General features: G+C 44.5%; 1 protein-coding gene across 1 annotated transcript; it reads right to left on the bottom strand.

Annotated features, from left to right (window-relative positions):
• Positions 1-53,822: 53,822 nt before the first annotated feature.
• Positions 53,823-134,671, bottom strand: SLC17A6 (solute carrier family 17 member 6). Its single transcript, XM_054971893.1, has 12 exons — positions 134,586-134,671; positions 131,474-131,729; positions 129,804-129,922; positions 81,647-81,761; positions 79,331-79,418; positions 78,563-78,649; positions 73,809-73,951; positions 71,783-71,932; positions 69,242-69,374; positions 56,866-56,976; positions 56,549-56,676; positions 53,823-54,158 (listed from the first exon to the last, which is right to left on the bottom strand). The coding sequence occupies exons 1-12, from the start codon at positions 134,669-134,671 to the stop codon at positions 53,823-53,825; spliced, it is 1,752 nt and encodes a 583-aa protein (XP_054827868.1).
• Between the last annotated feature and the right edge of the window lie 9,508 nt (positions 134,672-144,179).

Below are 144,179 nucleotides of genomic sequence, written 5' to 3'. Positions count from 1 at the left end.
AAAACACCTAAGCAATCCCTATCTAACCTGTTTCTCCCTCCAGTAGCAATCCATGTTTCTGGGGCATTATTTTTCATAATAAATTTGGTCCCACAGGGTATGTCTCAGTGATGGGAGATGTTTTGAATACCCTGGGGGGGGGGCTTTCAAATTGCTGGGTGTTTTCCCTTTGCCACTGGTTCCTAACCACCCTCCCTCTACTGGCCGGTTTTAACTGTATATACAGGGTTTTATACAGGGGAGAGCGCGATTCCAAAGGATTGGACTCATAGAGGATGCAGGCCACAAGTTGGGCTCACCTCAGTCACTCTGGAAGTCCAGTCCTGAGAAATCGAAGAGGCGAGAGTTGACCTTCAGGAAGGTCAACTGCTCGACTCTCCATGGGAGAAGGCGAGTGCGATGTGGGCCGACAATGTCGCCCGCATGTGAAAAGACGCGCTCGCTCTCCACGCTCGTCGGAGGGCATGAGAGCAGCCGCTGCGCCTCGAGGGAGAGGTCCGGCCAGACCGACTCCTTCCTGGCCCAGTAGCTGAGCGGATCGGTGGAGAGCGACTCGCAGGGCTCCGCGAGGTAGTCCCTGACCATCGCCTCCGCCGGATCCTCTCTCACGGTCCTCACGACCCCAGAGGGGACGAGGGCCCACCGGAGCATCTCCATCTCCATCGGCACTCCGGTGGTGGCCTCGGGGGGGGCCTGCGCAGAGGGGGCGTCAGAGGGACCCGCACGGCAGGGCCCCTCTTGCGTCCCCCCTGTCGACAGGCGTCCCCTCTTGGCCTGCCTGCGCCTCACCCAAGAGCAGAGCCCGTCTCTGGCTTGGGTGAGGTTCCCGTCCCGCTCGGCGAAAGTGCCCTTTATGCGCGGGTCACACATGGTCGCCAACATGTATGACTCTTCCTTAGTGAGAGGAGTTAGCCTGGCAGCTATGCCCTGCTGCAGCCTTCTCACTAATGCGCGCACCGCTGGAACAAGGTCAGCACGGGGCGCGACCCGGTCTGCAAGGGTGGCCAGATTCCTCTGGAGCGTGTGCACCAGGGGAATGACCAGACCGAGGGTCGCCGTGTCTGACGAGACCGCCACAGTGAAGTCCTTGAAGGGCTTCAGGACCTCCACTGTCTGGGTGATGGTGAGCCAATCCTCCCGGTTGAACTCACCCACCTGACTCGCACCGCGGTGCTCGGAGAGCCACGCGTGGAGTGCGGCCTGCTGCTCCACCAAGCGCTCAAGCATGGCGCAGGTGGAGTTCCAGCGAGTGCTGACGTCAGTGATCAGAGCGTGCTCTGGCACACCTGTCCTGACCTGTGTCTGGCGCAGTTCGTGCGTGGCCTTCACGCTGCGCGAGAAGTGACCCGTGAGCCTCCGACATTTCTGGACAAGTAACTGGAGTTCACGGGTCCGGGTATCCACGGGTTCCTTCGAGGAGCCCAACCCCAGCGCATCTCTCACCACTAGGTGAAGCTTGTGAGCGGCACAGTAGACGCTCTCTCGGCTCACTAGATGCGCCGCTGCCCTCATGTTCTTGCCACCGTCCGTCACCATGCATCCCACGGTGGCGGGTCCCTGGCCTATCCACTCGTCCAACTGTCTCCTTAAGGTGGCAGCGATGTTCTCCGCCGTGTGGGACACGTCGAGCACCTCGGCGTGAAGCAAGGCCTTGCAGTAGCCGGCCTGGCGGTCTCGCATCCTTCCCTGTCTAGCTGTGCTAGGCACCTCCCCCCGGCCCCCACCCAGAACCGACTCGGGTTCCCACCAGTGAGCAGTAAGCGAGAGGTACGCTTGCTGCACACTTGGGCAGGTCCAGATGTCCGATGTGAAGTGCACAGTTCTCCCGGCAACCCGGGACAGCTGTGCCTTCACATGATCCCTGGCAGCCCTGTAAAACGAGGGCACCACCGATCTGCTCAACGACGTGCGAGCAGGGACGGCGTACCAGGGAAAGCAATCTTGGAGCAGCCCTGAGAAGCCGAAGTCTTCAACTACGGAATACGGTTGCCCATCCACTGCTATCATGTTGACGATGTGGCGCGTGATGCGCCTGCTCGCCCTCCGGATCCCCTCTCTGGGCACACTAGCGCCCTGCATACCAAGCATCTCCGGGAGAGAGGCTTGGCGTCCCTTTCCTGCAGGTACCCTTGGGGGGAGAGCACCAGAGGAGCCTGCCTCCTTCTGGCTAGCTGGCGGCCGTGCGGCGCCACTCGAACCCTCCTCCCGAAGAAGCACCGCCTGGTGGTGCCTCTTCATATGGTACCTCATCCCAGACGTGGAGAGATGCCACACATCTTTGCCACGGCTGACGCGCTGCCTACAATGCAGGCACAGGGCTGCTCGGGGATCCTCCGTTGTCTGGAAGTGCTTCCAGATTTCGGAGGAAAAGGGCATCCCACGCTTCCCAGGAGAAGCGCGTTCGGGACCACCCTGCGGCACCTCCTGTGAGGTGCTCTGGCCGGACACACCGTGTCCCACTCTCGGCCGGGCAGGTGGGGATGGACGAGGCTGAAGGGGCAGAGATGTGGGCTCTTCCACCACAGTCTCTGCCTCTTCCTCCCGCGTCCTCTCCTCCTGCACAGCCGCGAGAGGCCTGCTGCTGGCCTCAGAGGAAACTGGGGTGGACCGCCCCAGGGGGGGTCTCACGGGCAGTTCCTCCAACATCCTCCGGGTTCCTGGGGTGAGCGGGAGCGCAGGGAAAGTCATGTGCTCCGCGCCCATCCCAGGAGACACCACATGCTGCCCCTCCTCCAGCAGCTGGCTCGCAACCACTGGAGGAGGAGGAGCCTCAGCAGCAGGCCCCTGCCCAGTGCCAGCCCCTGCCTCACGCACCCGGGTTGGGGGTGGCCCTCCAGCAGCTGCCTCAGGAAAGAGAGTCTTGCGAACCCTCTTCCTGTCACCAGAAGCCAGGCTGGTGAACGGCAGCAGCGCAGGGGAGGGCCTCCTCCGCTCAGATGGAGGGGCTGCCGCAGCAGTCCCCCTCCCCCTCCCCTCCTCCCCTCTAGATTTCTCCCTAGCCTTTCCCCCGGGTCCCCTCTCTGCTTTCCTCTCTGACATACTTTCCCCTCCCAAATTCAACCCTAACTAATCAGAAAAGATTTAGAAAACAAAGGTCAACTTTGTTTTCAAGACCTAACTAACCTGCTATAAATCTGTGTTTCTAGTGGCTCTGTGACTTGGAGATGAACAATCAAGTGCCTTTTTAAGCAACCCTATTTATGTCAGGGAACCTGAGCCTGCCAATCAGCTGAATTCCTCTGGAATTGAGCTGGCCCTAAACCCCAATAACAGGTGACGAAGCCTTAAACACTCACACACTAGTATGCCCGGGCCGGCCTGGCACCACCACGTGTGCCAGAGATGGGCAGTGGAACCCTAGTTATGGGGGCACTAATGGGAAGCCTATTGACAGCTATTACAAATTTTTATATATATATATATATATATATATATAGAATTCAAACCTAACACTCACTCACTAATGCTTTCCCTGCTGAGTCCCTATTTAGTTTTTTAAAAAAAACTAGGCTCGGTTTCCCTAATAATTATGTTGAGGGCAATTATCCACTGATCACCTACCAACTGGCCTACCTACCTAAGAGACACTATTTAGCGGGACCGATGTATCTGTGGTATGTCGGTGTGGGGTGTGGATGTGGTGTTTTGAAGATGAGCCTCCCCCCTCCCAAGCTAGCAAGAACCCACCCCCAAGGCCACCCAAATGTCAACCCGGACTCGCTCACACTAACACCAGTCCTGCAGTCCAGCGATGTTCAGGCGGTCTTGCAGCTGGTCCTCCTCTCCTCCACGATGCTGTCAAGAAAATTGGAAATGTTAGCAGAGTCAACACCACACGCCGCACACGCAACCCCCAAAATTCAAGGCCCCGTTGCACAAGCCAAGTCAGCCCCCCCCCCCTTAAAGGCTAGGGCCAACCAGCAGCAAAACAAAACACATCCACCCAGCAGAGCTTCTGGCCTGTGCAGGCCAGAAGCTGGCACACTCATTTTTTAGTCCTGTGAAACAGCAGTTCATGCCCACCCCACACTCAAACTTGAAAAATGAAACATGAAAGAAAGCAGGCACTGCGATCAATGCTGGCCCCCCTAACCCCCAAACAATATCCTCTTGCCCAACCAGAAAATGCCCCCCCCCCCGGCCCAAGCCATAAAGACAGAGCCAAAGCATATGCTCGCAGGTAGGCACAGCAGCAGACATAAGCTCAAAAACCAAATTTAACAACAACCCTACCAGTCCACCAGTGCAGATGTCCAGCAATGTTGATCCTCCACGCAGAGATCTGCAGGCCGATGTCCACCAAGTGCAGTCCAGTCCAGAAGAGGTCCACCAACGATAAACAACCTGAATGTGAAGCAAAACAGTGAGTGCCAGGCCAGCAAACGGGAAGGGTTACCAAAGCCGGAGCAGCAGGCCTGTGTGTGGGCCGAAGGCTGGCACAGTTGATCAGGACGGAGCCTGTTGGGAATCCTTGCAAGCAGGGGACCAGACACAGAAACGCAAGCCACACCATTCCAGATTGTGGAGCACAACTGTGAGTGCCAGGCCAGCAACCAAAAAGGGTTACCTTGGCCAAAGCAGCATACCTGTGTGTGGCCCACAGGCTGGCACAGTTGATCAGGACGGAGCCTGTTGGGAATCCTTGCTAGCAGGGGACCAGACACAGAACAGCAAGCCACACCATTCCAGATTGTGAAGCACAACTGTGAGAGCCAGCCAGAAGAAAGGCTTCTGGCCTGTGTAGGCCCGAAGCTGGCACACTCTGGTTTTAATCTTCAAACAGTGGATCAAGCTTAAAGAAGGCAAGCACAACAACCAATGCTGAACCCCCCCCCCCACCATCAAACATTGTCTGCCCAACCTGTCCCCCAGGCCATACCTGTGTGTGGCCCACAGGCTGGCACAGTTGATCAGGACGGAGCCTGTTGGGAATCCTTGCTAGCAGGGGACCAGACACAGAAAGGCAAGCCACACCATTCCAGATTGTGAAGCACAACTGTGAGAGCCAGCCAGAAGACAGGCTTCTGGCCTGTGTAGGCCCGAAGCTGGCACACTCTGGTTTTAATCTTCAAACAGTGGATCAAGCTTAAAGAAGGCAAGCACAACAACCAATGCTGAAACCCCCCCCCCCCCACCATCAAACATTGTCTGCCCAACCTGTCCCCCAGGCCATACCTGTGTGTGGCCCACAGGCTGGCACAGTTGATCAGGACGGAGCCTGTTGGGAATCCTTGCTAGCAGGGGACCAGACACAGAACAGCAAGCCACACCATTCCAGATTGTGAAGCACAACTGTGAGAGCCAGCCAGAAGAAAGGCTTCTGGCCTGTGTAGGCCCGAAGCTGGCACACTCTGGTTTTAATCTTCAAACAGTGGATCAAGCTTAAAGAAGGCAAGCACAACAACCAATGCTGAACCCCCCCCCCCCACCATCAAACATTGTCTGCCCAACCTGTCCCCCAGGCCATACCTGTGTGTGGCCCACAGGCTGGCACAGTTGATCAGGACGGAGCCTGTTGGGAATCCTTGCTAGCAGGGGACCAGACACAGAAAGGCAAGCCACACCATTCCAGATTGTGAAGCACAACTGTGAGAGCCAGCCAGAAGAAAGGCTTCTGGCCTGTGTAGGCCCGAAGCTGGCACACTCTGGTTTTAATCTTCAAACAGTGGATCAAGCTTAAAGAAGGCAAGCACAACAACCAATGCTGAAACCCCCCCCCCCCACCATCAAACATTGTCTGCCCAACCTGTCCCCCAGGCCATACCTGTGTGTGGCCCACAGGCTGGCACAGTTGATCAGGACGGAGCCTGTTGGGAATCCTTGCAAGCAGGGGACCAGACACAGAAAGGCAAGCCACACCATTCCAGATTGTGAAGCACAACTGTGAGAGCCAGCCAGAAGAAAGGCTTCTGGCCTGTGTAGGCCCGAAGCTGGCACACTCTGGTTTTAATCTTCAAACAGTGGATCAAGCTTAAAGAAGGCAAGCACAACAACCAATGCTGAAACCCCCCCCCCCACCATCAAACATTGTCTGCCCAACCTGTCCCCCAGGCCATACCTGTGTGTGGCCCACAGGCTGGCACAGTTGATCAGGACGGAGCCTGTTGGGAATCCTTGCTAGCAGGGGACCAGACACAGAAAGGCAAGCCACACCATTCCAGATTGTGAAGCACAACTGTGAGAGCCAGCCAGAAGAAAGGCTTCTGGCCTGTGTAGGCCCGAAGCTGGCACACTCTGGTTTTAATCTTAAAACAGTGGATCAAGCTTAAAGAAGGCAAGCACAACAACCAATGCTGAAACCCCCCCCCCCCCCCACCATCAAAGATTGTCTGCCCAACCTGTCCCCCAGGCCATACCTGTGTGTGGCCCACAGGCTGGCACAGTTGATCAGGACGGAGCCTGTTGGGAATCCTTGCTAGCAGGGGACCAGACACAGAAAGGCAAGCCACACCATTCCAGATTGTGAAGCACAACTGTGAGAGCCAGCCAGAAGAAAGGCTTCTGGCCTGTGTAGGCCCGAAGCTGGCACACTCTGGTTTTAATCTTAAAACAGTGGATCAAGCTTAAAGAAGGCAAGCACAGCAACCAATGCTGAAACCCCCCCCCCCCACCATCAAAGATTGTCTGCCCAACCTGTCCCCCAGGCCATACCTGTGTGTGGCCCACAGGCTGGCACAGTTGATCAGGACGGAGCCTGTTGGGAATCCTTGCAAGCAGGGGACCAGACACAGAAAGGCAAGCCACACCATTCCAGATTGTGAAGCACAACTGTGAGAGCCAGCCAGAAGAAAGGCTTCTGGCCTGTGTAGGCCCAAAGCTGGCACACTCTTGTTTTAATCTTAAAACAGTGGATCAAGCTTAAAGAAGGCAAGCACAACAACCAATGCTGAACCCCCCCCCACCATCAAACATTGTCTGCCCAACCTGTCCCCCAGGCCATACCTGTGTGTGGCCCACAGGCTGGCACAGTTGATCAGGACGGAGCCTGTTGGGAATCCTTGCAAGCAGGGGACCAGACACAGAAAGGCAAGCCACACCATTCCAGATTGTGAAGCACAACTGTGAGAGCCAGCCAGAAGAAAGGCTTCTGGCCTGTGTAGGCCCAAAGCTGGCACACTCTTGTTTTAATCTTAAAACAGTGGATCAAGCTTAAAGAAGGCAAGCACAACAACCAATGCTGAAACCCCCCCCACCATCAAACATTGTCTGCCCAACCTGTCCCCCAGGCCATACCTGTGTGTGGCCCACAGGCTGGCACAGTTGATCAGGACGGAGCCTGTTGGGAATCCTTGCAAGCAGGGGACCAGACACAGAAAAGCAAGCCACACCATTCCAGATTGTGGAGCACAACTGTGAGAGCCAGCCAGAAGAAAGGCTTCTGGCCTGTGTAGGCCCAAAGCTGGCACACTCTTGTTTTAATCTTAAAACAGTGGATCAAGCTTAAAGAAGGCAAGCACAACAACCAATGCTGAAACCCCCACCCCACCATTAAACATTGTCTGCCCAACCTGTCCCCCAGGCCATGCCAAGAATAAACTGCAACACCTTTTTGCAGAGGCAGGCCACAGCAGCACATTGCCCAGCATCAAAAAAATTTACAAAAATTTTAAAAAGGCCTACCAGGTGTCCTCTCAGGATGTCCAGCACAGTTGATCCTCCAGGCAGATGTCCTCCAGGCTCCAGGTGCAGTCTCTCTTCTTCTCCTCTCTCGGTCACAGCTCAGCAGCAGCAGCAACAGAAGTGTTCCAGACAGTCTTGCTCCAAATTTAAATCCCCTGCTGCAGCCTCAGCCAAAGATTTAAATCTATTGGCTGGCATGAGAATGCAGCAGTGGGATTGGTGACTCCTAAAGTCCCCAGTCCCCTGCCTTTCCCCACCCACACTCCAAGAGCCACCCTCCTCCTGCTCCCCCTCCCCTACCTGTTAGTTTTGGCGGGAATCTCTGCTGCTTTGCAAATGCAAAGTGCAATGCAATGCTTGCACCTTGCATTTGCAAGGCAAAGCAGGATTCCCTATCCTCCTTTGCAAGAGGGGTGGGGGGTGACAGAAGGAGTGAGTGATTCACTCCTTCTCCCCCCCTCCCCTCTTCTAAGAGCCTGCAGGAAGCCTTTGCTTCCAGCAGGATTTTGCTAGCCGCTTGCTAAGGCAAACGGCTAGCAAAATCAAAATGGCGATTCTCGAATGCCGAAAGAATGCCGAAAGAATCCCGAAACGTTTCGGGTTTTTCTTTCGGCAATCCCGAAACGTTTCGGCATTCCCCGAAACGTTTCGGGATTCTTGAAGAATGCCGAAACACTTTTGTTTCGGCATTCTTTCGGCATTCAGAATGCCGAAACGCACATCCCTAGTTGTGACCATCCCAATTGTTTAGGATATCCAAATACCTAACCCCTAAATCTGATCCTTTACAGACCCAAGAACAGGTAATTAGCTGTGAGGCCTTTGCTAAGTTTTTCACTGATAAAATAGCATGAATATGCTGAGATCTAGATGCTAGCTGCAATGCAAATGAAATATGAGAAATGCTTAATACACTGTCTGGCCTATATTTGGACTGCTTTGAACCAATTACAATGACAGACCGTAACAGGATCCTGACATCTATGAAAGCCACTACTTGTGCGCTCAATCCTTGCCTATCTTGGCTGTTAAAATCAAGTAAATATCACATAAGTGAACCACTGAGGTCTATTGTAAATCAATTGCTAACTCAGGGCACCTTCTCCCAACCACTCAAACAGGTGGTTATCTGTCCACTAATTAAAAAAAATCTGTAGACAAAATGATGTGGCTGATTATTGCCCAGTCTCTAATCTGCCCTTTCTGGGCAAAGTAATTGAGAGAGCAGTAACTAACCAACTTCAGATCTTCTTGGATAACTCTAGTGCTCTGGACCATTTCCAGTCTGGATTCAGACCAGGACATGGGACAGAGACAGCCCTAGCAGCATTAGTGGATTATCTTCCAAGGGCCCCTTGCTGAGAGACCGCATCCGAACACACGGCTTGTATCTGTCTCTGTATTTGTCTGCTTGTAGTAAGATTTTTAAATGGGATTTGCTGTTTGGCACTGAACACATGATCTCTGGGCCGAACTGCACATGCTTTCTATCGTTTTGAGACTGTTTTAAGTAGCCCATTGGCTATGCAATCTGGTTTAACCATAAATGTGTTCTGGATGCTTTTCACCAGAGCTCTTAGGCTGGGTTACATGCAATGAGAAAGAAATTCCTACAGCAATTCAGCAGGGATTTTGCCATAGGTTCGATTTCATTTTATATGTAGCAGATAATGACAAGAACACTTTTGAAATACATAGCGTGTTACTTTTCAACACCTAGCTTAATCCTGACCTGCCATGTTATGGTAAAGGTATTGATTCTGTCCCAAGAGCTTGACCAGAGTTCACTACAATTGTTTCAGTCAGCCCATCAGACCAATGTTGTTTTTTGGGGGCAGCCTTTTCCCGTGTCTTGTAATTTCAGCTATGATTTTTGGATGCAGGGCTCATTGTTGGTGATTTACAGTGTGGTACTGGAATGCTGCCAGGATATCAGATATTATGTTTAAACAATGGAAATTATGCTTTTCTGTGGCAAGTCATATTGTATAGTTTTAGCAAAGTTTTCAAAGGTAAAGAAAAGGGGAACAAATTCCAGTATCATATTGCTAGTAAATTGTTTCACTTCAGCTAATTTTTTTGCTTCTCACGATGTTTGTCTTTCTTAAAGAAAGCTTTCTTTTAATGTAACTAGTGCTATGTGGCCCAAGTCAGGACACAAATGGGAAGCTGTAGAAATAGCTAAAATGGCTGCTGGGTTTTTAGTAGAAGAAACGGAAGAACTTGCAGAACCAGTGAGAATAGGGCCCTTAGGAAAAGCATATGCCAGCTTTCTTTCTCTTTATAGCTTTCTCCTTCTGATTATGTTTGACATTTTTCCAGGTCTGAGGATTTAAAAAAACTTTAAGTAGCTTATGGCAGCAAGATGAGGAAGTAAGATTTTGGTGCACTATAGAACAAAATACATTAAAAGCAGCATTCCAAAGGAAGGTAAGTCATTGGTGAATTCAGGCCAGAATTGTGAAGTAGTTAAAAGTCTCCTGGTTGCATACTAACTCTTGTGGAAACAGATGATGCTTCATTGCTTACAGAAGCTGCTAAATATGTAGTTCTTACATATTCCCCCCCCCCTCCAGTACATATAACATTTCTGGCATGTACTGGGGAACGTTATATTATTATGGGAGTGCTAAATATTCAAGCATCATTCACAACTGTCTTTACTCATAAAATTGAGTCTTGCTGCAATTTCAGCCATTGCTTTGCAATAATTGCAGAAGTAAGCAGGCACAAACATAAGAATAAGTGGACTCTGCTGGATCAGATTATGGTCTATCTAGTCCAGCATCCTATTTCACACAGCGGCCAACCAGTTTGCCTAAAGGGCAAACAGACCAACAGAAAAAAGAGGCTCCTTCAAACTATAGCTCAACTGAGGGCCAAGCTACAAGTGACAAATGACACTTGAATGGCAAGTGGATTGAGTGGAGCGCAAGTGAACATGGAGAAATACACTTGCCATTCAAGTGTCATTTGTCTCAAGGTAAATACAATCAGGTATGAGTACAATCAAGTATACAAACATCTAAAATGCATAAGTAACAAATAGATAATGTCGGCCACCAATGACTAATTGGCACTGATAAGAGTTAAAGGTAACACTTAGTCTTTTTCTCTTGAAGGCGCAGTATAAGGAAAAAAGCTGAGAAAACATCTGAAGAGGTAAGTATCCACAGCTGAGGATGCACTTTGTGATGCTGTTTCTTTCTTATTCTAATAGGTAGAGTCATCAATATTGGGACACCAAAGCAACGCTTCCCTCTTGCTCAACATAGGGCTGGCTATTTGAAACCTAATGTTTCATCAAGGGACTTCTTCAGGGGCAACCAAAGAGCTCACCCAAAAGCATTCACATTCAAAGAATCCATTTTTCACAAAGCCCATTGGCAACACACCTCCGATGGCAGCCGTGGGTACTCATACTTGATTGTATTTACCTTGAGAATGCCAAATGGAATGTTCTGTGTATATATTTTTGTAAGAGATTCTGGAATTAGAGCACTGTATCACTTTATATATGTGATGAATAGCATGTATAAAATTCTATTTTGTACTATCCAGATTGGGTTCCTTAACCCCTTGTTCCCTCCAATTGTGGGGTTCCATTAACTTAGAAAAGGCCAAACAGGGCATAGAGTCCAAGGCTTCTCCTTGCTGCAGCCTCTCCCCACTGGTATTCAGAGTTTTGCTGCCTTTGGATGTGAAGGCTCCCTACAGTCACCATGGCTAGTCGGCTAGTAGCCATTGATGGACCTTTCCTCCATGAATTTGTCTAAACTTCTTTTAAGCTAACTCTGCTTGTGGCTATCACTACTGCCCCTGGCAGTGAATTCCACAGTTTAATTACTCATTGAGTAAAGAGGTATTTCTTTTTGTCTGTTCTGAACTTATTTCCCAACAATTTCATTGGATGCCCCCAAGTTCTAGGATTATGAGAGGGAAAAGAAATTCCCTATATCCACCTTCTCTACTCCATGTCTAATTTTGTAAATTTTGTGTCATGGCTTCTCTTAGCAATCTTTTTTCTAAACTGACAAGTCCCAGACTTTCCAACCTTCCTTCATAAAGCTGCATACAGCTTTTAAATTGAGATTGCATCATAGAATCATAGAATCATAGAGTTGGAAGGGGCCATACAAACCATCTAGTCCAACCCCCTGCCCAGTGCAGGATCAGCCTAAAGCATCTCTGACAAGTATTCATCCAGCCTCTTCTTGAAAACTGCCAGTGAAGGGGAGCTCACCACCTCCCTAGGCAGCTGATTCCACTTTTGAACTACTCTGACCGCGAAAAAGTTTTTCCTAATATCCAGCCGGTACCTTTGTGCATGTAGTTTTAGCCCATTGCTTTGCGTCCTACCCTTTGCTGCCAACTGGAACAGCTCTTTGCCCTCCTCCAAATGACAGCCTTTCAAATATTTAAAGAGAGCAATCATGTCCCCCCTCAACCTCCTCTTCTCCAAACTAAACATTCCCAAGGCCCTCAGCCTTTCCTCGTAGGGCTCAGTCTCCAGACCCCTGATCATTCTTGTCGCTCTCCTCTGCACCCTCTCGATTTTGTCCACATCCTTTTTGAAGTGAGGCCTCCAGAACTGCACACAATACTCCAGGTGTGGCCTGACCAAGGCAGTATAGAGAGGGGCTATGACCTCCTGCGATTTCGATGCTATGGCCCTTTGATACAACCCAGGATTGAATTAGCCTTTTTTGCCACCGCATCACACTGACTGCTCATATTCAGTTTACAGTCCACTCTTACCCCAAGATCCCTTTCACATATACTACTGCCCAGAAGTGTACCCCCCATCCAGTATTTGTGCTTCCCATTTTTGTGGTCCAGATGTAATACTATGCACTTGTCTTTGTTGAATTGCATCCTATTCACAGCTGCCCACTTCTCCAGAGTATTCAGGTCTTGTTGAATTTAATGCTACCGCTCCCAATTTGGTATCATCAGCAAATTTAATGAGCAGCCCTTCCACTCCTTCATCCAGATCATTGATAAAAATATTGAAAAGTACTGGGCCCAAAACCGAGTCCTGCGGCACCCCACTGGACACCTCCCTCCAATCTGATGAAACGCCGTTGACCACCACTCTTTGAGTGCGGTCCTCCAACCAGTTCCCTATCCACCGAACTGTCCTATAGTCTACTCCACAGTCTTCCAGTTTGCCCATCAGAATGTCATGGGGGACTTTATCAAAAGCTTTACTGAAATCCAGATAAATCACATCAACAGAGTTCCCCCGATCCAGTAAGCTGGTCACTCGATCAAAGAAGGAAACCAGGTTGGTCTGGCAAGATCTGTTAGGAACAAAACCATGCTGACTTCCCCGGATCACTGAGTGGTCCTTCAGATGCTTACCGATTGATCCCTTTAAAATCTGTTCTAATATCTTCCCAGCAACAGAAGTCAGACTGACCGGCCTGTAGTTTCCCGGGTCATCCTTCCTCCCTTTCTTAAAGATTGGAGTAACATTTGCTCTTCTCCAATCTTGTGACACATCCCCAGTCCTTCAGGAGGCCTTGAAGATGATGGACAGGGGTTCTGCAAGTTCTCTAGAAAGTTCTTTGAGCACTCTTGGGTGCACCCCATCCGGCCCAGGGGATTTGTATTCATCCAGTGCAGCCAGATGCCTCTCCACAACTTCTCTGTCAATGTCAATTAGCCACTCAGGTGTCCTGCCACATTTTCTACTATCTCTAGATGTGCCTGAGTTCTTCAGGGAGAAAACAGAGGCAAAAAAGTCATTAATCCTGTCTGTTTTTTCTCTGTCCTGCATCAGAGTTTCTCCATCTACTCCCAACAGCGGTCCAATTGCCTCTTTTACCTTGTGTTTGCTTCTCACATATCTGTAGAAGTTTTTCTTGTTGTAGCGAGCCCTCCTGTCCAGACCCAGCTCGTACTGAGCTTTGGCCTCTCTGATGGCTGATCTGCAGTACCTAGTAACCCTCATATACTCCTCTTTAGAGGTCTGTCCTTCTCTCCATTTCCTGAACATTTCCTTTTTCTCCCTTAGCTTATTCTGGAGCTCTCTGTGCATCCACATCGGTTTCTTGGAGCCCTTACCATGTTTCCGTCTTGATGGGATAGTGAGGGCTTGAGCTTGTAAAAGCTCGTGTTTGAGAATGGCCCACCCTTCACTCGCTCCTTTCCCTTCCATCACACTCCCCCACGGAATGACTCTCATCAAGCCTCTGAGTTCATCGAAGTTGGCCCTATGAAAATCTAACCTACGAGTCTGGCTATGAACTTCCTTGGCTCCCCACAGCAACTGGAATCCAAGAAGGACATGGTCACTTCCCCCTAAGGTCCCCACCACCTTCATCTCATCTACCACTTCTTCCCTGTTGGTTAATATCAAGTCTAGTATGGCCGAGCCCCTTGTAGCTTCCTCCACCTTCCTCCATCACAGCAAGAGCATCACAATACTGGCCATTTTATTTTCATACCCTTTCCTAATAATTCTTAGCATGGAGTTTGCCTTTTTCACCATTGCTGCACACTGGGTCGACATTTTCATTGAGCTTTTCACTACAACCTCAAGATCATTTTCAGTCTCACTCTCAGCCTGTTCTGACCCCATCAGCATATATTTAAGTTTAGGAATTTTTGTTCCAATATGCATTTATCCAGGTTAAAATTAATTTGCCACATGGTGGCTCGCTCACTCAATACCCAGCTCTTCACAATCGGCCTCGTTTTCATTATCCTGAATAATTTGGTATCATCTGCAAACTTGGCTACTACACTGCTCAGCCCCAATTCCATATCCTTTATGAACAAATAAAGTAGCACCAGTCCAATACAAATTCTTATGGGACCCCATTTCTTACTTCCCTCTATTATGAGAACTGTCCATTTACTTCCTGCCATTTATCCAGCTTTTAAACCATGAAAGGACCAGTCCTCTTATCCCATGATTGTTTGGTTTACGCAAGAGTCTTTGGAGAGGTACCTTGTCAAAATCTTTTTAGAAATCCTAGTATACACTGTCTACTAGATTGACCTTATCTCCATGCTTGTTACCCTGCTCAAAGAATATCAAGTGGTTGGCAAGGCAGGACATCCCTTTACAGATTTTGTTCCTTAATGTGCTTAATAATTCTCTCTTTAATAACAGTTTCTACTAATTTACCTGGAATAGATGTAAGGCTAACTGGCTTGTAATTTCCTGGATTCCTCTTTGAACCCTTTTAAACAATTGGAGAGACATTTGTAATTTTCCAGTTATACAGAATAGAGGCTGATTTTTAGTGACAAGATAAATATATTTATTAGTTAGGGTGTGCAAAATGAAACAAACAAGCCAGATATACACCCAGAAATAGCTGTTTCAGTTTGTTAAAGTGGCTTCTGGAATGGTGAAACAAATCCAGGCAATGAAGTTGTAACAACTTCCCACCAAAAAGTTTGTGTGTTTTGGTTTGCTATAACTGTTTCCCTTAATGGCAAGTAACTAGTCAGATCCCAAGGAGAATGACTGAGCCCTAGCTTCGCATAACTCAGATGAGTTATGGGAAAAGAAATGTGTGTATTGGCCATGAGTGCGCTTTTTCTTCAGCATATCCTGGGCAATGGTATTGGCATTGAATGGATCGTATTCACAAAAGGCTAGCTTGGTACTGGGGAGAGGAGTAGCAGACAGCACAGCACTGTTGGCATCACCTTGCAAATCCCTTTCTGTGCACTTTTACACAAAATACAAGGAAAAGCCAGCAAGCGAGTAGTGTCTATACGGGCATGTACATGCAGGTTTGAGGAGGGAGGGGTCTCCTCCAGCTTCTGAGTTCTGGGCTGTCACAATGGCTCATGTTATGCAGATTAGGATGAACATTGGAAATAATAAAGAATTATTAAAGAAGACCCACACTGAGGAGGATCCAGGCATGTGTGGAACAGGCTGCCCCTTCAGTGGCCTTTGGCTGCTGTGTCCTTTGCTTAGGTGCCACCACCATGACTAAAGACCTCTGAAGAGCACCAGGAAGAACTTCACCCTGCCTGGTAAGTCTTCTGTCTTTTCTGGATTTTTCTGATTAAAACTGTTAACTCAGCATTGAATCATGTGGAAAATAGTAGCACTGTGTGTGCACAGTTACTCACGTAACCCCAAGTCTTTCGTTATTAGTATTTGTTTTCTTACTAAGTATTTGTCTTTCAATTCTGAGTTAACAGTTTTAGTTGGAAAGGGATCCTGGGTGACCTGCCCATGTCCCACTTTTACTAGTAAAAAATAGAGAAAAGAGAGGGCCATCTCTCTGCTTCCCTCTCTTTCCGTGCCCTTTTACACACAATGCGAGGAGACACCGGTAGCCAGCAGCAGCCTCTATGCAGGGAAGGTGTATCTCGTCATATGGATTTAAAGAGGAAAGGTGCTCTGAGTCCCTGGCTGACACAGAGGTTCGTGTTATGCAGATTAGGGTAAAAATTGGACGTAATAAAGAATTATTAAGGGAGAGCTGCATTGAGGAGGACCCAGTCATGTGGACCAGGTTGCTTCTCATTCAGTGGCTTTCTGCTACTGCAGTCCTTCACTTTGGCGCCACTGCAAGCCAACTGTGACTGTAGAAGTCAACCTAAGATAATGAGTCAAGGAGCACCAGAAGACACTTCATCTTGACCAGAAAAGACTTCTTCATTTCTGGGCTCTGATTAAAACCATTAACTAAGTATTAAATAAGGCGAGAAAGCAGGTCTCCCACCTTTAAACAGAGTTTGTCACAAAGACTTATGTACCCCAGTTACCGCTTGGGCTAATACTATCCACAAAGAAAGAACACACATACTTCCCTCACATTATAGCCTCTTGCTCCTCCTTGTTTCTGTACATACAAAACGTGTTTCTGAAAATCTAGATAACCCAACATTTAAGATTTTTTAGAGTTGTCAATCTATAATGCAATGAAAACAATTCATATTTGCAGCAAGACATGTTATAGCTAAAAATAATTGAATTGCTTGAATATCTAACACTACCTAAATTCAGAATTTGCATTTGGAAATATTCTTACTAGACAGTTTCAAAATCTAAAAACTAGACACTAAGAGAAAAAAGCAGACAATACATGTTAGTGCTATATGCACACAGTTCTTTGCTCCTAAAATAATTGTTCCTTTTAATTAGGAAGGGCATCCCACACTTGAGTAACTACAGAGGAATGATCATGATAATATATTAAAAACACTTGCACATAAATGTTCTTTCTTTTTTAAATTCAGTATAACTGAGGAATAAATTCTTAAACTTTGTTGTGAAACTCTTTGTTCCAACTCTTGCTTGTGGATATATACATTCTATATATAGAATGAAAAAAATGTGGAGAAAAATAATCACTGCAGTAGAATTTTAATGGCAGAGAGGAAAAAAATGAAAAATCATTGTGTAGCCCCTAATGTTCAGAGAATGCTGATGAGGCCATCTAATTATTATTTATTCAATTTATTTATTTATTCAATTCAATTCCCACTCAATGAGCCCATAATGCTGTTAGTTGTGTTGCTGAGAAAACCAAATTCTGATCACCAAGCTCAGTGTTGATTTTCAAAACAAAACACAACTTTGAAACTGCCTTCTGTATTTCATTTTTCCTGCATCTATTGGAAACTAGACATAATGAAAAAAATCACATCCCAAGGAAATTCAACTGCTACTAAATTGCTATAGTCTGAACTTTCCTAGCCACAGTTTCCACATATTTTAGAGGAATAAATGATAAATCATATCCATGTGTACTTCATATTTGATATAAAATTAAGATTGCCATATTGCTTGTTTTATCTGTTTTTATTCAGAATCTGGGCATGCCACCCAGCATACGTTTGGCCCATTCATTGACCGACCAGCTTTCTTTCTTTCCTTTTTTTAAAAAAATAAGTCTCTAGGCCTTCTAGATATGAGGAAAGAAAACAAAGAGTATAGACAGTTTTATGCCTAATTTATGCAGTGGAAACAGGGCCCTTTCCCCTTTTCTTGGTCACAGCTATGACTGACAGGAAGCAGGAGGGAATGCTTTGCTTCCTAATTGTCCCAATATGCTTGTTCTGCTTGCCTTAGCTGATGATGTTCAGTAGCAATTAGTAGCTCAGTCTGTGTTTTCTGCTTCTAAAGGTAAGTACTTTTCCTTAAAATTACTTTATACATTCTAAATCTTCAGATTATTCCAAAAAATGATGCTAATGTAATAAAAACTAAGTATCTTTCTTCTAAAATACAAAAAGGGCAGTGTTTGTTGATCCCTTTCCCACCTCTATCTGTAAAGTGAAGAGCAGCAGAAAACTGTAGTTTAATTTTCGATTATGCATTGGCAAATAAAAAGGTGCTACACTAGGTGGCATTTCCTATTGGTAGGATTATCAGGTCCCTATACCCTCCTAGTAAGGGGAGGGGAGTGGGACTTACCTGCTCCAAGCTCCTCGTGCACACATGAAGCACGCACATTTGCTCCTGGATAGACATGATTATGTCACTTCTGGGAAGTGACATCTGTGCTTTGTGCAGAGCTAATTCTGGCCCACTTGGGGTCAAAATTGGCCCCAGTGAAGTGTAGGACCACACCCATGGCTGGCGAGAGCACTTCAGAAAGTGATGTTATTGCGACCTGCTGGAGTGTGCTCAATGTGCCCTTTCCCAGGTTGCCTAGAGAGCAAAATTGGGGTGGGAATGGAGCAACAACATAGTCTGCTGTTGTGGTTCAGTTAACTGGCTAAGATTATGGAATAATACATTGTTGAATTTTGTGGTGAGTTTCTTAATGGTTGTGTCAAGAAACTAATAAATATTACTGCATGGTGTTGATTCATAGGGTTACCAACTCTTTTGGTATATCAGGAGACCTTCTTCCTCCTGCTACTTTTGCCCATCACTGCAAACCTGGACAATGGGATAGGGTTCTCAACCTCCAGGTGATGGCTTGATAGCTCCTGAAATTACAACTGATCCCCAAGTGGTAGAGATAAGTTCCCCTGAAGAAAATGTCTGCTTTGGAGGGTGGACTCTATGGTATTATACCCAGATGAGGTCCCTTCCCAAACCCGGCCTTTCCTAGGCTCTAACCCGCCCCCCCCCCCCCGCCAAAAAAAAAAATTCCAGAAATGTCCCAACCTCAAGGTGGCAATGCTACAACATGAGGAAATGGCTATAGAGAAAACAAAAAGGTCCCATTGGTTGGGAGAGTATGTATAATCAGGAACTGAAGGCCTATTCCTGACAGAACACCCTGGAAATAGTGGAGGCAGCGCTGCAACCATTTTCTCTGACAAGTCCTGGCTCAAGGTCTGAGGAAAATAAGCCTTGAGCTTTACCAGGTGTTACTTAAGAGTTAACTGTACTGAGTCTAGTTACAAAGGTCGCTGGGCCAAACCGGTCTGGGCACCAGTTTAGATTGAAGCCAAAGATCAAAGAAACACCACACAGTTATGAAAATAACTGAAAACAAAAATCCAAATGTTGCACAGTGAACTGATTTGGTAAAATTTATACAAACTAGAATCCTTTATTCTGGAGACAGAATTGTATTCCATTGAAGTAGAATTTGAACATGAATGGAGGGTCAGGGAGAATTGTGCATACAGGGTAAATATAATATTTCATACTTCATTACTGTCTTACGATGAAGGAATTACCATGGCAACTACTTATATGTGTCAGGTCCAGTGTATATCTAAACTGTACTGACTCCATTTTCTAATGCTTCTAGTGTTTGAGTGTTTTCTTCCCAGGTGCACCAGTTCCCAGGCAGCATTCCCACCAGAGGAGACTGTTTTGTCTAACACCGTTCCACCAAGCATTGGCCTTGAAGGAGAGCAGCTTCCCAGGACTGAGAGATGTTGTTTTGAGAACTGTGGGGGGAGGCTGATCCAAATGGGTATTGTTACTCTGTACCTTATGCTTGCTCTTCATTGGTAACAATGATCATGTACCATCCTGAGTCTCCTATTCAGGACAGTGGACTATAATGGACCTTTTCTGCAGTAAAGTTTCCTTTTCCAAACAATGGACTTGTGTTTGCTTCTAAAGGGAACCCTGTAGTGAGTGCCTTATTTAGCCACAGTCTGACATTTTGTTACCAATCATGTCTGAGTCGGGCCCAGCGGAATCCAAGGTTGTCCCGGACAGGGATCCTTTGTTTGATCCGTATGCGTCTCCCGACAATCAACCTGTGCAAGCCCAAGACTCCCAGGAGCTGGGAGCAGCCGGGAACGGAACCGGAGCCTCCACTTCCACCCCGCCTCTCATCGAACTCAGTACTCGGGACGAGACCGAAGCTGACCTCGGGGCAAGGCCGAAAGCGACCGCTCTCCCCTTGATTTCGGTACCCACCCCGTCGGAGTGGGGAGCCAGACCCCGAGAAACCAGAGAGCGTCGGGCAGGTGGACTCCATCCACGAGTTTCGATGGACGGGCGCCGAAGCCTAGAAACCGTCCCTGAGCTAGACAGCAGCCAACCATGGCGATATTGGAACAGGATGTTCGAGCAGACGGAGGGGGACACGTCTCGCCGCGGCGCCCTGAGTTGGGATTACTCTGAACTTGCTCCGTGGAAAGAGCCAACGGAGGTCCCTGAACAAAGTTGGGAGCAGATACAAGGTCGCACCTATGCGGTAGATACCAGCATCTCGGCCGTGACGGGTATGGCCAAGGGAATTCTAGCCGCGAGATCGCGAGTCGTCCAAGGGGACCCTCCTCCTTGGGGCCCCTTCTCCCCGGTGAGTGCAACGAATGAAGGTTCCATAAGCGAGCAACCGGGGCCAAGTCGAATGCAACAGTTAGAAGCTAAACTAATGGATATGGAAGAAAGTTTGGCTCATGCCATCCATTTAATTTCGGCAATGGGAGCAGGAGAAAGACTGTCTCCTGAAGAGATGGCGATACAGATAGCTACCCTCCAAAGTGTCATCTCCTATCCGGTGGAGGATGTTCAGCAGCGGTCGTCACCTACCGGCGAGGGGGGCACCAACCCTGGCGAATCGGGAGAACAACCCAAGGAACTTCCCGCACAGCAGGAAATTCCACCGAGAAGGGATAACCCGGTTGAGCCACCCGGAGAGACCCCCACCGAACCTCCTAACCAGGGAGGGGATGTGCCGCCAGACAAGACTCCCGTTGAGACGCCTACGGAAGGGGAAGAAAAGCCAAGTGATACACCGGTGATACCCCCTCATACTTCTCCTACAACGGTCCGGCCGGACCAAGCGGGAGCACACGCGGCTCCATCCGAGGAGGGAGCCCCTCGTCAACCGCGAGACACTGTCCCCGTCGGGCAACCTACGGGAGACGGTCTAACAGCGCCACGAGGCCAGCCGTTGCTTCCCAGATTAACAACGCCCGGAGGGGCAAGCCCGCGCGGCCTTCCACCTGTCCGACCCTCGCCGCTGCGGCCCCTCTCACCTCGACCGCAGCTCATACCGTTGCAGCAGCCCCAGGACCAGCCCGTCTTACCACCCCCGAACCAACCGGGACGGCCTGCACCACTACGACACCTCCAACCCCCTCCTCAGCGGCCGATCTCCATTCAACCACACCAGCCTCCTCCACCTCAACAGCTACCGCCAACGCCTCCTGTGTTACCAGCCAGACCAAGACTGCCGCCACCTGCTCGCCCGCCACTGCAGCCTCCGGCCCAACCGAGACCAACCCCGGCAGCTCAACCACGGCAACCTCCGCCAGCACCGCCGGTCCAACCTCCGCCCGTACAGCCAGCCCAACCCCAGCCGGCACCGCCGGTTCAACCGCCGCCAGTACAGCCGGCACCGTTGCCCCGACCGAGACTCCAGTTACCTCCTCCCGCGCCTCAGGCGCAACTAAGACTGCCGATGGACTTCTATCCAGCGCCTGCTCCGAGACAAGAACTCCCGATGGGCTGGGTGAAGCTGGAAGCCACCTTCGATGGGGATCCCTCCAAACTGGGATTTTTCTTAGTGCAAGTGGTACAGTTTTTCAACCGATGGGGGCACCTTTTCGGCAGTGAGGCCAGTCAAATCGAACATCTTGGATCTCGTTTACAGGGCAAGGCAGCAGATTGGTATGTAGGACTATACAATGTCGGGGCCCCAGAACTCGATACTCTCCAGGGGTTAGTGGATGCTATCCGTGTGCAATATGAAGACCCCTTAGAGGAAACCAGGGCCCGAACAGAATTGCAAGCCATCAAACAAGGCAGCATGTCAGCAAGAGACTATGTCACAAAATTCCGGCAATTAGCAGCCAAGTGCCCTAGGTGTGAGGAGTCCACCAAGATTATCCTGTTCAAACAAGGCCTTAACCCGAGACTTTTGGACAGAGCCCTCATGCAAGACAATCCCCCCACGCTGTTAGGGTGGATCCAACTTGTTTGCGAAGTGGAGAATCGCATTTTGGAAGTCCGTTTGGTTGAACAACAACAACAAACGGGACAAAGAAGACCATTGACCTTACAGAGGGGAGCACGGGGAGCTAGCTACGCCACCCGTGGAGCGAGAGATGCTAGATGGCAACAAGGGCTGTGTTTGCAATGCGGACAGGCTGGTCACTTTGCAGCACAATGCCCTTACCGGCCTGTGCAAAGACCTCCGCTCCAATTACGGCGTCCAACCCTTGCTCCGTTTCCTACGCTGCAACGCCCGACTCCAGCACCACGGGCGAATAGAGGCCGCGGCGCTTCCCAGAGGCCAGCCTCAGAGAGAGGGCTGGAAGCGGAAGAAGTTATGGAATACGATCCCGCTTCCCCAACCGCAGAAGTTAATCCAGAAAGTCCCCAGTCGGGAAACGAAATGGATCTGTCGTAAAAGGACCCAAACGACAGATCCGCCCTAAGCCCGTCCCTGCACGGAACCGGCCGCCTGGGTCCATCTTATTCATGCCAGTGACTCTAATCAACCCAGAGAGGAAGATGCACATTCGGGTGCAAGCTCTTATTGACTCGGGCTGCTCAAGAGACATCATCGCCCCTGCTCTAGTCAATGGACTAGTCCTACCAACTCGGGATCTACAAAATCCAGTAATCTTTGAGCAAATGGATGGTACCAACATGAATCCTGTAACAACTGAAACCATCCCAGTGATCACAGGCATGGGACAACATTGGGAGAAGAGGTCCTTTGTCATCAGCTCTACTGCCAAGTACCCGTTAATCCTAGGCAGTAAATGGCTATGTGATCACAATCCCTACATAGACTGGGCACAGGGATGTATTACCTTCAGTCATACCAACTGTAAAAATCACCGTTGGAATCAAAACTGGGGCGAAGATCCAACTCATAAAGAAAAGGCCCTTCTCACCCAAGAAGAGGTCAACCAAATACCCGAACCGTACTGGCCTTTTCTAAATGCTTTCTCTGAGGAGGAAGCTGATACTCTACCCCCGCACCGACGAACAGACTGTGCGGTAGAAATTTTACCCGGAGCCTCACTGCCCAAAGGACGGCTCTATCCCATGAGTCTCCATGAACGCGAAGAGCTCCGGAAATTCATTGACACCAACCTCCAACGAGGGTTCATCCGCCCAGCCACTAGCCCCCACGCCGCTCCAGTCCTCTTCGTGAAAAAGAAGGATGGGGGACTCCGACTGTGCACAGATTTCCGAGGATTGAATGCAGTGTCCACCAACAACGCCTATCCTATACCGCTCATCCGAGACCTTCTCAACGTCGTGGCCCAAGGTAAGATCTTTACGAAATTAGATCTAAAAGATGCTTACTTCCACGTTCGTATCAAGGCAGGGGATGAGTGGAAAACCGCTTTCAATACGCCCCTCGGACAATATGAAAACTTAGTTATGCCTTTTGGTTTGACGGGAGCCCCGTCTGTATTCATGTCCATGATAAACGAAGTTCTACACGAATTTCTGTACAAAGGGGTGGTGGTGTACCTTGATGATGTGTTAATTTATTCGGACACCGAGGAAGAACATATTCAAACGGTACGAAAAGTCTTAGCCACCCTAATGGAGAATAAGCTGCCCATCAAGTTGTCCAAATGTGAATTCCATAAAACCGAACTCACTTACCTCGGGTATTGTATCTCCCAAGAAGGTCTGAAAATGGATCCAGCCAAAATACAGGCGATCCAAGACTGGCAGACACCCACCACCCGTAAAGAACTACAATCCTTCCTGGGTTTTGCCAACTTCTATAGAGACTTCATAGCAAATTTCGCCCAAATCACGCTCCCCTTAACAGACTTGCTGAAAACCAAAGATAAAGGGGACCAGGCTAAAAAACCCTCTTCCAAACTGCAATGGACCCCCGATTGCCAAACGGCCTTCGAGTGTCTAAAAAAGCAATTTGTAACGGAACCCATCCTCTCCCACCCCAACGAACAATCCCCTTTCATAGTACAGGTTGACGCCAGCGATACGGCGATAGGGGGAGTTTTACTACAGAAGGGGGAGGATGGGAGATTGCGGCCTTGTGCTTTCTTGTCTAGAAAATTTTCGGAGGCGGAAAGGAATTGGAATGTGTGGGAGAAGGAGGCCTTTGCAGTAAAAGCGGCCCTTACTAACTGGAGACATTGGCTGGAGGGGGCGCGATACCCTTTCGAGGTCTGGACGGATCATAAAAATCTGGAGGCCCTCCGCAGCCCGCGCAGACTGAATGCCAAGCAATTGCGATGGGCGGAATTCTTTTCCAAATTCAACTTCACTTTAAATTATCTCCCGGGCAAAACTAACTTTTTGGCGGACGCCCTATCGCGCATGCCCCAACATAAGAGCAAAAGGGAGGAGACTGTCGACACTGTCTTCTCGCCTACGCAACTTGGGGGCGTGGTGACTACTCGCAGTCGTGCCAAGCAGCCCCTCCCGGCCAACCAAGAGTGGAAATCGAAACTTAAAATTGAAGTGGAGAAGGAGGGGGACAAAGCTCCGCGAAACAAACTGACCCAATCCCCACACGGGGATTGGCTAGCTGGGAGCAAATTTTATGTCCCAGACAGCCTCAGGCTGGAGGTCTTGCAGCGCTGTCATGATGCTCCCACTGCTGGACATTATGGGTACCTGAAAACTTTGCATCTCATCCAAAGACAATTCTGGTGGCCGGGCATGCGCAAAGACATTTCCCAATACATTAGTTCCTGCCCTATTTGCCTCAGCGCCAAAACCAGGAAAGGGAAGCCGCCGGGTCTCCTGCAACCATTGGAAACGCCAAACAGACCCTGGGAAGTAATATCCATGGACTTTATCACTGATCTACCTATCTCGAAAGGACATAATTGTATTTTAGTTGTGGTAGATCTGTTCTCCAAACAAGCTCATTTTATCCCCTGTACTGCTATACCCTCCGCTCGGAAACTAGCGGATTTGTTTCTAAAACACATAGTAAAATTACATTCTTTTCCGTCCAAGGTGATTTCGGATCGCGGCGGACAGTTCGTTGCCAACTTCTGGAGGGAGCTTTTGAAAATGTTGAATATTGAGCAAGGCATCAGTTCAAGCCACCACCCACAAACCGACGGGCAATCCGAAAAAACAAACCAAATATTAGAACAGTTCCTTCGTTGCTACATCAATTTTCAACAAGATAATTGGGTGGATCTCCTCCCTCTGGCCGAGTTCTCATATAACAACAGTGTACACGCTTCAACGGGGGAGGCCCCCTTCAAAATTGTCTACGGAACTCACTTCAATCCCTTCCCATTAGACGCACCCCCTCTCCATTCCTCTAAATTGCCAGATGTATCTTCATGGTGGGGGGAGGCGGCGCAGCAATGGACTCTTATTAAGAAACACCTTGAAAAAGCCAAACTGGATTACAAAAAATACACAGACCGCCATCGTGTGGCCGAATGGGAATTACAACCCGGAGATCATGTGTATATTTCCACAAAAAATCTGAAACTAGCTCAGACAAGCCGCAAACTCGCTCTGAAATTCCTAGGACCTTTTCCTGTGCGCAAGATAATAAATAAAGTGACTGTTGCTGTAACTTTGCCCAAGAACCTGCGCCATGTGCATGATACGTTCCATGTCAGTCTTCTAAAGAGAGCTCCCACCGACAACAAATGGCACGTCAAAGCTCCACCCATTCCAACATTGATTGACGACCAAATACACTATGAGGTACAACAAATCTTGGACTCTAAACTCAAACGAAATCAGCTTTTTTACCTCATTAGATGGAAGGACTTTGATTCTGGTTACGATGAATGGGTGAACTCTGCACATGTTCATGCTCCTAGATTAACCAAAGCTTTTCATACTCGCTACCCGTATAAACCAGGGGGGGATCTGTTTTAAGGGGGGCAGAATGTCAGGTCCAGTGTATATCTAAACTGTACTGACTCCATTTTCTAATGCTTCTAGTGTTTGAGTGTTTTCTTCCCAGGTGCACCAGTTCCCAGGCAGCATTCCCACCAGAGGAGACTGTTTTGTCTAACACCGTTCCACCAAGCATTGGCCTTGAAGGAGAGCAGCTTCCCAGGACTGAGAGATGTTGTTTTGAGAACTGTGGGGGGAGGCTGATCCAAATGGGTATTGTTACTCTGTACCTTATGCTTGCTCTTCATTGGTAACAATGATCATGTACCATCCTGAGTCTCCTATTCAGGACAGTGGACTATAATGGACCTTTTCTGCAGTAAAGTTTCCTTTTCCAAACAATGGACTTGTGTTTGCTTCTAAAGGGAACCCTGTAGTGAGTGCCTTATTTAGCCACAGTCTGACAATATGAATGTTTCACAATGAGGTATATATTGATGGTATCAGAATGGGCAGTGAATGACTAGGAAAGATTCAGGAGAGACAAGCACTTCTTGACAGAACAAGTAATTAACCTAGGCTTACTATGTTCCTGCTGTGGAATATGGGTTTAATGAAAGATTTTATATACCACTTCTGTGCCTTTCAGTATTATACTTTCAGTATTATGCACTTTTACTATGATCAGGAGCTACTGTAGTATTTGTAATGCAACTTGCAAGAAAATGAAACTTGAAACAAAAGACCAAAGAAGAATGTATGTTAAACATGTTAATCACTGTGAGAACTGAGAATTAACTGTACAATGTTTGCTATATGATAGAGATGCACCTGTCACACACACATCTGCTGTATGATTTTAATACAAAAAGCTCTTTGTAAGAACTGTCTATGCAAAATGTTGCAATGAAAGCAAGCTAGGATTAGAAACATCTCTCTCAAGGCGGAGAGAGAGAAACTGCAAAACTAGGACCAGGGGCTGTAACCACATTCCAATGACTTTCCACCCACGGAGCCCAGCTCCTGGAAAAGACCCCAAAGTTGCAAGAAGAGACTTTAGAGCGCCACCATTAAAAGTTACATTGGAAAAAGGAGTGGGCAGGAATAAGCCCATAAGAAGAGATGTATGAGAAAGGAAGGAAGATGTTCCTCTCAGAGATAACACCAAGGACAGATAAGAAATTGCAATCTTGCAATTTCTGCTGCTGACCTAAGTTGCTTCTTCCAATCAGAATACCCCTGGACATTTGTGTCATGATAGGTGGTCCCCCCTTCTGTGCCAATGCGGGACCCCTGTATTCTGCAAGCCAATAAGATAAATATTATAATTAATGAAAAGGTATTAATTGCTTTGCACTGCTATTGTAGCTCTGATGAGCACTGAACATGAGGAGACCTTTCCTCTTCATGTAAAAAAGTTGTTCATCCATTGTTTAATAAACAATCATTTATTGCTTCAATCTACAGGACTCCGTGGGGTGTATCTCTTATTGTGATTGGCGAGAGGGACACCCAAGGCACCAGTTTGTGCTTAACACTGCTGGTGGTGTGGGATCCCCTGCCGCCAGTGAGCACTTCCCACCACCACTCAGTGGGGTGGCATGAGGAAAAGGGCAGGAAAATGGAGGGGGAGATTGGCAGCATCCCAACAAGCTGAGGTTACTTTCCATGTGCCTGGAAGTAATGTCACCATGTCTGCAGGGACACTCGAGCATTTTGGTTAACGCGTAGCATTTTGCCCAAATGCTACAGCATTCCTGGCAATGCCCTGATGTCACTTCCAGGCCGACAAGGAGTAACATCAGTGCATTGCTGGAAATATCATTACATTGTCAGCATGCCTATCTCCACCAGGTAAGTCGAGAGCCAGTTTGGTGTAGTGGTTAAGAGCACGGGACTCTAATCTGGAGAACCGGGTTTGATTCCCCACTTCTCCACTTCAAGTCAGCTGGGTGACCTTGGGCTAGTCACAGCTCTCTGGAGCTCTCTCAGCCCCACCTACCTCACAGGGTGTTTTGTTGTGTGGATAATAATAACATGCTTTGTAAACCGCTCTGAGTGGGTGTTAAGTCATCCTGAAGGGTGGTATATAAATTGAATGTTGTTGCTGTTATTATTCTGCCATTACCAGCCTTGTGCTGGCAATCCTATGGTAGCCAGGCCACTGGGTTTAGAAAAAATCATGTAGAATTGATCTGTTGGTAGCCATTAGCTGTAATGCTCAAAGGCAGTCTACCTTTGAATACCAGTTGTGGGGAAGGGAGGTGGGTGATAAGAGGGGCAGACTTTGGCCTTTGTGCCCTGTCAGAGTTTGGCGATTGTCGGAAACAAGAAGCAGGACTAGATAGCCCTTTAATCTGATTCAGGAGGGCACTTCTTACATGCTTATGTAAAGTTTGGCGTGATGTCCAGGCTGCAGTCCAGATATATGTCTTTGAAATATTTTAAAGCACATTTTATTGTATCTTATACAGAAATAAATGTATGCAAAATAATATAACTCTCTTGGAAGATCAAATATACCTGAATTCAATTATTACCAAACTCTGTTTGCTAAAGATGCAATAGAAATTGTTTTTTTGGAGTACCTTGGAATGTCCATCCAATTTGGGGAGGGGCTGAGAAATAATAAGTTCTGAGATCCAAGCACTGAAACTTTTTGTGTACCAGTACTGGAATGAGGGCACTGATTGCATTTTAAGGGGGGCTTTTTCTTGGTGCTTCTTACTAGCATGACTAATCCACAGCAACTTTAGCTTTCGCACACCAACACATTCTGGCGTCACTTCTTACATAAGGCTGAACTACGAGGAGTCAGTGCAGACAGCAAATTCATGATAACACTAGCATTTTCTGCATCTTCCACAGATGCACCAGTGCTCCTATTAAGGGTGGCTTGCCTAAACCAATTGGAATTATATATTTAATGATTTTTCCTTTCAGTGCCCAGTTAATTTCAACAAGGTGAATACAGGTACTGATACACAACCATAGTTCTCCATAAGGAGAGTTTTCAAACATTAGCAGGTAGGGCACTGACCTATCAATTAAAATAGCATTGTGGGAAATGTGTGTCAGCCAAACTGGGTACTTGATGGTAGTATTGTTAAAGAAGAAACTAGGGCACCACTGATCTGTGTCCAATAAGAATAGATTTCTTTGCGTTGTTAAGAACCTAGCAGCAGGCAGAAGAAGCTAACAGTGGAACAGTCTTTAAAAAGCTGCATTTGTAATAATGAAAAGTCAAAGATAGCCTACCATATAAATGTTTGCCTGAACAATACTTTATGGCCACATACATTCTCCTGCCTTCAGTAGCTTCCTATTCACTGTAGTGGAGCGGCAGCCCTCCCGCTGTCAGAATATGTACGAACAGAACTGCCCCCTACACTGAAAAAATGAGGAGGTTCACACAAGGACATCTTTTGTGTGCAGCTGCTAGTGCATACAGTATTTTTGGTTAGGCTGGCTAACCTATGTAGGTGTGCATCAAGTGCCCGAATATGAAATAGCTCATGCTTTATATCACATCACATCAAAAGACACTTACCTGGACCTGTTCCCATCATGGAGGAGATTGTCTGAGCCTTCATTTACTATAATTTTAATTTTATTTTGACCCTATACAGTTCTTACCCTCCCTGGGCAAATCCATGTAAAAGTGCTTCAGGGGACCAATGTGGATCTGAACCATGGCATAGGGGTGGGAGCAGCTCCTGCCTCCCCCTGTGCCATTTTCCTGAGCTGAAACAGCCCATGCCCTATTGGTAGGGTTGCCAGGTCCCCTTAACCTTCTGGCGGTGCCCCCCCACACCTTTTCATCACTTAGGAGCATGTGCACACTTTGCAGTGGGCCCATTTGGGCCCTCTTTGAAGTGTGGGAGCACTCTTAGGGTGGGATGATGACATCATTCCTAGGAGTGACATCGTTGCACTGCCCAGGAGCATTGGCCTGGAGAGTGGTGGCAAGGGATGGAGGGTGAGACCGGAGGATCCTTTGCCTCCACTAGGGGACCTGAGATCCCTACTGATTGGGGAGGTGCAAATGTAAGCTTTCAGTGCATGTGTATCTACCCAAAACAGTGTTTCTACCCCAAACAGTGCATGTGTATCTATCTACCCTATTTCTAACATGTCAGCTTCATGCCTTGTTTTAATTTGACAACCAATTGTCTCAAGAAACAGGATGAAAGAAAAGAAACAGAAACTTCAGCATCCCCAAGGATAAGCTAACAATAGCATAAGCTCCAAGAGCTGATGATGAACTACCCTATACAGAGGAATATAGCATTCACAATTTAAGAGAAAGAACAATCTGAATTTAAGTAATCATGCCTACAATCATAAGAACACTTTTACTTCTGAGTAGACCTGGTTTGAACTAAAATAACTGTAAATGTCACAGTGTGCGTTACCATGAATGCGAAGAGAAATGCACATGAATGCAAAAAGGAAATTACGTTTACAGCTCCTGCCAGATTGCCACATCTGATGGCTTTGTTTGGTGAACAGTTCTCCCTTTTGGTCTCATCATAACTGTTATTGTTTGTGTATCAAGGAGGAGAAAAGAGGATTTGAAACCTTACACTCTCATCTGTAAATGAATTATTATAGATTTGAAGCAGATTTGTTTTTATGTTCTCAATTAATCACAAAATCGGAGAACGTGTAAACAATAAATTTAAAATTGTTCTTGTTTTTATTGCCTGTGAGATTTATAAAAAGGGGAGTGTTAGGATTTATTTTTTTAAAAAAAGATGAGCTGCAAATGTATTCTAACCAGGGCCCCAAGTGTAAATTAATAATTCATCCATCTGCATCTTCTTGCACTTTGCTGGCAATCCCTGACTAAATTAATGGCCACACACGGCAAAATGACTCCTCTGTGGTCCCCCAGGATAGCAGTTGCATTGCTCTACAAATGACACAGGTCCCAGTGGTTGATATGCTGCAGGCTCACAGAACAGGATCCAATTCATACTTAATACTGACAAAAGAATTGAAGAGTACTCTTAGGATTTTCCCAAATAATTCAAGACCTTACTTGAACCAAGGCCCACCATGGTTTAGGTTTTAACAGTACAATCCTAAGAACATTTTCCTAGGAGTAAGCTCCATCGAATAGACCTGAGTAGAATTCTGTGAGGAAGGATTAGGATAACTACAAGCTGTTACAGTGTCAGGTTTCAGCCTTATCCATCCATCTCATTGGTTCACTCTACTGGATCCATAAATTTAACCTGATTTACTTAACAAGTTTTGCAAATGTGCAAATTTAATGTTATGCCTATTTTGCATTTCTGTTTCTCACTGTGTAATATACTTTTTTCAAACATTCTTTGAAGAATCAATGAATCATGCATGGCTCAAAGGATTTTGTTCTAAATACAGAACAGCATAATTTAATTAAGTGAAAGATACAGAATCTGGTATGAGAAAGCTATATCTATTTGTATGAACAAGCTCATTGCCTTGACAAACATACACAGATTTTAAGGATTTATTTTTGGCTTCATTTTTTTCATTTCTATAAAAGACAGAACATTGAAAAACCCAGAAACACTGCCTTGTTACAAGTATTGATTGAAAACAAGGAACTCTTCTTTTAAAATTTTAATTTCAGTCTCTGTGGGATATGATCAATTTCTGAACGTGATTACTCAATTTGACATGTAAGGTTATTGATTCGTTACAAGGTCAGATTTGAGGCCTACCAGCAGCAGCTCAAAGTTTTAAACAGATCAGGTCTCTAATTTTCAGCTTTATCCTGAGGACTGGACTACTTCTGGAAATGTACAAGGGGGCTACATCCATGTTTTCCAAATCTGAGTCCTTCCAAAGACTCATAGCAACTTTAAATATGGGGTGCATGTTAGGCTGCAGTCTGTGGAGGTTCAGAAATTAAACAGAATGTCACTTCCATGAGAGATCATTCATCCATAGAATAGGTAAGGAATTTTTTCCTCTGTGTAAAATACCTACAGTCACAAACATGTAATGCTGCAACATCAGATCTTCCAAAGTTTTACTATAACCATTTTTAATCCATCTAGGGGCCAGCTAGAGGCATATAGAAGCAATGAGGTCATTGTGAGGCCAAAATGGTAGGTGAGGATAATGTGATACTGCCCTGTGTTTCTTGGAGGAAGGACAGCATAGTTGGTAGATAGATCAGTGCTACTGCTGCCATTATTATTAGCTGCTTTGGACATCAAGGCAAGCTGCAGTGCTAATAGTGTCTGTAGATCACTGTTTCTCCATGAAGGAAAGCCAGTGTGGGTATTACTTTTCAGCTGCCACCATTAGTGCTTGTCCTGGACATCTGTTCCAGCCACTCCTGTTTTGCTTGTTTGTTTTGCCTTTCCCACTTGTTTCTCCAGACATTGAGACAGGGCTCCAACTTCAAGGCTCAAGGGGATTTGCAGTCCCTAGTAAAGGGACCATTTTTTGTTCCTACTGCTGGCATGATGGCAGAACCTTTCAAAAGAAAAGAAGTCCCAATGGGTACTAGGCTTGCCAGTCTCCAGGTGGTGGTTGGAGATCTCCCAGAATTACAAGTGATCTCCAGGCTGCAGAGATTAGTTCCCTTGGGTAAAATGTCTGTTTCAAAGGGTGAGCTCTATGGCATTATACCCCTCTCGGGCTCCTGCCCTCTTCAAACTTGCCCTCCCCAGGCTCCACCCCTGAAAACTTCACAAATTTCCCAATCTGGAGCTGGCAACCTTAATGGGTATACAACATGTGCCTGAATGACTATAGCTCTAGAACAAGCAATTTAGAGAATGTGAGGCGCAACAATATAAGAACAAAAATGATAATATTGCTAATTTGTCTATTCAGTGAATAATTGCTAGGCAGGATGGCAAGCAAAACTGTTTCAGCTTTATTAGATAGTTCCACAAATTAGAAAAACCTCTTAAAATTGTCTGTATCAATAACAGTAAAAGAACAAAGCAGCCAAAATAAAGCACTCATTTTAATGGGAGAATGTTAAGCATGTAATTATTTCTCAGTACAATTAATGAGACTTGAAAGGGGTTAAATCTGGTTGAATTTTGTCTAAGCATATGCTCTGAACTAATCACATTATTTTTACATATTTTAATACATTATTTTTTACATATGAAGAATATAACTTTTCCCATACTTTCTTGCCAGGGTTAATTATTCCTCAAAAGATGTATTTAAAAACTTATTGGAAAATTCAAGACTATTAGCCCTATTAGCCCATCTCATGCCTTACAGCTGAGATGGCATGCATTTGTATGGTATGGGAAGACAACTGGACATAAATACTTTAAAAACCACCTGATAAGGAAATCCCTTATGACAATATGGGAAAAAATTGCACTGCAAATATATGAGAAGACCCCTCAATGGGTCTCCCCATTGGGTAGAAGCATTCATTCAACCAAATGTATGTTCGGCAAGTAAAATGATTAGATATAAAGAGTTGCTAGATGATAAAGGACTACTAAAAACGAAAGAAGAATTACAAAACCAAGATGTTAATTTAGACTGGTGGTCAAGAGTGCAGATTGAATCCAGATACAATAAAGATTTAAAAAATGGAGAGCTTTTATCTAGAACAAAAAGAGTTTGAAAAACTGTTATGTGACTCAGATGAAAAGTTGATAAAGAAAATGTATATCTTCACGCTGGGCAGACCCCAAACTGATGGAGTGACAGGTGGAAGAGACAGGAGCGAGGGGCCGGAATGAGCTGATTTTCTGTAAATGCCTCACCGGCCACCCTCTCATCCCAGCAGTGGTACACACTCCCCCCCACCAAGTGCAGGCCAAGGCTGAGATGGGAGGCCAGTGGCTCCGCAGCTGAAGCGCCATGGCCACCAGGATGCAGAGCTTGGAGGAAGGCGAGGGAGCTGCTACACACCCAGGCAACTTGCCCTGCCAACTCTCATTTCTGGCATTCCCACTGGTGAGGCAACTGGTGGCACTGGTGCCAAAGAGTAGTTGCTGCAAGGCCAGGAGGCAGGCAAAGCTACTGCCGTTGTTCACCTGCATGGCCTGGCCCCATCCTCTGCCCCCACTCTAACTCCCAGGGCTCGCGCACAGGGCAGGCAGCGCAGCAGAGCTGGTGCAGAGCTACAGAAGCAGTGTAGGCATCAGGGTATTGGGACAGAGGAGGCTGTCCCGCACAGCCTGGCCTCCCTCCCCACTCTTACCTCTCAGGGGTGCACTCAAGCTGTGCAGCAGGTTTGGAGGTGCCGAGGCTACACAGCCCCGGGATCCCAGGCCCAGCAGAGGCTGGAGCATCTGCACATTCCTGAGCAGCACAGCCTGGCCTCTGTCCCTTGTTCTCGCCTCCAGGCCAGCTGTATCCGAAGCAGCTGCTGTGGCCAAGGCTCGCTCATTTGCCTGCCGCCATTGCTGCAGCTGAAGCCCATTCTCTCGCTTGCTCGCTCGCAGCAGGGGCCTGCTCACCTTTGGCATGGCCTGCTGACCACCGCAGCTTGGCTCACCTCCACGCTGAAGCAGAGCCACGCAGAGGTGGCAGGTAGGTGACCCTGCCCCCGCAGCAGCCGCCACTGTTGGAGCAAGCAGGCCTCACCCAGGCCGCAAGCCAAGTGCAGCCCACGGCCCTCACGCTGCTATTGCAGCTGCCACCCTGTGCGAGCCTCTCGCTGTTGCCTCACATCTGTGCAGTGGCCTCGTGACACGATGTGGGCCCACACCAAGGCCTCGCAGTTTGGGGCATGCCTCGCTCGCCACAGCCTCGAGGCCCTGCATGGGCCACTCCTGGTGCTCCGCTTGGCCTCGCATGTCCGGCTCCAATGCTGCCATGGGCCAAGTGCTGAGGGACGGGGGCCAGCTTCGTAGACCAGGGGCCTGCCTCGCATGTGCCTGGGCATGCCCCCTCAGCCCCTGGTCATTCCCCCGCCCCCTCCACAATATGGCGGCCACCATGCCATCTCCGCACCCACTTCCCCCGCATCGCCCGCAACCTGGCTTCCCAAGTGAGTCTAGGAGCCATTGTATCTTCCTGATGGAAATGAAAGAAAATGATGGGGTGGAGAAATGTAAAAGACTATGGATACAGAATTTAGGTAATGATATTGACTAAATACAGTGGGATAAGATATGGAAAGTAAATGTTAAAATAACTAAATCTGCTGTGTTTAAAGAAAATTTATATAAGATGTTCCATAGATGGTATCTAACGCCAGTTAGACTGGCTAAAATGTTTAAAAATATATCAAATAAGTGTTGGAAATGTAAAGAAGGTATAGGGACATTTTTCCATATGAGGTGGTCCTGCAAAGAAGTACATAGATATTAGGTAATGGTACATAAGTTATTACAAAATATCCTACAGATAACAATTCCTTTGAAACCAGCGATTTTTTAATTAAACTGTATGTCGGATATGAAGAGAGAGCATGAACACTTAGTAATCCATATAGTAACTGCAGCTAGAATCTTATTAGCAACTTATTGGAAACAACAAAAAGTCCCCAACAAGAAGAATTAATAATGAAGGTAATGGAGACGGCGGAAATGGATAAATTAACATTGTTAATGAAAGGGCAAATGGAAGAAGATTTTTCTGTACCATGGGAACCCTTCTACAAATGGATGACAAACAATAATAACCAGTAAACATAAATATGATACTAAGATTAACTGTATAATGACATAATAGAGCTCACAATTGATGTAATAAGGTGGAATATAAGAGATAAAAGAAATAGATAATAGATATCGACAAGTAAAATGATAACTGTCTCATGTTTATATATATATGTGTGTGTGTTGGAAAACAACAAAAATATTTTTTTTAAAAAAGATGTATTTAAAATTTACTTCTAACCTACAGGTTACTGAATTGAGAGACACTTATACTTTCATTTTCAAAAGTCTATATATAGTTAAGGTCAAGCATTGCAGAGAAGTATTCTCATATCTTCTATGAGGCTAATATGAACAATAAGGTGAAAGGAATGATTTCTTTTTATTACGTTATTATCACACCCTGCCCTAAGGAACTCGGGGCAGTATACATGATTCAACCTCCCCTCCTCCATTTTAGTGCCCCAACAATCCTGTGAGATAGAGTAGGGAAGTTGAAGAATATTGCTACCTATGGATTTGAACCCAGGTCTCTCCACTCCTAGAGCCTACTAAGCACTGCACTACACTGCCCCTTTCTTTTGTACTATTTCCACAGTTTCATTTAAAATGAATTTAGGCTTGAAAATATATTTCATGTGGCTGCTGATGTAAAATATATACTGCACCTTTCTGGCCAGGTTCATCCTTCCTGCCTATGATTTAGGCAGGACCAGATGATTTAGGCAGGACCAGATGATTTAGCCTACTGATTAGATATTTTGAACTGCAGAAATACCTGACAGAGAAATTACAAATCACTACTGGGAGCCAGTGGTGGCGTGGTAGCTAGAGCGTTGGGCTATGATCTGGGTAACCCGGGTTTGGAGCCCTACTCTACCATGGAAGCTTGTTGGGTGACTTTGGGCCAGTCAGACACTCTCAGCCTAACCAACCTCACAGAGTTGTTGTGGGGATAAATTGGAGGAGAGGAGAAAGATGGGTGCCCACTGGGGAGAAAGGCAGGGCATGAATGAAGTAAACAAACCCACAATTTTAAATTACAGAATTACAGGACAGAGGAATTACAAATGAATTTATATTAACCAGTTACACTGACATATGCCGTTCTCAAAAGTACATCATTTTGTATACCAAATTAATCAACCAATTTGTGGGGTACAAATAGCATGCTTCATCCTATGGCCTTCTTCTTAGCAGAATCGCTCTGTTTTTTTATAATGCCTTTCATAGCCTTATTGAAACTGAACTTCTGAACCTGTTTAGTAAAAGGATCAAGATCATATTTCTATCTGTTGCTTGGAACAGATACTGAGCAAATGTGCAGTTGTGCTAGCTCAGGAGCTTTATAAAAGGCTTGGAAAGCTGTTCTTAAAGCATGTTCAGACAGTAGCTCCACTACTTTTGGCTGCACACAGTAGCAGAAAGAAAAGTGCATGGGTAGTGTTCCGAGGCAAGGTGTACCACCTGCAATCATCCTAGGAAGCCAAGTATTTGGTGCTGATCAGTTGTGAATGGTACAAAATATTCTGAACATCTGCAGTGTGGAGACTGGTAGGGCACATCTGCTTAGAAAAATGAGAGCCATCTGCTGTTCCATTAAATTTCATGTAAAGATTGACTAGTATCTCCAGTGGAGAAAGCAGAGTCAGCACTAATGCCTGCTTTCTGGGCATTTAGAGAAGGTTAACACAATCTTAGGGAGCTTTGACCAGGATATAAGTAGATGCAAATGGAAACAGAACTGTTTGTACATTTCTAGTAGCAAGGGGAAACAGGCAGTACAGCGTGAGATGGATGCATATAAAACAGGAGAGTTAAGAATGAATGAATGAAACTTTGACTTATTAATTAGAATGGAGAAATTTTAAGAGTCAGTTCCCACTCCCACTTTTATTTATTTACTTCAATTATGCCCCACCTTTCTCCCCTATGGGGACTCTCAGCAGCTTACATTGTTTTTCTATTTTATCCTCAACAATGTTGAGGTCGCCCAGCAAGGTTCCATGGCAGAACAGGAATTTGAGCTGGGGTCTCCCAGATCCTAGTCCAACATTCTAACCACTAAACCACACTGTCTCTCTTCTGCTGTCTTAACCTTTGCAACAGTTCTGCAGCACACAATTTGTAGTCACTCTAGCTGCTTTCAGGGCACAACTAGACATGACACTCTCTCTGGGTTCACCCCAAGGAACAGGCCTCCATTTTCTACTGCCAGGAGAACCATTTAAGAGACCTGATTCTGGCTGGGACCACCAAAACACAGGGGGAGTAGGTGTTTCTGCCTTCCCCCATTCCATTTTTCAAACCTGAAATGGCACCCGTGGGATATGTTTGCTGACATAGTACCATTTTGTATTGGAAAAGTGGTGCAGGGGAAGGGAGACGGGATTTCTTCCTTCGCCCATGCTGTGTTGGTCCTGACCAGAATCAGGTTCCACAATGCTCTTAAATGGCTTTCTCTGGTACTAAAAAATGGAGACATGTCCCTGGAATGAACCCAGAGGGTCAGCACCAAATCTAGTTTTGCCCTCAGATGATCGGATTACTAAAGCAGTGTTCAAAGCTTAGACGATCATGGTATCAATTTGGTACACACCAAACTGTGCATCATAGTAGCTAGCTACCATAGTCTTGCAGCACCACACAGCATGTGTGCCTACAAACAGTTGTCAAAGGATGTCCTAGAACAAGTAGAGATTGTGTGATGGATCCCACATCTTACATTTGAAGTCCTTTCCACATGGTCAGTTCTTATCTAATAGATGAACATCTATTGATACCAGTGAACATTTAAAGATCTGTTCTGTAGGTGGTGTTGAGGGAGAAGGGTTTTTTAAAAATGGGTTCTGTCATGGGTGGTACGTGCAATCTACCTTTTTCTGAAATACTTTGTTGGAGACAAACCATTTATATGCTCTTTGTGTGTTATGTGCCATCAAGTCACTTCTGTCTTATGGTGGTGACCCTATGAATTAACAAACTTCAAAATTTCCTGTCATTAACAGCCTTGCTCAAATCTTGCAGACTGAAGGTTGTGGCTTCCTTATAAGCACTGCTCATACTACAATGAAAAGTATGCTGGTACCGTTGTAATATGTAACATTAATTACTTTTTGTATCCTCTTACAAAATAAACAAAACTTTGCTACAGAATTCCCACTATTAAGCAGCTAATTTAAAGAGTGAATGCTGTGTATAAGAGAGATTCTCAGGTTGTCAAAGCCAACCCAGAAAAGAACAAAACCCTTTTTTATCTCTCTGTGGCAGTGGCTTCAAACTTTGATGTGATCTTTCAAACATTGCAGCTTTCAGTTGTGACATTTCTTCTGCATTCAGCATTTGTTCCCATTCTTTATTTCCCAATGAAAGATAATTCTAATACACAGATATTCTTTTGTGACTGATATTCAACTCTTTCCTTTGACAATTTTTTCACATGAAAAGATTTTCCCCTTGGAATTTATTGCAGTACATTCCTTGGCCACAAATAATTGAAAATCATTTCTGTTCAGCAAAAACAACAGCAAAATCTATGTTTATCATTGGTTTTGGTGGCTGGATTCACTAGTAAAAAATATGCTTCAGGGTAATAATAGCTCTTGTCAGAAATCTCCAGAGAATGAAACAAAGGTAATTTTCTGTAATTCTCTCACTGGAAAGGTAAGTGAAGATATTCTCTTTTTCAACTTTCTTCTAGTCCAGTTTGGCTTCAGTTGCAAACTGATTGCTAACATTGAAATACATACTTGGAGAGCTCAACTGAAGTCCTTGATCTCATTTATCCATAGCATTTTAATCCTATTTTTACTCAAAGGAACTCAAGATGGTCATACGATTCTGTCCTCCTCCATTTTACCCTCAAAGCAACCTTGTGAAGTAGGATACATTACAAAAGAATGATTGGCCAAAGGTCAGCTAATTATTTGAATGGCTGAGTGGAACACATGAAACTGTGTTATACTGAATTAGACCATGGGTCAATCAAAGTAAATGTTAATCTACTCAGACCATCAGCAGCTCTTTCACATCAACTATTACCTGATCCTTAATTGGAGATATCAAGGACTAAACCTGAGACCTTCTGCATGCTAAGTAGATGCTCTACCAAGTGAGCCTAACCCTTTCCCCTAACACCTTCCCTTAAGGGGGATTCAGACCTAAAGCTCATGAACCCTACATCAGCAGCCTAACAACTGCACTACATTTGTTTTGCACCAGCATGAGGTATTGGTTAGAGTGTTGGACTAGTGTCTGGAAGACCCAGGTTGAATTCACACTCTACCATGGAAGCTCACTGGTCACACATCACACTGTCAGTAATGTAGCCAGCTGCCTGGAGCTGCCTGTCCCTTTAATGTTTTAATAGGATTTGCCATGTGATGTATTTACCTTCATGCCATGAAGAGCTTCAACCCATTTCTACATATTAAGCCTCCAATAAAGAAGCAGGAAATTTTTCTCCATGCCTGTTGGCATCCCTTGGGCCAGTCACTCTTTCTTAGTCTAATCTATTATACAGAGCTGTTGTGAGGATCAAATGGAAAATCTGTACTGGGGCTCAATTGGGGAGAAAAGTGATATACACGTATCCAAATAAATACATGGTTCACCAAGTGATTACCTTAATGTGTGAGAGAGATCTGACTCCCAAGAACACCTCCATTGCAATACTATTCAACGGAGTCTTTTTGCACATTCAGCTACCAATCGAAATAAGAGTAATCAAGTGATGATTACTAGACCATTTATTGGACCTTTGCAGTTATTTTAATTTGCAGGTTTACTACCACCTGAACAACGAAAGCAGCACAGTCTTCTGAGGTCCATAAGATCAATTTTAAGATGATGAGAATATTAAAGACAAAAACAGGAAGACAAAATTCATTTGGGTCTCCTGCTTTCATCAACTGTCTGAGTCCTATACTTTCTATTAAAAATAAAAATTGTAATTACACCCAACCTGTTTACTTCTACTGTCTTTCTTGTTTCAGCAACCATTAAAAAAAATCTTTCTCCCCCCTGGTCACTGCTTCTCAATATGAAGTCAGAAAAGAATATTCTTCGCTGTAAGGGAACTTTTGCAGTTACTTTACAGTCCAGTTTCTGCAGAAATGAGTCACCATGAGTTTATATGTGACCCAGATAACAGGAAAATTGGACTGGGGAGAGGAGTAGTTCTCCTTGCCATAAAGATCTATTTTTGTATGTTTCCAGTTGTGAGTTGCTATGAAAATGGTCTTGGAGGAAGGGAATGAACTAAATTTTCTTCTTATTCACTATAAAGTTCCTGTCAGGCCATATAGAGGAGGCTGAAAAATGCTAAAAAAACAAGAGCAAATAAGAAGTGAAAGATGCTGAAGAGCAAAATTGCAGCTGAGCACAAAAGTCCTTCAGAAATGCAGTAAATATTTAAAAGAAAGATAAAAATAGGTGAAAAGAAACCATGAAAATGTTTCCAAACTTTGGTTGTTGTGGATTTTCAAGGCTGTATCTCCGTGGTCTTAGCATTGTAGTTCCTGACGTTTCGCCAGTAGCTGTGACTGGCATCTTCAGAGGTGTAGCACTGAAAGACAGAGATCTCTCAGTGTCAAACTGTGGAGAAGATGTTAGCAGGTAATTTATACCTACTCAGGAAGGTGGGTTGGGTTGCATCATCCTGTAAGAGTTTCCCAGGGTGTGGAATGCTAATGGAATGCTAATGCTTCACTGTATCCTGAGGAGGTTCTTTGGCATATGGATTGGTACTTGATATGCTAATCTTATCTGTAGGGCTATTGTAAGATGTAGAGTATTTTGTTAGCCTGGTGTTTATCAGAACTGGAAACCATGCTCTATTCATTCTTAAAGTCTCTTCTTTCCTGCTGAAGTTTTGCTTATGCTTGTGAATTTCAATGGCTTCCCTGTGCAGTCTGACAAAGTAGTTGGAAGTATTGTCAAGTATTTTAGTGTCCTGGAATAAGATACTGTGTCCTGTTTGAGTTAGGCTATGTTCAGCCACTGCTGATTTTTCAGGTTGGCCAAGTCTGCAGTGTCTTTCATGTTCTTTTATTCTTGTCTGGATGCTATGCTGTGTGGTCCCGATATAAACTTGTCCACAGCTGCAGGGTATGCTGTATATTCCTGCAGAGGTGAGGGGGTCTCTACTGTCTTTTGCTGATCATAGCATCTGTTGTATTTTTCTGGTGGGTCTGAATACTGTTTATAGGTTTTGCTTCTTCATAAGCTTTCCCATCTGATCAGTGATTCCTTTGATATATGGCAAAAACACTTTTCCTGTGGGAGACTGTTTTTCCTTAGTTGTTTGATTTATCCTTGAGTTTAATCACTCTTCTGATTTCATTTCTGGAGTAGCCATTTGCTTGAAGTGCATGGTTTAGATGATTAATTTCCTCGCTGAGAAAGTGTGGTTCACATATCTGTCTTGCCCAATCCACTAATGTTTTTATTATGCCTCTTTTCTGTTGAGGGTGGTGATAAGCATAAGCACAACTTCAACAGGAAAGAAGAGACTTTAAGAATGAATAGAGCATGGTTTCTAGTCCTGAAAAACACCAGGCTAACAAAATACTCTGCATCTTACAATAGTCCTGCAGATAAGATTAGCATATCAAACACCAATCCATATGCCAAAGAACCTCCTCAGGATACAGTGAAGCATTAGCATTCCATTAGCATTCCACACCCTGGGAAACTCTTACAGGATGACGCAACCCAAACCCACTTTCCTGAGTAGATATAAATTACCTGCTAACATCTTCTCCACAGTTTGACACACTTCTGAAGATGCCAGTCACAGCTGCTGGTGAAACATCAGGAACTACAATGCCAAGACCACGGCACTACAGCCCGGAAAATCCACAACAACCATTGTTCTCCAGCCGTGAAAGCCTTCAACAATATTTCCAAACTTTGATCTGAAGATCAATTCCATGTGACAAAGACATACTGTTTATTGATACATATTGTGCAAAATGCTGTCCAGACAGCACAAAATGGGCTGTTCTTAGATCAAACTCGTCATATGAAAGTAAATTGCATGATTTGCTCAACTTCTTGTGTTCGCAAGGTGACCAGGACCTGTAGAATTTTGCTCCCTTAGTTCTCCCTCTCTCTACAGGGATCTTGCTGGCCCTTATCTTCAAAGAAATAAAGAAAAATACATTTCAAAATACATAGTGTTGCTCAACTCTCCAAGCAACATTCACACATGCAAAGCTCTTGTTGGGAAAGAAAGAGACTCTGGATTGGAACTAATGGAGAACTTCCTCAGATGAGTGTGAATTTTGCTGATTTCCCCTCCCTCTGTAGATCCCCAGCTTCCCCATCATGTTGTTCCTGTGGTTCCCCTGATCACCAGGAACACAATTTCAGGAGACATTTGGGACTGCAGTCCCTATAATACTTCTCTCCAATCTGAGTAAAAAGCCTTTTTGAATAATTTGGTTTTGCATCATTTGCCGAAAGCCAGGAGAGTGGAGGCTCTCCTGACCTCCTCAAGCAGACCGTTCCATAGGGTGGGGGGCCTATTGAACCCAGACAAGACTGATGCGATGCTTGTTGGGAAGGCAGAGATCTTGAAAGACATTGTACTCCCCACTTTCAATGGAGTTCATCTGACCCTTGCAGACTTGGTTTTAAGAGCCTGGGGGTTACACTGGATCAAACGCTACTACTAGAAAAGCAAGTTCAGGCAGCCCCCCAAAATGCTTACTACAATCTCAATCTGGCCTGGAAGATGGCTTCTTACCTCGACACGGCTGACCTGGCCACCTGGATCCATGCTATGGTAACTAGGCATGGGCACGAACCAAAAAAAATTAACGAACCAGCGGATTGTGGTTCAGTGCAGACGATGATCCCGAATTCATGAACTGCAATGAACATCTCCTGTTGCCGAACCGGTTCATGGTTTGTGGAGGCCAAAGTGGAGCGCGTTGGTATTCCCAGTGATACAGGAACAGTGGGTGATGCCGGCGGCCGCTGGGTCTAGAGGGCGGAGAGCCCTTTAGGGGGCGGGGAGTCTGGGCCAAAGTCGAGCACTGGTATTCCCAGCATGGGAAGGAGAGGATGTGTCATTTGGATGGGGGCCTGATCCCCCAGCATCCATGGGTCCTCATCCGAGGGTCCTACTGAGGAACAGTGCGACAGCAGCAGCCAGCAGCTCACACCTTCCTGCCTTGCCGGAAAGGATGGGAGGGAGAGGACATGTCATCATGAGGAGGGGGAGGGGGAATATGCCCCAGCATCCACGGGTCCTCACCCAAGGGTCCCACTGAGGAACAGTGCAATGGTGACAGCCAGTAGCTCACACCTTCCTGCCTTGCCGGAAAGGATGGGAGGGAGAGGATTGGTCTTGTGGGTGGTAAGTGGGAAGATCCCCCCACAACCTCCAGGCCAAAGAGGAGTGCACTGGTATTCCCAGTGTGGGAGGGAGAGGATGTGTCATTCGGACCGGGGGCCTGATCCCCCAGCCACCGCGGGTCTTCACCTGAGGGTCCCACTGAGGAACAGTGTGGTGGCAGCCGCCTCCTGAGCCATCAGCCTCAAGGTTGTAAGAGGCGCTGTCCTAGACCCCAAGGGGACAACCTCTGCCAGCGCGGCCTGCCGAAGCACTCTGCTCTCACCAGCATCACCCTCAGGGCAAAGTGATCCTCCCACTGACCCCCGCTCAGAAGAGCTGGTGGCCCCCTTTCTCTCCCCAATGGATGCTTTACTGGGTGAGGAGGGAGACAGGCTCAGGTGGTGCCTCTTCAGGTGCCAAGTCAGGGCCGTCGAAGACAGGTGCTTTGGGGTTTTGCCCCTGCACACCAGGACATCACAGGCACGGCACCGCACCACATGGGGGTCATCAGGAAGGGCCCGAAAGTGCCCCCATACAGAGGCATTGTAACATCGACTGCTAACTGTCCCTGGGGAAGGAGGACGAACGGTTATAGGCTGCACTACAGGGCTAGACATGAACGACGGGGTGAGGGGTGGACTGCGGGAGGGGACACCACCGAGAGTTTGGCATGGGGACAGGAGGGATCTTTCATAACACACATACCATTCCTCCAGGGATCCATTGCCCACCCACCCCTCATCAAAATTTTGAGAAAGATTCTCTCCCCCCTGCGCAAAGACCTCTTGAGCCTCCACAGCCCACATAGGTGAATTGGGGGGAGTGGGAGGACTCCCTGCAGCCCCTGAGCCACACCCAGAACTGCTTTCCACAACTGAACCAGGAGGACTGCCATCGCACTTCACCCCACAACCACCCTTGGCAGCCAACACAAGAGGAAGACAAATTGTGCCACCAAACTAGAATTAAGGAGGACAGGAAAGGAACTCTGTGTGCCCTCCACCGCGGTGCCCACTGAGCTTGGCCCCAGGGCCTGGCAGCAGCCCTGGCACCAGAGAGAGGGAGGGACTAGAGCCCTAGCCCACCACGCCCACAGATCTGAACAGATCAGGCGCTGATTAATAATAATCAATGTGAGCCCTCAGCCGAGGGTTCCGCTGAGCTTGGCCTCAGGGCTTGGTAGCAGCCCTGGCACCAGAGGGAGGGAGGGACTAGAGCCCTAGCCCACCACACCCACAAATCTGAACAGGCAGTAATAACACTGTGTGAGCCCTCAGTTGAGGTGCCCACTGAGCTTGGCCCCAGGGCCTGGCAGCAGCACTGGAACCAGAGGCTGGGGCTACAGCCATAGTCCAGCACACCAAGATGCCTGGGCAGAACAGGCACAGTGACTAAGAATAATAATAGTCATAATAAGAATCATAATTAAAATGATTAGGATTGTGATAATAATATGAATCATTTGGTGAGCCCTCAGCCCAGGTGCCCACCTAGCTAGGCCCCAGGGCCTGGCAGCAGTCCTGGCACCAGAGGGAGGGAGGGACTAGAGCCCTAGGCCACCGCTCCCACATACCTGAACAGATTAGGCACTTATGTGAGCCCTCAGCCGCGGTGCCACCGAACTTGGCCCCAGGGCCTTGCAGCAGCCCTGGCACTAGAGGGAGGGAGTGACTAGAGCCCTAGCCCACCACTCCCACAGACCTGAACAGATCAGGCACTGATTAATAACAATGTGAGCCCTCAGCCGAGGTAGCCACCGAGCTTGGCCCCAGGGCCTGGCAGCAGCCCTGGCACCAGAGGGAGGGAGGGACTAGAACCCTAGCCCACCGCTCCCACAGACCTGAGCAGATCAGACATTTATGTGAGCCCTCAGCCGAGGTGCTCACCGAGCTTGGCCCCAGAGCTTGGCAGCAGCCCTGGCACCAGAGGGAAGGAGAGACTAGAGCCCTAGCCCACCATTCCCACAGACCCCTGACCCGATCAGGCTCTGATCAATAATCAATGTGAGCCCTCAGCCGAGGTGCCCACTGAGCTTGGCCCCAGAGCCAGGCAGCAGCCCTGGAACCAGAGGAGATAGATCCCTATCCCCCAAAGCCAAGCTCAATTGTACTCTCAGTCTCTCTCCCCAAAGGCTAGCAAGTGGCAAGCAAGAGCTCTGTCCCACTCCACTGCTAGGTGAAAGTGAAACCCAGCCTGGGAACCCTAGGTTATTTTTAAGCATGGGTCCCATTGAGCAACACAGGAGGTCTATGTTTGGCCGTCAGAGCTGCCTATCAGGGTTTGCAGGGATGAGATTGGAGTGCCCATGGCTACAGAACACCCCCTTCCCCCTCCCTCCCCTGGGTGTCTTCTCCCAACTTGTAACTGCTTTGCAGCTCCGTGGTTGGAAGGAAGCCCTGCTGATCAAGGAAAGATGGGCTTCCATTTGGGTTTCCAGGGCGACAGAAGGAGGGTAGACAGAGCTCAGGCTTTCCCCTGGCTCCGTTGCCGGGGGAATAGATTGCTGGCGCCTAACTGTCTGGCTTCCCAAACCACGCCCAAATGCAACGAACCAGGCCTCTCCTGGATGCTGGTTCGTTGGCCGTGGACAATCATGAACTGCCGGGTCACGATCGCGCGATCACCATTTTCGTGGGTTTTTGAGGTTTGTAATGCGGTTCGTGCCCATCTCTACTGGTAACATCAAAACTTGACTATTGTAATTCACTATACATTAGTCTCCCATCTACCTTACCTAGGAGGCTCCAATTGGTGCAAAATGCTGCAGCTCAACTGTTGTCAGGAGCAAGAAGGAGCATGAACATCACTCTCATCCTACAGTCACTCCATTGGCTGCCTATCAGTTACTGTATTCAATTCAAGGTATTGGTTATTACATGGCCCAGCATACCTATGGGACCACCTCCTTCCTTATGTCCCTCTACAGCAGCTTTGCTCATCTGAACAGGTTCTCTTGCAGGTGCCAGCCTGCGCATGGGCGAAATCAACAGCAGCCCACACACAGGCTTTCTATGTGGTAGCCCCTACTCTGTGGAATGGCCTACCTGAGGAGGTAAAGAGAGCCCCCAGTCTCCTGACTTTCTGCAAACAATTCAAAACCACATTATTCAAAAACGCTTTTTACTCAGATAGGAGGGAAGTATTGTAGGGAGGGGGTCTCATATGTTTCACTAATGAGTTAGCGAACATAGACTTCACCACTATGTAGCCTTGCATGTTATCTGTTCTTTTAAATATGTTCTTTTAAATATATTAGACATGGGCATGAATTGAAATACACATCAAATTTCATGGGTATCATGGAAATGCATTTTGTGGGACTGCGTTTTTCATGAAATCCATGACTTTTGGGGCCGATTCATTCGATTTGTGAATGCTTTGTGATGCCAGACAGGCTGGCGCTGATCCATTGATTTCCTAGGCAACATAGGCCAGGAATATCTGCAGACTTTTTGTTGCCCTGAAAACCCCAATCTTAGCCCACATAACCTCGGTAGGCAGGTCTCCCTGCCAACCTGAGATCTCCCATTCTGTTCTATGAGAGCAATGAGCAGGGGAGAGATAGGCCTTCTTTAGCTATGGGAACACTAATCTCATCTCTCAAGACCCTATTAGGCAGGTGTGCCTGCCAACCAGAGAGTTCCTGTTCTGCTCTGTGTGAGCGTTTCTTATATAAGGCACAGCTCTGTGCATCCTGCTTTCAGTTCCAGTACAATTGCTAGCAAATAGTCGTGAAAACTAAGACAATTATAAGTAAGCATCAAATGTAAGATCTCATTTACTCATACTTCATACAATCCTTTATAAGTTTCTTCTTACAGTTAGACATGCATAAATAGCACCGAAGGCTGTATAATGTGCTAGTGCAATTTCATATAGCAATACAAAATTCCTATGGACAATATCCAGTGCCAATATAATAGTATTATTGCAACATCCTCTTAAAGTGCTATGTGCCAAAGCGACAATAACTCACTAAGTACTTATTTACACAAATAAATTGGCATCATTCATAGATATATCAAGTCCATTCAGTCCAAAGGAGTCCAGCTCGAGGGTGCTTGGAATATGATGAATTCGGAAAAGGCAGAGTCATCTAACAGGTGGACCGGTTCTTATTCAGAGTCCTGTTTCAGATCTTTGTCAAAGATGGCAAGGCAAAATAGGGGAACTGACATGCTTCCAACTCATTTCCTATCAATTTTCAAAAGACAAATATAATATATACAATAACAAACACTCACAAGAGCTGAGTTTCAATATAAAAGGCTACTCACATACTGCTTGGACAAAATGAACTCAAGCATCAATCCTGATCCTCCAAAGGTTGCGTGTAATGTGTAAACAGGAAACCCCCACTTTATAAGAGTCGCTTTCAGCTGTCCACCAAGGGATGGAATTTAAAGAGACATACTGGCCAAATGTCCGCTCCATTAGAGAAAGCAAGAGTAATCATTATTGTTATTTATTCCTCCAGGGGCCAACGTCTTTAATTTTATAGATCCAGAATGTTTCCTTTCTATGGATGTCCATTCTAATTGCCTCTGGGTTCTTTGCTTTAGTGGTGTACAAAACAGTATATTTAAAGTCGTTCTCGTGCCCCACATCTAAGAAATGGCTCACCAAGAGAGCCTCTAGTGCCTTATTTCGAATGTGAGATTGATGTTCCAGCACATGTTGTTTCACCTGTCATGTAGTGCAGCCCACATACAACAGTGCACATGTACATCTAATCAGGTAAACAACATTTTGTGTATTACAATTAGTAAAGCCACGAGAGATTTTAATGTTTAACTATTGTAATTCTTGTTCATTCATTACCAACAATCAGGCTTTACACGTGCCGCAACTGTAATGACCATCTGGTAAGCTACTCTGTATCATTTTAGGAACAGAAACAAATTCAGATTTAATTAAGTGGTCCCTAATATTCCTTGTCCATCAAAACGCTATTGTGGGTGGTTCTCGGCAGCCAGGAATGTCTTCCACTAAACTCCAATATTTAAATATGGTTCTTTTAATCGTAAACGAGTATGGAGTGTAATCCAGTATGCATTTTATTCCCAGCCCTCCTTTCTTTTTCCAAGACCTCAAAAGATCCTCCCTCCTAGATTGCTCAGCTTTACGGTGGGCATTGGTAATTACATCAGTGGGGTAGTCTTTAAATTTAAAGTGCTCAGCAAGCTGTCTATTATTATTCCTAAAGTCCACTGATTGGGTAGAGTTTCTTTTGAAGCGTAAAAACTGGTCAAATGGGATGTTATTTTTAATGTGCTAGAGATGAAAGGACTGATAGTGAAGATACGACACGCAGTCCATCTCCTTCCTAAACAGTCGTACAGCCAAATGGTTACTGACATCACAATAGATGGTAAGATCTAGAAAATTGATTTCTTGCGAGCTATATTGCCAACTAAAGCGTATATGTGGATTCACTCCATCCATCCACCTACAAAAGGTTTCACCCTGGTCAATATCTCCATAAATGAATAGTAAATCATCAATATACCTACAGAACACTATTATTTGATCAAAATGAGAGTTGTAAGATGAGTTACAAAAAAATTGCTGTTCCAATTTATGCATGAATAAATTGGTCACACTAGGTGCCGCTGCACAACCCATTGCGACACCTTTGATTTGCAGAAAAAATTGGTTGTCAAATTTGAAGTAATTTTTTTCAAGGACAAGTTCTAAGACGGAAACCAAAAAGTGTGTAAGTGGAGAAAGGTCTGCTCGTGAATTCAGGGTGTCCACCACTACAAGATGTGCATCGTAGTGTGGAATACTGGTATACAATGATGCTATGTCCATATTAATGCTGCCTTTGGGGGAAGAAACACCCCCTCCAATTTTAGGATAACATCTCTAGATTCCTGTAAAAAAGTGGGCATTTTCTTCACAAGAGGTTGCAAAAAGCCATCAATGTATTTGAAAATGGGTTCTAAAATGGAATTTGAGCTGGAGACTCTAGGACATCTGGGTGGGGGAAAGCCTTGTTTGTGAATTTTGGGGAGTAAATGAAAAATGGGTATTCTGGGTTACAAATTCATAAGAAATTTATGTTCCGGTTCATTAATATACCCCATTAGGAGCCCTTCATCAATAGTGATTTTAATTAAATTAGCAATCTCTTTGGTCGGATCTTCAGGTATTTGCATATAGCTATTGCCATCTGATAACCGTCTAGTAGCCTCCTTCACATAATCAGATCTATTCAAAACAACAATGGCTCCCCCCCCTTATCTGCCTCTTTAAATATAATCTCTGGATCCCTAGCCAGTTCTTCAAAGGCTAGGCTTTCGTCACGAGTAGTATTGCGTACCCTGGGTTGCAGTGAAGTTTCAGTTTTATTGATTTCTTTAAGTAACATATTTTCAAATGTGACAATATTGGGATTATTAATATTAGGCACAAAAGTAGATTTGTCATGAGGCACAGACCCCTCACAGAAAAACTGCCACAATTTCAATTGATGTATCAATTTAAAAAAATCAATCCTGGTTTGGAAACCCTTGTAAGACGGGGTTGGGACAAATCCCAAGCCCTTATTGAGCACTTGTAATTCAAAGTCAGACGGGACAGGAGGATAAATTCTCTACTAAGTCTGCCTCCCTCTCCAATGTGGACCTCCCCATAAAAAATTCTGATTGTTATTGCTGTCCCTTGCCCAAGTTCCAATATTTCTGGTACTTGACCGACTTACACTAGAACCCTCCTCCAGCGAGGTATCTGTGTCCACCCCCTCAGTAGTATTCATTACTGATTTTCTTTTTACTGGACATATGTTCATGCAGCACCAGTTGAAGCATGAGTTGGAGCCATTATGAATATTTTTATGTATCAGAATGTCAGTTTTGATAGAAGCAGCAATCTTCTAACCCCAACTCCAAGCTATAATACCTGTATAAGGCACAGGGAGAAAAATAATGTATACTGTCAATTTTAAGGCCTGTGAAAAAATCAGGCAGTTTCATTGCACAATTTATTGTATATATTTCTATTGTGTTGCTGTATTGTAAATGCTGTAATCTGCTTTGCTGTGGGGTCAGGCAAGATTAGTTTTGTAAATGTAATCTAGTAGGGTAGCTGGTACCAAATGGAATACTGGAGGGAGGACGTTACATGGGAGAGGCTCTGTCATATCAACAGCATGATATCATTTTGGGGCCAAACACAAAAGGGATATCACACTCCTCTAGGATACAGGTGAAATGCTGTGATTTTACTGTAGAATTTCCTCTGAATCCTAGAGCAGCATGACATTTTTGTTTTGTGTTTTTCCCCTGCTGACCTACCAAGTAGTAGCAGTGGTCAAGGTTGCCTGCAAGAGAAACCCTACTTGACAGACTGTCTGGAAGGCTGTATTTGCTTAGTGGCTCCTAAGTTATGCAAGCTTCCTTTAAGAGATCCATGGGGGCAGATTTTGCTTTAGCTAGCAGTTCCTGCCTGTCTCCTACATCCCCGTAGTAAAACTGTGACCATTTGTCTGCGTCTACAGCTTGCCTAAAGACATGAACACCCTTAACTGCCCTGTAGCTATAGGCTAAGGAGATAATTGGCAAAGTATGAACCTCTGGGCTGGTGCTTGAGTATTGCAAGAGGTAAAAATTATGCAAGGAGAAATCACAAATACACTTTTCTTATATATAAAAGGATAAATAGAGCATTTATTAACACTTTTTTGCAGCAACAAAAGTGACACAGTCCACATCTTTTCACAGCAAAAGCTATGATCACGTTTTACATCACTTTGAGGCACAAAGCAAAATATATAATTGTTTTTTCTTCAGATCAAAGTATGGTTCACTTTATTTTATTCTCATTTAATTAAAAAAAGAAGAAAAACAATCCTCGAGTTGTATATTGCAGTAGCAGGGCCTTAAAATACTAGCACAATACAAGGAGCAGATCAAAAAACCCAGAATGGCTTCTTAACATATAATGATACTTGCTTCATTGAAGTTGGGAAATGGATACTTGTTAGAGCATTAAGTGGTCTGGTATTACACTGAAGTTCACTGTTTTTTGGCCTGGTCGGTTTGTTTGGTTGTTTTTATTATCCCAACTGTCTTACAACAAGCTCAATAGTGACAGTAACAAAGAGATTAAAAGAGCATGCACTTCATTGTGCATTACACTTATTGCTTGGTACACTAACATTACAATTCTTGTTGAACAATGCTTAAAAAACAGAAGGCCTCGATCTAGAGCTCCATGTTCATTGGCGGGAATCAGAGTTCACTCTTTCACAAACTTCCCTGCTCACTTCCATAGGGAAGGCAGGTCTGCACATGCAAAGGGATGCACAGTCTGAGTTGTCCTCATTCTTGAAACAAACTGAGAGCCAAGCTACAAGTGACGAATTACAGTTGCCTGGCAACTGAACAGACTTACGTGTATTCCTCCCTGTTCACTTGACCAAGCGGAGCGCAAGTGAATGGCAAATGAACAAGGAGGAATACACGTGGGTCTGTTCACTTGCCAGGCAAGTGTAATTCGTCACTTGTAGCTTGGCTCTGAGAAGCCTGTTTATGCACCAGCTCAGGAGGCACACTAAGGTTACCAACCTCAAGGTTCTCCTGGAGTTCTCCTGGAATTGCAAACTGATCTTCAGACTACAAGTATCAGTTTCTCTGGAGGAAAAGGCAGTTTCAGGGGGCAGAATCTACAGCATCACATCCCCTCTGAGTTCCTATACTTCCCCAAACTTCCCTAAATCTCCAGGAATTTCCTAAACTGGAGTTGGCAGCCCTACTGCTGCACCTGCAAAGGCAAAGAGCTGCAGCCTACAGCTCTTTGGTGCCAACGGTGAACTTTCCATTGATCTTGATCAATCTGAATTGCACTTGAGCCCTGTAAAAGTAGAAGTGACTCTCTTCCTAAGCCCAACCCATGTTAGATGCCACTTTTGGCTCACCATGAGGATTGTTGCTCATCTTCAGTGACCGTTATAATTCTATTTATTTGAAAACACCTTTGTTTTAAATTCAGAAATTGTTAAAATAGTACTATTTTTATCATTATACAGCATCTTCAATAAATTATGACTTTATTTATATAATTGTGGCACAGCATCTGAAAATATGAAAAACTATCCAGGATTTAACAAACAGCTAATTTCTTCCCTGTTTCTTGCCTTTACCACAAAACAAGAACCAAAAGCAATACATCCATTTTTGTTCTAGGGATACTTGTCTGCAGTTCCATTTTCTTTAGATTTTGTTTGGGCCAAAGGAGATTTATGGCTAGTCATTTGCTGCAGGCATTGAATTTACCAAATATAGCTTTATCTTGCTTAAGGTTTCTTTCTTTGTTTGTTTAACATTTTACATGGAAGTTCAGAGTTAGTGTGACTATATACTGGTTGGTACATGTAAGGAAGAACATGATACATACAACAACCGTATGAGTCTGTAAAGAACAGAAATAAAATATTTTGTGCCTAAACAACCAGATTGTTCCTTTATTTCAGAGTAGTCTGCAGCATACAGTCTCAATAAATATACCCTCATTTATTCAATAAAGGCTCGATTCAGCTCTCTTAGAAGGGAGCTGGCTTGGAGCTTTATGATAATCTAAAATAGAAAACTCCTATCAGAAATCCTTGCCTTAGAAGAACTCTACATTTCCTACATTGTACCAAGTAAATGTGGATAACTTCACACAATCTTTTTTATCTCTTTCAATACAGTGTAACAAATATGTAAGTGCATTTGTTTATTTTCAAACAATCAAGTACTTTTGGCTTTCTAAACAGAAGAGTTGATGACCCAGCTTGGTTGGTAGTTGTGCTTTAATCCTTAGTCATGAGCTTTCAGCTCATATATACTGAAAGAACCTTAGTTTCCTCTAGTAGTTTTGACCAGTAAACCCTTAAAACTCTATAGAATGGATACATCCAAATGGAGGTGATGAGATGTCACAAACTCATACAGATTGCACTTTAATGAATTCTTTTTTAAAAATTTTACAGTAAGACCTTCTGTTTGATATGTGTTTACATGTCTATACCACATTTTTGTGTCTCTCTCTGCATGTGCAAACAATCACAATGAATAAATCACAAACACTACAAAATATATCCAATATAGGTCTGTTATGAATAATCTTCGCCTTCCTTATAGCTATATGAGTCTTGTACTTCTTCTTGTACAAATTCTTCTTTCTTCTCCCAACCATTTGGCCAGCCACCATTGACCTGGGTAGTAGCACCATAAGATTTAGTGGTACCATAATTTACATAATTCTGAGTGATGTCCCCTGTTTCTTCATCAAGTTCATCTTCATGTATGAAGCCACATTTTTCTTCACTTGTCTGTTCTGGATCTGCCCATGGCTGTTTCTCTCCTGATGCAAATACACCATAGAATATGACTCCTCCATAGTGGACCAAAGCAGCAATAAGGAAGACGTACTGCCACTCCTCGCGGGTCTGTGAGGAAGAAGATCACCATTTCAGAATAGCTGTCTAGAGTGGGTGGATCCTTTGAATGGATAACAATTCTTTATGGGAACTTGTTACAACAGCTTCCTATATTTCACATGTGAGGCAGACTCCTCCTACAATTCATGAATTAAGTTGTCTTATACTGAGCCCTACCATTGGTTGAATTAGATAAAAGTGTTCATTTTGATTGGTAGGGGGATCTGTAGAAGGCCTAATCCTTACCCTGAGATCATTTTAACTGAAGATCTAGGACTTTCTGCATATTGAGAATATGCATTACTTTGAATTTTGAATTTTCACTTAGATCCTCTCGTTGCTATGGAAAAGAAGTGGGCACAAGCCCTCTTAGAATCCATAACATCCTACATGAAGACCAAAACAGATGCGATAAAAGTTCATGGATCTTTGTCAATTTATTGTGTGCTCATGCAGCTATGATTCAGATTGAGACTATGGAGGAAGAGGGCCACTTCCACATGCTCCATTTTGGGGGGGTCCCTGTCCCAAAGCCACATCTTCCCAATCCACTTTGAGAACTCACCTTTCACATGCATCATCCTCTTGCGTGTTTTGTGGGTGTTTGTCATGGACAAAGAAAAGTCCCCAAACAGAAAACACATTCTTTATTTGCACCTCATCACAAATGATGGCACATTCCCACCCACCCACCCACCTTTCCTTTTTTTTTTTTTTTTGAATGTGTGTGCGATTGTGCTATACCATTGTGCTGTCTTTCAGCTTCTGTAGAAACTGGATATGCATAGTACACCATTCTCTACTGTTGATTTCCTGCTCAAAGTTTTAAATGCAAAAAGTGTTTCATAAATATGTGAACAGTAGAGTAGTGTGATCACATGATTCCATATTCTAGTATATAAAAGGCAAACTGTTTTCCTGACCACTCACTCCTTATCCACATACAGGCATATTATGCAGGGATAAGAAGCGAGTCGGGGGGAGGCAAAACAGTTTGCCTCCTCAGGGGATTCAGAGACATGGAAAAGCTCAGTGCAGTGGCGAGAACCTCCCAAGTTCCCATAGCAGCTAGGGGCGGGGCTCCCTGCTGCCTCCACAGGGCCTTGGGAGGCCCATGCACAAGCCGAGCAGAGGCCCGATCTCTTCCCCCAACCCCCCCCCCGACTGATGCCACCAGGGGAGGCGCAAGGGGTGGGGTGCTGCTAAGGCTGTTGCGATTGACAATCTGATTGCTAAGTGATCCAATGTAGCAAGCACTGCAGTATGAATCCCTTTGTATACGTAGATATTGTAATAGTGCAAGGACCATTTTAAAAGGGGGGGGGAAATGATACAATTGCATATGCAAGGGGTAATGGCAAGAGGAGGGGTCTTCTGAAGTGAAAAAAAAACCCCTCCACATGCATTGTTATGGTAGATAATTGTGCGGAAAAACCAGCATCAAAAATAAAGACAGGACAAAACAGGTTTCACAAACAATGCTTAAAAACTGGGATCGTCACAACCCACTTGCACATGAGAAAGGATGACTTATGTAGTGAGTGAGATAACCAGCCAAAGTTCCATTAGCAGGCTGTCCCATTAAGGACATGTGGAAACGGCCAAGGTGACTGAACCCTTCACATCTTACTTGATTTTGCTCCCAATGTTGTTGTTTAGTGGTTTAAAAGGGGGAAATAATGTTTCCTTTAAAAATTTGTCTTTTCTTTTAAAATACTATTAATAGCATTGGAAGTTCAGTTTCAATTGGCAAAACTGATGAGGGGTTAAAGAGTTAAATCACCTTTTTCACCCCATATGGCCAAAATCGGAATCTTAGCTGTATGCATATGAAAGTTACCTATTAAAGAGTGGTGGAGATTTGTGACCTCCATAACATCTGTTTTGGTCCTGGTTGAATTAGAGTGGCTATCACTGATTCCTGTCCTCTACAGAGCCACTCAAGCTCCTCTTACAGCACAACTATGTTGTGTTGGTGTTTGGGTACGAACCAGTGGTAGCTGTTAAAGCCCTGCTTATGTTGGGTTGGGAGGCGCTGAGTTCTAGCAATATTTGGCTACTGCTGGGACCCTGGGATTCTACCTTCAGATTATAACCTAGGTGCATTAGAGTGGTAAGTAGAATTAATTCACTCTTGCTAAAACATTGTTTAAATAATACTGAGACTGGTTTGTGTCAAAACATCAGTGTTCACACTTCAACCTATCATCAATTCACCTTTAATAATTACAAATGTGATAATAGAATTCCAATAACTAACATTGGTAATGATATATCTTATCCCAACTGGTGCAATGGCATGACAATGTAATCTGAAGAAGAGAAGTTCATTCATTGCCAAGATTTTAATCAATCTTTGTGTGAAGCATTTTGGAAACTGTATTGTTAATTCAACCTACCTTATTCTTTGTCATTGCTCCAACAATTATAGGGCACACCATTCCAGATAGTGTCCCAACTCCATTTGAAATCCCCATTAAGATACTGGCATATCTTGGAGCAATATCTAAATGGTTAACATTAAATCCTGCAACATAAAGAAATGCTGTTAACTGGTCAGAAAATAATATACTATGCAGAATAAAGTACTGTAACTAATTACTGATATTCTTTCCATATTCACAACTCCTGCCACTGTTTAATTATTCATAACCTCTGGGTTTGTTTGTTTTTTACTGTGATGGAAAAGAGACAATTGGTAAAGACAATCACTTACCGGATATGGCAAAGCCGCTGAAGCCCACAGCTAGCACTAAGAATGAAATGGCAACACCTTTACTATGAGAGTAGCCAACTACCAAAAGAAGAGTTGCTTCCATTCCAAAACCTTGAAAAATAAAAGAGAAGAAAGAACTAATACTAGTCACCTCGGTGATCTGTTTAAAATAGTAGATTGGCAGATGAACTGTATTTCCACCAGTGTCAATTTAAGTAAACAAAGTCAATGACAAAATGTCCATTTTTCAGGAATCAATATGGAACAACGTTCAGCAAAAATCTCAGTGATTGGTAACAGGTAATGCTAGAGGTACCTTAGTGGCATGGGAGCTATTCCTCCCTCATGACTTCTGACCTCATCAAGAAGGAGATAGACTACAGCTGCCACAACACTGTTAAGGTAGTGGTGTCAGAAGAGGCCCACTTGCAAAGACATTGCAATGGCCTGTCCTTTAAGAAGCTAAATCAGAGGAATTCCTAGCAAATATGCTTGAGGCTTTAAAGGCCTCCCTATTTATAGCTTATGCTGCAGCAGCTTAAGATGTCACTGTCCGGGGTCTGGGTCCCAGCCCCCAGACTTGGTAGGAGGGAACAGCAGGTCAGCCGGGCTGATGGGCAAACAGAGGGGGCAGCCAGCAGACAGCAGGTCAACTGGTCAGCCAGCTGACAGCAGGTCAACCGGTCTGACTGGCAGGCAGAGGGGGCAGCTGGGGGACAGCAGGTCAACCCCTCCCACAGGCAAATGGAGCCAGAACCTGCCGGTGCCAGGGGCAAGGAGCAAAAGCCCAGGGCCTCAGGAGGCAGGGGGAGACAGAGAGAGGCCAGCGAGTCCCACTCCCCTAGGGAGGGAAAGGGGGCTAGGCAAGGCGGAAGGGGGCAAGGGCAGAGGGATTGGGAGCCCAGCAGTCACCCACCCAAAGACCTTACCTGAGGAGGAGAAGCAGCAGCAGCCCCAACAACCCAAAGCCATGCCCCAGCTAGAAAATAGTAGCCTGGCCCAGGAGTTGCCAAAAGCCAAGCCACTCCAGGTGGGGCTATTGGAGGCACTCTGCAGGAAGCCCTGGGCAACCAGCCAAGGAGCCGCAGCTGGACCCACCTTCAGCCATCAGCTCTGCCAGGGAGGCTGGGCTGCTAGCCAGGGGACTGCAGCTGGACATGCCTTCAGCAATCAGCCAAGGCAGGGAGGCTGGGCAGCCAGAGAACAAGGCACAGCTGGTGCTGGTCAGTGGGGCCAGATCAGCTACCCCAGCTGCAACTGCTTGGTGCAGCCCAAGGCCAGGCTGGAAGAGGGGTGGGGCAGTAGAAGGAAGCCCTATAAAAGCTGGCTGGGAAGAGCTCTGTGTTGGTTGGTGTGAGTGAGGAGTGATGATGTGGAGTGAGAGCAGTAAGATGCAAGGGTGGAGGTTTGGAGGAGAGTTCTGGAAGGAGGAGATGAAGGAGGACGCAGAGGGTAAGCAGGCCAGGTTGAGCAGGCCAGCGAGTGGACTGAGAGGGAGTCTGGGTGAGGTATACCGCCCCTCCTTCCACAGAGCAGGGTCCTGCAGAATCCCTGGCCCCCCTGTGACGTCAGGAGCAGACCGCCCAGTGCCACGCCCAGCGGCAGCGGCTGCAAGCCCTGACAAGTTGGTGGCCCATACGGGGAGAGACGTTCCAACGCAGGCACCAGTCAAGGGGCGGCCTCCCAAGGCCGCCGCCCCAGCGGAGCTTGGACCGTGGCTGGAGGAACGCCAGGATAGGATGTGAGGAAAGCTGGAGGCAGCCTACCCAGCCGCTCCAGTAGAACTAGCACAGACAGCGGAGCTGCAGAGGCAAGCCGGCGTGCTCACTGAGGCCTTGCCAAGGGTTTGCGCCCTTGTTTGGGAAAATAACCCACCGCCTGGCAAGCAGGTGCAGAGTCTATGTGCCACTGTGAAGATAGGCCGGCTGATCCTACAAGCCCTGTTGGACTCTGGGAGTGCAGTCTCAGCAATTCGGCCCCAGCTCCTCCCAGCTGCCACCCCAGTGTACCACTGGATCCCAGTGACGGATGTGATGGGCCGCACCCAGCCATACCCTACGGCCCTAATCACGATAGAGTACCTAGGGGTCCGCCACCAAATGGAAGTTGCCCAGTTAGCTCACCTACCCGTACCAATACTGCTGGGAAGAGATGCCCCAGGGTTCTTCAGGCTCCTCCAGCAGGCAGCGAAGAAATTGGGAAGAGACACCCCAGGGACCGCCGGGTCTCGGCTGAAGGCGGCAGGGGAAGTGACAGACCCACAAGTTGCCACCGCTCTGCAAGTGGAGGAGGCCAACGACCCGGGAGAGGGTCCCTCCACCAGGCCAGGGGCAGAACCATGGGCTGGAGGCCCAGCTGGAACCCTTGCAGACCGCCCATTCCGTGATGCCCAAGGGGCAGATGAGTCCTTGCAGCGCTTGCGAGAGACAGCCGCTCGTGAGGAGGAGCAAGTGTGGGATGAACGGAGGGCCCAACGGCTCCCTCGCATCGAGAAGCAAGGAGGGGTCTGGGTTCGCATAGCTCGTGCCCCAAATGGCCAGGGGGAGGTCCGCCAACTACTTGTGCCAGCAGCCTATCGGGCGGAAGTCCTCCGCACGGCCCATGAGCATGCTTGGGCCGGGCACCTCGGGCACCACAAGACCCTGAGGAAGGTTCTTGAGCAATTCTTCTGGCCCTCCGTGAATGCAGACGTGAAGGCCCACTGCCGCTCGTGTCCCACCTGCCAGCGGGTGGCAGCCCGCCGCCCGCCGAAGGCCCCCCTCTCCCCGCTGCCCGTCATGGAGACGCCCTTCCAACGCATCGCAATGGACTTCATCGGACCGCTGCCACGCACACCCCGGGGCCATCGCTTTGCCCTGGTGATTGTGGACTATGCCACGCGGTTCCCCGAGGTCATCCCGCTGAAGACCATGCAGACCCCGGGGATGGTACGGGCCCTGTCCAAGTTTTTCGCGATGGTGGGGCTGCCAGATGAAATTTTGACGGATCGGGGGGGCCCGTTCCGTGCCACAGCCATGCGTCAGCTCTGCCGGAATTTGGGGATCCGGCAGGTGTTCACCTCGGCGTACCACCCTCAAACAGACGGGTTGGCAGAGCGGCTGAACCAGACCGTCAAGGAGGCCCTGAAGAAGATGACGCGGGACAAGCCTCACCAGTGGGACTTGTACATCGACCCGCTCATGTTCGCCCTCCGGGAGACCACGCAGGCCTCCACTGGCTTCAGCCCATTCGAGCTGCTATATGGGCGCAAGCCAAGGGGGATGCTCTCCCGGCTGACGGAACGCTGGGGGCCCCGGGCCAGCAGCCCCGCGCCCCCCATACAGGAGTACGTGAGCCGGCTCCGTGACCGGGTGCAACAGTCCCAAGCGGAGGCAAATCGCAGACTGACTCGCACCCAGTCAAAGCAAAAGGCCGCCTATGACCGGGGTGCGCGGATGAGGACTTTCCAGGCCGGAGAGAAGGTCCTCGTGCACCACTCGGTGTTCCCAAGAGAGGAAGGGGACCCATGGAGGGGTCCCTACCAGATTCGAAGGGTGCTGGGCCCCACCACCTACGAAGTCCAGTGTGGGGTCGGCCGGCGTCGGCGGAAGACCCTGCATGTGAACCTCCTAAAGCAGTGGCACGAGCGCCCAAAAGAGGAGTGCGGCGTGGCTGAGGACCCGCTAGAGCTCCCTGACAGTGTGCTGCCTTGGACCACTGATGCCCCGGAGTTTGAGGAGCCCAAGGTGGACCCTCAGCTCAACCCAGCTCAGAGGGCCCAGCTACAAGACCTCTGGGCTCGGATTCCCGGGGTCTTCTCCCGCAGGCCGGGCAGCACGAGCCTGATCCAACATGCCATTCCAACGGACCCGGGGCAGACAGCCCGGGCTACCTGGCGCCCCATCCCCAGGAAGCGGTGGGAGGCAGTGGAGAAGGAGACCGACGAGATGCTCAGGCTTGGGGTAATCGAGCCCTCGCGAAGCGCTTGGAGGAGCCCGATAGTCTTGGTGCCCAAGCCGGATGGGACCACCCGATTCTGCATCGACTATCGCGAACTGAATAAGGTGGCCCAGTTCGATGCATACCCCATGCCCCGAGCAGATGTGTTGGTAGACCACCTAGGGTCCGCCCGCTACCTGTCGGCCCTAGACTTGACGAAGGGCTACTGGCAAGTGCCCGTGCGGCCAGCGGACCGGGAGAAGACAGCCTTTGCCACCCCACGAGGCCTCTTCCAGTTCAAGAAGATGCCGTTTGGTCTACACGGGGCAGCTGCCACGTTTCAGCGGCTGGTGGACCAAGTGCTGGGAGAGTGCCGGGCGTATGCAATGGCGTACATAGATGACATCATCATCTTCAGCCCGGACTGGCCCACCCACCTCCAACACTTGGAAGCTGTCATGAGGGCCCTCCAGCGAGCCGGACTACGGGCTAACCCAAAGAAGAGCCACCTGGGGTTCCAGGAACTCCAGTACCTGGGCTTTGTGGTCGGGGGAGGCCGAGTTCGCCCACCACCAGACAAGGTGGCCTCAATAGCTGATGCCCCCCAGCCCCGGACCAAGAAGCAGGTCCGACGTTTCCTGGGACTACTGGGGTATTACGGGCGGTTCATCCCCCACTTTGCCTCCCGAGCCGCCCCCCTGACAGACTGCTTAAAGAAGGGGCTGCCCAACCAAGTCCGGTGGACCCCAGCACTAGAAGCAGCTTTCAAGAACCTGCGGTCAGCCCTCTCTAATACCACAGCCCTGTGGAACCCGGACTTTGACCGACCCTTTATGCTGGCCACAGACGCTTCTGACACCGGCCTTGGGGCAGTCCTGACTCAGGAACATGACGGAACCGATGTCCCCATCCTCTTCCTGAGTCGGAAGCTGCAGCCCGCAGAGAGGCGCTATGCAACAGTGGAGCGGGAGGCCCTAGCGGTCAAGTGGGCAGTGGGGGCCCTGCAATACTACCTGGCCAATAATCCCTTTGTCCTACTAACGGACCATGCGCCCCTGCAGTGGCTCCACCACATGAAGGCACACAACCCCCGTGTGCTGCGGTGGTACCTCTCCCTCCTCCCCTTCCGGTTCACCATCAAGTACCGCAAGGGGGCGCAGCATGTGGATGCGGACTTCATGTCCCGCATGTTTGAGTCTGACCCTGACCCCCACAACTCAAAGCTAAGCGGGGGTGTGTGTCCGGGGTCTGGGTCCCAGCCCCCAGACTTGGTAGGAGGGAACAGCAGGTCAGCCGGGCTGATGGGCAAACAGAGGGGGCAGCCAGCAGACAGCAGGTCAACTGGTCAGCCAGCTGACAGCAGGTCAACCGGTCTGACTGGCAGGCAGAGGGGGCAGCTGGGGGACAGCAGGTCAACCCCTCCCACAGGCAAATGGAGCCAGAACCTGCCGGTGCCAGGGGCAAGGAGCAAAAGCCCAGGGCCTCAGGAGGCAGGGGGAGACAGAGAGAGGCCAGCGAGTCCCACTCCCCTAGGGAGGGAAAGGGGGCTAGGCAAGGCGGAAGGGGGCAAGGGCAGAGGGATTGGGAGCCCAGCAGTCACCCACCCAAAGACCTTACCTGAGGAGGAGAAGCAGCAGCAGCCCCAACAACCCAAAGCCATGCCCCAGCTAGAAAATAGTAGCCTGGCCCAGGAGTTGCCAAAAGCCAAGCCACTCCAGGTGGGGCTATTGGAGGCACTCTGCAGGAAGCCCTGGGCAACCAGCCAAGGAGCCGCAGCTGGACCCACCTTCAGCCATCAGCTCTGCCAGGGAGGCTGGGCTGCTAGCCAGGGGACTGCAGCTGGACATGCCTTCAGCAATCAGCCAAGGCAGGGAGGCTGGGCAGCCAGAGAACAAGGCACAGCTGGTGCTGGTCAGTGGGGCCAGATCAGCTACCCCAGCTGCAACTGCTTGGTGCAGCCCAAGGCCAGGCTGGAAGAGGGGTGGGGCAGTAGAAGGAAGCCCTATAAAAGCTGGCTGGGAAGAGCTCTGTGTTGGTTGGTGTGAGTGAGGAGTGATGATGTGGAGTGAGAGCAGTAAGATGCAAGGGTGGAGGTTTGGAGGAGAGTTCTGGAAGGAGGAGATGAAGGAGGACGCAGAGGGTAAGCAGGCCAGGTTGAGCAGGCCAGCGAGTGGACTGAGAGGGAGTCTGGGTGAGGTATACCGCCCCTCCTTCCACAGAGCAGGGTCCTGCAGAATCCCTGGCCCCCCTGTGACGTCAGGAGCAGACCGCCCAGTGCCACGCCCAGCGGCAGCGGCGGCAAGCCCTGACAGTCACACCTTCTGTGAGGTAGGTGAGGAAGATTTATTCATTTGACTGCTTCAGTAGTTTATATTTCACACATCTGCCATCTGGCCATACAACTGTGCAGAGGAGGGGATCTATAACAACATAAACACCAAGATTTAACCACACTGGAAAGTTTTTTAAAAGAATAATTAATTTCACAATGAGAAAATATGACACAATCAAAGCAGAGATGTTAAAACTGTAGTTAAAATTTGAGTAATCAAAAACAATTTTACATCTCTTGCTTCATCTGTCAGATTTAAAAGGGAACATCTTACTACAAGTCCAACCCACCACTAGTTCATATACTTATGTTGGTTTCCTGTTTCTTTTCTGAAATAACAGAAATGCATTACATCCTGTATTTCCCTGTCTCCATTTTGTACCATTGCCACATATAAGTGACATTATGTCATGTGCTATCTTCACTACATCTAACATGAGAGAGAATTGGATTTAGGGTACGATCTAGATGATCTCCATTCATTTTTTTTAAAAAAAATTATATTCTTGCTGTCCATTTATTTTTTAAAAAAAATTATATTGTTCTGCTTTTCTGTCCTTTAGGGTCAGAACATCAGCCCAAACAGAAAAAGCAATAATACCCTGGGACTCCCTGTTTAACCTTCCAGCCACCGGCCTGACCTTGCACTGTGTGTAGTAGCATATAGAGGTAGATGGTTTTTCTTTCATGGGAAGGGAAGTAGGAGGAGGATGACCCTCTTTTCCCCCTATTTTTTACTAGTAAGTGGGAGACTGGACAGGTTGTTGTCTGCCGCTCTCCTTTTCCAACTAAAACAATTAACCCAAAGTTGAATGAAACAGAAAAAGTAAAAATCACTGGAGGATAAGTAAAAAGAAAAAAAAATGACCAGATTGGTCCTTCCACAGGGAATACTGATCTGGAAAAACTTGGGTGTGCGTGCATGGGTGAGTGTGCAATGCACACAGCTGCTACCTCCCTATCATTTAATGCTGGGTTATCAGTTTTAATCAGAGAAACCCAAAAACCTGCCAGAAGACTTTCTGGAGATGAAATTCCTCCTGGTGCTCCATGACTTGCTATCTTTTGGAGGACTTCTTAAATCCCAGTGAGTGACCCTGGTACCATGGCACATAAGCAAAGGACAGCAGCAGTAGAAGGCCACTCAATGGGTATCAACCATCTCTACATGGCTGGGGAGGACCTCCTCAGTGCAGCTCTCTTTTAATAATTAGTTTTTCTTTCCAGTTTTCACCCTAAACTACATAACATGAGCCTTTGTGTTAGCTGCATAGGCTGCAAGAGACCCCTCCTGCTTCAAACCTACATGTACATGCCCATGTAGATGAGGCTTGTTTTTTTCCATTTCATACACCTCTAATGGACATACTATGGTATAAAACTCACAGACCAATAAATAACATATAAATGGAGTCATATAGTAACATAAAATATTTTGCTTAATTATTCTGATAAAGAAGTAGCTACATCATCATGTGGACTATGATCATACACTCAGATAGCAGTCAGTCCGTATGCCTTGAACTTAAGAATCCTAAATGGTTCTCATATAAATGACCATCCTGGGGAATATACATACTGGTCTGGCACAAGGTTAAGTGTAATTGACTACATGTTGATCTCAGAAAGTTTGGTTCATTTTGTGGCCATTTGAGGTGGCCACATATTGTGGTGGCAATCACATCCCTCTCACTTTGATTATGTCAACTTCCAGCCTCAATCCACGAACCGAAGATAGTTATAAGGGCACCATCGAATATGGGGGAAAATATCTTAAATTAAGATGGGATGATAAAATGAAGAAATATATGCAAGAGCTTCTTAATCAAGAAACTATTATAAAATTGGCAAGGGAAATCATCACATCAGACAAAGGGGATGAGACTATTAAATTATATGAGGTCCTCATTCACCATTTACACCCCCCATTAGAAGGGCATCCAACTGATCCAAAGAGCAAATCTGGGGTAAAGACAAATGGTTGGGTTGATAGGGAGTGCATACTGGCAAGGAAGGAGCTCGGTAGTACGTATCTGACATACAGATCCGACCCAGGGACTGCGAATAAAGAACAGTTAAAGTCACAGAAATTCAAATATAAAAAGCTAATTAATAGGGAAAAGAATGAGGCAAGGGACCTGGCTTGGATACAATTGGGGCAGGCAGTAAAGCTAAAAAACTCTTCGCTCTTTTGGAGGATGGTGGCCAACTGTTCTGATAGAACTCCTTCCCAGGTCTCTAATGCTGTTATGCCGGAGGCCTGGAAAAACCATTATAAAGAACTATATGGAACAGCTGAGGAGCCAGCGCCTTTGCTGGAGAATTTGGAAGATTTATCAGAATGGCCACCTGTTAAGCCTTCGGAAGTAAAATCTCTAATTGAAACCTTGAAATCAAAAAAGGCTCCTGGACTTGATTTAATACCGGCAGAGCTGATTAAAGAAAATAGAGATTGGTGGGCTCCACTGCTCGCCAAATTGTTTACAGAAATAGACAGGACAGCAAGAATTCCTACAGGCTGGAATACAGGAGTTATAGTTCCTATTTTTAAGAAAGGCAACAAAAGTGACCCAAATAACTACAGACCTATCAGCCTCCTAAGTATAATAAGTAAGTTGTATGCTAGTCACCTGAAAGGAAAACTCTGGGAGTGGATTGAGCAAAATAATATTCTGAGAGAAGAACAGGCCGGATTTAGACCAAGATGCTCAACCTTGGATCACTGTGTAATTTTAGACCATTTGATCACTAAATACGCATCTAATAATATCGTTTCCCTGTATGCAGCCTTTATAGATTTTAAATCTGCTTTTGATATGATACATCATAACCTACTATGGGAAAAGCTAAAAGGGATGGGTATTGAAAAGAGATTGCTGACCCTAATGAGGGCTCTGTACAGGAATACTAAGATCCAGGTAAGGACAGATGCCCAAGGCCACCTTACAGAAGCCATAAAAGCAGAGAAAGGGGTTAAACAGGGTTGTATTTTAGCACCAACTTTGTTCAACCTCTTTATAAATGACCTAGGGGAGTACTTAAACTGCCCAGAGGTACATGCCCCCAAGGTTGCTGACAGGCATGTCCCCCTTCTGCTATATGCAGATGATGCAGTATTAATCTCTAGAACCCCCAGTGGCCTTAAACGAGCTATGGAAATATTAGCTCAATACTGTCAGGCCAATTACATCAAAATTAATTATCAAAAATCAAAGGTTCTAGTTTTTGGGAGCAAGTGGCGAACTTACCAGTGGAAGATAGACTCGATGGATATTGAGCAAGTCCGTTGTTTTAAATATTTAGGAACTGCCTTTCAGGCTTCAGGCTCTAGAAAAGCTCATGTGGACCATGTTACAACAAGCGCAGCTAAAAGTGCGCGAGCGATTGAGAAATTTTATTGGTCTTCTGGGGGCCGGAACGTTGCAGCAGCAGTCAAGATTTTCAAGGCTAAGTCTCTTGCCCAATTACTTTATGTGGCGCCCTTGAGCATAACAACACATCAGTCTTATTGGCAGTCACTGGAAAAAGTGCAATCCAAGTTTTTAAGGCACATTTTGCAGGTTCCCTTTTGTGTCTCTAATGCACATATTCGTTTGGAATCCGGTATGGTCACTGTAAAAGCACGCCTGTGGATTGCTACCATTGTCTATTGGTTTAAGCTAAAAACTAATCCCTCCGGTTTAACCGGTTTAATAGCATGGGATTCTAGAGTACCACTTTGGATCAAAGAAACGGAGCGCAAATTGGGTTATTATGGTCTTTCCAAACAGTTTTTTATGAATATGGAACATGACATGGTCAAACCCTTTGTGAAACAACGGATCCTGGATATTGAAAGGCAGAACGACTTGAGTCAAGTCAAAGGGTATTTCCCGGGAATAGATAGCCTAAACCAAGTGATAATGATGCCTTACTTACAAAACTTGGATAAAGCAGATTATAGAAGAGCAGTTACCCTCCTCAGAATGGACACGTTACCATCAGTGGTCATGGAGGGCAGATATGCAAAACAACCACTCGAGAAAAGAGTATGTATATGTGGGGCTGGAAAAATAGAAACTAGGGGACACGTACTCTTCGAGTGTGAGCTTTATCAAAATATTAGGGCAATCTTCATAACTCCAATTTGTAATAGATTCCCAGGTAGAAATGACAGATTCTATCTAGATAAGCTTTTAGCCGATAAGGACCATGAAATTACATTAAAGGTGGCAAATTTTGCTGTGCAAGCCATACGGATTAGGAAGTATTTTACAGGGGGAAATATTAAATATTTTATAATGTTAAGGATTTTAATATTTAATAATTTGGTCTTGGGCACTCAGGTTTTGGGGTTTTGAATATTTGGGACTCTGTACCCTGAAATTTTAGTGAATAGATTTGTAAATAATATGACTTACCATGACTGGGTTGTATGCTATTATTGTGTGGTCTATGACCGTAATAAAGATTGACTGATAGCAGTCAGTCTTATTGATGCAGATGCAAGCATCTCCTCCCACCATGCATATAAAATAGTGTGTGACATGAGCACTTTAACAGTTTTGATTCACATGAGTCTTACTCCTCAAAATTGGGAGAGGGAGAATTGTACAAATCAGGCCAAAGCAGGCCAGTAAGTGCTACACAAGGAAGCTTGTTTCATACAGTCTAGCAGAGAAGACAACATACATCTTGAAGAAAGCTGATCAAGGAGCAGGTGAAATTATGTACTAGCTTTTAGTTAGGTTGCTGTAATACTCATAGTTCCTTGTGTTGTTGACTGCTGTTTGGAAAAAGCATCCAAAATAATTTCTTGGAAGCTCATTTTTTTAACCTATAGAGCATTGATTATAAATAGAGATGGGCATGATCTGCATTACGAACTAAAAAAACCCACGATAATGGCGATAGCGCGATCGTGACCCGGCGGATTGTGATTGTCCACGGCCAACGATCCAGCTGCCTGGATCAGGGCGATCGGGCTCAATTCGGGAATCCAGACACTCAGGTGCCAGCAATCTATTCCCCTGGCAATGGAGCCAGGGGAATGCCTGAGCTCTGTTTGTCCTCCTTCTGTCACCCTGGAAACCCGAATGGAAGCCCAGCTTTCCTTGATCAGCAGGGCTTCCTTCCAACCACGGAGCAGCAAAGCAGTCACAAGTTGGGAGAAGACACCCAGGGGAGGGAGGGGGAAGGGGGTGTTCTGTAGCCATGGGCACTCCAATCTCATCCCTGCAAACCCTGATAGGCAGCTCTGACGGCCAAACACAGACCTCCTGTGTTGCTGAATGGGACCCACGCTTATAAATAGCCATGGTCTCCCAGGCTGGGTTTCACTTTCTGCGAGCAGTGGAGTGGGACAGAGCTCTTGCTTGCTACTTGCTAACCTTTGGAGAGAGAGAGAGAGAGACTGAGAGAGTCGGCCGCCGCCACAACCCACCTTCCCACATAGCTGGGAATACCAGTGTGCCCCGCTTTGGCATCCACGATCCACGGTTCGGGAACGGGAGATGATTGGTGTGGATCGTTAATTTGGGATAGTCGCCAGTGCCGAACCATGATCCGCTGGCTCGTTATTTTTTTTGGATCGTGCCCATCTCTAATTATAAACCAGATCCAATGCCATGGAGCATTTGCAAGAAACAGAATGGAGCACTAAGACCCTAAGAAAGGCACCGTTATTGAATTATGCTGCCGAAAACAGAGGGAGCATTCCACTGTGCATTTAAAGTGCATAAATAAAATAATATTAAGACTCCAGCTGCATATTTTCAATTAGTTTGTTTTGTTTACAGAGCATGAGTTCTCATACAATATTAGCTGTTCGATCAGATGCTGGTGAACTGTTAGCTGCAAACTAGGGAAAACACCTGGTGGAATGTTTATGCATGGAATCTTAAAAGGTTGTTGACTAATAAGGATTATACATAGGGAAGTCTAGGCTCAAATAAAGTATTATTCTCAGCTGTTAAATGACACTGTAATCCCTGATTAAGTCCTGATTAACACAGTCAAATTGAATTCCCTATGTCCACCCAAATACAGCTTTTTGATAATGACTACTCTGATATTGCTAATGAAATGATCAGGGTGGTTAAAATGTTCATCCTCTGGCTATAATGTAAATTAAATGTCATGGCTTACCTCCACAGTTCATTATCTTCCTGACAGTAGTAGTTGAAAGAATTTGCTTGCTTCTTAGAAAGTCTGCAATTTGCCCACCAATAGGCACAATAATAGTCATCACTAAATGTGGCAAAGCAGATAACATGCCCACCTAAGATTAGAACGAGAAATAGCATGTGAGAGTGCAATTATCAGATAAACCTTTGTGATTCTCTGCAATTTCAAGAGACAGAATCTTGATGATGGCAACCAATGTTATAAAATGTTGATCTCTGGGACTACATCATCAACCAGTGACACACATTGATATCACATTTATTTGTGCATTTTTTATTTGAATTACTAGTGACTTTGAACTTCACGGAACAAAATATAGATTAGAACAAGAATTCTAGCCTACATGTATAACTTCAGATAAGATTTTATAATGCCACTTCAGGTCTTATACTGACTAACCAATTGTCAGTTTAGAGAAACAACATTGTAGCATGGATCAGCTTAAGAAAAAAACCTGATCTGTATGATTTCTGCATTGGCCATATAGCAAAACTCTTAGAAATATGCTCTGCCATAAGATGATCCCAATATCCAGCATTCCACTAAAAACCACACTAAATATGAATTTATGTTGACTCAAATACTGAATCTAGACTGAATTTCACTTATGATGGGCATGCATGAGCCTGCCCCATCCTGAAATAGTCACATGAATTTTATGACACCCACAACTAGGTGTGGAGTGTAGCAGCTTTTTCTGGTACACAGTGGGACATATTGTGGGCAACATAGCTAGTAGAGATGCATTCTGAGCATGCAAAGTCTTATGTAGTGGGTACAACAGTTCAAGTGATTTCCAATAACTCTTTTATTAACAAACATCAAAACAGCAGTTACAGAATACTCAACACCCCTCCAAAACACGCCCACACTTAAACTCAACCAATAGCAAACACATGGTATCCAGAAACCCTGTTTGCTAGTTCATTAGTCTGCAGGGGAATCCTGATCGGCCGGCTCAACAACATGGCCAATTGGAATGCAGCTGTATGGAACCTTGCTACAAAAGCCTTTTTGATTGAAGCTCCCAGTACACTACAGAAAGGTTTTTTTCTGAGCTCGATCTATGCACAAAAGGGGAAACTGCACTAAGTAATTGTGAGTTGGCATATGATAATCACTTCAAAATAGATAGATAAGGAAAAGAAGAAGAAAAAGATGGAAAATGCAATCTGTCTTCTTGTCATTTTTTCTTCCTGTCTTTCACTGTCATTGTACCTAGTTACTTCCTTGCTTCCTTTTTCTTTCCTTTTCTCTAAAGTATTTATTTCATTCCTTCCTTTTAGTTAGATAAAATGCTGCTGTCTGTCCTCATAGATTAAGGGGCAGGGAGGTACTGCATTGAGTGTGCAGTTGAAGAGAAAAGCCTAGAATAAACTCTGGGAGATGCCTGGATTAATGTTGCTTTGGGGACTAGTATGCAGAGAGTCACCATGAGTCCTCAGACAAAGGTGTCCTCTGGGTCCCCTCACCCATATGAAACCCAAACATTATTATATGAAAATAAATCACATGGCCTCTCCTGTAGGCCCACAGGGTGGCTCGGGGACTCCAGAATTTTGTCCTCCTAGCCTTGTCACACCTCTGGGCAGCCCTCTTGGAGACCATTATTATAAGAGTCTATTGTCCTTTCCTCCCCTGCAAAGTCTAACCTCGCAAAATCTACACAGAACATCCTAACATTTTGGGAAGAAACAAAACAGTGTTCAGTGTTAGTCTGGTCTAATCCCATTAAAACCAGTGGAAGAAAAAAGTGAGAAGCTATATAGGCTGAAAATTATGCATGCAACATTGAGATCCTGACCTGGATAGTCCAGGTGAGCCCAGTCTTGTCAGCGCTTGGAAGCTAAGCAGAGGTGACTCTGCTTAGTACTTGGGAGATCACTAGTGGTGATGGGAGATCACCAAGAAAGCTACAGTCATTACACAGAGGCAAGAAATGGCAAACCACCACATCTCTTGCCTTGAAAACCAACATGGAGGTAGGTAGATATTGAAAGTAGTGCCTAGCTCTGTACTTAGTGGAGAATTCCTCTAGGTTTGGAATATAGTAAAACCAAAGCAGTGCTACAGTAACAGTGTTAGAGACCATTGTTTTGAAAATACCTTTCAGTGGCTTTCTTTGTGGTAACATCTCAGTATAATATAAACTCTTAAACTTAGGCTGCTGAGGAGTGCAGATATCGATACTTGAAGTAATTGTTGCATCTGTGGCTACTTTCACATGGGGACAGGAAAAGGCAGCTTCAAGAGCAGCAGAAAGTGGTATGGAAGTGGGTAGAACAACATCCACATGCCCTGTCCCTGTGTTGCTTGCTGCTGTTGTGCCCCCTCTCTTTCCCTCCATATATAGGTGTAGAAACAAATTATCAACCTTTCCCATTTGAAGCAAGGAACATGCAGAGAGTTAATGTTAAAATACATTTTTTAAAAAATCAATGGCTTTGTATTCATGTCTCCCATAAATTTTCAATTTCATTCCCTCTGAAATAAGATGGATACCTTGCTAATTTCAAAGCCAAACACCTCTTCAAAGTAAGCAGGTTGACTAATGAGCAGCAGGTAAAAGGTCCAACTTCTACAGAAGTTTGCAACAATTATTGCATAGACAGGCATAGAAGTAAAAAATTTTCTCCATGGAGTCTTGTATTTCTGAAACAAAGAAAAGCAGCATTTTACTGGCTTTTGTGCACTTTTTATTAATTTTTTCACCACACCATCCATAATTGCTCACATCTGTTACCGTGACTGACTTGACATTTGTATACTTGTATAGTTTTCAACTAGGAGCAAGTAACAACAACAACGACAGCAACAACAACTTTCGATTTATGTACTGCCCTTCAGGACAATTTAATGCCCACTCAGAGCGGTTTACAAAGTATGTTGTTATTATTATCCTCATTACAATCAACCTGTGAGGTGGGTGGGGCTGAGAGAGCTCTGAAAAAGCTGTGACTGACCCAAGGTCACCCAGTTGGCTTCAAGTGGAGGAGTGAGGAATCAAACCTAGTTCTTCAGATTAGAGTCCCGCACTCTTAACCACCACACCACAAATATTTGGAAAATGATCTGTGAGTAGAAAGAACATAAAATGATGCACTAGTGCTTAACACATAGAGAATTTTTTGTAAAACCTTGTTTTCATTTCAGTTCTAGTTGTAAAAATAAAACAACTTTCATATTAAAGTCTAGGCGGCTTGTTTTTTATTAGTTGGCATTATGTCATTGGCTATTACTTTGCTATTTAGAGTGCTGACAGAAAGTGCATTCCTAAGTAGAGTTTACATCCATCTAAGCTATTGGCTTCAGTGAGCGTCACTGTTAGATTAACAAAACACTTTAAATTTCTTTTTCTTTCAAGATGAAAATGTACTAGGAAATTGTAGCCCCAGCTTGCTTCTGTTTACAGTGGGACCAACATTAATTTTTCAGTTCAGCCTTTGGCCAAGGCTGATTGTTTATATACTGACAACCAAAAATAAAGTTCTTACTAGGGGTGTGCGATTTGGGAATCAGATTCAGGAAAAATACCCGAATCTGATCTGATTCATAAAGATATGGTATTTCCGAAGCTATTTGGGTCGCTTCAAAAAGCTTCAGGGCAGCCGGCAGCAATTTGCTTGCTGTTTGCATTTGCAAACAACTAGCAAAGTTCTGCTGCTTTCAAGCTTCCCGCACTTTTTTTACATCTTGTAAAAAAAGGCAGGAAGCTTGAAAGCAGAAGCTGTCTTGCTGTTTGCAAAGTTACTTGCAAACAGCAAGAAAAGTGCTTTCAGAGATTCTTGCCTATTTTCCTGAATGGGAGGGATAAGGAAGGGTGACTAGGAGGACAAGGAGAAGGAGGGAGAGAGATCGGAAAAGGGAGGAAGGAGTTAGGAGTGTCCAATCCTGAAGAAGCATTCTCCTTCCAGCCAATGGGATTCTCTGGAAAGAATGCATTTTTTGAAATGCTGCAGGGTTTTAAATTGGAGGCTTGCCTTAAGCAAGCTTCCATTTTTCCCTGGCTTAGAGAGATTCATGAGAGACTAGCTGGATTCTCTGTCTGTGGTGGTCTAGGATTTGGCTGGCCTCATGGTAGACCCATCTGGATTCTGGACTGCAAGAATTGGATTCCCTGGTGACTGACTGACTCACCGCTGGACTTCAGGAGACTGGTAGGAGAGTCAATCACTGACTCACTGGGTTTTCTCTTTGAGGGGAAAAACCCAGACTCACTGGGTTTTCTATTTTCCCATAGGGAATAATGGAGACTGGAGGAGGAGAGGAACACGTTCTTTGGGAGGCCATGAAATGGCCCCCAAAGTCCAATCTCTCTGAATGCCACCCCAAGCCACCTAGAAAGACCCCTTTCCCCCCCATAAGGAATAATGGAGAGTGGAGGCAGATGGGGGTACCTTCTTTGGGGAGCCATAACATGGCCCCCTGAAGTCCAATCATTATGAAACTTGGGGGGTTGTTAGAGGAGAGTTAGGATAAGTTTCCCACAACCCAAATATTACTGGCACTGCACACCCCTAGTTCTTACCTCCATTGCTCCCAAAAGATTGGCACTCTCTCCAATACTTTCTTCTATGTATCTGCGTTCTTCATCTGTAATTGTGGGATGCTTTGCAGGGCTCTCATATGACACCAAAAGCCAAAACATGTACCAGACCATGCCAAAACTTCCTGTTAAATATGTAAAGAAAGGAGGGATTTAAACACACTCTCTGAATTAGATTGCACAAAAACAAATTATAGAGTTGCTCAGTATTCGGTACTGAATAGCACTTTCCTAATAGAGTCATTCTTCTCCTGATACTTCTGTGCTAGATGTGAGTACTGATAAAAGGACTGTTATGTTCTCTTTTCTTTACATGAGAAATCACTGGGATGTTTGCATGAATTAGGAAGCAGTCCTATACAGATTTACTCAGCAGTAAGTCCCTTGTTATTCAATGGGACTTGCTCCCAGGAAAGTGTCATTAGAATTGGAGCCTTAGTAGCTCTGTATGGAGGTGAGCATATATTTGTTGCAATTTGTATGTTCACCATAGTTTAGCAAAGGGTTGTTTTAATGGGAAAATTGTAGAGACCACAATAGTACTCCCATAAATTCATACAATCCCATCTAGATGACAAGACTGCAGGTGTGTGCACTCCTACTTTGTGTGTGTGTGTGTGTGTGTGTGTGTGTTGACTTGGGCTGCAATCCATTGAAGCACTTTGCTATGTTCACTTTATAAAAAATGAAGCTACATACTTACATTTCTACTTAACTGAAATGCCTCCTTGTTATAACCTTTCAAGGTCTTGCTGTACTAAAAATATTCACCATCATAACAGAGCTATGACACTCTTTCTGACAGTGCCATATACTTCTGTGCTAATTTGAAGGCTCCTCTCTCCATAACAAGGTAGAAACAAGTGCATAAAACATCTCATGCAATGTGCCGGAGCTTTCCATCAGTAAGAAGCATATAAAATGAGTAGAGTTGATTAGTGCAGAATAACTATCATGGGTTTACATTCATTAATTGGTTTAATTTTTAATTTAAAATGACATATTTTGAAGCATATTCATCAGTGTGTCCAAAGATCAATATGTGGGCATCCTTCTTTACATTTTTAAACATCACTATTTGAATATTTTTTTAAAACTCTTAGATAGTTTTACCTCTTTAATTTTGAAAGTTCATAATGATTGTTCCCCAGTCTAGTCCCCCCTCAATAGAATACTTAAGTTTTTGAAACCATTTAACTTTCACATCAAGACAAATAAATAGACATTTCACAAGGAACTAAATGTTGTGCATTTATAATGGAAAGGTGCTAAAAATGCCATCTTTAACTGTTGATGAAACTAAAGATACTTTAATGAGAGCCAGCTTGGTGTAGTGGTTAATAGCGCAGGACTCTAATCTGGAGAACCGGATTTGATTCCTCACTCCTCCATTTGAAGCCAGCTGGGTGACCTTGGGTCAGTCACAGCTTCTAGCTCTCTGCCCCACCCACCTTACAGGATGTTTTGTTGTGGAGATAATAATAACATACTTTGTAAACCGCTCTGAGTGGGTGTTAAGTCATCCTGAAGGGCGGTATATAAATCAAATGTTGTTATTATTATATTATTATGAGCAAGGAAGAGAACTTCATACATAGCCAAAGCTGTCTTTGAAGATTTTATTTTTACCCTCTTTAGGAGCTGCTACAAAAAAAGCCTTCAAAAATATCTGGTAGTATGATGGCTCCCTAATTTTTATTTCAGGGTTTGGCAAGTGCCAGCTCAAGTATCAACTCTGGCCCCTCAGGGAGTCCTGTCAGCTGCTTCTAGTACCCACCCACACTCATATCTTCTCCTCTAAGGCAGTGGATATAGAAGAGAGAAGTAAGAGACAGCTAGAAGGAGACATAACATATACATCTTAGAGCCCCTCTGGAGAAAAAAGCAGCTTTGGAGGGTGGACTTTATGGTGTTATACCATGCTGAGGTCTCTCCTTTCTCCACATTCTGTACTCCTCATGCTCTTCAGAATTTTTCAACCAAGAGTTGGCAACCCTATGGAAACATTATGCTGAAAGGACTCCAGGGCTGCTTAATGGAGGAGAACAGCAGCAGCCAGGCTGAAAACAATGGAGTGCATAAGAAGGTTGCATCTTGTTTTTGACCCACCTGACTGAGAATGAGGGCTGCCAATTCCAGTTTGGCAAATTCCTGGTGATTTGGGTGGATGCATAGGGATGGGAGAGTCTGGGGAGGGAAAGGGATTCATCCACAGTGTGATGCTATAAAGCCCACCCTCTGAAGAGAACTATTTCCTCCAGGGGACCTCTTAACTGCAGTCTGCAGATGAGCTGTAATTCCAGGCCCCTTCTTAATGTTGGTAACCCTATGGAAAATACATTCTGGAATCCTTTTGATGTTGCAAAGGACTCTGGGACACCCACCAACTTCATTTTGTTATGAAGAAAAAAGGAAATGAAAGGTGTAGCCAGGTAGGGTCAGGAAGAAGATGGGGGAAGATATACATCTAGCTCTTCATCTCCTTTGCCCTATGGGAAATGTCATGTGACTGACATTTGTTCTCACTGATGGGTACATTTCCTTTACAGACATTACTGAGTAAGCGTCATTACTTCCCATTCATGCAATGCTATTTCAATAATGCATGCCTAGAATCCCCTCATATTTTATTTACTTACGGTTGGCACCAGTTTAATATTTCTAGGAAGCAGTTCCTTGCCCTGTTGCAGTCTAGCCTTCTTCCCAAACAAGGCATCTGTATCTCTAATTGCTGCACAACAGGACTACATTCAAGTGTAGCTTCTACATTACAATATCTGTGTGTAGACAATAGTGTTGCCAATTCCAGGTTGGGAAATTCCTGGTGATTGAACATTGGAACCTGAGAGCTGGACCAAATGAGACATTTTTCACGAGGCGGGTCGTCGCAAGTTTACCTGGGAAATGTTGGAGCCTCCTTCCCCTCCCTGCCGCTGCTCACCACCTGCTGCCCTCTCTGAACATGTGTGTTTGTGTGTGGGGGTGGGGCCCCAAGGCATTCCCCCCATCTCCTACCAATCACCTCACAAACTGGAAAGGAGCTGAGGAAAGGTGATATATTTCTTTTGGGGGACTGGAGTGGGGGTGGGACCGAATAATGACAGAAGAAAGCAAAGGGGAAGGAGAAAGCAGGAAGGACCTGGTGAAACAGCTGCGCCTCAGGATGGGTGTTTTGAATAAGCTACTGAAGATGCAAATCCTTCTTCCAGGCACAAGCCTGTTGGATGCGAGGGCCCCCAAAGACTGTTCTGGGGCGGGCTGCTGCTGCTCTCTCCCAGGGTGCCTGGAAGAAGGATCATTGAGAGCTGCTGGGTTCCAAAGATGGGAGCCACCATGTGCCGTGCTTCCCTCCCTATCCCTTGGGCTGCAACCAGAGCCACAGGTGAGTCTGTGGCAGGCTTTTATAACTGATGGTCTGGATCACATACTATGTGAGCATAACAACACTCACAGAAGCGAACTTTCTGAACTCCCCCTCTTGTTGTAGCTTCTATATCCTGCCTCCAAAATCCTATCCCCCAGACTCTGATAGTGTTCCTGGAACAGGATGGAGGTGAAGTGAGAGTCTGCAATGGAAGGGCTGAATCATGAAAATGACTCTCCTCTTCCATTGATGAAAGTACCTTTCATAAGTAGAAAAGGCAATTAGGTTTTAAGACATTAATTTGTATTATTATATCCACAAACCTTAGAACAACATTATGAAGAAGCAGGGCTCATTTTGAGGGGGAACGCACAGGAACGCAGTACCAGCAGTTCCTCAGAGGTCACATGTCAGGTGGCCCTGCCCACCTGACTCTCGGCCGTTTTGGGCCTGTTTTGTTCTGGATTGGGGCCGAAACAGCCCGGATCGGGCCTCTGACAGGAGATGGATCACTCTCCTGTTCAGCAGCAGCCCAATCCTGACCATTTTGAGCCCCTTTTTGGCCATTTTCAGCCCCTTTTTGCCATTTTGGGCCCAATTTTGGTCCTGAATGGCCAGGATTGGGTCCAAAATAGCCAGGATAGGTGATGTCAAGGGGTGTGGCATATGGTAATGAGTTATGCTAATATGTTATGCTAATGAGTTCCTTTAGCTCTTTTTCTACGAAATGACCCCTGTGAAGAAGAGTATTTATGATGATGCAGATCGGTGAGGGATTATGGCTTTCCTAAGGCTATACAATGAGCTCATGAACTTGCTGAAATTTGATTTAAAGACATCCAATTCAGAGTTTCTATGCTAAAGTTGTGATCAAAGAATGGCCACCATGCTCTATGGGTAATGGGGTGGGATTTCTGTCATGGGATTTTGAAGGAATGCATCACATGCAGCAGGTAAGCAGGGTTCCCTTGCCTACTGTATGGCACATGTAGACTTAATGATCCATTTCTATGTTTTTTTTAAAAAAAATTATCTCCCCCTGCCAAAAAATGCTTAGAGGCATATAGTCATACATAGTTCCCCTTACAACTTAGCTTTCCAACTCTGTGAGGAAAGTTAGGCTGAGAAAGAGCAGACAGACTCAAAGTCACCAGTGAGCTTCACAGCTGTCTTGAAGCCAGGCCTACCCAGCCTAAATCCCACATTCTGCTTACACTAGCCCTCGTGCTATATTTTTGATCTAATCTCTTTAATGTAGCATCAAGTCTAACTATAATTCATAACATTTCTATTAATAATAAAATAATACTTAAAAATCCAGTCAGGCTATGGCTATATAGACAGGATATGAGGCAGATAGGGAATATCATACCATACACGTAGAACACAGAAGACCACCCAGTATATTGCACTAATATCCCAGCCAAAGGCATAGCAATAACTGCACCTGCATAGGAGCCTGGAAAAGAAGATAGCAATTTATAAAATGGAAATGCTTACAGAAATGGTAGCAGTTCTAAAATGAATATTCATAAGAAATCATGTGTGTAGTGTGTGCATAAATTGGGCATTAAACCCTGTGGAGTAAGTTGCTAAGTTTCAAAGTATAAAGATACCTCTGATTTTGCAGACATTAGGTGAAAACTATTCAATAATATTTTCTGGACAAAATAACTGAATGATGTAGATTATTTAGATTATTTTTCAAATTTTAATTGATTTATAGTATCATGCAATTGAGTCAAGTAACTATCATACGATTTAGTAGGAAATACATCGGAGAAAACAGTCACCTTTACATGAATATTTAGGGAACTTCTTTTGAATATTAGGCTTTCCATCAATCTGGAATGTAAATAGGTAAGGTGATGTGGTCATCTAATATTCCGCCCTGTGCTCCAATAATTTATTTACTGTCATAGTTTTAAGTGCTTTACAGTGTGATCCTATGTAAGTTCTCAGTTTTCTTAACAGATTCAGAAGCGTGAGATTGCTGTCCTAAACACTCTTATGTGGAAACAAATTCCACTGTAATCCAGGGGTATGGACATTGTTGATGTATCAAAGAAAGAAAAAAATCTAGTTAAACTTTAGATAAGAATTCAGACAATGTTCAGTGAGAACATAAGATGTTACTTACCACAGAAAGAAGTAGTTGCTAGTCTACTTCTCTCAAGTGGAGGTGCCCACTTGCTCCATATTCCATGGCAGGCTGGATAAGTTACACCCTGCAGAGTAAGTTACTTAGTTACCATTTACCCTTCATATGATTTTGTATTAGTTGTAATCAGTTGTTTGACAATAACAGGGCTTGCCAAAGAATTAATGATCATTCTTAAAATATGTGTCAAATCAAACAGAAGAGAGAGTTCATAATTTTTAATAAGGTAGAACATACTGGTTAAAATGCATCTCTATTTTCGACTTTGCTTGTACCTGCATAAGGAAAAGATAAGGAAAACAATTTATCTCCTCTGTCCTATCCTGGTTAACAGGCCTCTTCTGAAGAGCTACTCCTCTTGACTATGATTTCATCTGTGCCAACTTAAACCAAACCTGGACATAGTATGAAAGCAAATCACATGACCTGCCCAGATCCATGGACCTTGAGAATTACCAGACCCCCTGGAATTTTTCTGCACAATCTCCCCTCTTGGCACCCCTCTTTAATTGTTACAGAATAATTGTTTGAGGGACTCCATCCCTACATTTGTTCACCTGGTGCTTATCCTTTTGCATTTTAGGTACCAGGTGAAGAGGTTTCTGTATTCCAGGCTTTCAGGTGGTAAATAAAGGGATTTTCTGTTCTCTGTCCTGTACTTACTCATAGTTGGTTAGTTGTAAAACTAGTCTGTTTTAGTGGGGTTAGTAATGTAATAATCACCTTTTTTCTGCAATTGTATTTTATTGTAAGCTACAGTAACTGGGCTTGTTGGTGGAAGACAGCATTAAAAATTATCAAATAACTACACAAATCATGTCTCCTGACTAGAGATGGGCACAAACAGGGGGGGGGGGAATGAACATGATATTTGTTGTTCATTGCAATCCACGAACAGGGACTCATGAACAACCACAAACATGGCCCTGTTCACAAACATGTTCATGGTTGGCTGTTTGTGGGGGCCAGCAGGCTCTCTTCCAGCCATCATCCAAGTAAAGATGGCGCGCGTTGGAATAGACGGCCGCCCAATCCGGTTGATGTAATGTGAAAATCTTCCAGCATATGTAACCAGAGGCAGTGCACCCGTAGAAGAGGACACAAAATCTGTGCTTTCTAAGCCGGCCCCAGATCGGGCCTGAGGAGGATTTCTACATCCATCCCACCTCTGTGTTTACTCTGTACATGGAAAAGTTATAAGACAGAAGGAAAGAGACCAACGCAAGGATTTGAATTCTAACTGACTTTATTACACCCGGACATGTTGCAATACTCATGAATGCACTTTTTGTATGATGTATTTATTCTTGTTCCTGAGAGAGTTGCACAAATATGTATGAATTATATAGCACTGGCACTTTAAAAATTTAACATTTTGTAAAGTATTGTTTCACTGTATTCCCCGTGGGCTTGTCCTTCCTATTCTACCAGGTTATAACGGGGGTCTGCCACCCCTCCCCTTTTCTGGCCCCAGAGACTGGCAGCAGCCCTGGAACTTGAAGAAGTAGATCCTTACCACACCACTCCCAGAAACCTTACCTGAACAGGCAGCAGGAAAGGTACCAATAATAAACAATAGCTTGGTTTCAGAGCCCGGCGGCAGCCGTGGAGCTTGAAGGGGTAGATCCCTATCTCACCACACACAAAGAAAATTCAAGCTCCAATGCACTCTCTCTATCAAAATGCCAACAGCAACTCTCTCCCTCTCCACTGTCTGCAAACTAAGCCAGAGCTGGGAACCCCTCTCTCACCTGGTCTTTGCTCCCTTGTAACAAATGTGGAGCTCCACACTTGAAAGGAAGACCTGCCTATCAAGCTAAACTGGGCTTAGATTGGGATTTCCAGGGCAACAGCAGTTCAGACAGAGTTCAGACAATCCCTGCCTAAGTTGCCAAGGGGATTGATTGCAGGTGCCAGACTGTCTGGCTTGATGAACAGCAATGAACAGCAACAAACGAGGCTTGCAATGACCACCTGTTCATTTAGAATGGGGCCTCACAAAAAGCTTGTTCATGAACAGCAGTTTGGGCTGTTCATGGCTTTTTTTTGTTCATATGCTGTCCGTGCCCATCTCTACTCCTGACCAATCCTTTAGTAGCTTATGAATGTATTTCCAGCCTTGTTTTCCAATGCAACCATTGCACAGTTCCTTGGTCATTCTTAAGAGAGAACAGCAGCACCAAAATGGAACTGAGAAAAAAGATCTTTTGTCAGAAAAAGTGAGAGAGATTATGAATAGTACCCTTTCAAGTTGATAGTGGCAATATCAAGGCAAATTTCTATTCTTTTACATACCTCAACAAGGCCTTGCAAGATTCTAACGAAGATAACACATCCAAAATGTACTCGAGCTGCAGATGGTATTAGCATATTAAGAGTGGAAGTCAGGAGTATAGCTGCACCAAACACCCTGTAAGAGAACAGAAAGGTATATATATATATATATATATATAGGCCATGATAAGAATAACTATTAATTCCCATTGATAAACATCAATTGAGAGCCAGTTTGGTGTAGTGGTTAATAGCGCGGGACTCTGATCTGGAGAACTGGGTTTGATTCCTTACTCCTCCACTTGAAGCCAGCTGGGTGACCTTGGTTCAGTCACAGCTTCTAGCTCTCTCAGCCCCACCCACCTCACAGGGTGTTTTGTTGTGGGGATAATGATGACATACTTTGTAAACCGCTCTGAGTGGGTGTTAAGTCATCCTGAAAGGCAGTATATAAATTAAATGTTGTTGTTGTTGTTATCATCATCATCAACAACCAACCATTCTGACTAGCAGCAATTCATTAGCCTAACAACAGATGGCCACTCAGCAGCCATTGTACTTAATCAAGTACCATATATCTTTATTTGTAACTGAACATTAAATCCATCCCAATTAAAAAGACAAAAGCTTTATCTATGTTACTCAGTCTGTGATGTCCAATTTAACTACGAAAGTTATCACCCTTAAAGTGAGCAAATAAAATATGAAAATCAGCTCCAAAGATGAAAGCGTACGGCATCAATGTTGAACCATTGTGTTCAATACCTAACTCAGCCAAGAAGTTCTTCCTTGACCTTGAACAAGTCATCTGTTTTCTCAGGCTACATGTTAAGGGTAAACAAAATAAGGATGTCTTGTTGCCTTAACAGGAAAAAGTGTTTGGAGGGCAGTCATCAACCGTTACCACTACCTTGAGGTGGAAATGTGGTTTGTTGTTGATTTGTTAAGAACTACACTTGTTGAAGCAGGAAGGAGGGATACATTGAAGAAACACTTCCAATGCATGTCTTCCATGCAACTGTTTATTCACACAAGCAGTTAGAAATTCTTGAACTGGAAATAGGATTGATTTTGTTTGAAAAGTCAGACAAATGACTTAAGGCAGCTGCACAGGAAAAGGTCATTTAGTCCATGGAGGATGCTCCACTGAGATGGACTTCCACTTCTCTCTTTCTTATTATTAATACATCCCATCCAGCCTCTTTCTATATAAACAATATCTTAGTCTCTTGAGAGAGAAAGCCAGAGTGTGTGACAGACTGCATATTCCTATGTCTGACAGCTTTTCCTCACAAGTTTCCTGTACCTTTTTTCTCCTGAGATTAACAATTCTGGCCTGAATTCAGTATTTACTTTTAACATATAGGTTATATTTCCTGAACAATGAAATATATAACAAAGCATGAGTGGTTCATTTCCTTGAATTTTATTCCTATGTTATTCACTCCAGTACATTTAACCTCATATGCAAGTATCTGGATCACAATAAAAGTGGATAGTTTCACTACATGTGTTCCCTATATTGATATATAATCAGATCTGTAGCATGCAGATACTACAATCCTATGTATGTTAACTCAGAAATAAAATCCACTGAGTTTAGTGGGTTTATTCTCAGGCAGGTGTGCATCAGATTGCATTGAACTCCGTAGGACTTATTTCTGAATAATATTGGAAGCAAAAAAAAATTCTTCTTTATGAATTAACCTTTTGTAGTTTTTTTAAAGAAATGTCTATTAATATGTTATATTTCTTTTGTTGTCATTACTTTCCTATCATTACTTATCTCTTATAGCCTATTTGTTGTCATTACTTATCTCTTACAGCCTAAAGATATTATTTTTTAAAATCACACACACATAAATGCACATCTCATGACCTTCTGTAGTTCAATAGGAGAGGTTCTTCTTTTTTTTGCTTATGATTCTAAACAATACCCCTTTTAAAATTCTAGACTTCACTTTCAAGATGCACATATATGTGTGCTGTCAAGTTGCAACCAACCTATGGTGACCTCATCAAGGGGTTTTCAAAGCAGGTGAGGAGCAGACGTGGTTTTCCACTGCATTCCTCCACAGAGCAACCTCATTCTTCTTTGGTGGTCCAAGAACCAAGAACCCTGGTGGTCCAAGAACTAACCCTGCTTAGCTTCCAAGATCAGATGGTATTGGACCATATCATACCTCCTTCTCATCATTTTTTTTTTCAATATCAGAGCACTTTTATAGTTTATGGCCCTTCTTATATTTCTTTATAACAACAAGTACTGCAAATGGAATGTGTTATCTGACTTGCTGCCTGATCTTATGATATATTTGAACAAGCATAGCAGCAGCTCATAAGACTGGGATGAAGGATTCTGGCACTGACCAAGAGTGCACCAAGTTGCATTTATCCAAATTTCTAGATATCTTTGCATGCCTGTGCTCTTAGGCTAGCAGAATCAGCCTAATAGATGTCACCATGTTTGACATTTAAAGTCAATTTTAGCAGGACACAACCACATTTTTATACACAGAGACAAATTTACAAAATTTTACTATTTGTTGAAGCTGTGGTTTTCAAATGTTTTACCATAGGAACTCCACCTACATCGACTTGTTTGGTGAATATCTTCCACACATCTACCACAGACCTCCTCCACATTGCAGAAGATTCTGGAAATTTTTCTAAAGAGATATACTCATCTATTATATGGTGCTAGCCAGGCCTATTCAACTTCATGTATGTCCTGTGAGCCCTGAGAATGAATCCTAGAACACATCCAACACTTTCCTGTGTGCACACTGCAGGAGAAGATTAATAGTCATGCAGAAGTGGTAATTTTTAAGGTGACTTTTTGTAACTTTACTGGTCATCTCAGTTACCTTTTGTGGAACCCTAGGTACTTGAAAAGCATCATATTAGACACAGTGATGAGTCTGATAATCGGGTACCATTTCACTTGTTGTGTTTCTTATTCTGTGGACTCAGCAGAGAAACCAGAAGTCTGAAAAGAGATGCTACATTTTTTATCACTTCTTACATGGATGTTCTTCCTTCTTTCTCACTATGATCCCTGCCCCTCTGTAGACCTCTGTACAGGTTTCTTTTTGAATTGTTAAACTGAGCAGAAGTAAAAGTATCCAATTGAAGTGGCTTTTGATGATTTCCCATTATTTTCTGTCTCTTCAGAGGACGCAGGCCAACATTTTATGACTTTTTCTTCAGCACTGTTACACAACAGATAAGGGTTTTCATTCAGCTTCTCACAATGATAACTGAGGGCCGGATCTTGGGTTCCCGGTGCCTGGAACAACCCATCTCGTGATGTCATCACGCAGGGTGGCATGCCGCCAGTGGAGCGGTGGCAGCACTGGCGGCTGAGAGGCCACCCATGCCACTCGCTTGCCCAGCTGAGGGGGCAGCTGGCTTGCTGCAAGCTCCCTGTCCTGTGGGGCAGGTGAATGGCGCAGGCGGCCTCTCAGCCCTCCGTGCCACTTGCTTGCCCAGCAGGACAGGGAGTGCGCTGCAAGCTGGCCACCCGCTCAGCCGGCCAGGTGTATGGCACAGAGAGCTGAGAGGCCGCCCGTGCCATTCGCCTGCCCAGCAGGACAGGGAATGCGCAGCAGGCCGGCCACCCCCTCACTGGGACAGGCAAGTGGAGTGGGTGGCCTCCCAGCTCTCTGTGCCATTCACCTTCCTGGCTGAGAGGGCGGCCAGCTTGCTGCGTGCTCCCTGTCCTCTTGGGCAGGCGAATGGCGCAGGAGGCCGCTCAGCTGCCCGTGCTGCCGCCGACGCGTTCCTGGCAGCTGTGCCCGGCACCCCTTCTTTGGCAGTGCTGGGGGCAGACTACCCCCCTGCCCCCCCTCACTCCGGCCCTGTGATAACTGTGTAACTGTCGTCAAAATAAGGATATGAACAATGCCTAAATGATGATGGATAATTTTTCATATTTGCAAATGTCTAAATGTCTAAATGTTTGTACAGGTGTATTTGCAATGTGTGTTGCCTATTCTGATGTAAGGGACTGTGGGCAACAAAGGCATTCTAATGGAATGCATGGACGTGTCTCTATCAAAATAGCTCCACATAGTGGAATTCTCACTGTGATTAAAGGAATCTAATTTCGTATCCATTTTGCACTGTAATGTACAGTCATTTATGGACCTCTTGGCAACCTTTGTATTCTATAATTAAAAAACCTGAATACTTGACCATGCTATCTATTTTTTACTGTGACTTTAAATGGATAAGATGGAGGTGGTGGCGGCAGATAAAGCACCTTCAACATTCAAATTATGGATAAGGCACCTTCAACATTCAAATTGCATCAACATAATTGAGTACATTAAAGATATTATGTGATTATATGTCAGTAGATGGAGCAATTGCTTCACTAAATTCTACATTAAGAAGCCTACAATGAAATCCTAAGGAAAGTTACACTTTTCTTAGCCTACCGACTTCAATTAACTTAGTATGGTCGGACTGTGCATTGGACTGCAATGTTCGTTCTTTTACCTTCTTCCCTTGCCAATGATCTAGTGATCTAGTGACCAGTCAGGGTCTCAGAGGCAATGCCTCAGTGAAAAAAGATGCCTAAATTCCTGTCAGCATGATACCCCAGTTCCTGCAAATACAGCACAAAGTAAGCCACAGGCAACAAGCTATATGCTAAAAAGCTGAAGGCCAAGAGTCTTTTGACTCTCACTCTTTGACTCTTGCTTCTGGCAAGCTCTGGGCTTTTCAAGATATCTGAAAAGAGTGGGGCAGATGCTTAACAGGTCTTTCCCAGCAGGCCTTTTTGTCTGTATCATCTGCATTGACTGCTTACTTCCTTTGTTTATAACTAGCTACAACTCTCAGAACGCTATGCCTCCCTCCCTCACCCAATTTAGAGAAATGTTAACCACATTTCAATCAGTTGGTTGCTCCCTCCAGATCCTCTAAAGGCATATTGTGGGAACAGGATCTGGAGACTTGTTTTTGATCTTGTTTAGTTATCAGTTACCTGTGGCCAGATTTAATCTCTCTACCATATATTTCCATCATTAAAATGTGAATTATAGTGATTAGAAGATTATTCTAAGAGTAAACAAGATCAGGCATTGCAAAATACTACACAATAATTATGTTACACAATCGTCTGCCTGTCTGTATACTGCAGATTCTGTTATTACTACCATTAGCCCTACCCTAAATGTCTGAAGATCTTAGTTGTAGTCCTGCTAAGATAAAACCTATTTGCATTTACATTTTGTGCAACCCAGCTTCTGGCCAGAATATATGGCCCCAACTCTTCTTTGTGAACTCCTGATTTCCATAATTTTAATTTTGGAGTCTAGAATCAATCCATGTCCTTGTTCATGTACTCTAATTCCCAGCAATGATATAAAAGCACAACAAGGTTCCATTTGCCGTCTTCATCTGCTGTGTCTTTTACTCTAGAGTTCAACATTACTGCCCAGTTCTGCTCCAAAAAAACCTGAGAGGATGGATGGAGCCTTTGAAAAATGTCTGCCAAACTTATATTCTGCATTGTTGATCACATCAGATTCTTGACACCACACAAGCAAGTTTACCCAAATGTTTTGTCTTCCATCAGCTCCAGAGGCTTCAAAAATCCAGCAGGTCTCGTTGCTCATTCACAAAAGCTTCTGTGCATAAATGGCAAAACCTACTGTTTTGTTAAATTCATCTGGACATATAATGGAACTTATAAGATCTAAATAAGTCTCTGATTAAGTCCAACACAACTCTCCCATTTGTGTGATCACATACTTGCTAGGAGAGCAAAATTTCTACTTTACATATTTATATATCTGAATTAATATCCATTGAAAGGAGGCTGGTTTTTAATGACTCTGAATGTACTCATTTTCAGTACCTGGCCTAGGGATGCTATGGTTGCCAGATCTCCTTCTATAGCAAAAAACCTCCCTGCAACCCAATGTGTTGCTCAACCATACAGTGCCTGAAGCGCTGGTGTGAGGAAAGGGGGAAACAGAGCATGCACTATCACTGCACTGTTTTGTTTCATGTGAAACCTGGAAGTAATGTCATGGGACAGGGTAGGTTTTACCATAGAGGTTTTGGAAATCTTTGAGTGTCCCATGACATTACTTCTTTTTTTCACTGAAAGAGATGTCAGCACACTAGGCCTGCCTCCTAAATACTTCCAGGGTTGCCAGCTGTGGCCTGGTAACCTTAATCATTGGATATTCCAGGACATAGAGGTCTCCTGGAATTACAACTGATCTCCAGACTACAGAGATCAGTTCCTCTGGAGAAAATGAAAGCTTCATAAGATTGACTGTAAGGCATCATATCCCTACTGAGTTCCTTCCCACAAAAAACTCTGCCTTCCGCATGCTCTGACCCTAAACCTCCAGGAGTTTCCCAACCCAGAGTTGGCAACCCTAACTCAGACCCTAGCTTAGCATAAGAAAATCTATTGACTATTTGGCTGATCATATGCAGCCAATAGGATTCTCAAGTCCCCTTACCCTCCCAGCACTCACTTCTAGGACTTTTGTGAGTGACATCATCATGCAGACAACAGGAGTGTTTCTGAGCTTTGCACTGGTCCAATTCGATGCCCAAACAGGCCAATTCTTTGTGGGTGACATGTTGCATCACACTGAAAGCATGCCCTGAGAGGCCCATTCTCACATTTTTTCTCCTGCTGGACAGGTAAGTGGTGGCAGGGGGCAGAGGCTGGGAGCAGGGGATCCTCCACGCTCACCGGAGGAACCAGCAACCCTAGCAGCCAACCAAGGAAAGCTAATTTAGTGATGGGCATCTCCCCCTGTAGTCTGCATGATTAATACTTTGGAAACTGGATTACATTGCCGAACACCCCCTCCTTGAAATTTGGCAACATAATTGAATCAGCAGAGGGTAGACTTCTACCATATAATTTACCATTTTACCATGACATATGTAGCTCCAGCATTCCTGGGCACTGTTCCAGATGTTTGTAGCAGTTTGTAAGGCTTAATGAAAGCCCTGTTACCACTGGTAGACATGGGCACATATCAAAATACGAATCAAATTTCGTGATGAATCGGGCCAATTCGTGTTTCGGAAAATGTGTTTCATGGGGCCACAGTTTTCACAAACTTCATGATTTTTTGGGCCAATTTGTTTGATTTGTAAGTGATTCGTGATGCCAGACAGGCTGGCACTGATCCATTGATTCCCTAGGCAACATAGGCCTAGAATGTCTGCAGACCTTTTATTACTATTGGAAACCCCAATCTTAGCCCACATAACCTTGATAGGCAGCTCTACCTGCCAGCTGGAGAGCTTCTATTCTGCCCTATACAGCAAGGAGCAGGGGGTTAATCCCCTAGGCAACTGAGGAGATGGGCCTTCTATACACATGGGAAAACCAATCTCATCCCTCTAAACCCTGTTAGGTAGGTCTGTCTGCCAACCAGAGAGCTCCTGTTCTGCTCTATGTGAGCATTTCTTACATAAAGCACTGCTCTCTGCCTCAGGCTTGTCAGCTCCAATAGACAGGAAGGGGAAGGACCTGTTGCTGGGATTTGGAGTGAGAAAGTGGAATTAGGAGCTTTTGGCTGGATTTGCTGCTGCTTTAAAAGAGTCTGAAAAGCCTCTTCTTTTCAGTTCTTGGCCTTGCTGGGAAGGTTGTTGGGTGAGGGTGCCTTCTTTCCTTCACCCCACCCAACCCCAGTCTCAGGGCATTGCCTGGCTCTGGGGCCTAGCTTGACTGAGGCCTACCATTTTTTCTTTCATTTTCTTTTCTTATATTCTTATTTAGAGTATTTGTTCTTGCTGGCTTTTTGGGTGAGGGTGGCTGGAGGAGGGCCTGCTGAAGTCTCCCTGAGAGTTTGGCATCTCTGGGTATGAAGGGGGCCATTGAAGTGCCCTGGGTTCTGACGAATCACGAAACTAACAAATTGTTTCATGAAATGGGACAATTTCATGAAAGTTCGTGATTCGTGGAATGCAACAAAACATGAAATGCTCGTTTCACTTTTCCATTTTGTGCCCATTTCTAACTACTGAAGGCTTCCCATACTATGAAATGGTTTGGACACCATTGAAAATAAAAATCCATTTTGAGTCCCTTTTCTAAATAGATCAACTCCTTGTGCTTCACAAATAGAAGTTTTGCTTTTTCTGTAGGCTCTATGTATATTGGTTTCCGTAATGCTGATCTGGTCAACAACGTAATATAATTCACTGAATGCTGACAGATAAATTGGATTAACAGTTTCTCGTTTTATATTAAACTTGTGATGAAACAGACTATTTCAGTTCATTTTAAAATATATATTTCCTTATACATTATGCAGGGATAGAAGCATCTGTGCGTATTTTCCCCACTAAATACTATTTTAAACCTTTCTTGGAGGATTAATATGTATAAGCCAATCTTCCACCACCACCTCTAATCCAATAAAGACCTGAATACATTATTAATTTTTGCCACACATCTGAGGTCCACTTCTGTCAAACAAATCCCTCATCCTCCACTCCCCCCTCCCCAATCCCTTAGTGCATCATTAAGTTGTGAAAATGGTTTCATCACCTATGAGAGAAAAATGGAAGACCTGCAAGCCATATGGCAGAAGAAACTCACTTGATATTTCATTAGCCCGCTCAGTGGGGAAACTGGTACAAAAAGACTACAGAATGGTGAGAGGTTGGAACCCTTCAATACTGGCTGATCTGTCTTGAAAACAAAGACACACCTGGTATTATCTGGGATTGTAGCCCAAGTCAAACATGTTGGCAAGCTGCATCTCTGGTTATTTTCCAAGAGGAGCTTTAGAAATCTATGAAACATGCTGAATAAACAGGCTTGTAAACTCGTATGTCTCAGTTACATAGGTGATCTCAATATATATAAATCCATCACAAACCTTATTTACATTATCTGCTAAAGCAGATGATGAGTTCTAATGCCTTCTGAAATTATCAGGCAATAGGGCCTTACCAGAACTTTTTTCATGCTAGATTTTATTTTTAGCATCATAATTACACCTGTTCATCCAAAATATAATATCACATCTTCAGAAAATAAATGGAAGCTGAAGGTAGTCTTGCTACATTGAAAGAGCAATATTCCTATCTGACATTTCCCTTCTTGTTTTGTCAGCCGTGCTAAAATGAAAACACTTGTACCTAGTGGAAACACAAGCCAAGAAAATTCCTAAATTCCAAGTTTCCTAAATTGTTGTAGTAGTGTGGGCATAGCATTTTTGTATCTTGTTTTGAAACAAGCTACAAAAATGTGTTTAAGTTAGCATTGATTAAGGAATTTGGTGCCAGAGGGATCTATATGTAATAAAACTCACATAGTAGAGGTATTATGGGTCAGGGGAGAGATTAATTTTGTTAGTAGATTTTATATACTGCATATATCAGGCAAAAGTTTCCAAAGTGGTTTGCAGCAATAATACAATGCAACTGTAAACGCAATAAAACAAGTAAATAAAGGATAATAGCAGACAATAAAATCTAAAGGAAATTTAACAGTGATAAAATAATTATAAGGAGATAAAATAACAAAATGACAGCAACAATAAACAGATCAATCACCGCAACGAATAATAAACCAGTACAAATGGGGAAATAGCAATAAAACAACAGAGAGAAAGCAGTGGTACCACCGAAAGGTATCATGTGCATGATCTAAGCAAAACCAACAAGCTCATGCCAGGGGAAACAACTGAATTGTAACTGGACACTGAAAAATTACTAAATTTGGTATCAGACAGAGGGTCAAGAGAAAAGCATTCCGTAACCCAGACACCAAAACAGAAAAGGCCCTGTGCTAAGTCAGTACTTAGTTCACCTCCAAAAGTCAGCACACACGTAAGTCAAGCTGCTCTCTACCAAGGATCCCGTAAGTCCTTTCAGTTGATGTTCAATTATTCACTTTCACACACAACACTTGTCTTTAGTCATAGATGTGCTAGCTGGAGAAAGAATTGCATTTTCCCTGTGGTAAAGTATTATGGAATGAGTATTGGTAAAATGTGATATCTCAGCAAAAACAGTGATTCACTAAAACTAGACACTAGAATCTCATATAAATAAATCATGTTTAACAAAAAAAATCCACCATGACCTTTTGAGAATATGTTATTTTGTACTTAAAAATTCAGCAATCTAAATTCTGTGCCAGAATAAAAATAATAAGAATTCAGTAAAAATCATATAAATTGAAATGTTTGCAAATTTTATTTTGCATTATTTATTCCTAATTGGTGAATCATAGAGTTGGGTCTTACAGACCATCTCATCCAACTCCCTGCCCAGTGCAGGAACAGCCTAAAGTAGGGGTCCCCAACCTTTTGGCACACAAGGGCCACATTAGAGGGCTCAGTGCCTAAAGAGGGCCATGGCTTAAATCAAAATGTAACAAAATCATTAACCTACCTATTTAGATTAACAGTAAACATTCAGCGGTCAATGAAGAAATGTTAACTTGAGTGCAATCTATTTTGGAACAATATTTTACTGTCGAATCCTTTTATCTAGCTACACATGCTTACCTAGTAGTCAGTGTAATTTTTGTGGCTGTTTTCTGTTAGCCAAGGCATTAATGTCCAAGTCAAGGTTTGTGACAGACACCCTTAAAATGTCATGTAAATATTAATCTGTAAGTCTTGAGCTATACTTGGATTTCACAATTTTCATCTTGGAAAAAGTTTGTTATGTGGTGCCAAAGACTGTAAACATGCTTGCAGCAAATATCTTTAGGTTGATAAATTTATCTGGTAGGCCACAATAGAAATTGAACAGACTATTTTCTTTGTAATTGTCTCTGAGATGATCACTGGCTGGCAAATCAATTAGTTCCATCTGAAAAAAGTTACTTGCATCTTCTGGTGCTACTTCAAATGGATTTTGAAACGTTCTTATTTCCTTTCTTTGCTTATGGCAATCAGTGAATTGGAATCCCACCTACAATAGGTTCAGTGCTTTGTCATGTCCTTCAACAAGGAACTGTAAATTCACATCTTTCTCAAATTTTAGTTCATTGCAGCATGAGAAATTTGAAAAGTTACTTTCACTAACTTGCTTCACAAAAATGTTCAGTTTTGCTTCAAAAGCTTTCAGCTCAGGGATTCATATCACACACAAGCTTTCCTTTTCCCTGCAATCTTAGATTCAATGTGTTCAGATGCTCTGTGATCTCAGGTAATAAAGCCAAATCAAAAAACCATTCAGGGTCAGAGAGTACTTGTTGTCCTTCTCTTTTCTCCTTGAGAAAGACATCAACTTCATGGTGAAGACTGAAAAAAATATTGAGGACTTTTCCTCTACTAATCCACCTGCATGATACAACATGTCTCCATATTCTGCATCTATCTCTGAGATAAAATTTTGAAACCGACAATGAGTAAGGCCATGATGCCTGATGTAATTAATGTTGGATACAACAGTACACATCATGCTTTCCCACTGAAGAGTCTTACTGCACAAGGCTTGCTGATGGATCAAGCAGTGAAATTGCATGGTAAGTGTACTGTTTATTTTCAATATCTCTTCATTGATTCTTGCATCTGTACCGTTTTAGTTCCCACCATATTTCTTGCACCATCAGACCAAGATGTTCTACTGATTCACACACCTTCAATAACATGTTTTCTGCAGCTGTAGTGCCTTTCAAACTCTGCAGTAATTCTGAAGCTGGAATCTACCCCCCGATAAATATTAGTAGTTGAACAGTGTCATTGCTCTCATCTAATGCCGAAAAAAAAAATCAAAACTTTTTGCCTTGGCAATCAGTGACATATGCAGCTCTTTGCTTAGTTCTTCAATACACCTGGTGATTGTAGATGCCGATAAACTGACACAACTAACACAAGATACCTTATCAGAGCGCATTTCCTCCATTGCTTTAACCATGCACTTTTTAACAAATTCACCACCAGTGAATGGCCTACCATTCTCAGCAAGACATTTAGCAACATGATAGCTGGCCCTCACAGTAGATAGTTTCTCCTCAGTGTGCTTTCTAAAACTGTTTTGCAGCAAAAACATTGATTTTTGAAAAGAGAATTTATCTTGTTCACTCATACCTCTCCTTAATATATTGATGCAGAGGAGTTAGCCGTGTTAGTCTGTAGTAGCAAAATCAAAAAGAGTCCAGTAGCACCTTTAAGACTAACCAACTTTATTGTAGCATAAGCTTTTGAGAATCACAGTTCTCTTCATCAGATGCAGAATGCATCTGATGAAGAGAACTGTGATTCTTGAAAGCTTATGCTACAATAAAGTTGGCTAGTCTTAAAGGTGCTACTGGACTCTTTTTGATTAATATATTGAGTAGCTCGTGTGACAGAATTCAAAGTGCCTTCTAACAGTGTACTCCTTTAATACTAAGTCGGTTTCAAGACATCAGGCAAAGTGCTTTATCTTTGTTTAAAACAAAGACATACTCAGTATTCCATTTGTCATTAAAGATACGGTGCTCATCTGCAATCTTTTGTTTCTTTGAAACAGCACTTTCTTTTGCAGACATCTTTTTACAGAATTTTTAGCAGGGCAGCAGTTGCAAAGTTTCAGTATTATCCCTGAATAAATAAAAATATGAAAAGTATAGTTTTAGGGGTCTAACTCTTCCCTTTCCCAAACTCACCCCACTCTAGCTGCTATTAGCTGGGGATTTTCATTTTGACCATGGTAAAGAAAAGAAGAGACTCCTGCCTCTACAGTTCTCAGGAGCATTGGGCCATATGCACAGGCCAGGAAGAATGTTTTAAAAACAGATTATGAATCTGATCTACCAGATGGCAAAGTTGAAATCCTAAGTATACTGAATAATATGAGAGTTATTTCTTAATAAACACACTGCTTTGAGGTTTAAATCTATACATGCTAATACTTTTAGGGACCTCCAAAAAGGGGCAGATAGAGAGAAAGAGTGAATGAAAGGGCAGCCGCCCACCTGGAGCAGAAGATATGCCATTAAGTTGGCTTCAAATGGTATGGGGGTGCATATACACATCAATGCCTGCCACCCAGGCCTCAATCATGAGAAGCAAAATGGCAGCCAGGCAGAGGGGAACTTGGCTGGAAGAAGATGTGGGAAGGGGGGTTCCATAAGCTTCTTTGCTAAGGGAGTACTCCTTCCTGCTCAACCCAATGGGCCACTCACCGGCTCCTGCAATCACAGATGCGTGAGAAGACTCCTGGCTGAAGAGGGTGGGGGAAGAGAGGCAGAAGCAAACAAGGCAAAAAGTCTGAGCAACCAGCTCTTGTTGAAGAAGGAAGAATGCTTTTGCCTGCAACAGCAACCTCACCAGTAACCTTGAATGCCACTTGGAAGAGCCTTGATGGGTGGAGCCTCTAGAAATGTCCATTATGGAAAACAATTTGTATCCAATTTTTTTGCAGAAATGCCAGCCCTTTTACTGTCCTTCCCCCAACCTTTTTTGCAAAAGACATCTCCTGTACCCTTTCACACAGCTGCTTTATACACATATATAGCCTTCAACATGATAAGGCATGGAGAGGGGCAGTGCAAAAGCTAAGCAGGACGAGTAGCCAGCAAAGCACCCAAAATGGCCAAAATGCTAGTATGGAAGATAAGACCAAGAGGGGGCTGGCAGAAGGAACCATAGAAAAGGGAAGAAACAATGTTGCTATTGTGTTTTTTGCAAGAAAGGGACAGGAAGAACAGCAATAGGTGTTGCCTCTTGAAGCAGAAAGAATAGTATGGGTCTGAGGGGAAAATGCCTTGAGGGTGATAGCAGCAAACAAGCAGGTTGGAGGGCCGCACAGAAAGAGTTTGGGGGCCGCATGTGGTTTGTGGGCCACAGACCTCTGGCCTAAAGCATCCCTGACAAATATTCATCCAGCAGCTCCTTGAAGACTGCCAGTGTGGGGGAACCAACCATGTCCCTAGGCAGCCGATTCCACTGCTGAATTACTCTTAATGTGAAGAAGTTTTTCCTAATGTCCAGCTGGTACCTTCCCTCCTGTCGTTTAAACCCATTGTTTCGAGTCTTATCTTCCACTGCCAACAGGAATCATAGAAAGTCACAGGCAGATATGCAAGACATTGAAGACCTGACCTCAGCCAATTATATCTGCCATATCTTTGGTATGACTTATAGGTGCAGCTGAGACACTTTCAAATATATTTTTTACAGTCATAGGGGTTAGAAACATTGTCTTAAAATGCTGAGATTTTCCAAGAAGCTGAATTTTCTGTGCAGCATTCTTACGTTCTGTGCTGTTTTATGCGGCCACAGAATCACAACTTATTCTTATGACCTTGCCTTTAGGACACTGTTTTTTTTTAAAATAGGACACTGTTTTTAAAATTATGTAAAAGTAGAAAAGAGCAAGAATCCAGTAGTATCTATAAGACTTAACAAAATTAAGTTAACAATAATGCAATTTTCAATTTATACTCTAATTATAGTTTTTTATTTTTTGCCTGTAAATGTCAGACTATGGAATCCCTGTTATCTAGAGTTCGTCTCCCCCTTCTGCAAGAAGTACAATTTCTTGGTTTCAAAAGGTTTATTGAAAGACTAGGCTCTGACACAAGTATCCATATTCCAAGGCCTAGAAAGGATCTTGGCTGAACACATACATTGTTGAGAATGAGAGAAAAAAACAAAACTGGTGATACATCAAACCCTTCACTCCCAGCCTCCCCCTCCCCCATCTTCCAGGGCGATGGGAACTTTGCTGTGGGAAGGCTCGGCCCGTCAAGGTCTCTGGCTGTAGAAACAGATAAGAGTATTCTCTCCCATGGAAAGTGTGGTCAAAATAACACCTGGACCTGGAGGGAGAAAAAGCTAGCAACTACAGATTAAACACGGTGTAACTCTGACCAAGGAACCCACAATGTAATAGATCCTGACAGTAAAGTGCAAAGTGCAAAGGTGCAATATTATCTATATACAAGCTCTTATATAATAGTACCCCAAATCACACATTTTCAATCAACCAAATGCATCCAAAATCAAGTAAATATCACAGTTCATATCAACAAAGGTCCTTTTCCTTAATAATTTCTTTTCTTATACCTTTTTGTAGGCAGACGACCGTCAGTGGAGAACAGAAGCTGCATCCCACGGGGAGCAACGGTCCAGGACATTTGGCAACGGGTGTGCTAGCAACTAAAACATCCTGTTTCGCAATGCTTCTTCACAAGCCACATTCAAAGAGTGTCTCCATACAAAATTAATTCATTCCTTGCATTGGTGATAATTTCTTTGTATTCAGAGACATTCAGATACACATCTGTATCTTCAGATACAGCTAGAATGTGAGTCCATCTGTCCTTATATCTTGGAGAGTGGAGTGATTGCAGAAGCTGAATGACAATGGTGAATGACAATGACAGGTGTGATTTAATAGAGTGGGGTATGCAGAGGGGTAGTGGGTGTGAAGAAATTAGTACTAGTAATGCGACAGGAAGCCAATGTCTCGATTCAGTCCAGATGGATGCATTATCTTGAGCTTTGTTATCAGTTGCAATTCAGCAGTCTCTCTCTCTCTCTCTTAAAATTATGCTAATAGTTTTACTTGGAAGAAATGCAAAGCATTTCAGCTTGAAATATCCATCCATTTATTAGATATAATCCTGCTAATGGATATTTTAAAACTTGTATACTCTAAATGAGGTTTGCTGAGATGGTCTTGGAAAGAAATCAATAAAATTATGTATTTTGAAATAAGGCAGGATAAGGTCACCAATGCTATCTAGCAATTCACAGGTTTGATTTAAAATCCATTGGGTGTAAGGTAGGAGGTGAGAATCTCAAATGTGTGGCAATGCCTGCATGTATGTGCAGTTAAATAGTTTTGCATACAGTTAAGTGTTTATAGAAAATAAAAATTGTTCTTTCATAGCTCTGGAGAAGCCAATCTTATCAGCTCGCTTTGCTTGGGGATGCTATACTAAGATGCAGGCTGGCATAATATAGTTGTGATCCTTTGTACATGTAGCAGTAATCAACAACAGATGTTGTTACAAACTAATGTAGCAAAACTGTCAGAAATGCCCACATTCCTGGCAAGCCTCTCCCTACCCACCAATCACCATGTGTATTCATACCCACAGAAGGTTCCAATCAACATGACTACAGCAAAGCAACACCATGATGTCACCCAAAGCCACTCTCTGGTGTGTCCCCCCCCCATAAGAAACGAGACAAGGATAGCTGGGGGGCATCTTTTTCAGAGATCCACAAAATGGTACCCCTTTGTCCAATTCCCATCAAATTTGAAGGGAGGGGCCTTTTAGTAGAGAGGGAGGACTAGGTATCCTAAAAATTGGTACCATTTGCTTAAAAAAATAGGCATTCTAGAAACAGAACTTTATTGCCACATAGAATAAGGGGCAGACATCCAATATTTATGAAAATAAAAATTGTTCCCAGTATGACTTTCTGATACAATAACAATACTCCTGTTGTTTAAAAATAAGTCATAAGCATGCCCTGCCCAACATTCCAATATGGAATTAAAATGATAATTTCAGAAGTGCACCCCCTACAATACTTGCATTTAAGTTTGATCTGTTTGTGCTCTAATTAACTCCATCCATGTATGCCTCTTCTCCTATGTAGTCATTATTTGGGTGATTATCATTATCCACGTCTCATTGTCTTGGGAGCTTTATTATTCACCTTTCCTCCCATCCTTCAATTCATTCAGTACCATTGCTGGGTTTGTCATCACACTAGCAGTAACTAAAAATGGCCTGAAAAACAGTGAGCTGGTACCACCCTTCTTGCACTTTCTAATGCTTTTGGAGCAAAGGCTAAATTTAAATGTTTAACATAAATTTAAATTTAAACCCAAGTGGGTAGAGCATTGTTTCTCCACTTCCCTGTATGAGTATGGATTCTTATTGGTTCCCCATTTGCTAAAAAATCACAAGAACAGATGCACAGCTGAAAGGTCACAGTTTTTTATTTTTTTATTTTTTTATTTATTACATTTATATCCTGCTTTTATGGCCAGTCAGGAGGACCACCAAGGTGCTATTATTAAACATTGTCAGTTGCACAGTGAGGGCTGATAGCATCACAGAACAATAAGATTGTCACGTTTTTGCTGTCAGGCTGCCATGTCTTTGAAGCTGCACAACCCAGTTTTAATAGGAGCAGTTGTACATACATCATGGCTTCTCTGTTTTTTATCCACTCCGGAAAAGACACAGGAGCCCTTCTAGGACAAAAAGATAAAATTCTATAAAGGAGTAGTTGGTTTCCAGCTGTTCATTGTTGCTGCTGCAGATCAAAGTCTGCATGAATCTGGAGGGTGGAGAATATCCTTGTCTGTGTATTTGTGAAGTGGTTGCCTGTGGAAAGACAAAAGAAATATATATGTGGTTATGAGTCATGGACAGCAGCTGCAACACGTATGATAACTACTCTTTACAGATAAGTGAACCTTAATACTATCATGTATGTGTATGCCCTGGCCTAGGTGCCTGCTCTGCCAGCCTAATATTCCTTTGAAAATATCTGTTTGGGTAGGTAATGTAGTCATCAAGAGAATACTCACTCACAGGAATCTGCATCTGAATGGGATTTATTTCTTTAGGTCCATGCATTTAAGCTCACATTCTGAAAGAAAAAAAGTGAGACATTGTATTGGATCCAGCAGTGCATCCATAGAAGGTATTGATAGTCATGGCTCTTTCCTTTATTTCCTCCCCCTAGCAGGTAAATTGATTACTGGGGTTACAGGACACATGTAGATTAATAGCCAGACACATTGAGGGACTGCAGTGTGGAGGGACAAGGGAATGAGGTCCCCTTTCTGTCTCTTTTTTCAGTGAAACTATGCTGACGGAAGAGGGGGGCCAGGGTTATTTCTCCTGCTTCCCCTCCTCAGTGCAGCTCCCTGACCCACATGGCTATTAGTCCACGTGAATCTTGCTGCCCTAGAAACCAACTTTTCTGAGGTAGGAGAAAACTAGTGGGAGAGGGGAATATGGATCCTAGAGAATCAGTGGTCTTTGTACTCAAAGATTTCTGGATCCAAAACAATTAGTTTCGGCCAATACTGGCAATGAGTATATTGTGGGATGCCTGGTTTTTTCCAAGAAAGTTGATTGGGCTCCTCCATCTCATTCAGCATTTTACAGTGAGAACCTATTTGTATTTGGGTGTTTGTTGCCCTCAGCCCCTCTCTTCTTGTAGATTGTAAAATTGTCCTTTGTACACTATAAAGTGGGGGGGGGGGACTACCACCACACACTGAATGGGGACAGTAAACAGTTCCCCATTTTGCAGAGATGTAATGAGTGTTTGCACTCTCTTCTCTGGGGGAGATGGTTTGATGGTGGTTAGAAAAAGTGCAGGCATTACTCTTTGAGACCTGATCCCTCACTCCCTAACTTACCTGTATGGGGCACTTTCTTCCTGCACTCCTAGTTTCAGCAGTAGAGTTGATGTTCTTGGTAGGTATTTAGGCCTGTGTCAGGATACTTGTGAGGATTTTGGGTAGCATCATTCATCTTTCCTTCATTTCTTTTCCAACCTCCTAAAAATTGAGCATTTGTGGATTTTGCACATTTCTCCGTTTCTGAAATCTGCCATCACCAAAATTATCATTGCCAACAACCTTACCTGTTTGATCCCATATGTCTCTGTTCATAGAGACCGAATAATATACTCCAGTGCTGCATATCTTGAGTTCAGAAATGTGTGTTCCCTGACTAAAGTTTCTACAGCTGTTTGTTTTGCCATGACTGGCTGCTAACTGATGGCAGCTTGGTGGAATGTTGGACAAGTGGCAGTTGAAAAGTTCATTGGACAGCAGTCGGAGAGCCAAGCTGTAAAACCAGGATGCCTACATTTCCCATCAAAACTTGAGGGAAGCTGACAAGTGTCCAACCTGTGTCATTTGTCACTTGTAGCCTGGCCCTCAGTTGGAATCTTCCATAATGGCTGTTGGCTGGAGAAGAAGGCAGTAGAGCATTCATCTGGGACTTGCTATTAATTCCAGTGGGAGTGTTTTAACTTACATTATCACATTTTCAGGATTAACATAGTGTTATTGCTGAAGCCTGGCCTGGCTCCCAGTGAGCTGAGGATTTTGATCATTTCAGTGTCCCCAACTCCACATAGTTCTTCCACATGCTAATGGTTTAAGGGTATTGTGATGTTACTAGTCCAATATTCTCTCTCCATATACACACACACACACACAGCAATTGCATTGTGATCTACCTGTACAGGGTATGTGTGCAGGAGTGATCCCCTCTCCAGTCAAGTGGGTGAAACTTGTGGATAATGTCACTCTGTATATGTAATATCATTTATTTATTCACCATATTTTCTCACTGAGACTCAAGACAGATTACACAGTGTAAATTGATGCAATTGATAGGATGCAACATCTGCTAAGAAATGGACAAGGACTAGGATTACAGAAACCTGAAACAAATCACAGAGTATTAGAAATGCTATGTTAAACAGTGCAGAAAAATGGTATTACAACAGTAGAAAATAGTGCAGTGACAGTAGGACAATACATGTAGCTAACAGGTAATACATCCTATACAGAGTCCCCTTCCCTTTATAAAGTACTTTCCTGAATCATTTTATTATAGGAATACCCTGTTACCATTATAAACATGGTCTCCTGAACAATTCTGCTTTACATAGTTTTTTGGAATGACAGAAGTGTGAGAGCCTTCCTGATCTACTCAGACAGGCCATTTCACAAAGTGGAGAATGCATATGTACAGGCAGCTGTTGAGCTTGTCTGTTTGCAAGAAGGCCTTGATCAGATAAGTGAAGCTGTTGTGGTGGAGCATAGGAAGAGAAGTGGACTTGCAGATATGAGCGTCCAAAACCATGAAGGGCTTTGTTTTTGATAGCCAGTATCCTGATTTGAACCCAGGAACTGATGATCAGTCAGCAGAGTGACTGCCGAATATGTGTAGTATGCATGAACCACCTAGCTTCCCATAATAACTGAGCTGCAGCATTCTGTTCAAACTGGACTCTCCATTGACTTCAAGGACAGACCCATGTAAAGTCCATCTCAATAGTCTAGTCTTGATGTTACTATGGCATAAATCCTGGTGGCCAGATTAGCCGAGTCAAGGTAAAGGGCCGTCCTCTGGGCTAGACAAGTTTGAAGAAGGCTTTTTAAAAAGGATCATTGCTTTGTTTGCAGTAATGCTGAATCTAGAATAACCTCTAAGATCTTGATCAAGTCAGCAAGGATCAGATGAACCCCACTGAGAGCAAGAAGTACAATGTTCTTCAACAACTCAGCCTTCCCAACCAGCATTACCTCCAATTTGTCAAGATTTAATTTCAGTTTGTTCAGTTTTCACAATTTAACCACAGTAGTCAGGCAGTGGCTTAAGACCGCTACTGCATCACTAGGAGATTTGGAAAGAGAGGTACAGAGTTAGGTCATCATTATACAGTATCATCATTATATTGATGACACCTAATTCCAAAACTATGAATGATTTATCCTAAAGCCTTTATATAGAGATTTTTTAGTAAATGAGAATAGGATAGGATAGTACCCTGTGGAACTGCACAGGACAAGTCTCAAACTGATGACAGCTGGTCTCCAATAGCAACCTGTTGAGACTTGTTTATAAGTAACAATTTAAATAGCCCCCCAAAACACCTCCTGATACGCACTTCTGCCTCCAAATATCTCAACAAGATGGCATGGTTTGTTGTATCAAAGACTGCAAATAAATCAAACAGGAGCATCGCCTTTGTCTACATGCAGATTGAGATGATCAGCTACCATCAGTGTCCTCTCTATCCCATAGCCTGGACTGAAACTAGACTGAAAAATTACCCCAAAGGGCCTGGAGTTGGTTTTTCACTGCTTTCTCAGTGCTTGAATGCTTTTATAAACCTTTGGGGTTTTTTTAAGTATTGTGTGAACAAAAGAGCAGTTACGGCAATTTGCATAACTGAATTTTGGAGAAATTGGAGACATATGTATACACAGTGCCAGTATACTTTACTCAAGGCATCATAATTAATTTTTAGAGGAGACTTTCAAATTATATTTTTCTTCTTGCATGCAACCACATGGATAATTAATCATGCTGCAGATCATAAAACTTTATTTTATATTCAGTTGCTGCATTAAGAATACAAAGGGATGTATGAGATTGTTGGTTGTTCATAAAGCCTGTATTGTGTTACTTGTAACTTGAAACTGCGTGCTGATTTACTCACTATGGGAATTTTCTCTCTGCAGCATCCTTCTCCTAAGTGTCCCCTGGGGACTTAGATTTACTGTGAAATTCTAAGCACAGATACACCCTTCTAAGTCTGCTGAAGCCAACAACCTTAGAAGAGTGTGACTCTGCTCAGGACTGCACTGCCAAATATTTTCTAAATATTATCTGAATATACTCAAATACTTGCAATGTGTTTATTACAAATTGTATACCTGTGCTTTCTGTGTAATAGAAGTTACTATTTTATATTTGACGGTATTTTATAGCTGGCATGCAATGGCATTTAATGTTTGACAATATTTGATAGAAAATATACAATGGTATTTCATATTTCACCATTGATAGCTTATGAAATTTCATATTGCCTGCCTGTCAAAATTTATATTATTACTGTTGTTATGGGCCAACAAGTTTAAACCATTAAAGTTTCATGTTTTATTTTTTAAAATATTTTATTTCATTTCATTTATACCCTACCATTCTCTCCAAAAGGGACCCAAAGCAGCTTACATTATTCTCTTCTTCATTTTTTCTTCTCAAAAACCCTGTGAGGTAGGTTAGGCAGAGAGTATGTGACTGGCACAGCAAAATTCTATGGCAGAACAAGAATTTGAACTTGGGTCACCCAGATCCTACTCCATCACTCTAGTCACTACATCACACTGGCTCCAGGAGGTAGGGGTATAAATGTTACTACAAAATGTGTATTAAACATTAATAGTAAAATTGGAAATGTTGGTGAATTTTGAATATATTTTAATGTTCAGTTAAGCTCTGACAGGGCCATTCTGCTATTACTTTTTACAAAGCATTTATTTTAAGGTTTGTATTTCAAGATTGATATACATACCATTTAGGACAAATTCCATTTTACAGACAAATTCCACATCTGGGGATCCAATCACAAATGCCCAGTGTCATGTGTAGTCTAGCCTTATGATCATATTTGATTAAACAATACCAAATGAGAGCGGCACGGAGCAACCAACCAAAAAGCTATGTGTTCCTGGAACGGCAACCTCTTGCTGGCGAACCCGTCAGCAGTTACATTGATTATATTGGAAATACTGCACTGGAAATACTGATTGATATTGTAGATGGTATCATGGTTCATGTACCTACACAATTTATGGATAAAATATGATTTATTGTGAATGATATACCGTAGTGGTTGAAATATTAAATTTACACCTTTAACATTTATGATATAATTTGGAGTGTGAGAATTGTTGATTGATTGGTTTATAAAAGCTCCTTCATTGTAAGTAATAGTCTATACAGCACACGTGCTGCATAGTTAGTCGGGCATGGTTACACATAGCTTTTTGGTTATAAATATTTGATGTCAGTCAATAAATATGACGTACAGAGTTTCAGAGATGAATGGAATAGTGAGCTAGATTGTCCAATTCTGCCAAAGTAATAGGATAAGGCTTTAAGCTTTATACCTGTTGCTGCTCTGGATCTTAAGCTGTGATTGGTTTAGCAAAAAATTATGTTTAGGGTATATTGGATACCATGCATTGAAAAGAACAGTGTGTGCATGTGCAGCCCCCCGAAGCATTCTTTAGGGTTTGTAAACACTGAACCCTATTGTTGTGTGTGCAGTGAAACTTGGTAAGTAGATGATTTGGAGGGAGGACTGTGTTCTATGTGATATTGCTGCTGTCAAGTACAAAAACAGTTGCCCCAAAGCCTCATTTCCCCAACCCCCTTAAAAATAATACTATGAGGGTACATATACACAGCTAACACCTGCCTTGTGTGCACACAATGATATGAAACTCATGATAATGAAAACAAAAGTAAAACAAAAGCAGAACAAACTAATAACAACAGAGTTTCGGAGTCTCTGGATTTGAAACTGAAATTGAAATTTTTTCAGTTCACACCCCTTGAAATTAGTATAGCAGAGTGCTGGATAGTGGTGAAAAGGTGTGACAATGGAAGACCAGAAAGCACCAAACTGTAGTAGTCAAGATGAAAGATGCCAGAGTTTTTGCCACAGAAACAGAGGGGATAGCTTTGCAGTGTGGTAAAGGCACTTGCAACATGAAAAGAAATATGAAGAATGGGGAGGATAAAAACTTAGGTACTTTTCGCACTCAGTTTTTAGAGCGCGTTTGTACCTGTTCCACATCCCATGTTTGCAAGGTTTTCACACTTAAAAGCAGTCATGGGATGCAGTCCCGCTTTTTGTCCGCTGTATCCCCGATTTTTCCCCCTGCGGACATACCCCAATGTTTTTTTAAGTTTGCTGCCGACTGGCAGCTGGCTTGCATTTTGCTAATGTGAACACTTTTGCCCTCTTTTTGCTTCTCTCCCCCCCTCTCCTTTTCCCTGGGAGCTGATTGGTTTGTGCAGAATTAAGCACTCCCACCCTCCTCAGCTCTCTGAACTCCTTGTCCACCATTTTTTTTAGTAAAGCGAGGTGAGGGTCATAAGGCTGCTTCTTCGTTGGTTTCCTTCCTCCCGGTATGCATGCTCTTTTATTTTGTTTCGAAAGCCAGGAATGATTCCTAACCTTGCTGCTAATTCCCTGCTAGCTTTAAAAGCAAGGAAAGTGTTAAATAGCTGCTTTCTCCTTCCTCCCTTAGGGTATGCACACACATTCTTTTTTTTTTAAAGACAAGAATGGGTTGCAATGTTGTAATGTTATTGCACTTTCTTCCTGGCTTTAAAAGCCAGGAAAGGATTAAATGGCTGCTTTTCCCTCCCTCCCAGGCATGTTTCAGACTTTGCCAAAGAGGGGGAAAAAACCCAAGCATTTTGCACAGCCCTTTGGAAACAAGCCTCTGCTTCCTGGGAGGAGATGAATCGGCAGCATTTTAACCCTTTCCTGGCTTGATTAAAAAAATGAGAGTGGTACATGTTTTCCCCCAGAACTCTGCTACCAATTGCGTCTCCAGTGGGCGGGGGACAGCCCAATCAGCAAAAAGGGGGGAAGGGTTCCAACATTGCAACGTTACTACACATGCTCAATTTTTTTTAAAAAAGTGTGACGTGAATTGCAAGGCTCCGAAAGCCCGAAATTGCACTGAGGTTTTGAAATGAAGCACAGACACCAAATCGAAATTGCAGTGGACAGTGTGAAATGAACAGGTGCAATGCCGAAGCTACTGCGATTGGGGCGAATGCTCATAAATGGCGGTTTAAACCGTAAGTGCGAAAAGGGCCTTAGACTCTGCTTGCTTCATAGGGTGAAATGCAAATATAGTTAATAGATATGGTGAGTGTAAAAGGACTGGAAGCCTAGTTGGCAGTGAAGATCAGAAGTTCAGTGTAGGATATTTTGAGTTGTAGAGGATGGAATATTTGTTTATTTACAATTTTATTGGTATATTGTTATAAATTATTTATGTTGTAAAAAGCCATGAATATAATCTTAGAGAGAGGCAGACTATAAATGTTTTAAACAAACATTTATGATTCAACAATAGCTAACCCATACATTTTCGATTTTCAGAACATAGCATGATTTTAATTCTTACAGACAAAGAGAGGAATTATTAGAATTGTATAAAATCTAGGAAGCTCTCACAACATTTGTTTTGAAGTGGCACATGAAATCGTACAGTATTGCCAAATCTCTAGACTGCTTGCTACGCTCAAAGTATACATGCCTCCAGCAGTAAGACGAACAGCCCTCCCCCCCAACCCCCACAGCCCTCTTCTATCTGCCGAAGTGTGCTGGGTCGAAAGCAGAGACCAACGAAACTACTCCTGCCTCCCTACATGTTTACAAGCGCATCCCCCCACCATTTTGAAGGGGAGTATGCTCACATGTTAAAAGCGAGTTGGGGTTTCCCCCAACCAACCTTGCATTTATCATGTCATGCAATCAGACCCTAAGTGTAAAAACTCCCTATTTGTGTTCATAAGGGTAGAGATACTAATATATATTGCATCACCATTTCATTTCACATACTCACAGGGCTTTTTTTCAGGGGGAACGCAGGGGAACGGAGTTCCGGAACCTCTTGAAAATGGTCACATGGCTGGTGGCTCCACCCCCTGATCTCCAGACAGAGGGGAGTTTAGATTGCCCTCTGCGCCGCTGAGCAGCGTGGAGGGCAATCTCAACTCCCCTCTGTCTGGAGATCAAGGGGCGGGGCCACCAGCCATGTGACCATTTTCTCTGAGGGCAACCCACTGAGTTCCACCACCTCTTTTCCCAGAAAAAAGCCCTGCATACTCACATATTGTTACTAGTTATCACACTTTGGAAAAGTGGGCAAAAAAATCTCATCTGAAGATATGCCCGGTCTGTTGCGCAATTGACCATTCTAATCAACCTTGTTCAACTGGAATTACAGTTTTATGTGACAGCAAATGCTATCAAAAGTAGGGTCCAGGTGGTGACTGACCCTTCCTGCCTCTTACATTGTGAATCCCTGAATCTTCCATATGGCCTCTGGAAACATAGACCATGAAGTGGGATATTCACAGTCCATTTGGTGAGTACATCAAACTACTTTGAGGGAAAGTGAACTAATCATGCATGTTTCAACAACATTTCTATGGAAAATGTAACATATTGTCTGGTCTGAAATACTTATGTGCACATTCTCCATTTGCTTACAGGTTTTCATGCTACCTTGCATTTCAGTTCTCATGTTCAAATCTTCCAGTTGTTGCATTACTATTCTACTCAGACCATAATATATGACATGGTTAGAGACAACAAGGGACACAGAATTTCAGCTTCTAACAGTTAGGAGGTTGATCTTACCTCCATAGGGTAGAATTGGCATGTGAGAGTTTTAACATCCTAGAATCTTATCAGTTGCTGCTACAATGCAAGAGCAATCCTAAGCAGTTGTGTTATTCCATGGGGCTTACTCCCAAGAAACTGTACTTAGAAATGTACTGTTTAATTAAATACAACTGGGCCATAATGAGCAAGCTGCTCAATCTGTGGTCAGAGCTGATTATGTTTTATGGAACTCCAGAACTGCTGGGTCTTAAATATCAGCTAAGATAAAAAGACCATATGTACAGCTTTGATAGAACTAAGAGGAAGAACACGAAGCATAGCCCAATTCCAGACTGGTACAATGGCAACAAAGGACAACTGTCATGTATGCAAGCATCCATGCCATTGTTGTGTTCTGCATCTTATACTGAGAGTGATATAAGCATCCAATTCAGCAAAATATTTCCAGCAGACTAAATAATATAGCTTGCCCTGTTTCATTTTAGAGTCCAAGATATCTTCTATTTCATGATGCACTTGTCCATCTACTAGAATGGGGCAAGGAGCCCCCGTTCTGGGTGCCACTTGTCAGGTGGGAGAGCTTTTTTCAAGATGCTGAAGTGGAATACTGGGTGGATTTGTCTTGAGTTCTTTGGTAGATCCACCTCTACAGTTACTTCGTTTATTAATTTCTTCACCTTAAATGGGCCTAAAAATTTCCATCTCCGCGTTTTACTAGGTTGCTCCCCCCTTAGGTTTTTTGTGGAGAAATACACAAAATCTCCTGCTTGTAGTTTCCATTGGACAGAAAGTTTTCTGTCAGCAAATATTTCATAATCCTCTTTCGCATGTTCCAAAGTCTTTTTATGACTTCCCATTGTGTTGTCAATTGAGTCCACCACTCTCCCAAATCTCCTGGCTGTTAAGATTTTGGGGGTTGAGCAAATGGCATGGCTGTGCCTTCGTAGCCTTGTGCTACTTTAAATTGGGAGGCACCTGTAGAACTATGTATTGTGTTGTTATAACAATATTCTACAAAAACTAGAAAAGCAGTCCAATTATCCTGTTGGTAATTGATATAACATCTGAGAAATTGTTCTAACACTTGGTTTGTCCATCAGTCTCTGAGTGATGAGTGGAGCTGAGTCCTTGTTCAATTCCAGCTACTTTCATTAGCTCCCGCCAAAGTCGGAGCTAGAGATGGGCACGATCTGGATTACGATTAAAAAAACCCCATGATAATGGCAATCTCCCAATCGTGACCTGGTGGATCGTTGTCTTCCACAGCAAACGATCCCGCAGTCGGGACTCTGGGGCGATCATGATAGGTCTGGGAAGCTAGACATTCAGACGCCAACAATCTGTTCCCCTGGCAACGGAGGCAGGGGAATGCCTGAGCTCTGTTTGAAACTTGATAATATTTCCACCTAGCGAGGAAAAGCTCTTCTCAGTGTTAACTCTTTCAAAAAACCCTTGCTTTGAGAGCAGCTATCAAGCTGTTTTGCGCTCTTCTCCTGAGTTCATTCAGTGCTGAAAGAGTTAACTGAAAAGAGATATCTCTCTCCTCCTGGCTTCTCAGCCCAGTGCCTGTTTTTTGCAAGAAGTTGGTATGTGATTTGATGTTTCATTTGTGTTTTTCCTATTTAAAAAACCATAGGAGCTGTGAGGATCCTGGTTTTACTTTCTTGTCCCTGTTTAAAATATGCTTTTGGAAGACTGGCTGCTTGCTTTTAAAATCGGGTGGGATGGAGGATTCTATCCCTGCTTTTTAAAAAAAGCTGGCTGAAACTTGTTGACGGGGTATCTCTCTCTCTCTCTCTATTTGGAGGCAGGGATGGGTTAAAAACTTTTTCCCCCTCTGCTCCAAGTGCGTGCGTGCGTGCGTGCGTGCGTGCGTGCGCGCGCGCGCGTGTGTGTGTGTGTGAGGAAACATCCCCTCCCTGAGGGGAGGCGGCTCATCGCCGGGTTAAAAACTTTTTTCCCCATCTGCTCTAAGTGTGTGTGTGGGGGGGGTGCCCCTCCGATCCCAGATCGGAAATAGGACTTGATCAGAGTGAATCGGTGATTTGGACTCGTCACCAGCGTGGATCCACGAACAGCTTGATTGGGGGTTTTTTTGGATTGTGCCCATGTCTAGTCGGAGCTACCTTTTCAGGAAATGTGTGGAGTCTGACCAAGTGTTGCATGAAAAGGGTGGTGAGTTTCCCCACCCCACTACGGCTTGGATTTTAGCTAGATCCATTTTCAGTCCGTGCCAAGATACATGGTAACCTAAGAAATCCAACTCAGCCTTGTGAAATTCACATTTAGACAGGTTTACTGGCAAATTATGGTCTCTTAAGGAGGTCAGCACCTTTCTGACCAGTTTTACATGTGAATCTTAATCTTGTGAATAAATCAACATGTCATCAGGGTAAACAACCACACCTTTGTACAGGTATTCATGCAAAACTTCATTAATTAAATTCATAAACACACTAGGAGCCCCTTGTAATCCGAAAGGCAAAACAAGGTATTCAAATTGTCCCAAAGGGGTGTTAAAAGCAGTTTTCCATTCACCCCCCTCCCTTATTCTCACTCTGAAGTAAGCGTCTTTTAAGTCCAATTTAGAGAAAATCTTTCCTTGCGCCACCACGCTCAATAAGTCTCTGATAAGTGGGAAGGAGTAAGCATTAGACATTGACACAGCATTTATTCCACGATAATCAGTACACAGTCTTAGCCCCCCATCTTTCTTTTTGTGAAACAATACTGGTGCAGCATGGGGGGAGCTGGCTGGGCAGATGAATCCTCGCACCAAATTTTTATCAATGAACTCTCGTAGTTCTTCTCCCCCGGGCTCATAGAATAGTTTCCCTTCAGGCAATTCCCCCTCCCCCCAAGATTAATTCAATGGCACAGTCTGTAGCCCTGTGTGTGTGGTAGGGGAGTTCATCAGCTTCCTTTTCATCAAACACTTGCTTTAAGTCCTGATATTCGAGGGGGATTTATTCCACCTCTTCCCTGGTCAGCAATACAGTTTCTAAAGGAGGGGGTGCGTTTCGGCCCCAATCTTGGGCCCATACATGGCCTGTGCAATTTCCCCCATCAAAATACAGTTCTCCTGTTTTCCACTTGATGCACGGGTCAGGGTCCCAAAGCCACCGGTTCCTCAACACCAGTGGATATTTGGCAACTGTGCTAATTACAAAAATTCTGGATTCCCAGTGATTTCCCATGCCTATTGGGACTGATTTGGTTTGATAGCTAATGGGATCTCCTTTCATGTGAGATCCATCCATCTGCTGTTCTAGTTCTGTTACCTTCAGTCCCAGTCCTGTGACTAGGGCTGGGGCTATTAAGTCCCGAGTGCAACCAGAGTCAATTAGAGTTTGCACTTGCACATGAGTCCCCCTTTTAGGGTTAATAAAAGTTACTGGCAGAAAAAGTAGGGCCCCTTTTGGTCTCACTTTCCTTGGTGCTGGTGTCTTTGGGACCTGCTGGCGGGGCCTTTTCACGGCAGGCCATTCTTGTTTCCTGTCGGTTGGGCGGGCCAGTCCTCCTCTCACTTCGAGGGGTCCTCGCCCGCCTTTTCTGGAGTTTCGGTAGCTTCCAAGCCGGTGTCTGGCCGGTCATGTCTTAGAGGCGCCTTCCTGCTTGGAGGTTTAGGTTAGGCTGTGGTTCTTCTCATGGGCCGGCCCCTCCCAGTGAATTCCTGTCTCCCCGGGCTCTGGGATGCAAAGTGTCCAATGCCCCCGTAGTGGATGCACAATCCTCTTCAACATATGGTTCTTTCCTTCTCCAGGGAGGGTGGTTTGGGCACCATCTGCTCTCTTCCTCTGAGTTCCAAGGGTGGTTTCCTAGCTCCCGCTTGTTGCTGCATTCTTACAAGCTTCACCACCTGGGAAACTCTTACAGGATGACTCAGCTCAACCCCACCCCTCCTGAGTAGATACAAATGACCTACATCTCTTCTCTTTTCCACACTGTGACACTGAGAGATCTCTGTCTTTTGGTGCTACACCTCTGAAGATGCCAGCCACAGCTGCTGGCGAAACGTCAGGAACTACAATGCCAAGACCACGGCAATACAGCCCGGAAAACCCACAACAACCATTAAAATATGCAGTTAAGGGCTAGAACAAAGTTAAAATATGAGTATGCACCCGAGTTCAGACAATATGCAGCCAAAGTGTGTGATTATACCGAGGGAATCAAAATCGAGTTCTTTTGAAATGGACTAAATGCTGACTTAGTCGCTAAAGCGTTAGTGCAAGACAATCCCAGAACCCTTCTGGGATGGATCCAGTTGGCGTGTGAGGTCGAAAACTGAGACCAGGTGGTGAAGCTTTCCCAGGGTGTGGAATGCTAATGGCGGGAGGCTTCACTGTATCCTGAGGAGGTTCTTTTGCATATGGATTGGTACTTGATGTGCTAATCTTCTCTGCAGGGCTATTGTCAGGGATAGAATGTTTTGTTAGCCTGGTGTTTTTCAGAACTGGCAACCATGCTCGGTTCATTCTTAAGGTTTCTTCTTTCCTGTTGAAGTTTTGCTTATGCTTGTGAATTTCAATGGCTTCCCTGTGCAGTCTGACAAAGTAGTTGGAAGTGTTGTCCAGTATTTTGGTGTCCTGGAATAAGATACTGTGCTCTGTTTGAGTTAGGCTATGTTCAGCCACTGCTGATTTTTCAGGTTGTCCAAGTCTGCAGTGTCTTTCATGTTCTTATATTCTTGTCTGGATGCTACGCTTTGTGGTCCCGATGTAAACTTGTCCACAGCTGCAGGGTATACGGTATACTCCTGCAGAGGTTAGGGGGTCTCTACTGTCTTTTGCTGATCGTAGCATCTGTTGTATTTTTCGGGTGGGTCTGAATACTGCTTGAAGGTTATGCTTTTTCATAAGCTTTCCCATCTGATCAGTAATTCCTTTGATATATGGCAAAAACACTTTTCCTGTGGGAGACTGTTTTTCTTTGGTTGTTACTCAGTTCTGAAAAACACCAGGCTAACAAAACATTCTATCCCTGACAATAGCCCTGCAGAGAAGATTAGCACATCAAGTACCAATCCATATGCAAAAGAACCTCCTCAGGATACAGTGAAGCCTCCCGCCATTAGCATTCCACACCCTGGGAAACTCTTACAGGATGACTCAGCTCAACCCCACCCCTCCTGAGTAGATACAAATGACCTACATCTCTTCTCTTTTCCACACTGTGACACTGAGAGATCTCTGTCTTTTGGTGCTACACCTCTGAAGATGCCAGCCACAGCTGCTGGTGAAACGTCAGGAACTACAATGCCAAGACCACGGCAATACAGCCCGGAAAACCCACAACAACCATCGTTCTCCGGCCGTGAAAGCCTTCGACAATACATGCATATTTTAACTTTGTTCTAGCCCTTTCCTCATCGAGAGGGTCCTCAAACTGGGTTCTCAGGGCATATACAAACACATCCAAGCTTTGAAGTTTGGGTGCTCCTGCCTCATAGAGGGTTATATACCATGTGGCTGTGGGTCCGCCTAAATGGGATCTTAGGTGGCTCACCCAGCTATGTTCATTTGGAAATATGTGCCCCCAGTTTTGGAAAAAATCCAGTGCTTGCACAATAAAAAATCCCAAATCCTCTGGATTTCCATCAAATCTGGTATCAAGTTTGCACCACCCTTGGGGTGGCCCTACTGCGTGAGCCACGGGCCACGGAGCTGCCAGCTGCCTTGGGATTGGGGCCATAGGGGGAGGCTGTGGCATTTGACCTCCCCAACCTCCTGGGGGTAGTTGGGGTATGGCACAGCCCCTATGGGCTAGAGGGGCTACTGGTTGCAGAAATAGTGAGGGTGGCTGGTACAATGACACTTGCCCCCTCAGCATTGTGTAGGGGGGTTGCATGGTAGGATCTCCCTGATATGGGAGGCCTAAGTGTAATCCCATCCCCATTGGGACCCAGGGTATCCTTGCCCCTGTCCCATGAAGCAGGGGTTGCTTGGCTGGAGCTCCCTGATACTGTGAGACCCTCTGTAATTTGTTCCCTGCTGAGACAAATGGTAACTCAGCTGATGACACTAGGAGCATGGCAGTGGGGGTAGTAGTTACTGGGTGGGTCCCCCTTTGCTGGCTGATCACCGTCCCTCGGGTCGCAGTCCAAGGGAAATCCTCTGTGGCAGTGAACCTTTGGGTATGCCAGTCACTGGAGGGTAGCTTCTAATCCCATGGGTAGCTTCAGAATTTGCCCTGTTGTGGGAGGTTTTGTTGACCTCCCTCCTCCTTCTCCCAGCCAGCTGGTTACAAGCACCATAGCTCCTAGTAATGGTCCAGCCATCACCTGCTGTTAAGTAGGTTGTGCCCTCAACAAGCCCTGCAGTTGTGCCAGGCCAGGAACAATTAGTAATCCCATTGCCACTCCGGATAGTGGCAGCACTCCGAGATCACTCAGGCAGATGGGACCCCTTGATACTACATCAGTTAGTGGGGTAGTCTCTTTCCTCCATGGGGAAAATGGAGGCAGAGGGAGCCATTCAGATCATGGCTGCGGCAGTTCTGCTGCTGGCTCATCTCTCATTTGACGGCCTGTAGGGGTTCTGACCAGGGGCATATCCATCATTTCTTGCACCCCTTGTATTACTTGCCAAATGTCTTGCCAAAGGGATTCCATTTGGGCTTCAACAGCCCACCATTCCTCTGATTTGAAGGTTACTTGTTCCCCTCTCTTGGTGTACTCTGGGATTCCCAATCCCAGTGGCTCAACCTCTCTGGGTGGCTTTCCCAACCGGGTATTTTCCAGTCCCAATAATATTCTCTGTGAAGGCAGTTGCAGCATCTTGCCCCACAATGAGTCTATTGGCCTGGCAGCTGCTGCGCTGAGCTCACACAGTCCTAGGGGGTCTTCACCCATGGCCCCCATCATCTGTGGGAGGGTTTCTTTCTCCCTGAAATATTCCTCCATTTCAAGGGAATGACAGCAGTCCATTGCTCCTCTCCACTATACTTTTCCTTCGGTGGTTACTAACTGGCAGGGTGCCCATTCCCTGGTGGTAGGCAGATTCCAGGGGTAGGAGACAATCCCGTCCTTAGGGATTGCTCCTAGCTCTCTGTACCTCAGGAAAATGCCCGCTGCTCCAAGTTCACATATTTCTGCTACATTTACATCCATTAGATACTCCAGCCTAGGTTGAGGTAAAGGTATCAATTCCTTGGAAGGTCCCCCAATAATTCCAGGTTTGGGGCCTGGATCCAGTTGGGGGTTTGGGTGGATAGGTGGTTCCTCTGGCTCCATGGTCCTTAGGTTCAATTCCAATGACATGATGCCGGTAGCCAAACTCCAGGGGTTTCAGGTGCAGAGGGAAAAAAGTGACTTCTGCCAAAATGTCAGTCCTAGGGTAGCAGTCCCTGGCAGTTAGATCCCCAAGCCCCTCACAGCAAGCAGGCAGGTGCATTGGCTGAAGAAACTTTATTCAGAAATCTATTCAGTTCAGGTGTGCACTTGTAGGCAGAAGTTGGTAGAAGTGATTGTTCAAACAATAGGACTACTGATTATAGGGGATGTTCTCCCACCCTCTGGCCCATTTGCGTTCAGGCACAAAACCCCAAAAGGTTACATGGGAACAGAGTAGTTCAGTCTAGACAAAGTACAGAGTGGAGTCATTCCCTCCTGTGAAAAAGATACATTTCAGTACACAGCTGCAGCTCCAGTCCAAGGCCACTCAGAAGTGAAAGCACATATTTCTTAGAGATGACAAAGAAGCCACTGGCTCCTCTGGAAATTAGTATTAGCAGTTTAGACACCCTCAGGTTACTTATATAAAATGCATAAGATACAGTATTTAACTTTGGCATTATATCAGTATGAGTTTAAGATGCCATGTAAAATGCAGAACGCAATAATGGTATGGATGCTTATATCACTCTCAGTATAAAATGCAGAACACAACAATGTCATGGATGCTTGCATACATGACAACAACAGACATGAGATAAAACCAACAATTAACTTCTGCTGTTCATTTCTTCTTCTTTAAATGACCCACCCTTCCTAGCTCATGATTTAAATCAGTGAATTGTTTTAGGCATCACTTCTTTTCATTTTTGATAAAACAGTATGCTTTATTTGAAGTGTCATATATTATCTATCATAGATATAAGAAAACCAATTCTCATGTAAATGTTTAATTCCATGACAATGTGAAAAATCAAACATGGGCTTTCAAAACAAGATAGGTTTAGCATCACTCATCTTGATTAAGATGTGAAACTAAAAGATTTGAAGACTAAAAGAATTGCATAGTGGATCTCCACTCACATAATGGAGCACAAGGTAAAGCCTTCTCAAATATCATACACTCTAATTAGCGCTACTATAATAGCAACATCCAAGATTTCACCTTAAGAGCAAACAAATGCAATTTATACTGCTTTATACTATCATCAGTCCCAATTTTTGATTTATGTTTGATTTGGCTAGATGAGGCAGGAATATGATACTTATGACCCTTTGTGTGAATTTGCCCACTGTTAATGTTCTAAATACCATGGGAAAAAATTATCCTCTATTTTTATTCTGCCTTTCTTTGAAGGAGCTCAAGGAGGCACCTGGGTTTGTCTTGATGTATCTCAGAGAGAGATTGTTCTATCTGGGTCAGGCAAGCTGTGTGGAAAAGCCTGAGGGAATCTATGTCTGTGTGAATGAGAGGAGGGGTTTTTTTGTTAGTGAAGATATGTGTGGAAAATTAGTCTTTGTGACAGTCGGTGAATATACTTTTAAGAATGTATAATTATTTTTTAAACCACCAAGTTTATGACTATATTCTTAAAATAATACACTTATCAAGTTTCTGCAACCATCCTGCTTATATATATTTACAAATAAATTCTACTTTGGTTAAGCAAACTGCCTGATTCATCTGAAATATAGGATTCCTTTTTACCTACAACAACCCTCACACACTGACCATTCTGTCATACTACCATCTGTAACAAAGTCTTCCTCTAATACACAACAAACAGAGGAGGTCTAAGGCAAAAGCCTTTGGTGGCAGCAAAAGCCTTTTGGGACTATTGAGCGAGTCGGGGGGGCAGCAATGTATAGGCCGCATAAAGGAATCAAAACTCCAGAAGTGGGTTGATGGTGGGATTCAAGCCCCCCAAGGGAAAGTGTTTTTGAGGTAAAAAGGCTTGGGTAAAGTAGATAGTACTACAGAGAGTTTTCTCTGTGTAGAGAATTCTGCCATCCCTGCCAAGGGCTTGCCCTTTAGGCAGGTGGCAGCCCTTTGCCCCACTGAAGGAATGGAGGCAGAGCGATCCCCATCTGGGGTTTTTAGCCTTGGGGGCGGAGTCTCGCAGCGTTTGCTGGCTCCTCCGCCCCTGTGGCCTCAGTCTTGCCTCGTGCTCGGTGGAGGCAACACGTTCAAGTTGCTCCCCGGCTCAAGGCCTTCGGGACAGGACCGAGGAGGCGTTGGAGCAGTGGGCCTTGGACGTTTTGCTGTGGCTGCGCCTTCTGGCTTGTTCTCCAGTCCTTCCTCCCTTATTTCTATTGGGATAGCGGGGGAGTGCTTGGACGTTTTCAGGGGTGATTTCCCGCCCTGCTCCCAGAGGGAGGGCAGCTGCTCCCCCTCCCTCCGCTTCTTGCCTTTGAGGCCAAGCGGGGCAAATGTGAGTGCGGCGGGTGGCTTGGCGCCGCGCTCCTTTCTGTTCGGGGCGACAATGCCTTGGGTTGCGGTTATCCCGCGCGCTGGCTGGCGCATCCTCCCCATGCTTTAGGCTCTTCCTTGCCCACGCGGGGAGTCCGGCTGCCTTCCCTCCCTCCTTTGGGAGAAAGTGGTGCGAAGGAGTGTGCAGGGCAGCTGCGCACCGCGCTCCTTTTCTCTGGCCACGGCTGCGGCACAGTCCAACTCAGGCCAGACGCTCGCCTGCCGGCGTGGCTTCTCCATGCTTGGGCCGGCCTCCCAGGTATTGCCCAGGCGGTGCAGCCCTTGCTTGGGGTGTCTGCGGTTTTGGGGGTGATCTCTTCGACTGTGGCCCGGCGGTTCTTTTTCTCCCTCGCTTTTGGTGGCCATTTTGGCTGACCGTTTTGGCGGCCATCTTGAGTGCCGCGGGTGCTGGGGAACTCCTCGAATTAATTACTGGCTGGGTGGTGCCTTTTGGGTAACTACTCGCAGGGGTCCAAGCCTGGTTATAGCCCCTGGGCCATTGGCTGGGGGGCTCAGTTGTTTGGAGAACTTCTAGAATATTTGGTGGGTTATCTTTAGTTGTGGTCTATACGGCAGTTTGCCTGCCTTTCCTTGGGGTGCAGCTAGGGGGCTTCAGTGGCTCTACGAAGTACTATTTGCTGCTGTAATCCCAATACTGCCTGGTCTTTGGCAGGTGGCTGAAGCTGCCCTCTGCCTTTGACTGCTTTCTTGAGTAGAGACCAACCCCCCCCTTCCCTTGTTCATCAACCCCCCCCCTTCACTTGTTCATGACCAGCTATCCTCCTTCCTAGGGAGGTGTGCAGGACGGGACCTAAGAAGGGTGTTGGCACTTCAAAAGGAAAGCAGCCTGCCAAGTGCCCCTCTAAGCGCGTGGCTGCTGCTATGTCATTTGATGAACAGGATGGGGTTTCCCTAAGATGTGATATTTTGGATAGGATTGCTGCTTTAGAGCAAGCAAATTTTGCAGAACCCGCAAAAAAGAGACCCGTGAGGGTAGCATCTAAGGCTGCATCTTTAAACAACATTCTCTCTCATTTGGCTGCTTTAGAGGGTACGTCTTCCAGAGACACCTCGGCTCCATATACTTCGATGTCCTGTCATGGCACCGAGGACAAGACGGTGGAACCTGCAGTGGCTGAGTTGGAAGGGAGTTGGGCCCAGGAGGCAGGGCAAGTGGCACTGGTGGTGCAGCCTCCCGAGACTGAGGGTAAGTGTCTGTGGCCCCAGCAGCCGGGTGCCTGGCCATGAGGCCAGGCGAATCAAGCTGTGCAACACACTACATGTACACACTTTGCAGGCCCCGCATGCACAACGGGGCCTGGGGTAACTTCTGAGTGGGGTCATTGGGGCCAGTCGCTTCTCCCAGGGCATGTGCCGGGAGCGGCTGGTTGGGCTGCTTCCCCGGCCCAGGCTCAAGGGATGGGCCTTGTGCCGCCATGGGGGTCCTATTTCAGTGTTCCTTGGTCCAATTATGGAACTGTCCCTTACAGGGCTCTTCCAGTTGGTGACATGGCTATGCCGTTAGGGGATCACCTTACCCCTGCCACTAGGGAGAAAATCTTGCGCGGGGATTACGTGGATGTCTTTACCCATCTCTTCAGGGAACTGGAGAAGAAGGATAAAGAGGACCTGGAAGACCGTGACAAGGAGCGCCTTAAGCGGTGCAAGATAGACAGAACCTGGCATAATTGGCTCCCCGGTTTTCTTATATACGCGGGAGTTATAGCTAGAGTGAAGCCCTGGAGTGCTGCCCCGCTCTTTCGATATATTGATATTATTTATAGGGCGCATACGGAATTTGTGGGTGCAGCTTGGCTGCAATATGATGAAGAATTCCGGATGCGGGCAGCTCTGAACCCGTCCCTACTCTGGGATCAGGTCCATCAGCATTTATGGTTACTGCTGATGACCCCGGCTGAATCTTCAGTGGGGGATAGATCGGATAGTGGCCACATGGTACAGCATTCGTCACAGGCTTCTGGGGGTTTTACCCAGGGTTTTACGGCTCCCGCGCCTTTGCGAGGCAGTCGGTTCATCCCTGACTGCTTTGTTTTGAGTTCACCTCAAAAGGGGTTTGCAGCCATAAAAACGGCCACTTTGGCCACGAATGCCCAACCTGTAGAGGTCCACACGCCCTCAATGCCTGCAGAAGACAGCGGCCATTTGGAAAGAAAGGGAGTGCCCCCCCTGGGCAACAGGGGCCTGGTAAAGGGCCCCAGCCCAATAAAAGTGAGGGTACTTGAGGCCATGCTGGCCGACTACCCTAACAGGGCTGATGCCCAGTTTTTGTTACAAGGTTGTTTGTTTGGCTTTAGGATACCTTTCCAGGGCCCCAGGAAGGCCTTCATGTCACCGAACTTGCGTTCGGTGGTTGGCATGGAGGAAGTTGTCAGGGCAAAAATTCAGAAGGAATGCGCGGAGAGCAGTGTTTTAGGCCCTTTCCCCTTCCCTCCCATTCCTCGTTTGCGGATCTCCCCCTTGGGGGTAGTACCTAAGAAGGCAGCTGGTGAATTCCGCTTGATTCACCATCTATCTTATCCCAAGGGTGGTTCAGTCAATGACGCAATACCCGTGCATTTGTGTTTGGTGCGTTATACATCCTTTGACCAAGCAGTCAGAGTAGTAAGACGTTGCGGGCGGGGTGCGGAGATGGCAAAATGCAACATTAAGTCAGCCTTTCGCCTTCTCCCCGTACACCTGGAGGACTTTGAACTCCTGGGGTTTGCCTTTGAGGACAAATATTACATGGATAGAGCACTCCTGATGGGTTGCTCCGTTTCTTGTGCAGTGTTTGAACGTTTCAGTACGTTCTTGGAGTGGGCCCTACGTCAGAGGCAGTGCTGCCGTGACTCCGCCCACTACTTGGATGATTTTATCCTGGTTGGGCCCCCGGGTTCAGGTCAGTGCACCCAGCTCTTGAGCGATTTTATAGCCCTGGCTGAAGAGTTGGGTGTCCCCTTAGCACATGAGAAGACGGAAGGTCCCACAACGGTTCTGACCTTCCTTGGTATAGAGTTGGATACACTGCAACAAACTTCCAGGTTGCCCCTCGCAAAGCTCCAAGATTTGAGGGTTTGATTACTGACCCTCTTAGGTAAGAAAAAGGTTTCCCTATTAGAGCTTCAGCAGGTTGTAGGCCTCCTTAACTTTGTGTGCAAAGTGGTTGCGCCTGGTAGAGCCTTTCTGAGGCACCTCTGTCAGGCGATGGGGAGGCTCCGGTTCCCACATCATAGGATGCGAATTTCTCCTGGGATGCAACAGGACCTGGAAGTCTGGAGCCAGTTTTTGAGCTGTTTCAATGGTGTTTCTTTTTGGAGGCAGGAGTTGTTGCTGGAAGGTGACCTGCAGGTATCCTCCGATGCTGCTGGCTCTGTAGGTTTGGGAATTTATTTTAGGGGGCACTGGTGTGCTGCGCTATGGCCTGCTGACTGGGTGGAAGCTGGCCTGTGTACTGACCTAACATTTCTTGAATTCTTCCTTCTTGAATTCTTTACCTATGGGGAGAGGAAATGGCCAACCACTCAGTGCACTTTTGGTGTGATAATTTGGCAGTGGTGCAGGTCATGAATTCCCTCTCTTCTAGATCTCCCAGGGTAATGCAGTTGGTCCGAGCCTTTACTTTGAGGTGCCTGCACCTTAATATTTTGTTTTTAGCCAGGCATGTACCGGGGGTTCATAATGAGGTGGCAGACACCCTGTCTCATCTGCAGATGGACCAGTTTCGACAGCTTGCCCCAGAGGCGGATTTGCTGCCCACCCAGGTTCCTCCGGAGCTATGGAGGATTGGGAATCCGAGGCCTTCAGAGCTATCCAGTTAGCTCTGGCCCCTAGTACCAGGACAGCCTACGACAGGGCGGTAAGGCATTTTGCGGGGTTCAGGCAGGAGGTGGGTTTCCCTCAGACTTGGCTAATCCCGGCTGAGCACATAGCTCGTTTTTGTGTCACCCAGAAAGGTAAGGGGCACCGAGTTAAATACATTAGAAGTCAGCTGGCAGCTTTGGGTTTTGCCTCTAAGGCCCGCGGCTTTGTAGATCCCACCAGGAACTTCCGCATAAGGAAGATGTTGGAGGGTTGGTCCAGAGAGACTGCCGTTGCGAAGGACGTCAGGCAGCCTATTTCCCCCAGTATCCTGCAGGGCTTGAGGGCCATGTGGCCCTTGGTCTGCAGTTCTCCTTTTGAGGAGCTGTTATTCCATGCCACTTCCCTGATTGCATTTTTTGGAGCTCTTAGAGTCAGTGAGCTCATCCCCCAGTCCCTTAAGGATGACTCTGGTTGTGCTATTTCGGCGGCTGATGTTAAGTTACAAGGGGATCATGTGGTTATTTGCATTAGGCGTTCTAAGACCGACCAGCGTCAGAAAGGGGTAGACTTGACAATTGGCCAGTGTACAATTAGTGATTTGTGCCCAGTGAAGGCTTTGAGAAAATACCTGAGGGTTCGTGGCACAGCACCGGGGGCACTATTTTGCCATGACAACAGTTCCCCGCTGACAAAGTACCAGTTTTGGACTGTCACGGGTAGGGCCCTCTTGAAGTTGGGGCTCGAAGGGGTAAAATTTGGGACCCACTCTTTTCGCATAGGTGCGGCTTCTACAGCCGCAGCAATGGGGTACTTGGGAGCCGAGATCCAGAGAGTGGGGCGATGGCATTCCACCTCTTATAAGTCATATGTGAGGCCTCTGACCGGAGGCCATTCGTGTTGACGTTGTTTTTCTTCAGGTGCTGTGGCATGGCGGGAGAGGATACGCATCCTCATATGTGGCTATAGCATGGTCTTTTGGGCGGCGCATCAAGCGAAGAGGACGCAGGTGGGGTCTCAGCTTGGACTCAGCCGTTAGGCCATGGTGGAGTGGCAAGGCAGAAGAGGCCTGCATTGGGCTGGTTTGCTGCCATTGTTGTTTGAGGGAAAGATTTCCCCTCCCCCACACATCCTTGTTGTCCATTTGGGTGGCAACGACTTAGGTCTGATGAAGGGCGTGGCTCTTTCTTGGCAGGTACGGGATGACTTTCTGGAGATTCAGAAGAGATGGCCCGGTGTCTTGATCTTTTGGTCGGCGATGCTCCCGTGCCGGGTGTGGTGGGAAGCATTGGACCACAGTGCTATTGAGAGGGCGAGGTGGATGACCAATAGAGCCCTTTTTAAAACAATGACAGGTGGTCTAGGGATCTATTTACCTCATCCGCAGATCTGGGCCGAGTCTGCAGACCTCTACAGAGGGGATGGGGTGCACCTTTCTAGCAGAGGTAACAATATTTTCCTGAATGACCTACGGCAAGGGCTGCGCTTGGCCTTAAGCCATTTGTGGGGCGCGGAGGCCTAAGCAGAGGCTTGGCCTCTGTGGTGGCAGGATTTTAGTCAGGGAACAATCTGTAGCAGGCCAGTGAGCACCCTTGGCACCTCCCCATTGGTGGGAAATTGGGGTCTGCCAGATGTGGCTGGCTGCCGTATGGCCCAGTTGCGGGGTTCGACGCCCTGGGTGGGAAACCCCTGTACAAGCCAGTCTCCCCCTGCTGCCGTATGGCCGGGTGGGGGAGCTTTGCAGGGGTGAACCACTTCGCCTGGCCAGGCCGGGTCCCAGCCACTTGATGATGGCTCGCACCCGGGGCAGCGGGTGTCTCACCCAGACAGGTCATGGCGGGGTACGGAGCGACCCCAGGGCCTGACCTGTACTGCTAGTTAGGCGCTTGCCATAGTTGAAGTTTTGCTTGTTGTTTATTTAAATAAAGCGGCCCATTTTATAACCCAAGCTACTGTCTCTGTCTCTGATTCCCAATAGTGGGGCAAAACAGGAGTGTTGGTTGTGAACAGGGCCCTCTTAAGGTAAAAGTTTAAAGTGTTATAAGGAGGAGCTGTAATAAAAGTCCAAGGTAAGTGTAAAACAAAAATTGTTACATTTCCATTCAATCTCACTGAAAATTAAATTGACTTGATATAATTATTTTAGGCTTGTTTTATTGGCTCCTGCAACACATCTTTCTCCAGAGATTATTACATTCAGTATCCTGCATCCTGCTTTGGATTTCTGCATTAGACCATTGCTGAACATTTGAGGAGTGAACTCCAAGTGTTATTTATCCAAAACAGGAGATGATGATATAGTATGATGTATGCAAACTACAGGAATAAATTGCAAAATATTTGCTTAAAGGAGAAAAAAAGAATTTACTTTCATGTGAAGTAGGAAACTGCTACTATAGAAAGCTATAGAAAGCCTTGTACTATAGATTTAGAAAAGTTTAATCAATGGAAAGTAGATTGTATGCTACTAAATTTGCACTAAGAGTTTTTCTGAAAGGACCTGGCTGTACTAAATCACACCCTTGTGACTATACATCGAGGAGCCTTTTGTTCTTATTTTCTGTTCTTAGCAAATTCATCATAATGTCACAAATGCTCTCTTCCAATTGCAGATTTCTCTGTCTTTGTGGGAGGAGAGGTCTCCAGAATTTATAGGCAAAGGAAATCTTGTTCCATTTTTAGATGCAACCAAGGGAGATGTTGTTTGCTGTGAGCAATACAAAAGGATCATTGGCAGAAATAACCATGTCATGGTCTTTCTTATTGGTAGGAACTAAGTCACCTTGTGTACCTACACACTGATAATAAGTTGAGATTTAATTTTTTTTAAAAAAAATAGTACTAACAGGATTAAAACCAGGTTTCAGTAATCTCATCCTGAACAACTTGCTTGGTTATATGCTCTTTTAAAAAACCAACTTATGTTACACCAATGATCCCAACCTTAATCACCTTTTTTTCTTTAAGGTGATTAAGGTTGGGATCATTGGTGTAACATAAGATAGCTTCAAATTCTAGGAGTATTAAATATATTTATGTACTTCTGTAATCTAAGCATTTTACAAAATGATGCCCCAGTTTTGAGCATGTATAGCTGAAAGTAAGCCCTGTTGTTTTTTCTTGTAAATCTTACTTTTTGAAAAACATAGATTTATTCCATGGGTTTATTCACTGAGGAATTTTGCACAGTTCCTCAGTGTATTATAACCACATATAGGGAAATACTAAGATGAAACCTGTTACGTAAAGTTGGGAGAACTCATCAGCTTCTGATATGTTCTGCCTAGCTTCAGTCAGTTATCCAGTTCTCATTGGCTTCTGAAAAGTCTTCATCCTACAGTGCATAGACTAGCCCTCCCCTGGAGCTCCAGTGCAGTCATCTGAAGGGTGGAGGGTCACAGGGAAAGCCCCATTTATGCTGTTGAAGCCAAATTCTGGACAACGACCCTAAATACCCTGCATATAGTAACTCTTTTCTCAACCTGCTCCTCACAGAACCCAGCTGTAGCAGGACCAACAATCTGTACAAATCCCATGACCTAAATTAGAGAACCACAGTCTTTCCCCATACATTTTCATCTAGCACTTTTGTTCATCTCTGTTGAGTAATAGTTAGAATTACAAAATGTATGGCATAATAATCCTCACATGCATGTGTAAATTTTAACCAGACAATAGTTTTTTGATCATTTCTACTACCATTTAGAAAATGTGTACTGCAGGCAGGGAAGACCTGTGACATAGCATAGTTTTGCATTTGAATATAAAACTTGCTGTGATAAGGGCACATGCATATACACTTTCTGCCCATAACCAACCTTAACAATAACAACATTCGATTTATATACCGGGACAACTTAATGCCCACTCAGAGTGGTTTACAAAGCATGTTATTATTATCCCCCCAACAAACACCCTGTGAGGTGGGTGGGGCTGAGAGAGCTCCAGAGAGCCGTGACTAGCCCAAGGTCACCCAGCCGGCTTCAAGTGGTGGAGTGGGGAATCAAACACGGCTCTCCAGATTAGAATCCCGCACTCTTAACCACTACACCAAACTAGCTCTCATAAGCGACTCTAATAAATGACACATTTTGAAAGACATTTGAACCTTCACGTCACATATCCCAGTCCAGTGATTTGCTTCCATGCTCCTGTACTGGGTCACTCATAATAACTTCCCTGTTGAAGAACCAGATGCCCACACACATGTCACTCTTCTCTCTCCTTCTCTTAACATAAAAGGGGGAACTGATACACAGAGCGGTGTGCATGCATAACAATGCACACTGAGCTATTGAGGGCAATGCATTTATGGTGAGGTGTAAATATATTCAATATTGAAAAGTAAAGTGCTGGTCAGCATATAAAATCACACACCTGCAATTACTGTACTACTTACTCTTATGATGTTTAGATGCTTTATGTGACAATCATAAAAATACAACCATCTCTCTACATGGGTATCTTTTCATTTTCTTCCTCACTGCCCTTGTATATATTCTAATCACTAGATATAATTTGTTAGAGCATTTTGGTATTGTATGCATAACAGCAACTCATTAATGTCCAGATTGGTGTGATTGTTTGGTTAATTAGCCACTGATGAATGGCTGGAGTCTGAACTGGAATTACCCCCTGTTGCAAAACTAGCCAGTGTTGACAATATGGGCCAGGCAAGATAGGAACTTTTCTGGATTTATGTATAAGAATGTCTAGATTCAGAAGAGGATTTCAGATTATTTTCTCTCTTTACCTTCTTTTAAAATATTGAACTCTGTCATCTAATCTAATCCATTAGGTTATGGATTAAATTGTTAAAAAGACAGACAATCAACTGAAATGGTTTGTTGATGGATAGCACTGCTACTAACAAGAATTGAGGGGTTAGAGCCAGGGGATGGAAATACCACTCCCTTCCCAAACATTGTTCACCCAGGGTAATTTGCAATAGAGTCCACCTGCTGCTGGTTGAAAAATAACAACCACCTTTTCCCAAGATTGCAGGTTTCTCTAATAGACATAAGGCACAACCGAAAAGGCTGGCAACATCGTCGGCACTTTAAAGATCCAGCAAATACCAATTTGGTTCAGGAAAAACATAATCATGATTTTCTATTTAAGACGAGATCGAATAGGCTCATGAAAAGGGTTCTCCTGTGGGAGCCTGAAGAGTGTTAACGGGAGCTTTCTTGCCCTTTGTGTTGCGTAAAGAGATGTCATTGTAGGAAAATGGCTGCAATTAGACCCCGATTACTATCCACCGTTCAGTTAAGCAACCTCCAGAGTTTGGAATCCAGCTGCCCCCCCCCCCTTTCTCCTCATTTGCCTCGCTCCTCCGTGCCCCGTTTATGCCTCTTGTTCTCTCTCGATCCTATAGACCTGCGCAGAATGCAGAGCAAGCGCGCACATTCCAGCTCCTTATTCAGCCTGGAACACATCTCGCTCCATTCCTATTTCTCTTTCATTCCTATTATGGGATGCATAATTAGAGAAGTCATTTCCACCGGGCACAGCGATGGTCACTAGTATAGATGGCTTTTAAAAGATATTTTATATGGAGGAAAGGGCCATCCATTGCTGTTAATCATCATAGCTAAGCTAAACGGAAACTCCACGTTCAGAGGCAAGATATTTGCTTGGAGAAGGATGTATACGAGGGGCTTGGCCTCCCTGCCTGCTTGTAGGCCTTCTTGAACCATCTAGCTGGTCACCATAGGAAATAGGATTGTGGACTCTATGGGTCTTTGGGCTGATCCAAAATGGCTCTTCTTATACTCTTTCCATTCAACACTCTTATTCAATACAAAGGAGTGGAAAATGTCGTCCCCTTATATGAAGCAGGAGGGGGGAAATCCCTTGGGGAGAAAAAGAAATAATATTTCTCTCTTGGACTCAGCTGTTTAGAGTGGGGGTAGGCAGGTCCCACCAGACATAATCACAGTACCTTCAGTCTATTCATTTGAACGGGTGCCGCTCCAAGAGGAAATGTGATTGTTCCCTTCCCAACCACACGAGGGCAACAGGTTTTATCATAGGCCAGAGCCATATAAATGTTTAAGCAGGTCCAGCATATTGAATAATAAAGGTCTGACGGCCGGGGTCTTCGTGCGTGGTGTGCACACAGGGCTGGTGAATGCACCCCCGGGGGTTAAGTATGGAAGGAAGCTGTAGATAAACCACAGACTTTATCTTAAACCTGGTGGGCATCTGTAAGCAACTGTATTGTTGCTGTGTAAGAGTCATACTCTACCAGATCAATTTATGCTGCATAATGAAGGCTGCAGTTGAGAATAGTCAAAGTGTATTTTCTTCTCAAAGCCTCATGGTGAGACACTTTTATGTTACCAACTACAGAGTGATTTTTTTTACTTTCAGTACTCGAGAAGAGCTGCCCTCTCTCTCTCTCCACCTTGCCGCTCTCTCCTTTTCGATTCCAGAGGGTAGTGTAATTCCCCCTCCCACCCCACAACTGTCAATTTGTACCTCCATGGTTGAAGACCTGGCACCAATTAAATAAGAAGACTAGACTACTGGAGCTAAATTATTCCCATTGATTACACAATCTTATGCACGGGTACACCATATATTGGCATTACTTCAGGGTAAACATGCATAGGATCATACTACATGTTTGCCTTTAAAAATATATGAGATCCAGTTTAAATGATGCGTGAGTCTGGCAGCGAACTTGGATGTCAAGTGCAACAGGAGAAATTCGCGTTAAGGAGATTGCACTATTGGAAACCATTACAATCGCAATGTATAAGGACGGGTGGCTTCTACCTTTTGCTCCTGGCACACTTTGTGAGCGCCGCGTGTAGTTTCTGTCTCTTTCCACTACTTGGGATACAGCCCTTCCCATTTATAGGACACGGATTGGACTGACCCGAAGGAAATGAGGACAGAATTCGGGTTTCTTTAATAGATCTGAATGGAGGTGGAGGGTGTCCTCGCGAATCTTCAATGGATCTTGCTGAATTAAAGACCGTACGCTGGATGGGAAGTGTTGTTATAGCAACATATAAAAAGAAAGAAAACGGAGGCTCCGGGGGAGTGCGAGCCGCCCTCGAATCGGCTGACAAGAGGACGCCTCCGGTTGCTGACTGGAGTCGCTCGATTGGAGCTGCGGCTCTCGAGGGGCCGGCGGGCCTGCGCGAGGCGACTTTGTTCTTGAGCACCGCCACCCTCCAGCCGCGCCGGAGCCTGTGAAGTGCTCCCAGCTCCCATCTGCGCCCCGCTCCGCGCTGCGGCGCCAGGACCTCTCCCCAGCCCCTTCCCGCGCCTGAGCAGGGCTCTGAATGCCTCCTGCGCTCGGGAGGCTCCGAGGATCTAATTAACAGGTAGCATCACCCCCTGGGTGCCTGAAACCTCCTTGCCAGGCACCATAGAAACGAAGCCTTTAAGACCCTGCGCCATCTGCACTTCCTTTCCATTGTGCAAACCTCTTGGAAACCGTTGTTTCTTTCCTCTTGCCTCATACAGAGGGCAGCTCATTCAGTCTATTTGGATCCATTAACAGCCACTTTTAATCTCAGAGATACATAGTCTCTTTGTTAAGAACGGCGAAAAATAATTAATCATAACGTACTCAACTCCGAATCAATGATCGGATCAGCCTTTTAAGCAAACCCTACCGGAATAGCCGGGTTGGGGGTAGGGGCTCCCCTGTATGCAGCCAATAGGACCAGAGCGCCCAACAGACCAGCTAGAGCATCCCGACTGTCAAGCGAATAAATGAATGTCCCCGAATCAGACGCTGCTGATGTTTTAATCCGGGCTTCATTTATGAACATCAGCGTAATACTATCCGAGTAATTAAGACTAAATAATTGCGCAGCAGCGAGATGGTAATGTTTGCTTAAAGACGTAGTGGCTACCTATCATATAAACATTAACCATAGTAATAAATAATACATCTGCAGCGGTGGTGGAGTTAGGAGCATTGGGCAGCACAACGGTCACCCCAGGGCAGCAGAACGGTTTGACTGACGCAGGTGGATTTTGAAGAGGGGTTTCTCTGTAACATTTAAAAGAGAAAAAGAGGCGAAAGCAAGTCTGCTTTCAAAGGAACCCCATGTTCATAGTCTCCGGTTGAGAACGGGATGTTAAGAATCACTTTCCTTGAAAATATGGACTTCACACCCTTCTAGATCTATTGACAGTTTCGTTTAGGACTGAACTGTCAAATACCAACAAGGCACTCCTAAACGGCGTTGCAGCATTCTACGCCCATTGACTTCATTCTGCTAGCCTGGAGGTGTCAGCCGGAGTTGCCTTCTGTTGGCCTGCGAGAAGGCTCGTCTGCGCAAATGTAACCCAAACATTCTGCGGCGCCACCTGCAAAGACTGGCTGGTAAAGCCAAAGCAGCATGATCGGCGGGCTGGCACTCAGCCGCCCTCCCACGCGCGTCGCAGGGTGCTTTCCCATTTGCTGCAGATAGGATGTGCGTTGTAGGAAGCTTTCGAGCCCTATGATCTCACGCATGTTTACTAGGGAGTAAGTGGCACTGTAGTCAAGGGGGCGTCCTGCCCTGTCAGGATAGCTAGGGTCGCAACCCTCGGGTCTATTGGCCGGGAAAACCCCGGGACTGGGCGTGATCTGCCCATTCCCCGCCCTCCGAGGCTAGAGTTGCTCAGCAAGTACCGCTCCGCTCCCTAAGTGGAGACAGCAACCAGCTGTCTTGGTAAGAAAGAAGTCCCAAGCCAAGCTCAGCAAGTCCTGTGGCTCCACTCCCGCTCTTGTTATGTCTGCTTTTTCTGTCCGCCCCAAAACACAGAGCAGGCACTTTCCCCTCCTTGCTGACTTGCATCGCACGTATACGAGAGAGATTAGGTTGCTTTTACCTGTTAGCTGCCAATCGGGAGGCAATATATCCCCCAGGGATCTGCGTGATTATATAGCCCCAGAAAAAGGAGCCATGGATCATGCCAACGGTCTCTGGATCCCAGTTAAACTTCGCTTTCTTCGAAAGGAGCCGAGCAAAGAGAAATAAGAGAAAGGAGGTGGCATCGTAAACAGGGCTGATCAAAGCATTTGTAAAGACCTGGTGAAAAGCCATTCAATTAGAACCCAGAAATTACCTGCCAGCCACTAAATCCCGCTAAATCCAATCAATATCGCCTCCACCCCAATTTAAAGAAATAGACAGGCTGCAACAGAAATCAAACGAAGTTGGGGAAGGAGATGGTTGGTGCTAAGGGCTCGGTGGCCAACTAGAGTATTCTGAATGGCTGTTTACCTAATAGTTATTTCGATTAAAAAATAATGAATGGATCCGAACGGGAGGGGCCTTCATTCTGTTGTTCATACGCAATCTCTCGACGAGGCTGACATTTTTTTTTTTTGGTCACCCGCAGTTCAGACTTGATCCACCCCAGCCCAACCTCCAATAGCTTCCGGACACGATTCCGTAGGGCAGTCGTTTCCTTCGGGACAAATTTCTTCTCCATTTTAGTCTAAGTCCTTCTTAAATGATTTTTAAGGAAAAAATGTGCACCATTTCATATCATATCTTCATCCACGGTAAATGTAAATATGTTAATTTTTTATCAATAAATAAAGCAGTATTTTTTAAGCGTCAGTCTGAGATTCCATATTGCATATTGCAACAATGTGCACCAATGTAAACCCAGCTGCTCTTCTTTACTTCCCCCCCAGTTTCCAAATCGGGGAGTTTACCCAGCTTCCCAGTGACCTACTTCTTCAAGCTTTTCTCTCTTCCTCCCTCTCTGTGACGCACCCACCCACATTCTCTCACTGTCTGGCTCTCACCGCCACCCACACCCTTTCTCAATTAAAAAAATGGAGCCGATTTTGAAAGTCGGCAATCGGCATAAAACGTCCAACAGAAATGGCGTCCCGTTAATTCCAAACACACACGAACAGCAAGTGCTTGGTCTGTCTTTCCCGGTGTTTTGCTACTTGGAGTTGTATTATTAATAATACATATATTTATTGTTTACCGTAGCTATGTACAGTGCGGAAATATTCGCCTCCCCCATCGCTCTCTGTTTTGCGAAGAGCTGGGTACAGACCTGGCCACGTAGTAGCTGCGGGCGGGGAGGGGTGTGTGTGTGCCCGCAACGACTCTTAGGTCAGAACTAAAGGTTTTTTTAAAAAGGAGGGAGTGCACTTAGATCCTAACGTGTGTCTCTTGGGTTCCTCGAATAACCAGACTAAATCCATCTCGCCTGTGATCCTGTTAGGCACAGCTATGAATAGGTGGGTGCACTTGAAATAAAGGGAACAACACCCAGTACAGCAAATGAGTTGAGGGCGGGGTAAAAGTCCCACTGATTTGAAGAGAACTTTAGCTCGGGAGGGGTTTGGGGGATAGGCCAGGTGAGTTTTCACTCTGATTTACTTTCAGATGTGGAAACCAAACTCCCAACATTCAGGAAATAAATCGGCCATGGATTTCTGGAAGCTGGGCAATGTGAAGGGCATACGGAGGTCACATTGGTGTTGGACTGGCCTGTCCTGCAAGAAGGAGGATTTCCCTAGGGTCTCTCACCTCTTTGATGATGATTTTCCCTCCTCGGTGTATAGTGCTATTATTGACCATGTCTACGATGGCTACTCCCAGGTTGCAGCGGATTCCAAACGAGATACAGAAGCCTAGTCCACTCATGATGGCAATGATGTATCTCCGCGGGAGCCCAAAGCAGGTGCAATCGCACACCGGCCCTTTCTTCTCTGGCACGTCCAAAGGTTTCCCATCTTCTGTCAGCTCGATGTTGTCTCCAGTCTTCTGCCTCTTCTCTAGGACTCTGCCCAACCAAAGGGGACAAGTCAGTAAAATGACTCCAAGAAATGGGGGCAACGAACTTATGTCAATTTTCTTTTGATTTTTTCCCCTTATTTTAGTGCATATTTTCTGCCTTGAAAATGTTTAATTAGTGGCTTGATTTGAATCAGGTTTCAGCCTTGAAATGCATTTTCAAGGTCAAGGCTTCCTGATGTTAATGAAGGACAGTGGATTCCTGAGCATATACAGAGTTCATTTCCCTCCACACACATCTGAGATAATAAATGGGGCTTCTGGCTGTGCAGTGTGACTTAATCGCGCAGAAGGCTTGACCGTTTACAGAAATTGTTATCTGCATGGAATTCACAAGTGTGTTAGTCAAGGAGATAGCAGCCAAATGTTCTTTACTTTCCTCATGCACCTGTTTAAAGGCATATAAGAGATGCTCCTGCATCACGTCCAACTACCACTGCAGAGACGCCATGTTGGCTACTCAGAGGAGAACAGAATGATCTTGGAAGCTAAGAACACGGGTTTGGGGCGAAGGGTTTAGCAGTCTTATAATCCATGGCCAACACTAGGGGGGAGACGTGCAAGCCCATGCATCCCGGTGAGACACATTGAGAGGGAAAGAACATCGATTGGAAAAGAGGAGCCAGTATCTGCTGCTATGCCAGAGCTCAAAATGGCTGTCTCGCACGTTTCCAGAGATCCACTCCTGTAGTTCAGCTACACACCAGTGACTTTGCAAGTTAATCCCTTCTATAGCGTGTTATCTGATATCCTTTTAAAACTAAATGGGCTTCATTCTCTGCGTGCTGAAACGAGCGCTCAGATCAAGGCTTCAATGTATTATACAAAAACACAGAGAATATAGTATTCTGCGATTAATATTAAGAAAAACTTATATGGGTTTGCATTGTACCCCAAAGTTGCTTTACTACATTCAAGCCGTGGACTTGATTCTTATCTATACAATGACAGCTTGCCCTTCAGGTCTGTACCTTCTTTAACTTTCGCTGATGTTTGTTCTAGGAATCTTTGGAGGACTCGGAAATTTGGGAGAAACATTTCTTAATGATATGATTTTATACTTGGGCTTTCATTGCTAGGACCCCCCCCCCTCCCAAAAAAAACCTCGAGTCATCTCGTTCTGCAGAGACGTTAACTAAGTGGAGAAACAGGACAGGTTTATGTTTAGGATCGGGATCAGATGCTTTTCACGATCAGGTCTATCTTCAGGTGTTCGTTTAATACCATTCTCTACAGCATGGGAATCTCTGACCCAGTTGCGGAGGAAAGCGATTAACTCCCAGGTTCAGGTGCAGATTATTTTCTCAATGAAATCAATTATGAACGTCCATTTAAAAAGTGGATTGAGTTTATGCCTAGAACAACATAGCATCTGCATCGTAACTAGTCCTATTCCATGGTCGTATAATGCAATATTCGAGATAATAGACAATCATGTAAAATTCCGTTGCCTTATTTTAGTGATACAGAGAAACCCTTAAATAGTCACTCTGTCTTATTTCGAACATCGACCAAATAAAGAAATGTAGGAGAGTAAAAAAAGGCAGTATCTAGTATCAAATTAATACCAAGAGAGGAAAATGAGGATTTGTTTTCCCTAAGACCATTTCCTAATACAACGTTCTTTTTTAAAAAAAGATTTAAACCCAGTCATTTTTTTTTTTACATTTTTTGTTGTCTCTCGGTAACTTATAACAGCGTTGCGTGGGGTGGACCTAATGGCAAATACGTGGGGAGGTAGCTTTTGCGGTTTTTTTAAAGAGCCAATCTAGTTCCATTCAAACAGATATCGGTGTATACCTTTGGAGTTCTCAGTCAGTACCATCCTCGTTTACTAAATATTAGCAAAAGGTCGGAATTCCATAATGTTTTCAGCGGTATAGCATGGCTTCCAAAGGATTGCCGCATTGATAGATTTCATTAAAAGGTGACCTTCCAATGCAGGTGTGAAAAGGACCTGCCAGTCTGCGTGAGCATTTAAAAAAAGCTTTGAGACACTATATTGAAATCATAATTTTGACTTTTGCATTGCCTTCTAAGATACCATTACTAGCTTTACCAGCGACTTTCGTTTTGGATTTTGTCTAAATCAGAGCAAAGATTGCAGTCCTTTTCAATTCTATCGTCTACAAATTTCTATTCACGTTTAGGGGTTTCTTGACGATGAACGACTTCTGCTTTTTGAGGCTGTGATTTGGTTTTTATATCGTTCAGGATACGTACAGGAGGACACAGTTAATGTAAGTATCTTTCTCTTGGTCTCCACCGTTTGTATGTTCCAGAGAGAAGTCACTGGATTTTCAGTTATGCATCTCCATGTTTTTCTTCGTCTGAATGACGATTTCACAGGAGAATGGGTATTCCAAGTAGAAAAACCTATGTTTGCAGGGGAAAGGGCTGGGAAATTTCCTATAAATACATTGCAACGTTAAAACTAAACCAAATAAAGTCTCTTTTTTTCAAGGAGGTATGTTGCCTTAGATATGAAATTTGAACTATACAGAACTGAATTAAAGGAGAAAGCAACCGGCACAGATGCGATAGTTAAAATTGTGATTAAGCAAATTCCATTAAAACCAATAGCTCCTACTTCCAAACAAATGTGTGTAGACAGGGATATTAACTCTTTAAACATCTGAACTATACTAGTGCCATTTTATTTAAGTTATAGTCCTGGTTAGCAATATCCTAAAAGCACGAGGAAAACTTATAAATAGATTTTAATTTCTACTCAGGCAAACATACATGTGTGTATGCATGTATATAATCATCCTTTTATTAGAAGAGGCCAGTCGTCTCATTATTCCTAGTAAAACATTCTTGCCCAAGAGAATCGGTTCCTTACCTGTAGAGTTGACCAAGCGATTTCCCAGCAAAATTTTTCAGCCCCTCCTTGCCCGGGGTCAGAATCCTTTGTTTTACCGACTCCATTTCTGTAAAGGTTTGAACTGGCGTTTGGCTTGGTTAACTCGAGCACCCTTACAAACAGCGATGATGGCTCATATTGGTTTCATCTCTAACTTTTCCTTGTAAAATGGCTATTGGTGTGTATCCAGATAAAGAGATCAGAGTGTGTGCTAGAGAGAGACAGAGAGGGAGGGAGGGAGGCAGAGGCACACACAGAGAGAGGCTTTCTGTGTGTGACTGTGGGAGAGGGGGAGAGAAAGAGCGAGAGCCAGAAAGAGGCGATTCAACGTCTACATGCAGCCCACGGATTTCCTAATAGGATAGGAACTAGACCGTCTTCTTAGGAGTGCCAGGTCCGCTAGCAAAATGTGCCATAGCTAGCTTGAGCAAGACAGCAATCCCGAACGAAAGTCCAATGTATAAAACAAAATCCTGGTTTTGTTCCAACTATTTTCCTGCGCTTGGGATATGAAGGGAGCCGTCAGATGCAGTAGATTTCACAACAGTAGATTTAAAAACAGGATGCGTACAAATCTCCCCACTGCCCGCCTCCAACCAGTTTAAGTGAATCCCTTGCTGATCGTTTTGCAAACTCTGACACAGGGACAGAGCAAGCATTACTTGTGTGCAACTCATCAGCCACTTGTTCCAGCGCTTGGAAGAGTAATGTAAAGTAGACTTGGAGGTCAATAAGCCGCGCTTGTTGGCGGTTCCCGTCCACCACCCCGATCACTCCCGTGCTCGCCAAAGGGATTTCAGCACCATAGACAGCGTCTCACGGCGCTCCGGTTTTCTCAGCACCACGGAAAGCTCAATCGGAAGCTTTTCTTCACCATCAACGTTCTAGGGGAATTGGGCGGACTCATTACAATGAAGTCAATGAAGAACGGATGCCATGGAAACCAAAGAGGAGCCGTGTCAAGGTCCTTCCCCAGGTTTTCCAGAGAGCCGTGCACGTCTCAAAGAAAAGGGGGATTTACAAGAAGCTGACAATTAACTTTCGAATTTTCATGTCTGCCCCTCTTTCCTGACGCATAGGATGACCCAGTTGCGCAGTGCAAGCACCATAGAGCATTTCAGGAGCGGCTGCTGCAGTATAACAAACCATAATTGAATATTTCCTGCAAAGGAAACATACAGTTTCCTTCAAATCAGCTAAATCGGGCTTATCGGCAAATAAGACAGCAGCCTATCAGAACTTTAGTGAAAGCTGTAACACAGAGATGGGTGGATCTGTATCAATCTGAACCTGTCTAATATAAATGGAAAATATGACTAAACATCTGTCCTATGAAGTATGCTCTAAAATGGACTACAGTTTTTTTATTAATATGTGTTTTCTTGAACAATATACTCAAACGGTATTGTTCAGATGTGACTTTGGGAATGTATTTATTTTATGGTAGCAGACCTTTGATGATTGTTCCAGCAATGGTAGTCTGGTGAGATGAAAGGTGTAAGTGAACACTGTCACAAAGGGAAGTCTCTCCCATACACTGCATGCTCATCAAACATGGTATTGTTTTATCCTTTATTCTAATAACATTGTTATAATTTTCTGGAAAAGCTACAAAATATCTTAAAATATAAATATTGGACATTGATAATTTTATTCAAAGCATAAATATGGGATCAACAAACTTAATTACTTGTTAATAGGTGTCCCCTGTAGCTATGTTATAAATATACCACTGTCCCCGTGATTAAAATATTTTACTAAGGATGCCCTCTGGTGGAAGGACAATGATGTTTTTATACTTAATTATTATCATGATACTGTGTTTTACTAACAACTAGTAGATACATTTTTCTTGAGAATAAATCACATTACAATTATGTTAAAATATGAAGATAAAATATGTATCTAATAAGATATGGTTGTAAATTATAACATATTATACATTATGGTTTTATGGTTTTATAAACTAAAAACTGTGTAAGTCTTTATTCTTCTACATAATTCTATAAATGTATATGTTCTCTTGATTCACATTACTTCATTGTTTGTGATATTCTAAGAAAATAATTTTCTGAATATTGAAAAGGATAATGAGTAATGTTGATAAAATGAGCCAAACGTAGCCTCTGTCAAAATTTTAGAGCTATCACCCAATTAAAGAAACTCTTGTCAGTTTCTCATATAATTTGTATTGAATACATCCACATAAATTTGGATATGAATAAAACTATAGTCATAGTAGACATCCTCTTGTAAGCGGAATGCTTTCCTGTGGATTAGAAAGGTGAGAATGCCTCTTCTAAGTACTGCTTGCCAAATGCAGTTTTTGTGAGTGCTGGTATTTTGTGTATGCATGTGTGTGTTGTTTGATTAATTGGAACCACCCTTTTAAGCAATCAAAATGTTTTAATAGACTTATAGACTAAACAGACTATTCCCTTCCAAATCCCCTGAAGTCAACAGACTTAGATGAGTGTAATCATATTTATTTATTTTATTTTAAAATCTCTGTATGCCTCCTTTCTACCCAAAATAGGATTAATGTAGCAATTCTACTAAATATAAGCAATATCATGCCTATACCATAATTTTAATGGTTTGTTATTTATACAACTCCTTCAGCATACAAGTAGTTTTATAGAGCAACATAACTAGAAACAGGTCCCTGCTCCAAGGAGCTTATATTCTGACTTTAGATGGGAGGAGGAAATCAACAGTTGGAAAGGACATTATGCATTTCCATCCATTCACAATCAGAATGATTACTAATATTGCTAAGTCTTTTACTAGCCATGATCCTGTGCAGAAATTAGATGGCTGAATCTTTTCCAATCACTTTATCAGCATCCTAGGGAAAAAAGCTTCACCTGTTTAATATCTTGTGTTCAGCTGGTATTATTGGTATTCATTATTCTTTTTTAAAATGACCATTCACTGCTAATGTAATTGAAAATGCATGGCATTTTAATGAAGCATTTATGTTCTACATAGCGTGGTGTATTTCCAGAAACATTGCCTGGTTATGTGTGTGCAGAGGTGACTCAGTGGTCTCTACTGCAGTTGGAGTTCTGGATCACTATGCAGCAACTACTAATTATGATATCACTAATATTGTGTCAGGTATTGGTCAGAACTGAACAAATCTGTCTCAAAAGCAGCCAGTAAGAATACAGTTCCCAAGGATGTCCATGAGTTACTGCAGAATGATATGGTGATGGCAAGATGAGCCTGGGGCAGCAAAGCCCCACAGTTTGCCTATACGTGGCATCACTGTTCAGATGAATATCAAACAAATATGATAATCCAGCTCCAGGAACACTGAGACAAAATTACAAGCAAAAAGAGGGATTTTATCTGCTATGAGACTGCAGGGACAGTCTTTAAGCCAATTGAGTTTATTTGCTGTCTTTTTGTAAAATAATTAACTCTTGGACATACCACCTCATCTAGTATTTTTTTTCTAGGTCAGATTGGTTAGTGATGGTTTTATAGTTAGGTTTATAGTTGCCATATACTATTGGCTTTGTCCAGTTATAACAGCAAATAAAAATGCAGAAATGCAGGATGTTAAGTTTATCCTAGCCTAGAGATAAGATGATGGGGAAACCTGCTCTGTTCCTCCATGGCAGGATGCTGTTAAAAGCACAGGACTGGGGGCAGTTTCAAAATATATGGTTTATTCCCCAAGAAAGTGTTCTTAGGATTGTAGCCTAAGTGGTTAAATTCCATTAAAGCTTTTCAGGTCAAAAACAGCATTTTGAATTTGCTTTGGAAACAGTCAGTCCCAGGCTGCTCATATACGGTTTGGCAGGCTCCAGCTAAAACTCTTGCCTACATGAACTGACCTTTAACCAATACTCCAGAAACGTCACAATTTTTTAAAAAAGATTTACAGTGCAATCATAAGAACACTTCCTTGGGTGTAAGCATCAATTAATCTACTTTAGTGGGATTCCGAGCAGATCTGCTAAGGACTGCATTGTTAGATTGGTTGTCCAGTTTAGAAGGGTCTCATGGACCATCTTATCCAAATATGTTCATTTACTCTCATAAAATTTTGAGGGGAGACACAACGTGACTTTTTCCCCAAGCATTAAAAAAAAAGCACACATGTTAGATATTTTAAGATCTTTGGCAGGTTGGGTGGGGGTGGGCGTGGGGGGAAGGACCTTTATGAAAACGCTGGTTTTGAACATGCCAAATGCTTGTAGCCCTAACTTGGATAGCCTGGGCAAACCAAATCTTGTCAGATCTCGGAAGCTAAACAGGGTCAGCTCTGGTTAGTAATTGGATGGGAGTCCTCCAAAGAAGACCAGAACTGCAGAGGCAGGCAATAACAAACCACCTCTGTTAGTCTCTTGCTTTGAAAACCCCAGCAGGCGTAGTTGTAAGACAGCTATGACTTGATGATACTTTCCAACACCAAATGCTTGCAGGTATAATTGTAGAGGATTGTGTGAAATAAATATCTGAGGTTTAACAGAGCAGCTCAGTCCTCTACCATCTTTATTGTCAGCTCTTGGAGAAAGAGGAGGAGAAATAAAGAATATTACCTGACTATTGCACTAACAATGCAGTGGACTGCTTCTGTGAAGGTGGCTGAAAATGGATTTAAGCATAGAGCTACTTACAAATCTTGCAGCACACTCACTACTGTTTTATGGCTGAAGCACAAAAGGACATCCATCTGCAATCCACAGGAATACCAGCAGACATTATGAATTGAAAGAAATGCATAGCTATTTGTTTTGCTGCTTTATCCCTGGGATCAGCTTTTCAGCTAAAGAACAGCAGGATTGTGTCAAAAAGGCCCCACAGTGATGCCCTCCTTTGTAGGGATGTGCAAAGAAATGGTAACTAATTAAACTTGAAATGAAAATGCCCCATTCTTTAATATCATGATTAAAAACTAACATGACATTCAGTTAATATTAAGGTGTATTTGGATCTAGCCCTTTTTCTGGTGACTTTAGAGTCCAAAGAGGTCAGAAGGGAGAGTAAGGAGGTAATGCTGTGTATGTTACAGTTGCACATATCCAGGGCTTTTTTTCTGGGAAAAGAGGTGGTGGAACTCAGTGGGTTGCCCTCGGAGAAAATGGTCACATGGCTGGTGGCCCTGCCCCCTGATCTCCAGACACCCCCGTGCGGTGTGAAGGGCAATCTAAACTCCCTTCTGTCTGGAGATCAGGCCATGTGACCATTTTCAAGAGGTTCCGGAACTCCATTCCACCGCATTCCTGCTGAAAAAAAGCCCTGCACATATCCATCAGTAAAGTTCCATAGAGATCTCACTATAAAAGAGGATTCTGTGGATAGGTTTGTCTTTCCAAAATGTTGGTTATACCAGTTACTGACTTGGAGGAAGGGCTTAGATATTAACCTGTACAAGTCCCTTCTTTGTTTGCAATTCTTTTCTTTCTCAGGTGGCTCATGAGATGTTTTATTTGTTTATTTATAGTCCATCTTCCTCACTGAGACTCAAGGCAGATTACACAGTGCAAATCAATACGATCAATAACTAGGACATTCAATAAATAAATACAATAGTGTACGGGTTGTAGAAATTTGAAAACAAACTGAAATCCAAATACAGAGATAAGACATTGCTGAAACAACAGTAAGTAATTAAACAGGACATATTTAACAATGTGGTTACTACCCAGTATGAACATATTTACATCAGTAGACAGTTCCCAGTAGTAAGTCTAGAGTCCCTGTCTCTTTACAAAAGGATGTCTCTGAGCCATTTCTTACAACACAGCCCTTATTATCTTAGTAAAAAAAAAAGTCCTCCAGAATAATTGAGTTTCGCATAGCTTGCAGAAAGCCAGGAGAGTGGGCGTTTTCCTGACCTATTCAGACTGGACATTCCATAAGGTGAGGACCACCAGAGAAAATGTGCATGTATAGGCAGCTGTTGATTTAGCATATAGGTGGGAGGAGAATAAAGGCAAATGGCTTGCTTGCATCCCTCCACCCCCAGCAATAAGCAGTGCTGCCACTAGCCTAAAAGAGGCAAAAATAGTTTTGTTTTGCATATGCAAATGCTTCCCTCTCTGTTGTGGTACCCCAATAGGGTTTTTTTTGGGGGGGGAATTAGCATACAAGGAGATGCAGCAAGAGGAGGTATCTAGCAGGATCTCCACCAATGTATACCAAGATAGTTCCCTCAGAGGGCGCTCTAATAAACAGGCAGATGTTCAACAGGAACAGTTTTTATTAAAGGAGCAGCAGGAGAGCAGTCACATGAAATACAACACACACACACACACAGGAAATCAGTGATGGAGAGGGAGAGAGATTCAGGGAAGAGCTATATTTATCAGTCTTGGGAGAGAAGAAGGTCTGTGGAAGTAGTAGTGAGGATGACAAGTGTCTCATGGAAGGGAAGAGAGAAGGGCTCAGACATATCTGAGAGTGCACTTATGGGTTCAGAACAGACACACTGAACACATGGCTGAAGAGCCCAATTATACTGTGGAACATATCACATCTTCTGCCCCAAAACAATTGCTTAATGGCTGTTTCCAAAGGTGATACAAGACATTGGGAAAGGCTTGCTTGTGCATATCTAGGCAGAACTATAGGTAAAAATAGTGATTGATGACTAATGACATTTGAATGGGAAGGGCTTATAAGGTCCCTGAATAACCTAGATGAGAAAGAGGATGAGGGGAGATTTGGAAGGACGTGGATGAGATAAAGCAGGAGCTTCTGGAAGACCTCATTTCGGGTGTCATAGGTACCTCATATCCCATAATAATTTTTGTAGCCTTGATTATTGATTTCCAGAAGATTTGTACATACTTCCAATCCCACCAGCAATGCATAAACCTACCTATTTCCAAATTTGCAGATTTAAAACCAGGAAAAATCCAATACAGAGTTGAAGCAATGCTGAAACAGAGCATAAACAATTCTAAGACTGATACATTAAACAGCATTAAACAACATAGAACCACCCAGTAGGATCATACCCAAAGCAACAGATAGCACAAATAGTACATAGCAATAAAGTCTATGGTCCCTATCCCTGTACTGATGCATCCCTCTGAGACCACTTCCTTACTGTACAGCCTTCTTATCTGAATAAAAAAGACCTCTTCAATAATAATAATAAATAATAATAATAATAAAAAAGACCTCTTCAGTTTTTCATCTTTTGTGGAAAGCCAGGAGAGTGGGAGCTTTCCTGAGTTCTTTAGGTAGGCTATTCCATAAGGTGGGAGGCACCACAAAGAATACACCTGTACAGGCAGCTTTTGATTTTGCCCATATGCAAAGTGGCACCTGCAGAAGGCCCTGTTTGGATGAGTGAAACTGCTAAGATAGAAGATAAAGAGAGAGGAGCTCTTGTTGTTATGCTGGACCAAGTCCATGAAGAGTTTTGGATGTAATCGCTAATACTTCAAATTGAGCCTAGTAACTGATAGGTAGCCAGTGAAGTGACTGCAAAATGGGAATCCTCTCAGCCCTGATGATAACTGAGCAGCAGTGTTCTGCACCAACTGGAGTCTTTGAGTTAGCTTAGAGGGGAAACCTATATAGAATGTATTACAGTAGTCAAATCTTGATGTTACCATGGCATGGATCCAGGTGACCAGCCTGGCCTTGACAAGGTAGGGGGCCATCTTCCAGGCTAGACTGAACTTGTAGAAATTGCAACTCTGATGATAGCTCGTCTCTGACAGAGAAACTTTTGAGTCATTATTAATGTGCATATTAGCAGACAGGCCCTGGTAAGAAAACAAGCCTTGGGAAGTCTTAAAATGAGCGTATTTCTTCTTGTCATCTGAGGTGTGCAAAAAAAGAAACAATTGCATTTGTAGTGTGACCATTTAAACAAACTGAGTCAAAATCTTTAATATTAAGAGTAAAGTCAGTTAAGTGTCAATGGGAAACACATGCTTGGATGTAATTTCTGCTACCCACCCAAATGGGATGAAAATTTGATGGGGATGGATCCAAACTAGTTGTACCAGGCACTTCAGTCAGTGGAACAGAACTTTCCTGCCTGCCCCCCCCTCCCATTTTACAGCAGTCCATTGATATCCCTGAAATGTTGATCCTAAGGAAGAGGGGATCCTCAGGAAAAGCATCAGGGACAAAATGATGGTCTGCAGCAAGAAGGGGGAATTGATGGAGATTGTACTTCCCCTTCTATTATCAGAAAATTTAGTCTGGATCCAATCTATGGATTACATCTCTCAGTGGACTCCTCCTCCAAAATTTCAGGCAAAAAGAAAAAATATCCCTGGAGTAGAGGCAATCAAAATCCTGACTTTTGAGGAGGCACAGGGAGGTGTGAGCACCCAAGTGAACGCTTCTTCCTTCTTCAGAAGCTTCAGATGATGGGCGGGGTGGGGGTAGGGAGCTATTGTTGCTGTTTTACAAAAATGGAGCACCAACAAGAAGATTTTGTTGCTGTTTTACAAAAATGGAGTACCAATAAGAAGATTTCTATCTTGCCCTTTTCATGCATTACCTGACAGTATTCAGTTTTGTTCAGTGTTTTTTCTTCCTGCCCAGTACATTCCTTATTGCAGCCTGGCCAGAAAAAAAAAATCAAGAATCAGAATAAGACATAGAAATGGCATGAGGTTTGTCCCTCAGCTTCAGTTTGTTTGTGTTTTTACTAGCTCCCAAGTGTGATGGACTGCAGTTTTAAAGGCTCAGAAGTGCTGTACAAAACAGCAGAAGGACTGTGAAGGGTTAATTCTTCACAGAAACAGTGCCTTGAGTGACAGGCTACTCCAAGGCATCTGATTGGACAGCATGAGCTGAACTGAGAAAGACTTCTGAACTGGATGCTGGGAAGAAGAAAGTCTGATTTCAGCCCTACGTGAGAGAAATCAAGGACTGATAGTTTTGACATTCAGCTCTGACTGAAAGCAGTTTAACACAAACAGGAGAACTGGGGGAAAGTTGGCAAGGAAGTTTGTGAAGTAAGTGCAGGCTCCCATTAGGGCCAAAGAAAGGGGATAGATCTTCTAGTGAGAGGAGAATTTTCCTACCCAGTCAAACATGGAGTTAGCTCTGAAGAGTGAAGATATCCCTGGTCTGGTGTGGTTAGCAACTGCCTTTGAAGACCTTAAGAGACAGTTAAAAACTCAAGACAAATACTGGTATTTCAAGGGAAGTGGTTTGGGCACTGGAAAGAGGGTACCAGCCTTCTGGAAACCAAAAAAGTAAGATAATACTCAAAGAAATTGTACTAGAGTGATTCTCTGTGGCACAGAGGGGCAGTTAGTCAATCTGACACACCTGCTGGTACTTTTCCAACTTCAGCTGAGCTTGGCATCTGTTCTACCTGGCCAGGCAGTGTGCTGTGCTTAAGGCATGTGAGGAAAAAGGGGTTTATGATTTCATATTCATAAACTGCCCTTTCAGTAAGGAGAAGGGGTGAAGTGATAAGTGAGAAATAAGAATCAAAGTAAGCTAAAAATCATGAAATGAAAAATGGACCGTTTAAACATTGTAATCATGGGGATGAATGAACTGAACTGAAATTTTCAGTCAGAAAATTACAAAATGTTTTACACTGAAAATAACAAACAGAAATCAGACATGTTC

The sequence above is a fragment of the Eublepharis macularius genome, chromosome 2 (assembly GCF_028583425.1).
Source record: "Eublepharis macularius isolate TG4126 chromosome 2, MPM_Emac_v1.0, whole genome shotgun sequence".
NCBI lineage: Eukaryota > Metazoa > Chordata > Lepidosauria > Squamata > Eublepharidae > Eublepharis > Eublepharis macularius.
This window is presented reverse-complemented; position numbering and strand designations above follow the sequence as displayed.

Bases quoted from the DNA above. Each gene is read 5' to 3' on its own strand.
- SLC17A6 (XM_054971893.1), bottom strand. From the start codon at position 134,671: ATGGAGTCGGTAAAACAAAGGATTCTGACCCCGGGCAAGGAGGGGCTG. The intron at 71,933-73,808 runs GTAAGAACTAGG...TCTTTGTTTCAG, and splicing joins ATCTTTTGGGAGCAATGGAG to AAATACAAGACTCCATGGAG. The intron at 56,977-69,241 runs GTAAGCCATGAC...TTATTTTTCAAG, and splicing joins GAAGATAATGAACTGTGGAG to GTTTTGGAATGGAAGCAACT.